The 109,022-nt window shown below is 53.8% G+C and overlaps 39 protein-coding genes across 39 annotated transcripts; 17 read left to right on the top strand and 22 right to left on the bottom strand.

The window, feature by feature from the left end:
- Window positions 1-3,185: 3,185 nt before the first annotated feature.
- BDP55DRAFT_439124 (mannitol dehydrogenase domain-containing protein) lies at window positions 3,186-5,274 on the top strand. Its single transcript, XM_060567574.1, has 2 exons — window positions 3,186-3,340; window positions 3,399-5,274. Exon 2 carries the CDS (start codon window positions 3,654-3,656, stop codon window positions 5,166-5,168), a length of 1,515 nt encoding a protein of 504 aa, XP_060422203.1. The 5' UTR covers window positions 3,186-3,340; window positions 3,399-3,653; the 3' UTR covers window positions 5,169-5,274.
- Window positions 5,275-6,444: 1,170 nt separating this feature from the next.
- Window positions 6,445-7,101, bottom strand: BDP55DRAFT_734937 (uncharacterized protein; the record flags this gene model as incomplete). Its single annotated transcript, XM_060580264.1, has 3 exons — window positions 6,445-6,546; window positions 6,608-6,853; window positions 6,922-7,101. 3 exons carry the CDS (start codon window positions 7,099-7,101, stop codon window positions 6,445-6,447), a joined length of 528 nt encoding a protein of 175 aa, XP_060422202.1.
- Window positions 7,102-7,843: 742 nt separating this feature from the next.
- On the bottom strand, window positions 7,844-8,679 carry BDP55DRAFT_734936 (uncharacterized protein; the record flags this gene model as incomplete). The annotated part of the gene is made up of 2 exons (XM_060580263.1): window positions 7,844-8,223; window positions 8,454-8,679. The coding sequence occupies 2 exons, from the start codon at window positions 8,677-8,679 to the stop codon at window positions 7,844-7,846; spliced, it is 606 nt and encodes a 201-aa protein (XP_060422201.1).
- Window positions 8,680-8,966: 287 nt separating this feature from the next.
- BDP55DRAFT_638768 (uncharacterized protein) lies at window positions 8,967-9,709 on the bottom strand (the record flags this gene model as incomplete). The annotated part of the gene is made up of 3 exons (XM_060573156.1): window positions 8,967-9,194; window positions 9,293-9,346; window positions 9,398-9,709. 3 exons carry the CDS (start codon window positions 9,707-9,709, stop codon window positions 8,967-8,969), a joined length of 594 nt encoding a protein of 197 aa, XP_060422200.1.
- A 1,998-nt stretch (window positions 9,710-11,707) lies between these two features.
- Window positions 11,708-12,211, bottom strand: BDP55DRAFT_638767 (uncharacterized protein; the record flags this gene model as incomplete). The annotated part of the gene is made up of 1 exon (XM_060573155.1): window positions 11,708-12,211. One exon carries the CDS (start codon window positions 12,209-12,211, stop codon window positions 11,708-11,710), a length of 504 nt encoding a protein of 167 aa, XP_060422199.1.
- Window positions 12,212-12,705: 494 nt separating this feature from the next.
- Window positions 12,706-13,608, bottom strand: BDP55DRAFT_721442 (uncharacterized protein). The gene is made up of 3 exons (XM_060578515.1): window positions 13,544-13,608; window positions 13,323-13,484; window positions 12,706-13,254 (listed from the first exon to the last, which is right to left on the bottom strand). Exons 1-3 carry the CDS (start codon window positions 13,559-13,561, stop codon window positions 12,976-12,978), a joined length of 459 nt encoding a protein of 152 aa, XP_060422198.1. The 5' UTR covers window positions 13,562-13,608; the 3' UTR covers window positions 12,706-12,975.
- A 925-nt stretch (window positions 13,609-14,533) lies between these two features.
- BDP55DRAFT_567262 (Tannase/feruloyl esterase) lies at window positions 14,534-15,322 on the bottom strand (the record flags this gene model as incomplete). Its single annotated transcript, XM_060570576.1, has 1 exon — window positions 14,534-15,322. A coding segment is annotated over one exon (789 nt), but the record flags the coding sequence as incomplete, so codon positions are not given.
- A 553-nt stretch (window positions 15,323-15,875) lies between these two features.
- Window positions 15,876-17,833, top strand: BDP55DRAFT_685790 (uncharacterized protein). The gene is made up of 2 exons (XM_060576477.1): window positions 15,876-16,380; window positions 16,474-17,833. Exons 1-2 carry the CDS (start codon window positions 16,102-16,104, stop codon window positions 17,680-17,682), a joined length of 1,488 nt encoding a protein of 495 aa, XP_060422196.1. The 5' UTR covers window positions 15,876-16,101; the 3' UTR covers window positions 17,683-17,833.
- Window positions 17,834-17,894: 61 nt separating this feature from the next.
- BDP55DRAFT_699009 (uncharacterized protein) lies at window positions 17,895-19,253 on the bottom strand (the record flags this gene model as incomplete). The annotated part of the gene is made up of 6 exons (XM_060577848.1): window positions 17,895-18,038; window positions 18,087-18,392; window positions 18,414-18,564; window positions 18,618-18,647; window positions 18,710-18,826; window positions 18,868-19,253. The coding sequence occupies 6 exons, from the start codon at window positions 19,251-19,253 to the stop codon at window positions 17,895-17,897; spliced, it is 1,134 nt and encodes a 377-aa protein (XP_060422195.1).
- A 574-nt stretch (window positions 19,254-19,827) lies between these two features.
- BDP55DRAFT_623678 (uncharacterized protein) lies at window positions 19,828-21,573 on the top strand (the record flags this gene model as incomplete). Its single annotated transcript, XM_060571393.1, has 4 exons — window positions 19,828-20,356; window positions 20,438-20,483; window positions 20,736-21,270; window positions 21,358-21,573. The coding sequence occupies 4 exons, from the start codon at window positions 19,828-19,830 to the stop codon at window positions 21,571-21,573; spliced, it is 1,326 nt and encodes a 441-aa protein (XP_060422194.1).
- BDP55DRAFT_685782 (uncharacterized protein) lies at window positions 21,541-22,959 on the bottom strand. Its single transcript, XM_060576476.1, has 3 exons — window positions 22,653-22,959; window positions 22,171-22,588; window positions 21,541-22,086 (listed from the first exon to the last, which is right to left on the bottom strand). Exons 1-3 carry the CDS (start codon window positions 22,824-22,826, stop codon window positions 21,740-21,742), a joined length of 939 nt encoding a protein of 312 aa, XP_060422193.1. The 5' UTR covers window positions 22,827-22,959; the 3' UTR covers window positions 21,541-21,739.
- Window positions 22,960-24,002: 1,043 nt separating this feature from the next.
- Window positions 24,003-25,641, bottom strand: BDP55DRAFT_721436 (NmrA-like family protein; the record flags this gene model as incomplete). The annotated part of the gene is made up of 4 exons (XM_060578514.1): window positions 24,003-24,813; window positions 24,890-25,152; window positions 25,259-25,337; window positions 25,570-25,641. 4 exons carry the CDS (start codon window positions 25,639-25,641, stop codon window positions 24,154-24,156), a joined length of 1,074 nt encoding a protein of 357 aa, XP_060422192.1. The 3' UTR covers window positions 24,003-24,153.
- An 859-nt stretch (window positions 25,642-26,500) lies between these two features.
- On the top strand, window positions 26,501-27,834 carry BDP55DRAFT_699005 (uncharacterized protein; the record flags this gene model as incomplete). The annotated part of the gene is made up of 3 exons (XM_060577847.1): window positions 26,501-26,948; window positions 27,009-27,378; window positions 27,468-27,834. The coding sequence occupies 3 exons, from the start codon at window positions 26,501-26,503 to the stop codon at window positions 27,832-27,834; spliced, it is 1,185 nt and encodes a 394-aa protein (XP_060422191.1).
- A 690-nt stretch (window positions 27,835-28,524) lies between these two features.
- Window positions 28,525-29,095, top strand: BDP55DRAFT_567296 (uncharacterized protein; the record flags this gene model as incomplete). The annotated part of the gene is made up of 2 exons (XM_060570581.1): window positions 28,525-28,733; window positions 28,831-29,095. The coding sequence occupies 2 exons, from the start codon at window positions 28,525-28,527 to the stop codon at window positions 29,093-29,095; spliced, it is 474 nt and encodes a 157-aa protein (XP_060422190.1).
- Window positions 29,096-29,661: 566 nt separating this feature from the next.
- On the top strand, window positions 29,662-31,075 carry BDP55DRAFT_623663 (bacilysin biosynthesis oxidoreductase bacC; the record flags this gene model as incomplete). Its single annotated transcript, XM_060571392.1, has 4 exons — window positions 29,662-30,309; window positions 30,355-30,520; window positions 30,665-30,838; window positions 30,906-31,075. Exons 1-4 carry the CDS (start codon window positions 30,022-30,024, stop codon window positions 31,073-31,075), a joined length of 798 nt encoding a protein of 265 aa, XP_060422189.1. The 5' UTR covers window positions 29,662-30,021.
- Window positions 31,076-31,361: 286 nt separating this feature from the next.
- BDP55DRAFT_734925 (uncharacterized protein) lies at window positions 31,362-34,126 on the bottom strand (the record flags this gene model as incomplete). Its single annotated transcript, XM_060580262.1, has 3 exons — window positions 31,362-33,523; window positions 33,577-33,904; window positions 34,013-34,126. The coding sequence occupies 3 exons, from the start codon at window positions 34,124-34,126 to the stop codon at window positions 31,362-31,364; spliced, it is 2,604 nt and encodes an 867-aa protein (XP_060422188.1).
- Window positions 34,127-37,959: 3,833 nt separating this feature from the next.
- BDP55DRAFT_761739 (uncharacterized protein) lies at window positions 37,960-39,636 on the bottom strand (the record flags this gene model as incomplete). The annotated part of the gene is made up of 2 exons (XM_060580876.1): window positions 37,960-38,896; window positions 38,953-39,636. The coding sequence occupies 2 exons, from the start codon at window positions 39,634-39,636 to the stop codon at window positions 38,219-38,221; spliced, it is 1,362 nt and encodes a 453-aa protein (XP_060422187.1). The 3' UTR covers window positions 37,960-38,218.
- Window positions 39,637-41,062: 1,426 nt separating this feature from the next.
- On the top strand, window positions 41,063-41,972 carry BDP55DRAFT_638754 (uncharacterized protein; the record flags this gene model as incomplete). Its single annotated transcript, XM_060573154.1, has 2 exons — window positions 41,063-41,437; window positions 41,505-41,972. 2 exons carry the CDS (start codon window positions 41,063-41,065, stop codon window positions 41,970-41,972), a joined length of 843 nt encoding a protein of 280 aa, XP_060422186.1.
- Window positions 41,973-42,074: 102 nt separating this feature from the next.
- Window positions 42,075-43,742, bottom strand: BDP55DRAFT_567259 (carboxypeptidase; the record flags this gene model as incomplete). The annotated part of the gene is made up of 2 exons (XM_060570575.1): window positions 42,075-43,459; window positions 43,511-43,742. The coding sequence occupies 2 exons, from the start codon at window positions 43,740-43,742 to the stop codon at window positions 42,075-42,077; spliced, it is 1,617 nt and encodes a 538-aa protein (XP_060422185.1).
- An 853-nt stretch (window positions 43,743-44,595) lies between these two features.
- On the bottom strand, window positions 44,596-46,294 carry BDP55DRAFT_567277 (major facilitator superfamily transporter; the record flags this gene model as incomplete). The annotated part of the gene is made up of 3 exons (XM_060570578.1): window positions 44,596-44,724; window positions 44,777-46,054; window positions 46,118-46,294. 3 exons carry the CDS (start codon window positions 46,292-46,294, stop codon window positions 44,596-44,598), a joined length of 1,584 nt encoding a protein of 527 aa, XP_060422184.1.
- Window positions 46,295-47,182: 888 nt separating this feature from the next.
- BDP55DRAFT_685765 (inosine/uridine-preferring nucleoside hydrolase) lies at window positions 47,183-48,792 on the top strand. The gene is made up of 2 exons (XM_060576475.1): window positions 47,183-47,422; window positions 47,482-48,792. The coding sequence occupies exons 1-2, from the start codon at window positions 47,316-47,318 to the stop codon at window positions 48,464-48,466; spliced, it is 1,092 nt and encodes a 363-aa protein (XP_060422183.1). The 5' UTR covers window positions 47,183-47,315; the 3' UTR covers window positions 48,467-48,792.
- Window positions 48,793-51,789: 2,997 nt separating this feature from the next.
- On the top strand, window positions 51,790-52,810 carry BDP55DRAFT_698996 (uncharacterized protein; the record flags this gene model as incomplete). Its single annotated transcript, XM_060577846.1, has 4 exons — window positions 51,790-51,881; window positions 51,950-52,041; window positions 52,108-52,179; window positions 52,248-52,810. The coding sequence occupies 4 exons, from the start codon at window positions 51,790-51,792 to the stop codon at window positions 52,808-52,810; spliced, it is 819 nt and encodes a 272-aa protein (XP_060422182.1).
- Window positions 52,811-53,076: 266 nt separating this feature from the next.
- On the top strand, window positions 53,077-56,437 carry BDP55DRAFT_685760 (DNA ligase I). The gene is made up of 2 exons (XM_060576474.1): window positions 53,077-53,471; window positions 53,524-56,437. Exons 1-2 carry the CDS (start codon window positions 53,302-53,304, stop codon window positions 56,414-56,416), a joined length of 3,063 nt encoding a protein of 1,020 aa, XP_060422181.1. The 5' UTR covers window positions 53,077-53,301; the 3' UTR covers window positions 56,417-56,437.
- Window positions 56,438-56,524: 87 nt separating this feature from the next.
- Window positions 56,525-57,655, bottom strand: BDP55DRAFT_438690 (uracil phosphoribosyltransferase). The gene is made up of 3 exons (XM_060567572.1): window positions 57,280-57,655; window positions 57,106-57,205; window positions 56,525-57,039 (listed from the first exon to the last, which is right to left on the bottom strand). The coding sequence occupies exons 1-3, from the start codon at window positions 57,469-57,471 to the stop codon at window positions 56,633-56,635; spliced, it is 699 nt and encodes a 232-aa protein (XP_060422180.1). The 5' UTR covers window positions 57,472-57,655; the 3' UTR covers window positions 56,525-56,632.
- Window positions 57,656-58,769: 1,114 nt separating this feature from the next.
- BDP55DRAFT_567263 (CrcB-like protein-domain-containing protein) lies at window positions 58,770-60,110 on the top strand (the record flags this gene model as incomplete). The annotated part of the gene is made up of 1 exon (XM_060570577.1): window positions 58,770-60,110. The coding sequence occupies one exon, from the start codon at window positions 58,770-58,772 to the stop codon at window positions 60,108-60,110; it is 1,341 nt and encodes a 446-aa protein (XP_060422179.1).
- Window positions 60,111-62,473: 2,363 nt separating this feature from the next.
- BDP55DRAFT_734915 (major facilitator superfamily domain-containing protein) lies at window positions 62,474-64,060 on the top strand (the record flags this gene model as incomplete). The annotated part of the gene is made up of 1 exon (XM_060580261.1): window positions 62,474-64,060. One exon carries the CDS (start codon window positions 62,474-62,476, stop codon window positions 64,058-64,060), a length of 1,587 nt encoding a protein of 528 aa, XP_060422178.1.
- Window positions 64,061-67,724: 3,664 nt separating this feature from the next.
- BDP55DRAFT_438633 (uncharacterized protein) lies at window positions 67,725-69,114 on the top strand. Its single transcript, XM_060567571.1, has 4 exons — window positions 67,725-67,889; window positions 67,983-68,174; window positions 68,230-68,309; window positions 68,367-69,114. The coding sequence occupies exons 1-4, from the start codon at window positions 67,815-67,817 to the stop codon at window positions 69,067-69,069; spliced, it is 1,050 nt and encodes a 349-aa protein (XP_060422177.1). The 5' UTR covers window positions 67,725-67,814; the 3' UTR covers window positions 69,070-69,114.
- Window positions 69,115-69,294: 180 nt separating this feature from the next.
- BDP55DRAFT_773990 (uncharacterized protein) lies at window positions 69,295-72,897 on the bottom strand (the record flags this gene model as incomplete). Its single annotated transcript, XM_060581195.1, has 4 exons — window positions 69,295-69,802; window positions 69,940-70,645; window positions 72,185-72,530; window positions 72,604-72,897. 4 exons carry the CDS (start codon window positions 72,895-72,897, stop codon window positions 69,295-69,297), a joined length of 1,854 nt encoding a protein of 617 aa, XP_060422176.1.
- Window positions 72,898-75,257: 2,360 nt separating this feature from the next.
- On the top strand, window positions 75,258-75,775 carry BDP55DRAFT_761698 (uncharacterized protein; the record flags this gene model as incomplete). Its single annotated transcript, XM_060580875.1, has 1 exon — window positions 75,258-75,775. The coding sequence occupies one exon, from the start codon at window positions 75,258-75,260 to the stop codon at window positions 75,669-75,671; it is 414 nt and encodes a 137-aa protein (XP_060422175.1). The 3' UTR covers window positions 75,672-75,775.
- Window positions 75,630-76,457, bottom strand: BDP55DRAFT_685749 (hype protein). Its single transcript, XM_060576473.1, has one exon. The coding sequence runs from the start codon at window positions 76,213-76,215 to the stop codon at window positions 75,832-75,834; it is 384 nt and encodes a 127-aa protein (XP_060422174.1). The 5' UTR covers window positions 76,216-76,457; the 3' UTR covers window positions 75,630-75,831.
- Window positions 76,458-76,748: 291 nt separating this feature from the next.
- On the bottom strand, window positions 76,749-78,541 carry BDP55DRAFT_438568 (peroxidase). Its single transcript, XM_060567570.1, has 3 exons — window positions 77,730-78,541; window positions 77,246-77,662; window positions 76,749-77,173 (listed from the first exon to the last, which is right to left on the bottom strand). Exons 1-3 carry the CDS (start codon window positions 78,306-78,308, stop codon window positions 76,934-76,936), a joined length of 1,236 nt encoding a protein of 411 aa, XP_060422173.1. The 5' UTR covers window positions 78,309-78,541; the 3' UTR covers window positions 76,749-76,933.
- Window positions 78,542-81,372: 2,831 nt separating this feature from the next.
- BDP55DRAFT_638739 (S1 RNA binding domain-containing protein) lies at window positions 81,373-86,805 on the bottom strand (the record flags this gene model as incomplete). Its single annotated transcript, XM_060573153.1, has 2 exons — window positions 81,373-86,346; window positions 86,398-86,805. The coding sequence occupies 2 exons, from the start codon at window positions 86,803-86,805 to the stop codon at window positions 81,373-81,375; spliced, it is 5,382 nt and encodes a 1,793-aa protein (XP_060422172.1).
- Window positions 86,806-87,028: 223 nt separating this feature from the next.
- Window positions 87,029-90,543, top strand: BDP55DRAFT_685740 (uncharacterized protein). The gene is made up of 4 exons (XM_060576472.1): window positions 87,029-87,634; window positions 87,698-89,423; window positions 89,487-89,766; window positions 89,820-90,543. Exons 1-4 carry the CDS (start codon window positions 87,422-87,424, stop codon window positions 90,256-90,258), a joined length of 2,658 nt encoding a protein of 885 aa, XP_060422171.1. The 5' UTR covers window positions 87,029-87,421; the 3' UTR covers window positions 90,259-90,543.
- On the bottom strand, window positions 90,544-92,806 carry BDP55DRAFT_685738 (insulinase). The gene has a single exon (XM_060576471.1). The coding sequence runs from the start codon at window positions 92,684-92,686 to the stop codon at window positions 90,941-90,943; it is 1,746 nt and encodes a 581-aa protein (XP_060422170.1). The 5' UTR covers window positions 92,687-92,806; the 3' UTR covers window positions 90,544-90,940.
- Window positions 92,807-93,578: 772 nt separating this feature from the next.
- Window positions 93,579-95,584, bottom strand: BDP55DRAFT_698982 (uncharacterized protein; the record flags this gene model as incomplete). Its single annotated transcript, XM_060577845.1, has 3 exons — window positions 93,579-94,220; window positions 94,312-94,405; window positions 94,458-95,584. 3 exons carry the CDS (start codon window positions 95,582-95,584, stop codon window positions 93,579-93,581), a joined length of 1,863 nt encoding a protein of 620 aa, XP_060422169.1.
- Window positions 95,585-99,532: 3,948 nt separating this feature from the next.
- BDP55DRAFT_685730 (uncharacterized protein) lies at window positions 99,533-100,204 on the top strand. The gene has a single exon (XM_060576470.1). The coding sequence runs from the start codon at window positions 99,762-99,764 to the stop codon at window positions 100,053-100,055; it is 294 nt and encodes a 97-aa protein (XP_060422168.1). The 5' UTR covers window positions 99,533-99,761; the 3' UTR covers window positions 100,056-100,204.
- A 1,782-nt stretch (window positions 100,205-101,986) lies between these two features.
- BDP55DRAFT_438457 (Vps16, N-terminal region-domain-containing protein) lies at window positions 101,987-104,932 on the bottom strand. Its single transcript, XM_060567569.1, has 2 exons — window positions 103,657-104,932; window positions 101,987-103,600 (listed from the first exon to the last, which is right to left on the bottom strand). Exons 1-2 carry the CDS (start codon window positions 104,615-104,617, stop codon window positions 102,087-102,089), a joined length of 2,475 nt encoding a protein of 824 aa, XP_060422167.1. The 5' UTR covers window positions 104,618-104,932; the 3' UTR covers window positions 101,987-102,086.
- Window positions 104,933-105,331: 399 nt separating this feature from the next.
- Window positions 105,332-106,148, top strand: BDP55DRAFT_567291 (autophagy protein 16; the record flags this gene model as incomplete). The annotated part of the gene is made up of 4 exons (XM_060570580.1): window positions 105,332-105,416; window positions 105,498-105,600; window positions 105,649-105,880; window positions 105,993-106,148. 4 exons carry the CDS (start codon window positions 105,332-105,334, stop codon window positions 106,146-106,148), a joined length of 576 nt encoding a protein of 191 aa, XP_060422166.1.
- A 323-nt stretch (window positions 106,149-106,471) lies between these two features.
- BDP55DRAFT_567286 (histone methylation protein DOT1) lies at window positions 106,472-108,017 on the bottom strand (the record flags this gene model as incomplete). Its single annotated transcript, XM_060570579.1, has 2 exons — window positions 106,472-107,405; window positions 107,461-108,017. The coding sequence occupies 2 exons, from the start codon at window positions 108,015-108,017 to the stop codon at window positions 106,472-106,474; spliced, it is 1,491 nt and encodes a 496-aa protein (XP_060422165.1).
- Window positions 108,018-109,022: the final 1,005 nt, after the last annotated feature.

Here is a 109,022-nt window from a genome sequence, read left to right as displayed (position 1 = left end):
TCGTGTGGACAGGCCTCTGCTGCTCCACCGTCATCCCTATCCCTTTGCGTGTGTAGGTCAATACTCTTGGTCTGGTTCCTTCGCTGTCCCAGAAGTCGACCGGGACGAAAGAGTCGAAACCCGGGTGCGTGTTCAGTTGCACGTTTCCGTCCTTCCAGCCCGTCCAGGGTTTCCTGGACGAGGACCACATCTATCTGAGCCTCCCAGCAGAGCTGCAGGAAAGCCGTGTGCGCCGGGGAGATCTTTCCGACGTTGCCCTGCGCAACGCGTAGCATCCGTGGGGTCGCCGCTCTCCGGCTTACGTCTCCGAGTCGAGTTCGAGGTGGGTGTAGGCATTCGCGACGTTGTAGTTTGGCTTCTGTGCTGCCCGTTGGCTCCTGCTTGGCATGGGTAGCACGGGACGGTCGATGGAGGTGTTGTCGGGGGAGTCTTCGCCTTCGCCTTCGTCCGCCTCGTCTTCATCCATGCTGCTGCTGTCAGTGCTTCCGTCACCGAGGCAAACGATCGAGCTTGCGGAGGGCGTTCTCGTGCGCGCGCGCTTGGCGCCGGGTTGCTGGTTCTGGCTGGTGGAGGTAGGGACGCCTGCCGCCTCCTGGCTACTGTCGGATCGAGTAGCCTTGTACAGAGTGTCCGATGCTTTCTGGCCGGCCTTCCGGATCCGAGCCCGCTCCTTTCGACCGGGAAGGGAGACGACGCCGTTTACGGCCGAGGGCCTCGCTGGGCAGTCTGTGTGGCTGGCTTGGAAGGGGCCGCAGCAGTTGGCACATTGGGGCCTGGCCATGCAGGGTCCCGTTTCGTGTGAATCGGAAGGTCTTCCGCAGTTGCTGCAGATCGGTCGTCGTCCGCAGAACCGGTTGGAGTGGTAGCCCTGGCAGCCGGGGTCGTGTCGGATGAGCGTCCTTCGTTTCTTGACGGGCAGAGATCTGCCGCTTTGGTTGAAGAGCCTGAAGGGCGTGACCTCTGATGTGAATGATATGAGCCAAGATATTTCGTTCGTGACTGGGTTGGGCCCAAGGCGGGACGGTCGAGCAAGGACAGGCTTCTGTCCTGTCTGTGCGAAGACCTCATCTTCAACGAGTGTGGCTGGGTCCAGGACGTCCCCGCCAATGCTGTGTAGTTTTGTTGGGCATCGCGGCACAACGTAAGTGTACCACTTGATAGGCGTCTCGACCTGGTGGGCGCCGAGGCATTCCGCCAGCTTTGCCTTACTTGCAAGTAGTCTTTCCTGTATTTGCTTGTTTCGCGGCTTCAGAGAGTAACCTGTGCTGATATGGTAGACGTGGGGAAGGTCCGCTAGCCCCAGGCCAACGGCCTTACAGACGATCTGTCGTACGGCGAACGGTGCGATCTTCCGAGCGGCCGCTAAGCTTTCTTCCGGGACGCGGGCAAAGATGCGGAGGTCCTCCTTCGGCTGCGCCTGCGGCTGATCCTCGGCGGGGAGTGTGGCCTTCGGGCGGGCAGAGCTCTGGCAGCTCTGGCCGCTCCGGGTCGCCGCAGTGGTGTTGCCCGCCATCGGTGCGACGACAGCCGCCCAACTCCGGGCCGCTATTGGGCTTGTCTCGTGATTGATCAGTCTCTTGAGGGTTTGAATGACATAGGCAGTGGCTTCTTTCGCGATCTGCTTTCTAGAACCGTCAAAGCTGGCGACAACGCTGTCGACGGACCGTGCAATGGTCAGAAAGACGTCTTTCCGTGCCTCGTACTGTCTAGCTTCTTCTGCAAGGGCTGTCAAGACGGACCCTGTGGCAGATCCGCTCGGAGCAGATGCGGTAGAGGCTGCGGGCCCCTCGGCCGAGGTAGGGGCGTCGGTGGTGGCATCAAGCTGGCTTCCCGTTAGGCTGGGCCGGGTCGGCTGTGCCTCGGCGTCGCGGCGTCGCTTAGCTCTTGAGGTGGGGTTCGGCTCCGGAGGTGTCCCGGAGCCTGGTTCGGGGTCGGCTTGGTCGGCCGACATCAGTCCGGTGCCCGACGGCGGCTGTGAGGCCATCGCGGATGCGGGCTCCGGCAAGGGGAGGTGAAGAGTTTTCGGCTGTTAGTAATTTGGTGGTAGGCTCACTCATTCACTAACAGCAGATGCCAAGAAAAATTAGGCGAGAGGGAAGTTGAGGCTCTTCCCTGCGTCCCTGCATGGGCTTTGTTGGCCTATTCGGTCTTTTACCTGTAACTCTGAATGATCTCCCAAGAGGAAACTAAGATGGTACAAAGATGTTATCGTGAGGCAGGAGCGGAGTTGGAAAGCCTGTTGGCTTCGTGCGTTGTTGCTGTTTGGTAGGCATCCTTCTCATGGAGTATTTTTCATCATGATCATTAGTGCTAGAGATAGCTTAGGGCGAATGTTACACACAAGCCACCCACATACCACATCTGATTCATTTCAACTGTATGCGGGGAGAGCGCAATCCGAGACGTAGGGCCTTGCAGGATTTTATCTGAAAAGCTCACGTGCCATCTCAAATGTTGAGAAAGCATACTTCTCACCTCTACTGCAACATTTGATGTTTGACCTTTTCCAGACCGCGCCAGCCATAAGAGACAGCAGTAAAAATGAGGGGTTAGAGGAATCCGGGCCACGATGACTAGTAATAGGCCATTTCCAGCTGCCCAGAGTGGAAAATGGATGTTTTGAATGAGTTTATGAGTATTTAAGGAAGCTCATCACATGGCCACAACGCATACGAAGTAGGTGTTCGTAGCACGTTCAGTTCATCCGCCAACACCCATGACTCGCGCCACCGGTGTCGGGATCACAAAGCACCGCCACTCTGTTCTCCGTAGATTTTTTTGTTTTTTCTCAGGGGCGTGCTCCAGCTTTTCGGCCCAGTGGTGCCCAGCCGGGGCCCGATGAATAAGGGGGTTCTCCACAAGCTTCCCCAACATCGTTACCCTGGCGTGCAGGCGGAGAAAGCAATCGACCCAAAATGAGTTGGAGAAGCTCTAGAACTGGAGCACCGATGCCAATGTCTCTCAATCAACGGTCACATGAGGCAAGTTAAAATTGGAATTCCAGCCACGGGTTCTGTTGCGTTGGTGACAATACGAGAGAGACCCTGAACGCAGGGCCAAGTTGCCAATAGCTCGGATATAAGAAGGGTTTTAGGAATTTTCAGCTTGTGTGCTAAATTTAGGCAGGTGAGTCTTTGAGAGATGGAGGATTTCCCTACGTTATGTGTTGATGTTTTTCTCTTGGAGTTGCTACTCAGTCTAGGAATACAGCTTTAACCAAGCCTTGAGTTTGGAATGTTTCGGCTCAATTTCACCCCCCGTGCCGTTTGATTGGTTTCCAGAGACTTCTAGGCATTCAAGCCACAGCTGTCTCGTTACTCCAGGTTGCTAAAATGTTGAGGTCAGTGATAGTGGCAAGGTGTGCTTTGGTAGCTCCACCTCTGATCCCAGTTTATCAGGCCGGACCAGTCCAGAAACGTCACCGGGCCCAGTTTATCAAAAATCAGACTGTTTGTCACTCTCTCATTAAAAACTTGCGGTCAGGACTCAGGAGACAGCGGTGTGTTCTTGATCACTTCAACTTTCAACCTCAAGCTCACTCCTCCCCCTCTCTCTCTCTCTCTCTCTCTCTCTCATAATTCGCTCTCGCCATCTCATCATTTAACTCCTGAATTACTCGCCTGTACCAATTGTTCATTTTTTCTAATCCTAAGATGCCTCACAGCACGGATAGCCTGAAGCTCACCAGCAACAACCTGTCCTCAATCTCCTCGCAGGAGGGCAAGCAGACCGTAAAGGTCCCCACCTACGACCGCAGCGTCGTCAAGGAGGGCATCGTCCACGTCGGAGTCGGCGGCTTCCACAGAGCTCATCTCGCCGTCTACATTGACCGCCTCCTCCAGAAGCACGATGAGACCGACTGGGCCATCTGCGGTGTCGGCCTCCGGCCCAACGACGCCGCCATGCGCGACGTCCTGAGCGCCCAGGACCACCTCTACACACTCATCGAGCGCTCCGCAAAGGGCAGCAACGCCAGCGTCATTGGCAGCATCAACTCGTTCCTCTTCGCGCCCGATGACCGTGAGGCCGTCATCGCCAAGATGGCTCACCCGGACACCCGCATCGTGTCCCTGACCATCACGGAGAGCGGCTACTACTACAACGAGAACTCTCACCAGCTGCAATCGGAGCACCCCGACATCCAGCACGATCTGGCCAACGAGACCGAGCCCATCAGCATCTTTGGCTTCCTCTACGCCGCGCTCGCCAGGCGCCACGCCAACGGCCAGAAGCCCTTCACCGTCCTCTCCTGCGACAACATGCAGAAGAATGGCTCCATCACCCGCTCCATGCTCGAGTCCTTCGCCCGCCTTAAGAACCCAGAGATCGCCGCGTGGATCGCCAAAGAGGGCGGCTTCCCCAACGCCATGGTCGACCGTATCACCCCCAGCACCTCCCAGAACGACATCAAGTCGCTTGCAGAGACCTTTGGCATCGAGGACGGCTGGCCCGTCGTCACCGAGCCCTTCATGCAGTGGGTCGTCGAGGACAAGTTCTGCGACGGTCGCCCGCCATTCGAGAAGGTCGGCGTCCAGATCGTCGAGGGTGTCCACGAGGTCGAGCAGTTCGAGAAGCACAAGCTGCGTCTCCTCAACGCCTCGCACTCCGCCATGGCGTACCCCGGCCAGCTCGCCGGCTTCAAGTACGTCCACGAGGTCATGGAGCACCCCATCTACCGCAAGTTCGTCTGGCAGATGATGCAGGAGGAGGTCAAGCCCCTGCTTCCCGAGATCCCCGGCGTCGATATTGACGAGTACTGCAACACCCTCATGGAGCGTTTCTCCAACCCCACCATCATGGACCAGATCCCCCGCGTCGCCCTCGGCGCGTCCGGCAAGATCCCGCAGTTCATCATGCCCTCCATCGCGGAGCAGATCTGGACCACGGGCCCCTTCCGCCGCCTGTGCTTCGTCGCCGGCGCCTGGTTCCGCTACATCAACGGCGTCGACGACGAGGGCAAGACCTTCACCGTCGACGACCCGATGCGCGAGGAGCTTCAGGCCCTGGCAAAGGCCGGCGGCAACGACCCCCGCCAGCTGCTCAGTGTCAAGATCCTGTTCGGTGACGATTTGCGCGGTGACCAGCGCTTCATTGATGAGGTCACCAAGGCCATGGAGCTCATCGCCAAGGACGGCGTGATGGCCACTATTCCCAAGTATGTTGATTAAAGCGAACGCACACTGGGATTGTAAAACTGTTTGTCGACTTGTGCTGGTACAAGCAGCCTTTTATGTTATAATGAGTAAAGCAGGGATAAAAATGGGTACTTGAAGCGGTCATGAGGATTTATAGATATAGATATAGATATTTATAGAGACATTTGTGTTTTGATTTTGTACAAAACGAAGCCATTCTGTGTACTGTATTCCAGGACCTTGAGATGGTGATAACTGTCACACAGGCACCAAAGATGGAGGTGCATGACGCAAACAACCAGGAGAGGAACTCAAGACTTTTAAATCGGCGGCAGGTTTCCTGGCAGCTTCAAGATATCCTTAAGCGACTAAAGCACCTTGCAAAAAGTGCGTTCCTTGGACCATTGCCAGGAAGTGACCATACCCTCTCCAGATAGATAGTGGGCCTTGTTATGATTTTTTGCCTTCATGTCAATGCCGTCAAGTACTTAACCTCGAGCCTGAATCTCCAGATCATCCATCATGTCTCAATTTCCCGTCGAGAAGTGGAACTTCAGCGACGATGAGAGAGTGAGTTACTACATCCACCTAGCTCCACGTCAGGTTATCACTATATAACTGTCTCGAAAGACGAATAAACTCATCGCAACTGGCGCCGACTTGAAGGTCTTGCACAAAGTGCAAAAAACCGTTACCCCTGACGCGGCTGAAAAGGTTGCGGACAGTCTCACCACGGGGCAGCAAAAGAAAAAAGTATTCAAGGGAATCCATCACGTCGCTGCTGCATCCAGCTCGTCCTTCGTCTTTGAAACCTTGGTCGAGATGTACCTAATGTCTTACAAGCTCAACGAGGATCAGACAAAGGCGATTGCGAGTCTGCGCCGTGAGGCCGAACTGTTGCGCGCGCAGCTAGCTACGCTGCGGTGCCAGGTGAACGACCTGGAGGGCAATACCGAGACTATTTATTGCAGATGATCTGGGCAGAAGTCATCGATCCCTCTACTTTAGGGCACTATGTAACATAAGTTGTCCTTCCTGGGGAGCATTCGAGCCTCTTTCGACTCTGATTCGAAGCGATGGGGACCCGAAACCATCGTAGCAAAGTAGACACGAAAAACATTGGTTCTCGCACTCGGAATCGAATGTGTCCTAAAAGAGCAGTGTTTCTCAAGCAGAAATCCCTCGCTGGCCTGTCTCTAGTAAAGGAGTCAACCGGAGTGTGAAAGGCAGCCCGGTTGTGGCAGCTCCACCACCGCCGCCCCATGCGAGCTCGGGTCGTCCCTTCCCGGCCGAATTCCAACTTCACCTGCTACTCGTTCAAGCTCATCGTCATCTTGACCAGGTCCGCCTCGAATCCCGTCACAACGTCTTCGATACGCAACTCTTCCACCAGAAACAAGTCGGCAGAGACCTAGCTTTGGTTAACCTGAGTCCTCATAGGAGCCTTGGGGAGAGAGGGGGGTTGCTCGAACCAGGTCCAAAGTCTGAATTCCTCGCTGAGCAGCTTGCCTATTGTCGGCGTTGATCGTATCTCTCATGCGACCAACAAGTCTCTTAACGTCCCCTTCCAACTCCTTGAACTTCTTCTGGCCATTTTCATCCTTATTCGGCTGGGCGTCAAGGGCTGCCCGGGCGCCCTCGAGCCACTCGGAGATCGTCTTCGACTGAAACTGCAGAGTAAAGGTCACCTGCATGCGCTCCCAGAGCTTGTCCATCTCCTAGGGTAGTACAAGTCAGTTTCCAAAGCTTGGAACCGTAATGTTTCGATTATGTTGGCCAACTATACCGCTTCTCCTCCCATGATGACTGTCATCTTCCTGCCCTTCTCGTCGATGGCAACCTGCTTCGAGGGCTTGTCCTGGCCACTCAGATGCTGAGCAGCCTCTTTGCGGGCCTCTTTGCGGAACTGTTTGGCTCCCTTGCCCCTGTTCTGCTTCTTGTTCGACGGGTGCTTCTTCTTTGCCATTGTGACTGGTGGTTGCTCGGTCGATGTGGAGGGGAGAGTCGGGCTCGTTGGTACAGCTCGACGACTGCTATCTGTACGGAGGGTAGTAAAGGGGAAGACTGATTTTTGCTTTGTTCGCTGGTGATTTCCCTGGCTGGGGATATGAAGCGCAGAGCAGAGGGTCAACTTGTGGGAAAGTTGCGGGTGGAGGCAGATTTTGTGCAAACGGTCACGCGCCCACGCAGCGCGACGTGTTGTGCCTGTCAGGCATCAATAACAACATTGGCTTCGAATTACAATGGAAAGCGACAGAGAGGAATCACGTAGCTTGAAGGTTCAAACAAGTCTCACGAAACCTTTTTGTTACATGTCTTGATCAGTTGAATTCGCATGGGCCATGGGAAGCTAGCGGACCTCTACATATGTTACAACTCTCATGGGTCTCGCATCAACCGGGACAAGCGTACCATGCCAGAGTCCAACCACACGTGAATGTTCCCATCTGCATGAGTTCTTCTGGATGTCTGATCGATTCGCATTGGCCGTTGGTGATCTTGAGGCATGCTGGGTCAACTTTGATCAAGTACCTTACAGGAAGCACAGTTAAGTCAATTTGGTGTCGACCCCACGGACCGGCCCGCTGGAAGTGTTTTCCGGTCCTATTCCCATGCCTGTGAGCCTGCTGCAACCCACTAACCTTCTACCAACCAGATTTGTGGAGTGACATCCTCGAACCTGTGGCCGTCTGCCTAATGTGGCCCACTCACTCATCGATCATGCCCTTCCCAACCTTCTCCATGTTCTGGCTGAATTCCTGCTTTATCTCGGCCTTCAGATTATTGTGAAGATCCGACACGAGAGTAGACCTGAGCTTCAGGACCTCGTCTTTAGCAACCATGGTGGCCCACGCTGGGACCTGGAAAACCATCGTGTTCTCCGAGGCTTTCTTGGGCTTATCCTCCAGGGTTTTCGCCAAGTCGTCGAGGACTTTCTCTTGTTCCTCGACAGCTCCTTCAATGTCTTCTAATAACCCTTTGACTTCGCAGCCAATAGAGTTCTTCAAGTGGCGAATGACGCAGTCCTGAATGATGGGAATAGCAGCTTGGATAGCAGATCGCATGGACTCTTCAGCCTTGGTCGCAACTATGGTCTCAATTACCTGTTGTTTCTTGTGAGCAATGCTCAAGAGGTTGTCCTAGAGCTCGGCCTTGATGATGTCTTTGAGCTCCTTGATGGCGTTCTACTTGAGAGCTTCCTTGATCTCGTTGAACAGCTCGTCTTTGATCTGACTCTCTAGCTCATTGTTCATCTCATTTCTTGTCTCTTTGATCTCGGCAACGACACTGTCCTTCACGTCCTCCATGATGTCGTACATGAGCTGCCCATCTCAAGCCTCAGCTCTTGCTTGATGTCCTGCTCGAGCTTGAACGTGATGTCGCGCTTCAGAATGCGCATGAGATCCTCTCTGAGCTCGTAGTAGATCCTGACCTTGATGTCACCCGTGAGCTTCTCGAAAAGCTCCTGGATGAGACACTGGTCAAGTGAGCGCTGGAAGTCTCCGTCGACTCTGGTCTGGAGCTCGTTCTTGAGCTCATGCATTCAATGCTCCTTGAATGCAGCGGTGTTGTCGCTAGTGAGCGCCTGGTTGAAGAGAGCCGCCTCCTTCTCCGAGCTGAAGGAACGAACAGATGAGGCGGGGTTACTCCGGGCAGAGGTGTCAGACGGGGTCAAACACTCGATAGAATCAGATGACTTGACACTCTTCAGGTTACCAAGGGCATCGTTGGGCCCTCTATAAATATACCCCAGCAGCAATCCTCGATAGTGTACTCATCTGAACTGGTGTTCTTGGCGTCCTCGATGTTGGCATTCGCGGTGTGTTCCGCTCAGGTAGCGCTGTCAGCCCGGCCGGAGGAAGAAGAGCGGTGAACGTAATGCTCAGTTACCATAAGCTCAATCGGCTCAGGATTCATTGACTGCATCATGGGGTTGTTGGCCTCGACATCGGCCTTGGTGCGCTCCTGCTTCTCAATCTCGAAATCTTCCATGGTAGCAGCGAGCTTCTTGGTGGCCTCCTCGAGACGGGCGTTCAAGGCAGCTTTCTCCTTGAGCACCTGCAAGCTCAAAGTCAGCATTTGAATATGTGGACAGTGGGGGCCATGAATCTTATTACAGATTCATTTCTGACTATTGAGGGAATGTGGGCATTCACCTCAACGATGTCGACAGTCTGGGAGTCGAGATACATCTTCGCTAGCCGGTCCACCTGCAATGATTAGATAAATGAGTCAGGATGGGAATGCAAAGAAAGTCTTACAGTTGCTCGGTGTTCGCTTGTAAGTTGGGTTGAAGTTGGTGTTGTGAGGAACACTTGAATGTGAAGATCGCAAAGGATTTGGGGCTTTTTTGCGATGTGTACGCGGATGAGTGCGTACGAAAGGGGAAGAGTGAGGCAGTGTGCTGGTGAGGAAAAACATAAAATGCAGCCGCGATGGTGCGAATTTGTTTTGACGACGCGCTGGGAAGGCGTTCTCAAGGTGCTTGAGGTGGAGACCGCGACTGAGTGAGGAAGTAGGAGCCGGATCAGAAAGTTGAGGAAGGTGCCTGCCGCTGGACTCAGATTCACCATCATTTCACCTTTATTTTGGCCCAAGAAGAGCAACAAATTAAGGTAGAAACTTTACCTTCCCTCACTTAAGACAATCAAGATGTTTGTCTCTGCCTAGGCTGAGTAGCGATTGGGACAGAAAGCAACCCAACAGCTGCCATACAAGTCTCAAGGCAAGAGCCGGCGTTTTCTCGAATACTCAAGTTCACTCATCCCGCCCTTAGCAAAGCCCCTGTACCACGACATAAACCAAACTACCGATTTCCTCGACTTCTCGGGCCAACGATTGACCAGGTGTAAATACGAAGGGCGAATGACGGATCAGCCGGATATCTTCACAACCCCCTTCGCTGTCCCGTTAGTCGCGAAGCTTTTCGCATTCTCTTGTTGTCTTGAACCCTGAGCTAACATCTTAGGCCCCTAGTGTTCTCGCCAGTCATAAGTCTCACCCAGCTCTAAGTTGGAGCACCCATTATCGTATTTTTGAGACGTTGGCCATTCCTCTCCTACTTGGTATTATCGCAGCTCGTTTCGTTCCGGGTCGTTGAGGTTACTTTTAATCGCGACCTGCATCCCGTTTCTCGGCTCATACCCAGGCCGGCATCGGAGTACTTCCTGCTTGTTTACAGCCCGGAGAATTCTTCAGCTCCTTAGTGAGCTTTGGCGATCTACGGTTGTCGAAGCGGTTCCCAGTGTCTACGCCAAGGCTGTTCGTGAGACTGATTATTACTTCTGATATCGCCACTGAAGCTGAGCTCATCCATGACCTCACCCGCAGAGTCTGCCTTTGGCCCACGACGCTGTCCTCGAACTGTCCGTCTCTACTTGGCTGGATCTCGTTTCCCTTTTCGGAACACAGTTTTCGCGGTCGTCTTCTTTTCTGACATCCTCGGGGCCTTCCTAGTTGCGAAGTTGTGATGCAGACTTTCGGAATTCCGTTGCAACCTATGTTCACTGCTGGAAATAGACACGCTTCTGTGGTGAAGGTTTTGTTCCTTGCACCAGCTTCGTGCGCTGTCAAGGTCTCTCGAGCTCTACGTGTCATTCGGCACTCATCGCGACCTTAAGAAGCTTCAGCTTATGGATGGTGATGGCCATCATTCAGGGCAGAATTCCTGTCAATGCCATTCCCAAAGTCTGAAGTTTTCCTCTTGACCTCCGGGATTCAAGCGGACTTTAGTCGACTCAAGCAAACTCTTTTTTCGTCGCCGTGAGAGCCTATAAGGGAAAGCAGAACCGTTGTTATGCGAAGGGATCTCTGCAAAGGTCCTCTTCATAACAGCGAGAAATTTGACGGACAGGGATGTTGGTAGGGGGCCACCTGCACGTTGAGCGTCACATCGACAGTGATTTAAAGCCCTTAGCCTCCCATTCTTGCTTCAGGATTATTAATTCCGAAGATCGGGAGTCTGGACTCCTGCAGGCCCCGAGAAATACTCCAGCGCTCTATTTCTATGATTTTGGAGGTCCCGCGCGCGCAGTTTTGCTGACGTGAACTTAGAGTTTGGGGGTTTATTCATGCTCGGAGTGAAAGCGCTCTTTTGACGTATTATAATTAGCGAGAACGAGAACGCAACCAAGGAGCGACTTGGCGTGGAAGTTATCCTGGAAGGTGTCTCCCTATAGAAGACAGAGTGCCCTGGTAGGGCCCACCAGTGACCGTTACTTGCTCGCCCGGGTACTTGAACCATTTGAACTGAAGGAACTGAGTCAGCGGGAAGGAGAAGCTTAAGACTGCGGTCGGGGCGTTTCCAACTTAGGTTGTTGCCAAGAACATGGGGGCTGAACATATGAAGGGGGAGAGGCCCAAAGAGCCTGGCCTTAGTTAGAACCTGGGAGATACGAGACACTTAATCGAAAACCAACGGTGAGAACCAACTTTTACTCCTGAATCAGACTCCTTCTGACGGGAACCATGTGCTCACCGTGCCGCCATAGTTTCCAAAATCGATCCTTCCATGAATCAAAACGCCGCGCTTTGTGATGCGTCGTGTCCTCGAGCGCCTCAAAGGATTCCAATCAGGCCTTACGCGCAGATTGGATTTCCGAGACGCCAGTGTTGATCCCGTTGTCGTGTTCATACTCCTCAATCCACACAATGACTCGTGCCAGGACAGACTCAATGCCCCTGAGCAACTTTGTGTATCCCGTTCCAAGTACATCGACTGTTTCGAGTGTTCGGGCTTGCGATTCCCCCTCGCGCCTTTGTTGTGTGAAGCTAAGCTTCTGTGAGACTCCATTATACAAGTCCATGAGCTCTTCTTTCTTCTTCAGTAGCGCCTGGTATTCCTCCGCAGTTTTGGTGTGTTCGGGGACGCCGCGCATCTCCAGGCTCTCGAGGGCGTGTGACATGAGTTCTGTCATGCTCGCTATGTCTTGAGCGCTCATGTTGCTAGATGCGCTGACATTCGATTGCGGATTGACATTTTCCTGATGGTGCGTCAGTGTTCCTTGCTCGACGTTCTTGCAATGGGCCTGCCGTGGGTCAACTGGAAGGAAACGTACATTCTTTGAGTTGACCATCTTCAAACACCTAGTGGTACTCGATTAAACGTACGACATTGGCGCATAAACCTCTTTCGGTCGCGAAAGGCGAAGCGGGAAATGGAAAATCGTGTGTGTCTGTTCGATTACCGTTGGCTTCCTAGAAGATAAACACAGCTTTGGAGTATGTTGGAGGTGAGAAGATGAGAACCTGGTGAGGGACAAGGCAAGCGACTTTCCCAAAGACTAGGAGAGTAAGATCAACGACCAGGTACCAAACGTGGAAGCGCTTAGCAAGGAAAGTACTCTTTGATGCTACACTCTCCCTCTTAGGCTCTTGGGGCGGTATTAAACACCCATGTCCTTTTCTCCTGTCAAATCTTTTCGGCTTCAAGGCATGTCAAAAATGAGAATAGAATGAGTAAGCATTCGAGATTCCAGGCGCGGTAAGGCTGAAGGCTTGCTCAAGCCTGCCCGGGCATAAAATTTGGATACAGGAAGGCATGTCTGTCAGGGATATGACTCAGCTGTCGCTGGTTTGAACCAGGATGCATCCCGCCAGATCAACTGCTTAATTACAAGCCATGTCCCATAATGGTGTCACATATAGCATTGTTCCGTGGTTCTGTTGGTATTCTATCGCATTTATCCTCGCGGGTTCCTCTCGAGCCCCGGTTTGCTAGTCATTACCCAATGTCGCGTCTCCCCCATCGTGAAATCGTTGCTGGGTTCTTCCGACCGAGCGTCCCATTCAAAGTTCTCATCCGCCAAAAGCCAAAGCCCGAGGGCAAAGACGCTCTCTCTCAGAGCATGCTCAACAGGGAATTGACGCGCACCATATTCTCAATGAGGGCGATTTGAACACGATCGAAAGCTGCCTGGAGGGCCTCTCCCATGTTACCGCCCCGAATGATTCTCATTTCGATCTTGAGTACCGCCTTGCGTTGGGCCTTGTAGACCGCAAGACCCTTCGTGTACTTGACACGCTTGCGGTGGCGCCACCTCTTAGCGAAGTAGGAATCACCTCCGATCTCGAGGTCGGTAATACAGTCTTCGGCCTCATCATGCGCTGCGACGAGAGCCTGGAAACAAGAAGGTTAGCATAATGACCAAAGTCAATCGGGGGTCTTTGAGTGCGGAAGTCGCTTACCTCGAGGAAGAGCTGCAGCTGCCCGAGGACCATAGGGCTCTGGTTCTTCCACGAGCGCATGTCCTCCTCCGGCTTGTAGTTGAGAAGAGGTTCCTCGGGCTCCTCAAAGGTGACGGTGCCGACTCTCTCGAATCCCTTCAAGACTTCGTCTTCGGCGATGACCTAGCGAGTAAAGGAATGATTAGTGGAGGGCCGAGGGATCTCATAGGATCTGGGCTTACGCTGCGGAATGACCCCATGATTGCGGTTCGGTATGTTGCTGTCGATGTTCTTTTTTTTTTTTTTTATGTGGCTTGAAATTCGGTGGCGGTGAAGGCAAGCTTCTCAACCGAAGAATAACTAAGCAGAGAAGGAATTTGTCTGCCTAGTAGATTGAAGCAAACATCCCACCGATGCGGTGGGCTCTCAATGGTACCTCCGCCCTCATCTGGTCGATGGGAGGCATACCCTCCAGACGGTTCTAGCGGTGAGCGCATCCGGAGCTTCTATCCGTCCAATGAGGCAATTCGTTGAGAGTTTGGACGACTGACAAGTCGCAATAAGCCGTGAGGCTGCGGCCATCATAGAAGTACACTTTCGATGTCCTTTGTCGTGCAACAAAAAGTGACAAGTAGGTCTGAGGATGTGAAGAGTGTGAAAGGGGTGAAGCTAGGAAAGATATTAGTTCCAACAATAATATGATGCAGTCTTCCTTCCTTCCTTTCTTTCAGGCTGGAAGAAGACCAAATAAATTTGTGTAGAGTGAAATATCCTGTGAGTCTCTAAGTTAGGTGAGATGCTTGATGATTTTAGTAAAAGGTAAAAAAGAACTAACAATTGTTTCGAGCAAGCCTCCCATTATGACCACTTCCCTTTGGGGCCTCAATCGCTTTGTTGAGATTATTTGTCTGACTTTTACCGTCTGGTAAATGAGATGACAAAGTGAAATTGTGGTGATGCTTCACTAGGTTGAGAAGGTAGTGAAAGGGGAAGGTACATCGGAGCTGCGGGACGGATCAACTTCTGGTCCCATTTGATCCGCAGCCTGGAACCAGGCTGGTTAACTGCCTGAGGCGGCAGGTCATTGGGTATTCATCTCGGGACCGGTCTTTCACAACAAAAAACAGCAAGCGGTCAGATCATAGACGACGGGAGTGTGAGTACTATTGTGCGAGGTGTTTCTTTCCTGCCTAAGGTACAACCACGCACCAGCTGGGCCGGTTCGTCTTAGCTTACAGCACACACTTCCAAGTGTCAGGATCTTTGTCATAGCCCGAGCCTTGGTACACATTGTGGTAAGGCCACCTGCAATGCCTCCTTCTGAACTCGACACCATTGTCACTGGTGCCATTGATATACCTGGTACCCATGATGGTGTCAGGGGCCACTCCGCCTTCAACCCATCGCACCATCGCCATGAGCACCTTTTCCTCCGGTGCCAGACTGGCAGTGCTTGCAGACTGGTGGCCAATAAATGTTGCCCCATTGCCGCTACCGCAATGAGACATGCCAGAGATACGGAAAAAGCGGTAAAATACGTCAAGGGCCTCTGAATCCATGCCCATAGTTTGTGACACATGTTCGTAGTATCGAGGAGAACTCTCGCTCGATAGAACACCATCGGCTAAATCATGCCAATGGCGAAGCTTCCCGCCGCGGTTCTGGAAACCCGATAGATTACCTTCCCAGGTGTCGATATTGAAGTGGTTGAGGCCGGAAGCGATGGTGGAGTTTTCGGGTCGTAAAGTCATGGCATTCCAATTGGAGTCATTGAAAATGGCATACCGCCACCAGTCTGACACAGGTGAGACTGCTCCGGAAAAGTAACTGTCCACCGCTCCGGTAAACTCGGATCCTAACTGCATCTTGGGATACACCAGGCTTCCAACCGCGTCCAGGACAGGTGAGTAAATACTCTTCAGCGTCTGAAGCTGTGTACTTGTAAGGCAGCCGGTACTTTGGGCCTCAATGCATAGAAGGCCGTCGGGGTTGTATTTGCAAAGATTAGGACTTCTGCAAATTGGAGGTGGCGGTGAGAGAACATACTCTATCGAACGTTGTGCGCAGAATTAAATATGAACACCTTGTAGAGAGTGCCGTAGGATGACTATGCTCTTACCAAGACGTCAGAGTGCTGTTCCATGCTTGTAACTAAGTAGCGCCGAGTGCCTGTTCGGGTATTTATCATTTAACATTACTCAACGGCTTGATCTTCTTCACAGGGGATGATGAGATTGTGCGGGCTTTAGAATCTCCAATTATGTCTTTCCACGTCCTTTGCTAGTGACTGGACTGTTTGTCACAACCTATACACCTACTTGGGGAGTCCTATTCAGGAAGACACTCGAATGAGACTAATATTTGGTGCTGTTTAGTCACAAAAGCTTTATGTTTCCAACTTCTCCCAGTTCTCTTTCTCCTTGTGTTATGACTGAGATTTTAGCACATTTTACGGTTTTGCTGAGAGGATATGACTAAGCGGTCAAATAGGTGGGGCTGTGCTGTGATGCTTGCGCACGGGGGCTGGAATGCCAAGCCTGTTCTGTTCGTCAAGGAACTTGCCCTCCGTGGTCGTATTGATGGAAATGCGCTTCCGAATGAAAGTCAACACTACTAGTACTGTCGAATCACCTACTACTCATGCATGGGGAGGCTAGTTTTTCTAGAACGCATCAAGATACAAAGACGCACTTTTCCGAATCGCGAATGCTCACTAGGATTCAGCCCCGCGCGTTCCACGGGGGAAGAGTGATTGACTTGAGTGCCACCCCACAGCGACGATTACGCCCGACCACCCTTCATGGTTCGACAAACTCGCACCTCGACGCGTCACAACGATTCGAGCGACGCTGAAAATGCGAGCCCTAAGGCTCAAGAGACTCGTCGTTCGCACAAGAAGTCTCGCAATGGATGCGCGGAATGCAAGCGCCGTCACATCCGCTGCGACGAGCGCCGGCCCTCGTGTGCCAACTGCGAAGTCGCAGAGCGCGCGTGCTTCTTCCCACCGCCAAAGGTGAGCAAGCAGAAGCGCAGACAAGAGCAACTTCAATTGCGGAGCGAGAAGCCACAAAGCCCACTGGTACGGAACGCCCGATCGCTATCACATGGCTCCAGAGCAAGCAGTCACAGCATTGTGAACAACGACACGAATGCGATGACTGAGTGCGCGCAGCTACCCTCACAGCCTCTTCATCAACAAAACAATTACTCCGAAGTCACACATGCGCCAACACAACCGTCTCATTGCTTGCCGCCAAGCCATGGAGTTGTGCCAGGCGTGATCGGCCTCGACATCAATTCTCACCAGACTCCTTCTCTCGCTTCGCCCATGTTGCTGAGCGGCAACCACGCTCCTCCATCTCTCGACTGCCATGATGCCTTTTCAATATTAGGCACACCAAACGCCCCCTCGGAGGCGATCTATACACCACAGCACATGATTCTGCTCCACCATGCAAGCTCAGTCCCAAATTTCACCGGCCCAGCCCGGAGCGCCGTCGACATTGCCGTCCGCCACGCCGTCAACTCGTCCTACCTCCTTGACGAGGTCCTCGCTTTCACAGCCTTTCACATGATCCATCTCTATCCCGGCTCAGCCGATCATCTCCAACATCTTGCCACAGAGCTCCAGAACCGCGCTCTCTCTTCCTTCACCCGTCTCACAGAGACCGTGCCCAAGGACGACAAAGCTACCGCCGTCCCTCGCTTCCTCTTCTCCGCCATCTTAGGTAGGCATGTTCTCGCCGACACCCTCGCTCACTATCGATCCGACTTCAAGTCCTTCATCGACCGCCTCGTTGAGTGTTTTAACCTTAACCGCGGCGTCACCTCCGTCACACCGCTAGCCCGGGACTACCTACAAAACACCGAGATCTCACCCTTCCTCAATATCATTCCAGAGGCTGCAAAGAAGATGGGTCCAACGGGTGACGAGTTTGGGCCTCTGAGACGCCTTCTGGATGACTCCGACCTCAGTGAAGCGAGCACAGAGGCATGTCGCGAAGTCATTGAGCTCTTGCAGTGGTGCTTTGATATCTGCCACGTCCTCGACGAAGAAGATTACCCCCAAGCCGCGTCGACGTTCTCGGTCAAGGTGCCGGTTGGATTTGTTGACATGCTGCGGAAGCATCGTCCCGAGGCCCTCATCATTCTCGCCCATTATGGCGTATTACTGCACCGCTGTCGCGGCTTTTGGCTCTTTGCCGACGCTGGCGCCTTCATCATCCGCGCTGTTGCCAGGCATTTGGGGAGTTACTGGCAAGAGGCACTCGCATGGCCGCTTGATGTGCTTGAGACGGAGGGCATTTGTGTGGCCAAGAGCCAGGAAAGATCTCGCGGTCTTACGGACGACATCGCCTCAGGCTTCGAAAATATCTTGTAAGAATAAAGAAAGAGGTTTGATATAATCCTCAAAGAGATTATTCAAATAGATATACACGGCATAAAGAACACAAATGCACCCTTTGACTCATAAAGCACAAGCCCGATAATTGCTGACCGTACTTTAAGACAACTTGACTAGATAGCTCCCAAAGCTGTATTTGTACTGGAGGGACAACTACTACCATATCCCTCGCCAGCTTCGAATCTCACTCAATCTCCGGGTGTCCGGCAGAATGGGGCTACGGGCCAGTCGTTGTAGTTCTCGTCCGGAGTCCGATATGGCCCATAGAAGACTTTGTTGCCCCGGTTATTCTCTGCAAATGCAATACTATGTCTGATCCGGTTGACGATATCCTGGCTAGTAATTAGCAAGTGTGGCTCAATTAAGACAGACAATCTCACCGGGTTGTAGATGAAAGGTCTTCCAAATGTGATAAGGTCCAATTTCCGTTCCTTCATCAGACTATCGGCCTCCTCCGGTGTGTAATCATGATTCGCCATCAGCAGCGAAGCACTACCAGGAAACTTGACGAGACTTATAAAGTCAAGAACGGGATCGTAGCCTCTGAGGAGAACATATCCTTCAGGCCGATCATCGATTCCAAAGAAATCGCCTATGCCGGCACTCGTATCAGCCCCTCTGCGAGACAGGTTGATGATCCCAACCTTGCGGCGGATGAGTTCCTTGATCAGGTAGGTGTAAGTTTCCTTCTATTCAAAAGTGATAACTGAGTCATTATAGAAGTCAGTGGGGTTTAACTTGACGCAAACAAATTCTAGGCCGTCAAAGATCGTAGCTAGGGTCTCAGCGAGTTCGATTACGAAGCGGCATCTGTTCTCGACTGAGCCGCCGTTAGCATCAGTCCTCCTGTTGACGCGGCTATTCATCTCAGTTAACTTTGTCCATGAATGAGGGTAATTCGAGGTTTTCACCTGTTGAGAAACTGATGAGGCAAGTATCCGCTATTGTTGTTCAGCTTGAAGTCCAAGTCTCGTCACCTTCTCACGATGCGTTGAGCACATACCCTTGAGCAAGCAACTCAACACCGTCGAACCCAGCCTGTTTTGCCAAAAGACAAGAACGTCGATATATCTCGATCACGTCTTTCTGTTCTTGAATGGCAACAACGTTGTGTGTGTCCCTGCAATGTGACCCCATCAGCATCGATCAGAATGCGTGTACTCGCCGTTCATTTCACTTACAGGCTTCCCCGATAAGTCTCGATACTTCCCAGCATTGGCTTTGACGGCAGAAGGAGCCAGAACAACACCACCATGCTTCTTCATGATTGGCATCTCGTTATGCTGGCACCGGCCTGCATGCCATGCTTGGAAAAAGATCTTGCCCCCCACCTCATGTACGGCATCAGTGGCCACTGGCCATGCTTGAGCGTGTTCGGATGTAATCATGAAGGGGACGAAACTCCAATCGCACCCGGTCCAATCGACAAATATGCCTTCGACTACGATGTGACCGGCGCCATCTCTAGCCCTGTCTACATAGTGCTTAACCTGCGCCGGGCCCGGTTTGCCATCGTCGATACACCGGTTTCGAGTCATTGAGCCCATCACCACGCGGTTCCGGAGGGAAGCTTTCCGCCAACTGTGATCGGGTCCAGGAGAGTTGACATGATGGCGGGTGAACAAGGTGCCTGATACTTGGATTGTAGGTGATATGAGCATGAAGTTTGAAGCAACATGAGAAGAACCGAAATGGGTTGGCCAGACACTTATTATCCTCGAGAAACCCGGTAGTATATCAACTCACCTTCCAGTGGTGTTGGAGCACGATGAGTCTCGCACTCTCGGAACGAAACGTCAAAAACAGGCCATAATAAGCCTGTTCTCGACTTCTCAGGCGCATCTATCCATCGCGGCTACATGAGCTACGCTGGAGAGTGGACTGGCATCCGCTTGTCAGATGAGTTGACCTATTATATAACTAGGACTCCGATCCCTGTATCAACTCACACCGGAGCGGGGCCGGGAGGGCTAAGACATCAGCCAATTAGCCCCGTCAAAGTCCGCGCTTGTTGTCCGGCTTGCTTATAAACCAGACTTTGTCCTCTTCAACGTTACGTTGTTCCGTTCTTTTGTTATTGAAACTTGAATCTCTCTTAGTCAACCATTACGCCAATTAGAAATGAAAGCTCTAAGAGCATGCCGTCAATGTCGCCAGTCCAAGCGCAAATGCGCTCGAAAAGACCCCGGCGAAGGGTGTGAGCCATGCCGCAAGCGATGTCTTCAGTGCAGCGCTGCCACTTCAACCCCAGCGCAGATCTTCGAGCCTCAGCCGGAGGCTACCAAAGTGCAAAGCACACAAGACCCGCCCAATGCGATCATATCAGAAGATGCAGTCCGAGAACTCGTTGAACACTATCTCACCAGAATCCACGGCGGATGCCATAGCATTTTCCACCCAGCGACCCTTCGAGCCCAAGTTTCCAGTAAGACATTGAATCCATTGTTGCTACATGCAATATGCGCAATAGGCTCCAAATTCTCCAGTCAGGCGGTGCTCCGAGAAAAGGAGGGGCAGCTGGCGGCAGAGGCGAAGCGCTTACTGCACGCGGACCTGGAGAATATTTGCATAGAGAACGTGCAAACTTGTATCCTTCTGGCGATGTTGAGCTCTGGAAACTGCCAGCCTTCATCTGAGGCCCTGTATGTTGGTGATTTGCTGCCCATCTGTGATTCCCTCGCAGGCATTCGTAATGACGAACCATTTTGACGAGCGAGCGTGCGGCCACAAGGCATCGCTATCAGCATGATCGGAAAACTAAAGATTGAGCCGTCACGGTGTACCTCTAGCACCTCCCATACGATCGACGAAACCTCAAGAAGGGTTTGGTGGTCCCTGTACATCGCAGAACGGTGGTGTTCTTCCGGCCTGGGCATCCGCTGCAGGTTGGACGACGCCGATGATCCTTGCGAGAGCATCCCGCCCATGGATGAGCATGCATACCACGCCCTTCTACCGGAGGACCAGGATGCCGTCTCTACGTGCAGTCGGATACCTGGTATTTGGGCGTACATGCTTCAACTCGTAAGTTGCTTTGCTCTGATCCAGGATCTCAACCGTCGGATCGCCAAAGGGCAACTTGCTGCACCCGAAATCGAACTGCGTGTAGCAGAGCTCGAAGGTCAATTAGAATCCTGGCAGATTAGCCTCCCTTACGAACTAAGAATGAATTTGGAGAATCTTGGCGTCCATCTACAAAAGAATGTGGTCAGGCAGTTTCTCGCCTTGCATCTGACATACCATCACTTCTCTACACTTCTGTACTTTCATTTCCTCGAGGGCTATCACGTGGGCACCATTCTTGCGCTGCAAAAGAATTACATCAAGCAGTGCAAGCAACATGCATCGTCATTCAGCAACCTTCTCCGCCTCTCTCGCCAGATGAGCGGCTCCGCAGTCGAGTACCCGACCATTGGGCACATGACTGCCGTATCGTCGTCGGTACTCGTCCATACTCTTCTCTTTGGTGACCTCCAAGAACTACCAGACGCGCGTGAGAAGTTGGATTCAGACTTTGACTCATTGATGCAACTTCGGCGGTATTGGCCAGCGACCGATGTAATGGTAAGGCTTTCCCGAATCTCGATCGACCCCATACCGGAGTACTTCGGCCATGTCCTGATCTCGTCGTTACAGATCTATAGACTTAAGTTCTTTCAAAGTATCTGTCTGTTTACTCTGGAGTCTTACAAGCTCGATGGTTGGATGGTGAGGTTTCTGCTGGAACATTCTCGCGCGCTCGAGCGGAGGGAGTTGAAGGTTGTGCCCCCCGATTTGCGTCTAGATGGTTCGAACATGTCGCCACGGACCGAGGAGCTGACGAAAGCGGGAAGGTATACAGACTTTTCGTCACTGCGTAAGACCTGAACTACTAGTACATGGGTCAGGCAGGCGAAGCATTCACTGGAAGATGATCTAGAGTGGCTTGTATTTAGGTGGCAAAGCCTATATCTCGACATGGGAATCCAAACCAAGGTTGTTTTCACACCTCTTTGAGAAACTTATCTCCAAAGCCAGCGTTTCCGGCATCAACCTACTGGAAATCAGCCTTGTTCGCCTCCAAGAACTCCTTCCAAGTAACCGCCTTCAGTCCCACGCTCGCCAGAAGCTCCCCACTCTCTTTCAAGTCCTTGCCAGCATAGTAACCGGGCTCGTCGATGAAGAGGTGGTTCTCGAGCATCTCGTCGGCCATGGCGGCCATCGGGCCAGCAAAGAAAGTTTTGTACGTCGCAGCGTCAACGGGCACGAAACGGGCCGTCTTGCCAGTGACTTGCTCAAACTCGGCAATGATTCGCGTAGGCGTGTAGTAGTCCTCAGCTGCCAGGATCTGCTTGCCAAGGACGCTGCTCTCGTTTCGGATGGCTGCGACGACGTACTTGCCTGCGAGAAGCATTCGTCAGCATCCAATCAGGAAAAGTGGTTTCTGTGCTTAGACAAGGGCAAAACATCAATGGAGTAACTTACCAATATCGGACTCGGTATCAATGAGAGGGAACTTGGCCTTGTCGCTGACGGGATACGCCAGGTTGTATACCCCGTCCTCGCCCTTGCGAATCATCTGAAGAGCGTTGAAGTTGTTCATGAAGTAACCCGGCAGGACAAAGGAGCTGGCGATACCCTTGGTGCGGATGTAGCGCTCAACCACGGCCTTGTCATCAAAGTGGACGACGTGCTTGAGGCGACCATTGGTGGTCTCCGTAACGTGCAGCAGAGACGAGTAGATGAGATGCTTTACGCCAGCCTCGGCCGCAACGTCTGCTACGTTCTTGCCGTGGAGCTGCTCCTCGCTGGCACCGCCCATGAAGTTGGGCGTAGTGACGAAGAAGACGGTGTGGGAGCCCTTGATCGCCTCGGAAAGGGATATCTTTGAGCTCATGTCGGCCTTTTCAATGTCAGCTATTTGTATATCGCGAAGGCATGTCAAGAGGAACGGAGGGTGACCATACAGAAACGACTTCGACGCCCTTGCTGGCTAAAGATTGAGCTGCGGGCTTTGAGACATCCCGAGTGATGCCTCGAATTTTGAACTCCTTTGATATAACGGCGTCAGCGAGGGCCGCTCTCACGACGGAGCCGCCCTGGTTGCCTGTGGCTCCGAATATGGTGAAGATTTTGGACATTTTGAGATAGAAACTGGGTTCGGCGGTGATGCGTCTTTGGAATGATGGGAACAGTCTGTTGGATGTAAGTAGGAAGCTAAGAATGCACAACGAATGTAGCTTGACTTTATAAGTCGAATATTCGGTGACATTAGGTACGTATCTAATTATTCCCACACGATTTTCATGACTTTGAAAGGTCTACGCAAGCGGTGCATGAATCAAGCATTTGCATGTTGGATGGCCCATAGTGTGGGCCTTTGGAGGCGGCATTCCCGACTGTCGGTGTCTGCCTAGCAAATGTGTTCCTTAGGTACCGGACATTGCCTTCTCGGCTAGACCCTCGCCAAACCGCCTGATATGGTAAGCAAGTATAGTTGTTGTGGAGTTCAGAGACGCGTTCGGGGCGATGATTAGAGTTGCTCTAGCTTAGACAACATTCAATGGGAGTCGCTCTTTATCGGAGACCGGTGTCACGTGTGAAAGCAAGCCCTGTTTTTTACTCCTTCACAAAAGGCGCCCGAACGCTAATCGACGTCGTTCTCCTGTTGCTTCCTATCCAAGAAAGAAAACTGGATACATTTGGGGGAATGGACTCTGACTGAGACCGTCAACTTGCCTACTGGTAAGGCTCTAATAGATCTTGTGTATTACACAGATTTGGCGGCTACGACTCTTACACCCACGTAAAAGTGTTGAATAGTGTGAAGCACCCGGAAAACCAGAAAAAAAGAAGACAAAACATGGACCAATAGAGAGTTGGAGGCCGGAATCCTGGAAGGAACAGGAGCATAGCTGTCCCAGCCAGCCCCTAGGCCACATGGCCCGGTACTTATTGTTGAGGATTGAGCATGATCCACTCCTCATAACGGTCGGGGGCGGTGACCAGAGAGGCTCTACCTCAACCCAGTGGGACTGCGCCATGAGGCATCGTAAGAACCCGAGTTAGTGAATCACCCTCTCACCAGTGTGTACCTACCGCCTCAGCAATCCACCCTCTTTTGGCCTGTGCAGACATTACATTGTTAATGGCAGAATTTCAATCTTTCTGCAAGGTTGAGAAGCAGTTTCTGTAAGCTTTCTTCTTGGGTAGATTAGTTCGTGCCATTGAGAATTCTGGTTGAGGTAGTAGACACGCATGCTTGATACCTACTGTAGGGCCTGGCCATCATCACAAAGGTAATCGCCAACGGAACGGTTGCTTGAAAATCATGTGCCTATTCTCCATTGTACTTTAGACTTCTCCTCGATTATTAATATTACACAAGCCCCGCCACCCTATTCACTCATGACTTCGATTTCCACCCAAGACACACTCAATTCTGAACAACCTCCCCAACTCGTGCCATCATGACCGAATGCCACTCGCATACTCACTCTCCGTCTTCAACCAAGTCTCAAAGTCCTTCAGCGCAGGATGCTCCTTTCTCAAAGCCGCAATATCAACATCATATCCAACGTCATAAAACCACTTGAACATGTACCCAAAGTCCTTGACCATGGCCATGAAAAGCCAGCACAAGATCCTATACGTCCCAGGCAGCTCCTTCCCCGTGTTCTTCTTGAACACCGCAGCAAACTGCTCAATCGTCAAGTCATCGCCAGCAAGTGAGATCCCACGGCCCTTGTAGCTCTCCGGATGGAGGAACGCCTCTGCACCGAAGTATCCGATATCGCTAACGGCAATGAGCTGCAGCGGCTTCTCCTTGACCGCCATCCGCCACGACGTGACAAACACTTTCCCAAAGAAATTGTCCATGAGGTTCTCCATGAAAGCCACTGGCCGGAGGACGACCCACTCCATGTCGGTGCCCTTGGACTTGTTGAAGAGGTGCTGCTCGATCTCGTGCTTGTGGGCGAAGTGAGGCACGTTAGTCGCGTTTTCTGCGCCGTGTCGCTCGACGGAGGTGTAGACGAAGAACTTGACGCCGGCTTTGAGGGATGCGTCGACGAGGGCTTTGCCTTGGCCTAGTTCGCCGCCTCCGCCTTGGCCAAAGCCCATGGGCACCTACAAGACACGTCATCAGCTATTTTTTGTCACTGAAAATTGGTAGGCCAATGAGAGTGTAACGGCATAACTGAACGCTGAAGACTCCCCAGATCGGAGACGTGGCAACACCCTGCGCGGTCTTGAACAGCGCTGCCGGGTCCGCCAAATTTCCCTGCACAAGGTGAATACTGGACGACTTCTTAAGAAGACGCTGGGCGGACCCCGAGGTCGCGTCGCGGGTGACGGCGAGGATCTCAAAGTCGGCATTCTGTTCGACGAGGCGGTTGATGACTGCGCCGCCCTGCTTTCCAGTCGCGCCGCAAACCAGAATTGATCGTGCCATTGTCAATGTTGTGTCTGATCAAGGTAGTGTAGATGATGAAGTGTTGAGTCAGAAGTAATTGATACACACACAGAATTCACTCTCCGAAATTCAAGATATCAGCTCATGTCAAATACATACAATCTCCACGATGCAGCGGAGTTTCACCATCGCGGTGACGCGCGCGACAGGAAAGTCCGCGACTAAGATAGCTGTCTAGCTAAGGGGGTTCAGAGTGGTGACGCTTGCGGGCATGCAGCATTGGAAAGCCACCGTAGAAAGATGACCAATCCTGCGGCGCATATTGCGCCGATAAGGCCCCAACCGGTGCCGAGACCCCCCCTTGGCTGGCGTGATGTACTGTGGGCCTCGCCCTCCGACGAAGGCCGAGTCGGAGCGCGAAGGTGGGTCCCTGAAACGGCCCGAAGCGGGGAGAAGGGTGTCCGGCTTACGAGAACGTTGATGTCCAAGCATTTGTCTCCTCTCGGGTCACCTCGTTTCCACAGCAGTAGCTTGGTTTCCATTATTGATGTCAACGGTAATCATGAATGGGACCTGAAAAGCGACAGCATTGAAAGGCGGGCCCCAATAAAGGATTTAGGTGTGGGTATTGTGTTCTCCGACGAGATCGTTCATCTTCAACTTCTCTTTCAACCAAAGCCTTCGCTCTTTTGAGACATTCAGAACTTCGATATCTATCTACATTGTTCAAAATCCAGACGTTCGTCATGGATCTCAGTGGTCGGTTGCCCGTGGTCCAGGACTCAGCAATCGAGATCCAATTTACACGGCCAGCAGAGGCCAAGTCCCGCCCGCGCCGGCCCCCGAACGGGCGGAATAAGATCCCAATTTCGGCGCCACCAGCATCCTTCAAACCACAGACTGACATCACCAACTATGAGTTACCCGGATCCGAGGGGTCCCTCTCTTTCAAGAAACGAGAAACCATAACAAGGACCGGCACGCATGAACAATTGGGTATAGCTTCGTCGGGCTGATTTCTCATTCGCTCCTCGAGCCAAACTCAGGCCGTATTTGAGTTCTTCTTGCAAAGTTGGAGTTGCCATTAACGTTTGCCCATCCCTCTTGGCAAACATCAGCCCAAAAGCGAAAACAAAACAAACCCGCGACTATGAATAGAATTTCGTTTGATGTCTCAGCAAGCAAAACTCTGCAAGATTTGCACAGAAGCGAGGTTTCCTGCGTGGACGGCTAGAACAGGAAATCATGCCCGCTACTCTCATCTCCTGAAGTTGTCCGCAATGGCACATCACATGCTCACCTCCCAACATCGCACCCGGAGCGCGATGTAACCCAACAGAAGAGATGTCACAGAGAGAAATGACAAGCCACAAGCTACAGGTGGTAGTAATAGGCGGCGGCATGGCAGGCCTCGCCGCCGCTGCCGTCCTCCGCCAGAAACACGATGTCACAGTCTACGACCGCGACGATACCGCCTCCGCACCGGAGCGCGGCGCCGGCATCGGCCTAGGTCCCAACGGTACAAAGATGCTGAAAAAGGCCTTCCAGTTCAGCCCCTATAACGTCAAGGCCACCGTGTGCGCCGGCTCCAGGACGTACGATAAACAGGGGAATCTGTTAAGGGAGATGACGGGCGTGTCGGAGCCGTTTGGGAGCGAGTGGCTGCTGATGCACCGCGGTGATCTGCGGGACGAGCTGTTGAGGCTTGCGACGGGGGACGCGGCCAAGTTGGGGATTTCAGGCCCGCCGGCGAGGGTTGTGGAGGGGGTTCAGGTTGTTGGTGTTGACGTTGAGGCTGGGAAAGTGAAGTTGAAGGATGGGGAGGTGGTTTTTGCTGATGTGATTGTTGGTAAGACTATACATGCATCTGGTGTTGTATTAAGCCTCCCGAGATTGACGAACATCTCAGGTGCAGACGGCATCCATTCCCTCGTCCGACAGGCTGTCGTCGACGGTCCATCGCACATGGTGTCACCAGGGGCCTCACTCTATCGCTTCACTTTCCCTCTCGAGAAGGCGAGGGATATCTTGGGGGGATACCCGGCAGCGATAGACCCCTCCGACAGCGGATTCCTCAACATGATGACGGCCGACGACGAGACGCACCGCAACATTATCTTTTACCCCTGCCGGGACATGACGCTGCTCAACGTCGTAGACAGGATCCCCGACGCCATGCTGTCTGTGGAGAGCATCACTTCCTGGAACGCAGAGGGGAGCGCGGAGGAGATGCTGGATCACTTTTTCGACTTTGCGCCGTGGATGCTGGAGATTATGAAGTGAGTCTCACCCCCTTCACCTGCCGACAACCATCACATACACGAGTAAGCATAGAGGACTCGCTCACACACGAGAAAACATAATCAAGAAACGCCCAAGACATCCACCTCTACAAAGTCAAAGACGCAGATCCGCTACCGACCTACACCCGCGGCCGCGCCGTCCTCGTCGGCGACGCGGCGCACCCGATGACGCCGTTCCAAGGCCAGGGCGCGACGCAGGCCATCGAGGACGCCGAGGGGTTGCGACTGCTCCTCCACGATGGCGTCAACGCCGATAACCCCGAGAGCATCGTGCTGGCGCTGCGGACGTGGGACTCGGTGCGCAGGCCGCGCGCGTCGCAGGTGCAGCAGAACTCGAGGCACGTGACGGATATGTCGGCCCAGGCGCAGCTGGATCGGATGAGGTTGAATTGGACGTATAACGGGATCCACGCAGCGTTGAGGAATCGGTAGGACGTATCCGTGTTTGTGAGCCGTAGACAGGAGGCTACGATAGGAGGAAAAGGATTGGGTGCACCCTCGATATGGGTTGGGTGAGTTGAGCTGTGGACTATCTACCTTACATAATGGACTGTTTGGTCAAAGTGGCGAAGGGAGCCGACGAAGTTGAGAGCAAACGGCTGGATCCGCGATAGCTCAGGGTCGTAGGCGACTGCAGATCCTGTCAGGGGCTAATCTGTCTGATATCCCCACCCGCAAGGTACATCATCAACATTGATGAATCATCGACCTAGCCTAATGCATCATTGGGGAGTTCCTGCGTTGGAACGCAAAGGGCAATTGTGCCTGGTGCCACAGAACGAGCATTGAGACCGTCTGATGCTAGCAGTGAGATGAACGCACCTACCTGTACTCCGTACCGTACCTCAGAAAGGGGCCCCGGAAAGGTGCATCATCTACATCATCGCTCGTCATAACCGAGCACCTCGAAAACGCCATGTCGCGCCATAGTCATATAACATCGTACATCCACGTTGCCATCCAAGGGAAGCGAAACATAGCATTTGACATACTATTTGAACAACTCTCGTGACTACAAACACTATAAAGCCTTTAAAAGTTGTCAACAGTGTCGTATCCACGTCGATAACCGTCCCCTGTAAACACAACCCAACATAACATATCATCAGAACACAACCAATTATGTCGTCATCAAGAGCCCTCCGCCTTCAATCGGCCCTCCGAAACCCCACCTTCCGTTCCTCCGCACAAATCGCACCGCGCCGCGGTTACGCCGTGAAGGAGCCCCCAGCACCAAACCCCATCAACCCCTCCGGTTCAGCACCCCCCCGTCCGGCACCGTCTCCATCAAACCCCAAAGTTGGAACCAAGCCAGATGAAATCACAAACAGGTAAGCATCCCCCCCTCACATCTGCTCTAAACACATTCAGCACCTCTTGCCCTAAGCATTCTTTCACTTCAAATCACTAACTTACTTGATTCCACAGGAGCGCACTTTACATTATTCTCGGCGTCGCCGCAACCCTAGGCGGCACCTTCGCCTTCCTCACCGGCGCCCCAGACCGCGCAGCAGGCGTCGCGGATGCCGTCACACGCGGCGGTGGAGTTTCCATCACACCTGGCCTCGGCCCTAAACCCTCGAGCGAGCGGAATCTGGAGAATACGACGGGGCGGGATGCGAATCGGCAGACGGGATTGGCGGGGTTGAAGAGCAAGCAGACGGATCCGCACCAGTTGCAGGCGAGTAACTGATCTCGTGTATCGCCTAGTTGGATTGCTAGATTATTGTGTGGGAAACTACCTACAGCTGTACGCTTGGAAGAGTAGCAAAGGAAGTCAATTTCTGGACAGCACATGGTGTACCGAGGCTACATGGAATACGTGAATACGCATCCAATCAATCCATCTCTGTCCCGCGTGTAACTCTGTGCTCCCCGGATTCATATATGCAGTTGCATGGGGACTTCGCAAGCATTTTGCAGGGTTAATCACTGCGAAGTTATTGCGGTATTTGGTACCTGCGTCTCCCCAATAAGGATCTTCTCTGTACGTCTGATACTTCTACTTACCCCATTGCCATTTACCAACCACCAAACCCTGTCTATGACCTTCCCAACCTCCGCACCGGAGATATGTTGCCCGCCTGTCAGCATTATAGAATCCTACGTAGCGCGATGCGCGGGATGCGGCAATGCGGTAGCGTTGAATTCGGGGAGTATCAACATCCCGCCTTACAGCACTGCGTCCATAAAGGATAGGTTCGGATTTGCACTTGCTGCATGCTGCGTGTGTACACACACCTGCACATACATGTTTCCCGTTGATATAGCATTGCATATAATAAGTACAGTCCAATCGCTTTCCTTCCTATGTTGTCGTCGTATGCTCCGTCGTTTTCGGTATCGGATTCTCTTTGCCATGCTGGCGGAGGTGCGATGCTTCATGCTAAGAGGCATTCTCACTTCCATCACCTTGGATGTTACTTGTCAAAAGTCCGCCAGACCATGAGTTAGAAACGTGTATATAATCTCAATCAAATGTGCTCATGAATACCTTGATCTACTTAGTTCTCAATCCCGTGAAAAGTATCATCAGCATCAATATACCAATCCTATTCACACACAAAAAAAGAAAACACCCACCAAGAATCTCACAACCACATTTCCCACTAACCAACAATGTCCACAGACTACACCTCAAAGACAGTCCTCGTCACAGGCGCAGCCTCAGGCCTAGGCCTCTCTCTAACCCGCCACTTCCTCGCCGCCAACGCAAACGTCCTAGCCCTCGACATCTCCGACGCCGCCCTCGCCTCCCTTCCCTCCAAATTCGACGATGACCACAGTCCGGACCTCCGCGCCCGCCTGCACCCCGTAAAAGCAGACATCACCGAACCGGCCTCCGTCGCCGCTGCAATCTCCTCTTGGGTCGACGGCGGCGATGGCGGCCGTAGACTCGACGTCCTCGTCAACAACGCCGGCATCTCGGACCTCATGCACCCCACCGGCGAGTGTCCGATGGCCATGTGGGACCGCCAGATCCTTGTCAACATGACGGGCAGTTTTGTCACCTCGCAGCATGCTATTCAGCAGTTTCTAAAACAGGAGCTTGTTGATGGGCAGAGGGGGGTTATTTTGAATGTTATTAGTGCGGCGGGAGTTCACGGCGCGAGAGCAGGTAGGCGGACCCCTTCTCATCTCAGTTCATCTTACTGTCACTACCTTGATCACAAGAGGACGGGGTGACGGATATGACATGAACCAAGAGAGAGAAGAAACCTATTTTTCGATTCAATGCTCAGCTAACCACCAAAAACCACAGGCGTCGCCTACACAGCCTCCAAACACGGCACAGTCGGCCTGACACGAAGCACAGCAGCCTTTTACGGTCCAAGAGGCATCCGGTGCCTAGCCATCATGCCCGGCCCAATGATGACAAACATGGCCAGGGACGAGGAACACATTAAAGAGTTCCATCCCGTGGGCCTCGCTATGGGTAAGACACTCATCTTCTTGCAAATTGCCCACCTTCATGTGGACCTATGGCTGACAATGTCAATTAGTGGTGTCGACATTCAACACCTGCCAAGGTGACCCGGCAAAGGGTGGCTGGGATTTAGGATGGTCGCCGCTGGATCAGGTGTCCAAGACAGTGGTGAGCCTGTGTTCTGGCGGGATGAACACCATTAATGGCGCGCTTGTGCCGACCGATATGGGCTGGACATCGCTCTGAGCATGGAGGTGTAGTATAACACTTGGCGGTTGGCTTTAACTTGTCTTGGCAAGCTTGCCCAAACGTCACAAGCTGGAGGGGAGAGCTGTCGCATCCACATAGCATAGTGTTTGAAACCAATTGAATTGTGCCAAAGAAAAATTATTACTAAGGGACCGCATCATTAACCTTCAACTGTCTGTTGACCCAAACTGAATTCTCCGTCCGGGTATAAGCCTTTTCGTTTGCCGTCAACTCGTCATTTGATCCACGTCTGTCACAAAGGAAAAGAATAAAATTCCACGCTCTAGTATCCGCTGACGTGAGCAGGGGTAGAAAGAGTGTTGACGGTGCCGTTAAGACCGCCGTTGGGGTGAGCGTCGTAGCCGGAAGCAGGGTAGCCAGAGGTGAGGTTGGTGTTCAAGTCACCGCCGTTGACCTGGCCAGGGGCGTGAGGGGCATACACGCCCTGCTGGTTAGGAAGGCCGTGCTTCTTGCGCTCGATGCGAGGCGCATCGGGGATGTCGGTAGACTTGCTGGCCTTGCCGATGGCGAAGACCGGGCTCTCCCAGCGCTCACCCTTGCGAGCCAATTCCTTGTACTCGGTGGCCTTGGAGCTGATACCTCCAGGAAGGTGAATGTCGGGGAAGATGGAGTCCTCCTTGGTGATGGCGTAGTTGACTTTCTTGTCGGCGGTGACTTCGTCTGCCTTCTGCTTCGCCTGGAGAGCACGCTTCTGCAGGGCGGTAGCATAACGGTTGTAGATGTTGGGAGTGTTCTCGGGGTTGGAGCGAGCCTCGTCGAGAGCACGGTCGGCTTCCTGCTTGATCTGGTAGAGAATGCTGTCCAGTTGAGTGGCCTGATCCTTGATGGCCTTCTCGACAGCCTTCTGGAGAGCAGGGCGGAGGACCTTGAGCATAATTGGCTTGAAGAGACCGAACAGAAGCTTGTGCTTAGATTGCTTGAGCTTGATGCTCATGTGCTTGATGTCAACGTCAACCTTGTCAACCTTGAAGAAGTTCTGTCTGTCTGTCTTGTCGGCGGAAGAAAGCTTCATCTTGAAGGAGAACCCATCACCAGCGAGAAGAATGTCGGCAACACCGGTGTCGGTGATCGAAGGGAAGCCTTGCTTGCGCTTGACGTGGTAGCTGACATCGCGAAGATCAAGCTGGACACCAGCAACCTTCACCTCAAATGATTGCTTGTGCTTATTGGCGATCTTCTTGCGTCCCCAGAGGAAGTAGTTCTCGCTGTTAATCTCGAGAACGTTGGGCATGAAGTTGTCGGACTCCAAGACAAGGTTCTCGATGACAGCATCGAACTGAGGATCGCTGTACTCGATACGAGGAACCGGGAGGTAAGCGACGTTCTCGAAGATGCCCGGAATGATAACCTCGGAGAGATCCTTGAGCAAGTGAGGCTTGAAGGTGGGCTTGCCATTCTCATCATTGCCGAGATCGGTGAAGAGCTTCTGAACGGCCAAGCCGAAGCGCTTGTTCTGAGGATCCTGGTCAAACTGGTCGATCAAGAACTTGACCTCGTCAAAGACACGGTCGGTATGAGCGCGGTATTTCTCGCGAAGCAAGTAGCGACCGTGGTCATACAGGTGGTTCCACTCCTGGTTCGAGTCCTCGTCCAGGATGTATCCCTGCTCCAGAAGGCAGCGGCGGACATAGCGGTCCATAGCCTTGAACCAGTCCTTCAGCTCGCGATCATTGTCAGCATCGCGGTAAATTTGGTTGATCGACTCGAAGAAATCCTTGGTAGAGGTGCCGTTGGCAAAGCGCTCGATAAGCGTCTTGAGATCAGACTCGGCCTGGGCAAGACCGGCACGAGTATCCTTGACGGTGCCGGACCCGCCCTGGGCAAGAGTGCGGGAGTGGCCGGCGTACTCCTCGGCGAGGTTGAGCAGAGTCTCAATGGCTTGGGAGTAGTCGGGGTGCTGCTGGCATTCAAGCACCATCTTCTTCAGGCGCCATATAGTCTGGTCCTTGCGTTCTTGGGGCATCTTCTTGTTGAAGTACTCCTTGGACCGACGGAGATACTCCTCCTTGCGCTGGCGCGCCTGCTCCTTGGTCTCGCCATCAACGTTCTCGTTATACTTCTTCTGGATGACATCTCGGGCAGCGTTGATGCCACCCTGGGCGTTGACACCTGAATTGGTGCCCTGCTGCTGATCACGAGCGGCAGTCGCGGCCAAATCCTGAGGGTTCTGCGACCCGTTGGGGTGGGCAGCCTGAGTACCAGCAGCGAGGGCTTCCCGAGCATCATCAGCAGGAGAGCCCTTGTAGACACCCTGAGCCTGCTTCTTGAAGTTCTCCTTGGAGAAGTCGGGAGCGTCGTGCCAAGTGTTGTCATCGGCGGGGCGGTCGATGTCCTGGAGGGCTTCGCCTGAGGGGCGAACACGCTGAGCAGCGTTGGTAGCGGCATCACCAGCCATGTCGCGGAGAAGGACGGTAGCATCCTTGACTGAAATGGTGTTAGATTGTAGCCCAATGAGATGGTATCATAATTTGACATACGAAGTTTGCGGAACTGTCCGTTGGTGATGAGCAGAGTTCCAAGGGTCCGGAGACCCTCTAAGGCCTTATCGCCATGCTGCTGAGCAGCCTCCTTGTTGATGGGAGCGCCAGGAACATCGACGGCCTTGGGGTCGAATTGCTCAGTCTGCCAGATGAAATCTTGGAGCAAGTTGCCTTGGTTCTTCGACAACAAAAGGTTCTTGGCTTGAATGACAACCTCGCGCGCATCGGCAATCAGTGCGCGGCCTTCGGGAGAAAGCTTCTCAGGAGGGTTTGAAAGAGCCTTGGATGCGAGGAAGCTATTCAAGGCGACATCGATTTGGTCATTCTGTTGCGAGGACCACGTCAGTATCACGCAAAAATGTAGGGTTGCGGGTCAGGGATCAGCCCAGCGGGGACCGCGTGGGCCCTTGCCGCCATGCCGGCATCGACGTACCGAAGGAACCTTGCCAGCCTGGAAAGCGGAGAGGATGCCGTAGAGCTGGAGCTTGCGGTTGACATCGGCCTCCTTCTGCTTGAGGTCCGTCGGTTTGTTGACGTTTGCTGACATGATGGGGTATCGTAACTATCGCGCAATGAAACTGCTTGTTGATTTCTGTTCTTGAGTGCGTGGTTGAGAGGAGGGTAATTATCGGTAGTGGCGCACAGGAACAAAAAGGAATTTCGTGGTATTGGGTATTTCGGGGGGTATCACAGGGAAATTGGGTATAATGAGAATCGCCAAGATGGTGTTCCTGTTCAAAAAGGGTGAAACAGGAAAAGGTATCGTATCGATGAGGAAGAAGAAGAAGAGGTCTGCAAGAAAGGGGAACTGTAGGCGAGGAGGTGTTTATACCTTCTTTCTGGCGTCGTGTCCAGGGGATAGAACCTGGAAGAAAGAAAAAAAAAAGCCTGCGTCAGAATGAAACTGGGCCAACGATTATTTGGAAGGGAGGCGGCAAAGCAACGCGCGTGGCAGGCGTTCGTCCACCTCACTACGGTGATTTAGCCAGCAGGAGGCGGGCCCGGTACTTTCCAATTAGGAGAAGGCAGGTGCAGTGGGAGCTTGGTCCTTCCAGCCCAGTTCATAATGGTTCCTTCCTCCCCTTGGATTAGCTGTGTGTCTACGGATACCACTCGCTGGTAAGGTACCTGCCTACCTACCCTGCGTGCCTTCCGTGGCCCTGCTAGCAAAAATTGGCGGTTGTGGGTGAAGTGGTCCTGCCCGGTCTGGTCGTGGGACTCGGCGATAGTGACGGTGACGTGAAGGAAGGGGGCAGGAATTTGATGCACTACGTCATCGGCCATTTTGGCAGGCAGGTGCGTGCTGCGATGCTGGGTGGAGGGAGGCAGGTAGGTACCTTCCCGCACCCGTCAGAACTTCAGACCAAGAGAGTACTTTCGTACGGAGTACCTACCGAAAGACAATGTACCTTTTCTGCGCCTGCACCACCAACGAATACAACAGACCTTGCGGGAAGAGCGAGGGCAACCACAGCTGAACCTGCCTGCCCCTGCCTTGCTTGCTGCTTGCTTCAGAGATCCAGCCCCTGTGCCCCTGCTTCGCCTCGGCTGGGCCAAGCATTAGAGCGCAAAAGACTGAGTTGACTGAGTTCCAGCTGGCGAAGCACTGGCATTTTTAGTACGTCTCCTATTCGCATTAGTGGCCTGGGGAGATTCGCACCCACTTTCTTAGCGGTCCCACCCCGTACGCTTTGCGCAGTCTGGGTGGTCACTGGTAGACAGCATCTCGACATCTTTTCATCGTCCATCGCAGAGGACAGCGAACATCGTCGATAATGTCACCCTGTTCGATTTTCTGGGAAAGCAACACACCACAAGCATCGACGCATTGGGTTTGGAGTGACTGGACATCTCCGGCAAGACGTCTCCGGGTCTTCCGATGCAGACTTTGGAAAACACGGTCTAGACTCCTGCCAACTTCCGCACCACAGTCGCCGCTGTTCGCGACCGTCGGGTTCCTTTATTGTTGCAAAATGGTCCGATGTAGGTAGGTTGGACGGTAGGGAGCACGGGAAGTATCTGTCTGTACTCTGGAATCGTACATGTACTGTACAAGCGTCCGGGCGGCTGCTTCTCAGACAACCGTTTCCCAGCCTTCCCTCGTGATGGGATCTCTGTCGCACTACGGATATCAGATCACCTAGGAGAGTTTCGTGCTAGGCGCTGTCTGAAATTGTCAACGGTGGATAGCTCGACTATTCGGACGCTATCCCGAGTCAATGCCTCGTATCACCACACAGTCTCCCTGTTGTGCTTGGAGGTGATTGCTGTCTTTCTCATCAATTGCTCAGTTCTCAGGCTGCTAGTCCACGAACTGTCCACTTCTCATCTTTCCCCATCGGTATTTTCCATCAAGTATCAGTCAGGCCAGACAGCTGTGGAACAAAGCGTCCGTCGTCCTCGTGAATCACCAATCGGGTCGTGGCATCTTTGGACAACTCTGAATGATGTGCGCCAGGATATGACGGGATGCAGAAGGGATGTGCTGCGTGCTGCGTGCTGTGTGCACCGGTGTGGATGGCCCGGTGGCCCTGTCCAATATCCCGTAGATTTGTTGTGTCTCAAACACTCTGCCCACTTTGGGACTGGATCGAGATGACACGCTGCCATGGGGAGGCCATTGGGGAGACTGCAGCGGTACAAAGGCACATGGGATTTCCGCTGTTTCAGCAACCCATCGCGACTTCCAGCAAGTTTGCAACCCTCGATGTAAATGGCGTGGTGTTGAACATGTCGTCATGTCAACGAAAGCGCGGGTCTGGACGCGACAGGCATCTTCGCGCTAAGCGTCTCTCTCTTTCCACGCTTGGTTTTTTGAACGTGCATCGGAAGGTACGAAGTGACATACCTAGGACTACCCCCGATGGAACTTGCTTGGCCCCACTTCAGCTCGGTTCTAGCCTCTCCCGTCCTCCTCCTTTCCTTCCTTCCTTCCTCCCTCCCCGTCCTTGCTCCTTCCCTGCCATTATCCATTGACCAACCAACAGAAGCGACGACGGGAGGCAGGAGCATGAGCCCGGGAGAAACATGTCTCTGCCTCCCGCTGGCTGCTGGTCAATTTTTCACGGATGATTTCTCAACGCCTCACCAGTTCTGGAGATTATTCCCTATGCATTCTCATCCTTCCCGTACAATGTAACCGTCCCCCCAGCCAGATGCATCCAAGCATCCCAAGAGCTGCGCAAGAGCTATAGCGTCAGCAATTCAGCATACTCTCTGCGTTTCAATCACACCCCAACCCCCGGCCACACTCGATGATTTATTCTTCACAGCCACAGAACGTCTAGGCCTCTTCAATCTGGTATCCCTCAATACTTGCTCAATTCGCCAAATACGCCACACTTGCCATTCATCAAACAATACGCGCCAAGGCCGGGATCATCACGGCATTCGGAATAAACTGATGCAAGGATCTGGCAAGCGCCACGTCCAGGTCTCCAGGTCTCCATCAACCTAACCTCGAACCCATGGCATTCTGCATTCTGCATTGCCAATCATTGGCACATTGGCAGCGGCATCGCAACCCGTTCGAGCCTTGCTCAGACGACGTCGCCCAACGATCACCTCCCCTTCTGTCACTTTATTGCTGTCAACTGCTCCCAATTCGTCACGCAGTGGATGCCGCTACGGGCCACTGACACGTAATCCCCTAGTCAAGACGTGTTCAAGCCCTGTCGAGTCTGTCAAGTCTGTGAGCTCTCAGGTGCTTGTCCAGCTGTCCCCATCTCATTTCTATCAAGATCTGGTTTCTTGTCATCTTTTTGGCATCCACGCACCCCATTGATGCGGCCCTCCTTGAGCTCTTGTGGTCTAGGACGCTACACATGGCATGGTGTCTTCCTCTTATTTTTCCATACGAATACTTCTCTTTCTCCGGAATCGCGATCGACCAGCAAACACTCAAACACACACCACCAGCCCCGAGAAAAGCACCAGCGTGCAATCCATGACGTCAAGGTCCGGTCATTAGTGCGATGCACCTCACGGATATCTCAGCTCCCTGTGACGCCATTCTTGTGTGTTTCGGCACGCCACTGCATCACCAACCCATGGATTCATTTCCTTCGACCTGCAATCTCCCTTCTAACTTCTGAGCGGCCCGAAGCCTCTGCCTGGCCCTGACGGCCGCTTTGCTTTTCCAAGTGCTCTTCCAAGGTCCATGAGCTGTCACAAGACTCAGGACTCAGGCATCAAGTAATCTTTTGCATCCCTATTCTCTACCTGCTAGTAACCCATAATCCCTATCCCCCGTCCAACTCATCCTTGTCAGTGCCCCCATTTCGATTCACGCGGCTGATTGCCCCACGAACTCACAAGGATGCCTTGCCAAGCCTAATTGATATTCAACGTGATGGGTGCATAGTCCCCGGAGCACCTCCTCCTGACAGCCGTCACCCGAGATCTGCTTCGATCTCGTCTATATGCCTGCACTGATGTGGCGCAGTACTTCTCACAGAATGCGAGGCCATCAACACCCTTCCTTTGCATCACTCAGTCTGGTAGCAACTTTTCCTGCATGGATATGAAATTGCTAGGCTGTCTATGAATTCCTTTCCTCCCGTTCAAGCCTTCCGGGCGCACAAGACTTGACCTAGCTTTCTCTCTCCGTGGGACCATGGCGCTGGCGATAATCGTTTCCTTACGAGCGGACAACAAGCTGTGAATGGACACGCTCAATCCAATCTATACCCCGTTGCCGCATCATATCTTCGCAAGCTATCTTCAATGCTTGAAAAGAGGCATCGACACCTCCTTGGAAATTCATCACAGGCTCCAATGATTCAGAGGCGTTTCTCTTTGCCCATTCCTGCATCGTCCGTAGTACGCGCTCTTTGCGAACGGGCAACGCCCCAAGCACGTTCACTTGCATAGGGTCAATGGCATCTGCCACTCCGTATAGTTGCATCGCCCAGTCCAGCGCCACTGGAAGATTTCGCAGCGGTGCTGGTATCAGCACTGCACTCTCCCATCCCATGACGGCTGCCAACTTCCGTTTGCCGTCAAAGAGGATTGTGCCTGGGTGAGGATCAGGATGGACCAGCGTCACAGGCCAGCCATCCACGCTGCCATGAGTCGCTTCTAACATACATGGGTTCGGGACCATGAACCCCATACGGTTTGTCATCTTCAGGGCAACCTCTCGTAATTTTCGTATGCGCTCTTTGATCTCGGGATACTTTTTATATTTTAGCTCCCAGATTGCGGCGTAAGCGTCGACATAATCTTTGATCCGTCTGAACGGCCCGTTGTTCTGAACTGACCAGTACCTTTCAGCGCCGTAGAAGTGAGGGTGGACAATGGGGCCAGTGAAGAACTCCTTCTTTGACCAGTCGATACGAAGACTGCCAATGTTTACCTGGTTTTTTTTGGGACAGTCGGCAGAGCGTTCTGCAGCTCAGAGAGAAAGAGTTGTATCTCCGTCGCAATGGCTTTCATGTCCTCGTCGTTGAGGTTCGGCATGGTGCCGGGCGATATATCCATGAACCCTTCCAAGCCAGTCTCTTGCTTAGCTGCGTGTAAGTCGTGCGCCGCGAGGGCATAGTTCTCCTCGATCGCGCTGAGTAGAGGGAACCCGGTGCGTACCTCCATTATCATCCACTCTAGCCCGAGTGGGCCCCTACCGATAGAGTCAAAGACGAGGACCTGGGGCACAACGGCCGGGGATACTTGCCTAGCGAACACCATGGCTGCGACCTCTGCCTCGAGCTTGTCGTGAGGGCAAACAGGTAGACTGAGCTTGAGGACCACCTGTCGCGGGAGAGGCGACATCTTACCCTGGCCGACAGGTCTGGAAAGGGGCTCGAATTCAACAAAGTAAAATGCATTCGTCGCGCCACAGCTCATCCGCGTGACGTTACCAATAAAGGGGAACTCGTAGACATCACAATGGCTATACCAATCCAGCATCTTTAGTACATGGTCGCCCGTAGGGATACAAGCGCCCTTCCAGCGGGCATCATACTCCCCATCCGGACGCGCCGTCCACCGCACAAACTTATCGCGGACGTGTTTCACGGTGCCGGGGTTCGTGCTCCGTCCGCCGCGCAGGGGGGCCATGGGATCCGGGTCCGGGATGCGGTAGGGGAGGTGGGGATCGGTTTGTTCCTGCTGCTGCCGCCTCCGCCGCCTGCGCCGAGCACGCTGCGGACGCTGCGGAGGGAGAGGCTTCTGATGACGGGGACTAGGCTTGCGGAGGATTCGTTTTGGGGAGGGCGTAAGGAAGGGGAGGAAGGGGGCTTTTCTGTGAGGTCTTTGAGGCCTGATGCAATGCGGTTGGAGACGCGGCGGAGGATGGGGGGTGGGGTTGTGTTAAAGAAGGAGCGCGGGGGTTCTTCTGGGGAGGAGGGGGGGCTGTCGGTGATGGTTACTTTTACACGGCGGGTGAACTTTACGAGTTGGTTCATTGTGAGGTAAGGGCTTGATGAGCTAGGGGGTTTGGTTCGAAGCGGACCTTTTGGGATGTGTGTATCGTATGGTTGAACGCGGCGGTGATATGTGGTTTGGAACCAGATGTCGATGGATCGAGATGATGGGGTTGGGTTGGTATCTACTCACTTATGAAGCTGTCTTCTTGAGCTTGGTTGTTGGATGATAGGGAGAAACACAGACACTGGTAATATATGAATTCGTTTCATTAGGGATTATCAAGGCTATTGTTCGACAGTCCTTACAAACTCAATGCCTGAGATGCTATGTTGAAGGGAAAATGGCGGAACAATGTCCAGAGTCTCAAAGCAGCTAAACCAAGAACAACAGCATTGTGTTCCACCATACTTGAGACAAAGCTAAGCAGCATATCTAAGTCATTGCGAAAGCAGTTTTCTTTCAATCTTGGAATAGATCTCATGGATTATCTGCCAGATCCATGGACCCAGCAAGGTCAGACCGGGAGTTGGGTGAAGCGCGCCGATTGAGAATTGACAAACTCCACGTAGTGTTTTCCGATCACTTTGCCGTAAATACCTAGGGTTCCTTCGCCCTGTAAAGTCATCGTTACCATGAAGCTGGTGTCTTGGGCCGTGCTACTGTAGGTAACTACATATCGGGGGACCTGGATGACTCCGATGGTCGACACGAGATCTCTCCCAGCTGACAGCCTCCAGCGGGCCCATTACAGGAGGAGGGTTATGTTTACAATGGCTCTTTCCTCGGTAAATTCACAGGAGATCCCTACAAGCAGCATTCTAAGAACCGGCATGGAATCTCCGTAACATCGGAATGACCCATAAAAGCCGAGGATACCTCGGAGCGCCGGAATCCAGGTGATTGTGTAACTGCACGGCCCTCGGGCTGACTAACCCCACTTCCCCGGATCTCCCGCCCGCTCTTCCCCAAACTCCCCGAACGTCACTCATCTCAGCCTCATTGTCACTAATTCATCTCCCTCCATACTCATCTAATCCATTGAACCATTCTTTATCTCGACAACTACTTACCACTTTTTCACAAATACTACCCTTTACCCCAATACCAAAACAGCCAAATGTCAGCAACCACACAACCCCTCCTCAACCACATCACCCCGCTCCTCCACTCCCTCCGCCACCGCCCAACAACCCTCCTCACCACCCTCGCAACACCACTCCTCCTCTGGGCAGCCTACCGCGACTACAGAGCCTACATCGCCCTCGGCCCAGGCGGCGTTCCGCACAACGCTCTAGGCTGGCTCCTCGTCACTCTCGGCCTCCGCCCCTTCGCACTCTCCAAAAGCTCAGCGACATGGACGGGCGATTACCCAGACCAAGGCTCTCACGCCGAGATCCGGGCTTTACCTGAGAGAAACGGGGAGAGGGCCGAATTGGGCGGGATCGTGCCGCATCGGCAACTAAGTCAGCATGCGCCGGAGAAGATGAGAGAGGTAACACATCGATAAACCCTTCGTATGAAAATGAGTTTGTGTGAGTAGTCGACTGACGATGAACTAGTTTATTGAAAACCTCTTCGCCAACGCAGTAACACAGAACCCATCCCTCCTAACCACAAAACTCTCCCTCTACGAACGCAACAATCCAGCCCTCTTCCTCCATCCTCAAGTTCTGTCTTCTCTCGCTTCTTCTTCGGGGGCCACCACCACATCCTCATCCACTCCCGTCGTCGCCCGCGGCGAAATAGCCCACCACCACACAGACCTCTCCATCCACCTCTACCTCGCCCCCGCCGACGCCAAACTCGCCATCCAGAAACGCTGGGCCGAGCGCCACCGCCTCTCCCTTCCCAGGGGCTCCTTCTTAGCTAACAGGTTACATCTCGCGGATTCCTATCTGATGGTCTACGGGCCAAGAGATGAGGAGGAGATGGAGGTGCTAGCGGAGCTGTTGAGGTGTGGGGTGCGGTTCATGATAGGGAGGGAGGATGTTGGGGTGATTGAATGGCGGAGGAAGCTCGAAGCGTAATGTGTCACATTTTCAACGAAGGGGCCTTTTCGGAATTATTTGCAACGAAGAGTTGTTATTAAATGGTTGCACTTGCATGTTCTGTCATCTCAATTGGCGCAATCATGCCAACACCCTGTAAATGGGATACTCATCCCCAGCCTCAACAGGCACAATGTTAAAACTAGCATACGAATCAATATTCTCCGGCTCAAGCGCCACAAACGCAAGCGCAGCATTCTTCTGCCTTGTGCTAACAATGAAGCTACCAGCAGGTAAATTCACCTCCTTGATAAGCGCCTCTGTCGTCACGGCAGCACGCACGACGCCCTCGTAGTACTCCGTCTCAAACACGGCCGACGTGATGTCGTACGCCTCGACAGTACCGACGTACGGCTCGCTCAGGGTCTCGACCTCGAGGCCAGACACGCGCAGGCGCTCGGCGAGATCGGCCCAGGCGACGGGGATGAGGTAGGCTTCGGGGCGGGCGCGGGTGATGTTGGCCGTCACGGGCGTGGTGGAGCGGAAGTTGATAGGCACGTCGGTGACGGAGCCGTTGTTGATGTTGACCATTTTGAATGTGCGCTGGACGAGCGGCGAGGAGTCTGTAACGATGATCTCCGAGGTGGCGGACGCAAAGTCGGCGATGGAGGATTCGATTGTCGTGTAGACCTTTTCGGCGTTGTCGGCGGCGGTTTGGAGGATGCTCGAGGCCATGGTCAGGCCGGCGACGGTGCGGCGCTGGAATTCCTGGTCCGCGAGGAAGATGCCGCGCATCTCGATGAGGAAGGTGACGCACTGCGTGAGGCCCATGGCGTTGCGACCAATCTTGGCATCCGAACCGGCCTCGGCGAAGGTGGGCTTGAACGCCGGGTTGGTGCTGGTGGATCCCGTCACGTACGGCTCCCAGCGCAGGCCCCGGGCCTCCATATCCGAGCCGATGTTTTTCGCAAAGACTTCCTCGGACAGCGTGCGGATGTCTTGGTGAATGTTGAGGTTCTTGGCGGCAGAGAAGAGGCCGTCGGCGGCGTGGTAGTAGCTTCCGTAGCGGGCGGTGGCGCTATATTCGTGCATGTCGATGGCGACGTGGGGAGCGAACTCGCCAAAGAGGGATTTGATATCACGGGTCTGCTTGCGGGCGAGCTTGACGTGGTCGCGGTTGGGGTCATAGTTGGTGGCTAGGGTGCGCTGGAAGTAGCCTACGCCGTCGGGGTTGTACCGAGGCAGTATGACGATGTCGAGCTTCTCGAGGAGCGAGGCAGCCCATGTCTGGTTCGCGTCTAGGGCTCCGAGGAGGGCCAAAAGTGACTGATCGCCGGCTGGCTCGTTGCCGTGTACGGCGCCTTGGACCCAAACCCTGACCTTGCCGGTCGAGTTTGAAACCCTGCGAGAGAGCTTTGTCGAAGACAGGTGGAGGTAGGGAAACGGGCGGCCTTCCTCTGAGGTGAAGTTGGCTTTATTGTAGGTCAACCAGTCGTTCTTGTCGGCCAAGTCTTGAACAAAAGAATCTTTGGACTGGTTAGTCATTGTTTAGACAAAGCTGCTCGTTGAAAGCTCACCAAGAAGATCGTCATCTGTCGGGCCCTGTGTGCCATCAGAGAAGCCTGCAGGAATCGTGTCCGGGGTTAGAAATGCAGGCGAAAGCAAGTCGACGCCCTCGATATCCTTGAAGTTGGCCGCGACAATGTCCGTATCCTTACGCACAGTTACGTGGTTGTACCCATACTGAGCCGCCTGAACAGACGAGAGTAGAGACAAGCCAAGCAGGCTCAGGCGAGATGTAGCGACCATCGTGCTGGACAACGTGAGGTTGTGAGAGGCCGTTGAGTACCAGAACGAAGCAGCGCCGGGATCTGACAGAGAGATTTCAGAGAAGAGCAGCTTCGGCCCTTTTGACATCCCTCTTATTCTCCAAGGCGTCAATGTCGCGATGGGGTAGCGTAGCACCATGCAGAGGATAATGGCTCGTCAACGCGTGGCGGGAGTCCGTCCCTGACATGACCGTTGGCTTGGCTGATCTCATTCCGGAGTTGACGATTGATGATTCAACCAATGTCGGAGGAATTACCGATATCAACCGGCAATAGACTACTGGAATCCATCAAGGCTCTCATCGTAGGTCCGATTTGAATTAGTGTCAACATTGGCAACGAAACTGGATGAGGCAGCTCAGTAGAAAAGATGAGGGGAAAGCGGGGGAATCCCCGTGGGTGCAGATAACGGTGACCATGTCGCCAAGACTTCGGGCCCCCGCAGCGAGATATGCCATCTGCCATTGACGTATAGAATCTCTCCGAAAGACTGCAATGGGTCCACGGGTTCATATTGAGTTGCCGATGTTCGGGTTGGAGGCTCCCTAAACCACGCTCGCCAAGAACACGGCTGTGCAAACTGGTGATGAATAGATACGCAGTTGTCCGACTCCGCGGGCAATGGCCGAGTTGCGGAGCGGCTTCGTGCCGACACCAACCATCAGATACATAACGAAGGTGACTCGCGAAGACGATGATCATTACAATCACTGAATGCCAAGAAGTCGAGGGGTCTTATTAACCTTCCCCAACAGCGAGAGGGAAGGCCTCAATCATTTCTAAAGTATCTTCGGACACGAGACACGAACGGAGTACTAGATGTTCATCATGGATTACAACGCGGCCTTTCCTCGTGACTCGAACGGCAATATCAGTACTAAAAGTCCGGCTGCAATGAAGAGCGCACCACTGGTGTAAACGGGAGCCGATGTCTTCAGGTTGGCGAACATAGCGACAATTGGCTGCGGGCATTGTGTCAGCATTGATGTCCCGGTCTTCGCATGTTGCACTTACAGCCATGATCCCGAAGATGCGGTTGCAGGTCGCCGTGAGTGCGTTACCGGTGCCGCGCTGCGGAGTGGGGAAGAGCTCCGGGGTGAAGCCGTAGAGCACCGCGTACATGACGTTGCTGCAAAAGTTGAAGGCGCAATTCCAGCCCAGCAGCGCATTGCTAGTCATAGCCGTAGTCGAGCAGTAGAGGAAGACGCCGGTGGCAACGGTGCTAATGGCAAGTGTGCCTTTGCGGCCTAGTGCCGGCAGCTCTACCAGCCAGCCACCAAGCAGGGCTCCAGGCACGCCTAACACCGCAATGATCAGACTGTTGCGATATGTCAAATACGTGCTGCCATCGCCCAGTTCCGCTCCACGGGTAGCCTGGATATAAGGTATGAAGGCGTTATAGAGAGGATACCCAAGGCCGATCAGCGCCCAGATGGCCATGATTGTGCCCGTACTCAGAGCCAGGCGGCGAGTAGAGAAAAGCACGCGTATCCGGCTTAGATCAAGCTTCTCCAGATTCCGTTTGACCGCTGTAGCGGCGTCAGTGCGCGCGACGTATCCTTCTGGCTCGCATGCCTTCAGATCCTCAATTGACAACGACGTGAGTTTCCCGTTTCGCCTCGCAACTTCGTGAACGACTCGGACGGCATCTTCGTCGCGGCCTTTGCCCATGAGATACTTGGGCGACTCGTAGATGGTGAAGAGAACAAATCGAATCAAGAACATGAGCAGAGTCAGGCCACCGATGGTGATCAGGAAGTATCGCCAACCCATATTGTTGGCTTTCGTGCAAGTCGCACCTTCTTGGCATGTGAGATTGCCGAGGAGGGGCCAAGCAATGAGAGTGGCAATGACTTGGGCGATGGCCCAGTCAATAGAAAGGACTGTCAACAGGTATTGATGGGTTCCTGGGAGGAACTCGAGGAAGATGGCCGAATCGACAGGAAGGTTGCCCCCTACACCAAAGGACCAAAAGGCCGCAAAGATGCCGATGCCCGCGAAGCTGGGCGCGCCGGCAGCAGCCATACCCCAGAGAGCAGTCAGACCGAGAGTCATATTGAAAGCCACTTTCCTACCAAATAGGTCGCATCCAAACCCCCAGAACATGGCACCTGCCAGGAGACCAATGTTTTGTGACAGTGTAAGTAGGGGCGGGCGTGAAGGGCCGAATTCGTTGGTGATCGGGGTGAAGATGAGCGAAGTTACAATCGGCCAAAGGTTGTCGCTTGCCCACCCAAATCCGACGACGATGAAAAGCTGCCACTGATACCAGCCCATACCGATATCTTGAATCTGGAGACGGAAGTCAGCGATGATATGCTCCGGTGTTCAACTAGTTCGCAAACAGCAACGTACAGCGCGATTCAGCACCCGAGCTTTGGCCTCGTAGACGGGATCTAGAGCACCCTTGGGAATGATGGCAGCATCGTCGATGCCATGGATGCCAATGCTCCCATTGTGAGCCGCACCAGCATGCGAGTCGACCTTTTGCGCTGTGTCGAGCTTTCGCGCGGGATCTGTGTCGGTGCCCATCTCGACGCGAATCTATGTGCCTGAGAAATGGAGGAAATACAACACGACGCGAAACCAACACTACAGGTAGCGCAACCTTGACGTTTCCCCAAAGAGCAAATAGTCATGAAAGTTTCGGAGTCATGGTGTGGAGAGCCTCGCGGGAGATCAGCGCCATATGTACGGCGCGCGGTCGCCACACTCTGTAGGTTTGGGTATAACCGCTCAAGGTACCGGTATTCAGACGGTGCCAGCACGTACTTCGAATGGCGCAATCCGTCCGGTAAAGGGTTCCTGCGGTCTTGATTGGCTTCGCTGACTATATGAGGGTCGGAGTACATGTCGATCTGTACTTTATTCCAATGTCTGACTACAGCTTGACTGCAGTAGAGGGGAACCGAACGATCCTGGCGGGTTCGACGTGTGGGGGATCTGCTCGTAACTTGGCAAGCTTTGAGGAGAGACATGCCTCCTGCGTCATCGGCATTGCTTGATGGGGGAGAGCTGTTTCCCGTACTTGTCGGGGAGCTGGCGTCAAGTTTTTAGAATGGCAGTGAAGATGAACATGTTGTATTTCCGAGGCGCTGAGTAAGGAGCTCCGCAAGGCCGACGAATGGGTTGAATCTTGCTCGAATGCCATGTGTAGATCTGATGCCGCCAAGTAGATGGGAGTCCTCAAGGTTTGGCTTTGAAAGTGGGAAGGGATGAGATGTTTCAACTTTTCGAGAGAACTTGGTGGGTGCCCGAAACACGCCCGTCCAGGCTCTCCCCACAGCGGACGTTAGTGGGCAGCTAGGGAGGGTGATCAGCCACGGCGACAGGTCAGGTGTGACAGCTGGCCACCATGCCACTAAGTCGGCACCAGCTGTGCAGCCATATCTACGTACCTCACTCTCTTCCCCGCGCTCTCCCATCCTCTCCCGTAAGAAGGCCCCAAACATGGGATCATCGTGAAAAGAACTTCTCCTTTGCGCCAAGACACTGGCCAGTGCACCATCAGACATCTTATTTGACATCCAGGTCTTGACTGGTAAGGTCAGAGATGCCGACAATCATAGCGTGCCTCTTGACGGTGTTCTTCATCTTCGGCACTACGTCATCAGCAAAGAAGAACCTCATAGTTGACACAGACCTGTTCAGCGATTGCGAGTAAGTCTATTATGCTCATGGCCACTTATACTCACTCCCATCCTCTCTAACTCCCTCAGTGATGCTGCGGCTCTCCTTCTCGCCGCCACGTCTCCAGAAGTCAATCTTCTAGGAGTCAACATCAACTCCCAATCCTCATATTCAGTACTAGCAGCATCGGCCATCCTCAACCACTACGGCCACGCTCGAGTCCCCGTCGGTGCCCGGCGCCCTCTAAATGATGTCCCGTTCTTCGACAAATGGGCCAGCCGGGCCGGCGAATTTGCAAGCAAGCTAGCAACGCACTGGTTCAAAAGCATCTCCGACGCCGAGGAAGCCTGGGAACCCGTCGACCTCTACCGCAAGCTCCTTTCCGAGGCAGAAAACGACTCCGTCACCATAGCCTCCATCGGCTTCCTACACAACCTCTCCGAACTCCTCAACTCCACTGCGGATGTCTGGTCTCCGTTGTCTGGCACCGAGTTGGTGAAGGCCAAGGTGAAGGAGCTCGTCGTTATGGGCGGGAACTACCCAAACGGATTTGAATTCAACTTTTGGGGCGACGATCCCTTTGAGACGGCGCATGCAATTCATAACTGGACAAGTCCCATTGTCTACGCCGGTTTCAAGCTTGGGGCCTCAGTTCGCTCAGGCGGCCCTCTCATGGCTGACGGACCCAAGACTGACCCAGTACGGGCGGCTTATATACTTTACACGTATTATCAGCCTCAGTGGTCTTACGATCCAATTGCAATGCTCTACGCTGTGGGTGGCCTTGGAGATTTCTTCAATTTTGGTAACGAGTACGGGTACAACAGAATCACCTTGTACGGAGAAGATAAGTGCAATGGTTGCAATGTTTGGGTGTATGACAAGAACGTCACCAATCAGCACTGGCTTGATGTTACAGTCACTTATGAAAAGCTCAGAGACGAGTTGGATAGACGGTACCTGCAAGGAGCATGGTCTTCTAAGAGAGCCTCAGACCACGTGGGAATATTACCCAAGCTTGGCGACTGCAGAGTCGAGCAAGCTTCGAGTCCACCACAGAAACTAGAGCTTTGACAGCCGGGGTCTCTGAAAGCAGTGAAAGAGACAGAGGCGGGAGAATAAGACCAAGGCTTGTAGTGTTGAAAAGCAATAGAATATCTGTTCTGAGTCATCCACAGTTCAACTCTCTCGGTAATTTCTATTTTCGTTGCGAAATAAAGGGAGGCGCCCTGGCTTTACCTGTTCCACGACTTGGTTCAGGGTTTGGAGAGATAAATATGCGCCTGGACCAACTGGATCTGTATGATACGTTTATATGAATTCTTCGAATGTAGCCAAATTCTCCACCCTGAAGAGGGCATTTTATGAACCACCAGATTGAGATAAGAAAAGATGAGAAGGCTGTGGACGTCATGGTAAAGCCAGGGGCAGTCAAGGCTCTTTCACATTATCTAGCCAGAGAAAAGTCGTGCGATATGAGCACTACCTTACTTAACAACTAAGATGTCGAAGTGGCAAACTGCAAATCTGACCAACCACTTGTATCTCAAGCTTAATCAAAGACTCCGACTTTCAGACCTCAAGACTAAAGGCCATTCTAACTTAATTTTACTGTCATGGCTCAGCCCAACTGATTTCCGTACTCGCATCTCCCCCACCACATAAAATGCGAAGAGTGCCTTCCAACGGCTAGCCTTTCTAGAACTAGCATGTAAATCAAATGACCAGATGCCATTCGCCTGAGCCATTTGCTTTACCAAGACTTCCACGCCACCTGAAAGGTTCATCCAGGGTTATTCTCGCAATGGGTCCTGATGTGATCAGAATCTTGGCCAAGACTTCTTGGACCAATAAGATGATGCTCAAAAGTTCCCCCGAAGGGGCATTGGGTGACCGAAAGTAGCCAGCTATCGCTCTCGGAATCTCACATGTACAGGACGGGTGTAGGGCTTACAAAGTCAGGTGATAACTCTAATTCCTATCGTCCGAATGACCTATGATGTAGTGTACTGTTATCCTTTTCTAGTCTTATCTTGAAGACGGCTCCTGTGTAAGATAGGCTAATTGTCTCTTCAAAATTCATTTCACTGCTAGATTATTGTGTTTCTGTTGCTCCATCTCTCTGCTTATCCTTGTAACATCATGTTCAACTGTCTCTGTCACGCTGTACACCTTTTGCCAAAAACTAGGCCTGCATCTTGATAAACCACACGAGCTTTCCTTCCTTTATCCAAGACTCCCACTTGAACACACAAAGCCACACGATGACAAACATGTTACGATCGTGCCGCCATACCCGCGCGCGGCCTTGATTACAAGCTTATCCAGAATAAAGGATCCGAGCATTCAAGACCCGCCAAGCGCCCGGCAAGGCCGCGGCAGAGGGCCTGGGTGACCGAACCAGGGCAAAGGGCCGAGGATCCGCACATCCCAGAACGAGCCAACTCATGGCCATCCCACCGTCTGGGTACCGGTGGTGTGCTCGGCACCGGGCCAAGGCACCCTATGAAGGATCGTTGGGTGTGAGCAAGGGCGCTCTTAGGCTGTCCTGGGTTGTTGGAGAGAATTCAAGGCGGGGCGGTGGCGGGAAACAGAAGGCGTGATTTTGGCGAGACTCCAGAGTGTGAGGAGACTAGATTGTGACTATTGATCCGAGTTCAGCGGAACTGTGGTGACTGGCGAGCACATGATTGCGGATATCCCGCCGGATGGTATCACCGGTCGGAAAACGTTGGTTTTGCGCGGAAGCTGGTGCCACCGATCCTCGTTCATGGAATCTTTGGGAAGAACTTCAAAACAAGTTAGTTGCTCAGCAAAATCTAGGCAAGTCGGCGACTTCAAGATCTGACAGGCTGCACAAATAATTGTGAACCAATACATGCCATGATGGGATCTTGAACCTGTCATTGCAGCTCAGGAACCTCAATGTGAACCTGATGAGCCAGTCGAGAATGACAATTGGCACAAACTCCATTTAATAATGGTGGATTAAACTACTCCGTACTGTTCTATCGATTCACATGCTAAACAAACAGATAGTCTGACACATCGACAAACTGCGCCGATCCTCCGCGCGATCGAGCCCATGCAACCGCTCAACTCTTGCACCGTGTCCATCAGAAAACTGGGGGATTCCGGAAAGCCAGAACCGAACGCGATCCAGCCCGCTCTTCTATTGTTTGACTAATAGTCCCAGTCTCCCAGATCAGACACGCAAAGAAAAAGTCTGCCCAATTTCCGGTCTCGCTGAGAAGCTGTTATGGAGATCCAAGAAGGCAGGGTCTTAAGCCACCGGGCTATCGCCGACGTTGCGGCGATGGAGCTTTCGGAGGCCGAGTTTAATTCTTTAATCAGCTCTGATTCGTTCGTTTATAGACCAGTTTCTCGAAGCGGTTGATCGCCAAGACTGACCACCCTGGACGGGCTGCCACCTCGTGCGGACGACCGTTGCCTCTTTGACGACACTTTTAGTGATACTCACATCGAAAAGAATTTTCTCGTCAAAAGTCGGGGCAAATACGAGAGCTGCTGAAGCCTGAGGGAACGAAAACCCAGCTAGCACCTTACCCAGCGAAAGAGACGCCGGGTCTTAGTGCCTGTTGGTCGTCCTGGAAGTGGATGCCGGTCCACGGCGCCGAGAGGACACTAGTGATGCAGAGACGATGCATTTGACCAATGGGGATACGGACGCACATCTTATCAGATGATCAGATAATATGAAGCCATCCGCTCCCAGTGGAGCCTCCTACACCACCCTCCACCATTTTTCTCTCCCCCTGGAGAACTTTTGAGTCTCTTTCCAAGCTCCAACTGTGAGTCTGTGTCTCTTTGACCTAGAGAACAACAAAGTCCAAACAACGTTGTGGATCCTCAAGCGCCTTGGGCCTAGAGCGATCCCATCAGATAACTCTCTCGGGTGGAGAACCACACGACCGGTGGGACGCTGCAGTCAGGTACACCAGAACAACGCCAGGGACCAGGGCACATCGTCACGATCGAATACCAGGGGTGTTGGCACCCGGTTTCGTCGGCTCAACGCGACCTTGGCGGATGAGCCCGCCGGGTGGACGTTACCTTACGTTTTTGGTGTTTTGGTTTCCTCGGCATGGAAAGCGGTTGGCTGGGTCTCGGCGCCCAGGTTTTGGGTTGTATCCGTAGTAGAAACACAAAGAGCGAGGAGCAAGAATTGGCGCAAGCTTATATGGAAGGCCGTAGATCCCGCTTCCATTACTCTTGATTCTTCTTCTTTCCTCCCAAGTCACTCCCCCATCACAAGTTTCTTCGCACTCTTGTGATCCTTCGAGCCTCGAGCCTTGTTCTCTGAGATCAGTCTCCCCCTTCTCAGACAACTTTGTCAAGTTGAGCTTCGTTCCAGAAGATTCTCATCTCCCTTCAAGATGGTCTCTGCCAAGTCAGTTACTTTGTTCGGCAGCATGCTGCTGGGCAACGTTATGGGCGCCGACAACATGGGTCCGGCGGCCTTCCTCTGGTAAGAACCTCCCCTGCTGTATCTTGCAGGCTTTACCGGAAATCAGCAGCTAACAGGAAGACTACCAGGCCCCCAGACCGTGAGTGGTCTGCCGACGCCGACAACACGGCCCCTTGCGGATCCACCAACGGCCCCGGTGTGCGCACCGAGTTCCCTCTCGGTAAGTTGAAACATCCTCCGAGACGGGGGCTACTCATCGGGTTATTCTAACACCAAAACAACATAGTGAACGGCAAGCTTGCCCTCGTCACCCAAGACGTCACCCGTTCCGTCCACCTGAGTGTCTCCTACGAGAACGGTACGTGCGAACATTCTCACACCACCCTTCGTCTCCACATAATCGCACATCTAACATCCACCAAACAGACCCCAAGTCCGTCTCCGACTTCGAGACCTTCCTCGGCCCCAGCGAGGTCGGCAGCCTCGACCTCGGCCACACCTGCGTGACGGTCCCCAGCGCGCCCGACGGCACGGCCGCCGGCGCCAACGCAACCTACCGCATGCTCTACGTCTCCAACTTTGAGTCGGACGAGTCCAAGCGCGAGACCTACTACGCCTGCGCGGACGTCACCTTCGTCGAGGTCTTCGCCGCCTCCATCCCCTGCTTCAACGCCACCGTCAGCGACCCCGACGTCGACGTCGACACCACCGTCAACGTCACCACCACCGACTCGGGCGGCAACACCCCGCACACCGCCGCCGACTTCACCGCTGCCGATTCCAAGAGCTCTGGTCTCTCCAAGGGCGCTATCGCTGGTGCTGCTGTCGGCTCCATTGCTGGTCTGTCTCTGATTGCCCTTGCTGGATTCTTCCTCTGGCGCAAGAAGGCTGCCAAGAAGGAGGCTGTCACTGAGCCCATGCAGCAGCGCTGGGACGCGGAGAAGGCTGTCAGTGACACGTCTTCCGTCAACAGCCGTCCCCAGAACTAAGCTTTTCCCGACCCGACTTCAAGGCATGATATTGCCTCTGGCAGTGTCGACCATGCGCTTAGCATATTACTGGAACGAGAGATGATATGATTGACGTAGATCATGAAGTAGCAAGAATAAAGGGAGGGATCCCGTAGTATCCCGCTCTTACACACCATGTGTCTTGGACTCGACGTTGACGATCTTGCTGAAGATGACAAAATGTGATTGAAATATGCTTTCAATGCAATTAAGCGAGTTTTTCGACTTGATAAGCGCCCCGCTTTACCACCCGCTGTGCCGCTTTAGTACATTGACTTCCAGGCAGCATCCCCAAGGCAACCGCTCCACCGTTGAACCTCAACGGCCTCAAGTAAGCCGCAATTGAAGGCTATAAGTCCTCAAGGCACTCAGCGCGACTGGATCCGTTGCGATGCTCTTCCGTGCACAATTGACCGATCACATACAAATCCGCTCGGAAGAATCCAGACATCGGACTCTCCCTCCAAATCATGCCCAATACTTCGTCGCCAACAGCTCTCAATCCTTTCAGCAGTGAGCGCAGTGAATTGCCGACCATGAGCCAACGTAAGCGGCAAAAGTTGCCTGACGCAATGGCAATTAACGAGGAGGAGAGGCAATATGCTATTGGAGGGACCACACTCGAAGAATTGAACGAGAAGTGAGCTCTCATTCTACTCTTTCTTGGCCACGGAGCTCACACGCCCCTGCAGGTACCCAAATCGTCCACACAATCATTCAAAGACGATGCGCTTTTCAGAACTTTTCCAAAGTCTCTTCAATCCTTTGAATGAGAACAAGAAGCAACCAACCGGTCGTGGTCCACCTCGTACCAAGAAGGACCCCCACGGACCGCATAAGCTGTCGCCGCAGGAACAAAGACGGCACATCATTGAGCGCTTTATTTCGAGATGGCGAAACGAGGTGGGAAGCGACATCTATCCGGCTTTGCGGCTCATTCTCCCCGACAAGGATCGGGATCGCGGCGTCTACGGTCTGAAGGAGAATGCTATTGGCAAACTCCTCGTCAAGCTGATGAAGATCGATAAGAACTCGGAAGACGGCCATAATCTACTTCACTGGAAATTACCGGGTCAGACCACTTTCTCGAGACTGGCGGGCGACTTCGCGGGGCGATGTTTCGAGGTCCTCTCCAAGCGACCGATGCGAACGGAAGTTGGCGACATGACGATTGCCGAGGTCAATGAGATGCTAGACAAGCTCGCCGCATCGGCGGGAGAGCTGGAAAATTTGGAGGTCTTTGAGGTTTTCTACGAGCGCATGAATGCGGAGGAACTTATGTGGTTGATCCGCATCGTGCTCAAGCAGATGAAGGTCGGCGCGACCGAGCGGACCTTTCTCGACCTGTGGCATCCAGACGGCGAGGCCCTATTCAGCGTGTCGTCAAGTCTCCGGCGCGTCTGCTGGGAGCTCCATGACCCCAGGATCCGCCTGGAGCAGGAGGATACCGGTGTGACTCTTATGGAATGTTTCCAGCCCCAGCTGGCACAGTTCCAGATGCCATCGTCCTTCCAGAAGATGGTCGATTACCTCCGGACTACAGAGGAGGACCCCGAGTTCTGGATCGAGGAAAAGTTGGACGGCGAGCGCATGCAAATGCACATGGCCGAAGATCCAAGCGTCCCGGAAGGTTTGCGTTTTTCCTTCTGGTCTCGCAAGGCGAAAGATTACACCTACCTGTACGGTAGCGGATTGAAGGACGAGAAGGGAGCTCTGACTCGTCACCTGGCAGAGGCCTTCTCCGAGGGTGTCCGCAACGTCATCCTCGACGGGGAGATGATTACTTGGGACCCGGAAGTCGACAAGATCATGCCGTTCGGCACTCTCAAAACAGCCGCTTTAGCAGAGCAGAACAATCCCTACAACAACACAGGGCCGCGACCTCTCTACCGCGTCTTCGACATCCTTCTGCTGAACGACCAGCCTTTGACCCAGTATACCCTGCGAGATCGCCGCCGTGCCCTAGAGAAAGCTGTGAAGGGCGTCCACAGGAGGCTCGAGATCCACGAATACGAGTCTGCAACGTCGGCAGAAGCCATCGAGCCACTCCTCCGCAAAGTCGTCGCTGAGGCGTCGGAAGGTTTGGTCCTGAAGAACCCAAGATCCATGTACAGACTTAACAGCCGCAACGACGATTGGCTGAAAGTCAAGCCGGAGTACATGTCCGAGTTCGGAGAGTCTCTAGATTGTGTCGTTATTGGCGGCTACTACGGCTCCGGACGTAGAGGTGGCGCCATCTCCAGCTTCTTGTGTGGCCTTCGCGTCAGCGAAAACCACATTCAAGCCGGCGCGAATGCCGAGAAATGCTTCAGCTTCTTCAAAGTCGGTGGCGGCTTTACGGCGGGAGACTATGCAGAGATCCGGCATCGGACGGATGGAAAATGGACTACATGGGACCCGAAGAGGCCTCCAGTGGAATACATCGAGCTTGCCGGCGGCGACCGGCAATTCGAGAAGCCGGATGTTTGGATCCGACCCAGCGAATCTGTCGTCGTGGAGGCCAAGGCCGCGAGCATTGGTAATTCGGATCAGTTCTCACTCGGCTTCACCCTGCGATTCCCCCGTTTCCGCAAACTGAGAACCGACAAGAACTGGGACGAGGGCCTAAGCGTGCAAGAATTCCTGGATCTCCGGAGACGAGTGGAGGCGGAAGCCAAAGAAAAGACCATGAGCGTTGAGAATCGCAAGCGCAAGTCAGTGAAGCGCGTCAAGCGCGAAGTCGTGATCGCTGGAACGGAAAACATGCCTGCGCAGTTCCAAGCCGATAAGTCTAAGGTGTTTGAAGGCCTCGAGTTCTGCGTCCTCTCAGAGTCGCTCAAGCCGTTCAAGAAGACCAAGGCGCAGCTCGAAACCCTTATCAAGGAGAACGGCGGCCAGGTCTCTCAGCGGGCTGTCCCGCAGTCCGGGATGATTCTCTTGGCGGACAAGAACGTCGTCAAGGTCGCGAGCCTGGTCAAGGAAGGGCAGAAGGGCAGCGGCGTTGACATAATCAGGCCAAAATGGATCCAAGACTGTCTCGAACAGGCTGACGATTCACTGCTGCTTCCCTATGAGGAGCGACACTTGTTGTATGCGACGGAAGCTCTCAAGACTGTTGCTCTGCAAAACACGGATATGTACGGGGACAGCTACGCCCGCGATATCGGTCTCGTTGAGCTGCGCGAAGTTCTCAATACGATGCCCAAGAAAGAGCCTGATACGGAGCCTTTTCACAAGGCGCAATTTCTCAACCAGCTCGAGGAGCGCGGACGCGGGGTGGGTCCGATGAAGGGATCAATGTTCCACCGTTGCGCCGTTCACTTGGTCAACGTTCAAGAGGACGAGGATGAGGACGATATCAAAATGTTGAAGCCTAGGCACTATCTGACCTTTGGCGGTGCACGCTTGATCAGCGATGCCGACGATACAGAGACTACGCACGTAGTCGTGGTCGGGCACAAGGACCGGCGGAAAGAGGCGGCCGCTGCTTTGCGGGAGGAAGCCAGTCGCAGGCGCAAGCTTCCACACATTGTGAGCGCGGAATGGGTTGAAGATTGCTGGCGAGAGAAGACACTGCTGGATGAGGAGAAATACACGCGAATGTGAAAGACGCAACGGCATTGGGTCCGGCGGTCCGCGGGGGGAATGAATTGCTTATTATACCCAGGATAAATGACACTTTAGTTTCGACTCCAGCATCTAAAAACCTTGCTATCAGTGCCATGCATGACCCGTCGTCCAGTATGAGGTGAGTTTTAAATTCAAGGGCCAAAATAGCGAATCTCCAAACCCCGGGTCGCCCCGGGTATCAGCAGCAGCCTTTTATTTTCCAATAGTAAGGAACAACCGATCGCCAACATCACCAACACCAGGCTTCAACATGCCATTCGAAGTCAACTCGGCGTCCACGCCGGCAATATAGATATCCGTCGCGTCGGCCCACTCGCTTGCAGCGCGTTTGACGCCCTCGGCGGCGCCAATGACGGAGAGGACGACAATGCGCTTAACGCCCCACTCGCGGAGGGTCTGGATGGCGGCGGCGCAGGTGCCGCCCGTGGCGATGACGGGGTCGAGGACGATGGCGAGCTCGGAGGCGCCCGAGTTGGAGCCATCGGGGGAGACGTGGTTGGGGAGATTGTTGTAGTATTCTACGGGCTCGAGGGTCGAGGGTTCGCGGTAGAGGCCTAGGTGGTGGACTGCTACGGGAGTGGGGAGGATTGTTTGGACGGCTGTGGTTTGGTTATGTTAGTAGGTCTAGGCGAGAAGAAGTATGGTGTTGGATTTGGTTTATTTACCTTCTACCATGCCGAGACCTGATCGCAGAATGGGGACGAGGCAGAGGCTGGAGGGGGAGATTGTGGTTGAGGTGAAGTCGAATCCTAGCGGGGTAGTGTCCTGGGCGAATAGTTCAGTCCAGTTCCCAGTGGCTCGATGTAATACAAACAGGATGGGGAAGAATGGGAAGATACCTTTGATCCACCTGTGGCTTTCGTTGAGGCAGCGAGGGCCTCGTATGCCACCATCAACGCGATATCATTCACCAGCGTCTTGACCTCCCTCGCCGGCGTCGACTGAGACCGTAATTGGGACAGCTTCGCCCGGAGACAGGGGTGCTGGGAGATGTGCACATTGGCAGGGAGTTCGGGTGTTGAGGAAGACATGGTGTGAACACGGATAGATCGAAACGTGGGATGAAATTAAACACGAGTACGCTGAAGCATTGAACGGTGACCAGATGAAAGAAAGTAGGGGAGGAATCGTGAGATTTAAAGAGAATGGGAATTGGGAGTTTACCGTCGATATCGACGAGAGGTTGGTGGGGAGGCCGGAGCAAGCCACTGAGACCAGCAGGCAGTACCTACCATAGGAGAGGAGGAGGGGTCCTGTCCTTGTCCTCCTGATCAGCGCCGGTACCTTGAGTGGGTCCTGCATGCGGCGGGAAGCTCTGGATAAGATAAGCCCGCTGCTGCCCATGAGGTCCGACGCCCAACGCCCGCCTTTTTTGGAGCAATTGGGGACTGCCACCAGGTCAACTCCGGCGTCCGGCAAGGCATCGGAGGTCGCCGTCATGCATTTTAAGTTGGGGCCTGGGTCTTATACAGATAGCTGGCAATGCATGGGTGACGAGATATAGGGGATTCGAGAACTTATTAGTAACGTGTTCGTCTCGACTTGTTGCCATTGCCTGTCGTCCTGCCTGAAGCTGTTTAGCTCGGGATGTTAGGCCCCTCCATCCCTCGCACTGACTTACCTTATCGACGTGTGGAATGTCACCGCCTCGGTGTACTCCGCCTTTCCTCGGTGAGAAAGACCCCACCATGGAGCTCGGGCCTTCGGTGAGTGGTGTGAGGTGAGGAAAACCGTGAGTACCGAGATATCCGCCTCTGCCGCCAAGACAAGGTTGTCCGGGAATGACGTTCCCGCTACAAGCAGGCGTTTTGTGGCAGCAGTTTAGTGACGTGACTACTGATCAACCTTCTTTTTAATTGACGATATTGCCGACTACCCGGAATTCCCACGACCCCAGATTCTTTTCGATTATCGAAATCTAGTGCGATTCAAATACCAAACAAGACCACGCAAGATCCGGTCATGCATCGAAACGCGCCGGCAAAATACAAAGACGGGAATCGTAATGCAAGGCGGAAACGAAATGAGGCACGCCAGCGGCGCTACCGCGGTTGAGAAAGATCTCGTAAAGACGAGCGATACTAGCAGGCAGGCTCATGCAGAGAGCAAGAATATACAGAGCGGACAGTCGGTCGGGTACGATGCGCCTGAAGAATATGGCAATCTCGACGAGATGGTCGCGGACCCAATCTTGCATAGCGAGAGTAGGAGCCGTGACGGAAGGGGCGAGAATCTGGAAGAGATGCGATCCACCGGCTATGATGCTCCCAAAGACGACCCCAAGGGCACGATCGCTGGCTCCGGTGTCCACAATCCCAGCGAGAGTCGCATGAAAGAAGGCAAGGGTCTGGAGAAGGAAGCGCAGTCGTCCGAATATGATGCACCAGAAGACTACAGCAACCTCGACGAGATGATCGCGGACCCCGTCGCGCATAATCCCAAACGGCATCGCACGGGAAGGGGTGAAAGCCTGGAGGAGATGCGATCCCCTCGACGGCCCTCCGACCTCGAGATGCAAGACACAACAACGCCCGACGAGCAAGACGAGCCCGAGACGACAACCTCAAAGCCCACCGCGCGCGTCTCTAGGTTGGCGACGGAGGTGTATACACTCTCATACCTAGTCTTCTTCGCCATCTTCGGCACGATTGCCCGTCTCGGACTACAGGCTCTGACGCTCTACCCCGGCGCGGCAGTCTCCTTCAGCGTGCTGTGGGCCAACGTCGGCGGCAGCCTGGTCATGGGCTTCCTGATCGAAGACCGCAAGCTCTTCAAGCAGGAATGGGGTACGCCGAACTACCACAGAGAGATCACCAAAGCCCGGCGCCGCGGCGGTCAGGCGGAGGACGGGAGTGCCGTCACCGCCGATCTCACGGCCGCGAAGAAGGCCCATCTCGCAACCAAGAAGACGATACCGCTCTACATTGGCCTCTCCACAGGCTTCTGCGGCTCCTTCACCTCCTTCTCCTCCTTCATCCGCGACATCTTTCTCGCCATGGTAAACGACCTCCCCCGCCCCGGCGGAGCGACCCCCGAACCGCGGACCGGAGGCCAGTCCTTCATGGCGATGATGGCCATCATCATCGCCACCGTCGCCCTAAGCCTCTCGGCCCTCATCTTCGGCGCACACCTTGCCATCGCACTTGAAGGGATTACCCCATCGATCCCATACCTCCTCGGCCGGAAAGTCATGGACCGCTGCGCCGTCGTCTTCGGTTGGGGCGCCTGGCTCGGCGCAGTCCTCCTTGCCATCTGGCCGCCCCACGACGCCTGGCGAGGGCGCGTTATCTTCTCCATTGTCTTTGCGCCGCTCGGCTGCCTTGCACGCTTCTACGCCAGTCTGCTTCTCAACGCGCGGGTGCCGGCGTTTCCGATGGGTACCTTTGCGGTTAATATCGCCGGCGTCGCTGTGCTGGGTATGTGCTGGGACCTGGCGCATGCGGGACTGGGAGGCGTGGTCGGGTGTCAGGTGTTGCAGGGCGTCGAGGACGGGTTCTGCGGGTGCTTGACGACTGTTTCAACGTGGGTTGCTGAGTTGACGGCGTTGCGGCAGAGACATGCGTATGTGTATGGCCTGGGTAGTGTCGTGGTGGGGTTTGCGGTCATGGTTATCATTATGGGTGCTCAGAAGTGGATAGACGGGTACGCGCCGTTGATGTGTACTCATTGAGGTATTACCTTGAGTCTAGGCTGCTCATGAGCAATCATTCCAATTATGGAATGTCACATAGTTATAGAGAAGAAACACAATACAAACACCAGTGTCTAGCAAAGCGTCGGATGCAAGTGATCCTAGCCTTCCGTGTTCGGAAAGCGCAAGGTCCAATGACGATCAATCAGCTCGGAGTACACTTGTGGCATTCGAATCACGTTCAACAGTATCATACCCAGATTTCTGGTAGGCAATTTGTTTACGTGGCATTCACTATCAACGTTCCCGAGGCAAGGTCGGGTTGCGGTTTACGTAGGCAAGCTCTCAGCAACGAGCCTGGCTCGATGGAATACGCATGGCTTCCACCGCCGACTGCGAGAGCCATGAGACAGAGAAGCCGGAAGGAAGGTATGAGAAGCGTCTGAAGTGTATATGACCTAGTGGCGGATGGTTTCGCATAGTAGGTCCCGTAAGGGTAGCGAGTTCGAGTGCATTTGTGCTCATTGAAATTGGTGGTCCTACATAATGTCACAGACAGGTCATCTTTTTTTGTTTTGAATCCTGTCCTCAGATATTATGATATTCAATTACTTTGAGAGGCTTTTGGATGAAATCTCTGTGGGATCGAGCTATTTACGATGCTCAGGAATCGTGATGGCGATGCTCCAAGGAGCAGGCAGCTCAACAGATCTGAAAGTTAGCCAACGTGATATCCACACGGCTCCAGAGCTTAATGAGGCGATATTTGCTGGAATCGACTTTTGAAAATACCCCTTCTTTCGGGTCTAAACAATCCGCTTGACGTCTTCTTGCCATGAGGCCTGCAACTGCGACTACCTTACCGAAGGTTGAAGCTGCGGACTCTACCGAATGGCCCCACATGCGCCGCTCCGTCCGGTAGCTGTGGAGACCGGCGCACGCCGCAGGATTCTACACGCAAGCTCGAGCTGCTACAACACACTCATCGATTCAAGCCCTGGCAAGTGTACGCCAAATTCAAAAGAGTTCAATGCAGCCCTTCGACAACTTTGGATTGATCGAGTACGTCCTCCGTTCAGACGACTTTTTCCAATGGATTGAGATTGATGACAAAGCAGGGAGGCAGCCGATATCTTGGCATCACGAAAAAGTTCGCCTGGCAACGAAGTCTCATCGTTTCTTGGGAACATGGAAACGGCCTCTTGAAGCCATCGATAAAATAACACCGGGAAGTACCATGTGTTTAAATGGTTGGCTCTCATCTTTCCAACTTTGCCTGCGCCATTTTACCCTCCCGGCGCCAAGCCAAATGGAAAGCATAAGAAGGCGCAGTCTCGCCCTCGTCTGCCAAGAGCACAACCACTGCCAAGATATGGGAGAGCATACACCACAGCAGCAAGCGAAAAGACGGCAAAGTCGTTGACGGCTACACCATTCAGCTCTAGGGATCGTCAATCGGTCGCGTCGTTGCTTCCAGCACAGCCTCCCATCCAAGTTCTACGATGCTCTTTGCCGCGCCCAATCATCATGAGTCCTTTGCACGTCAAGACCCGGACTGGTTCTGAGCCTAAGCGATATCCATGACCGAACACCATGGATCATTCTGCGTTGAGAATGGCTTCGAATAAGCTATCGGAGCTTTACCTTGACTTGGGCAGTCGAGAAGGATGGAGAAACGAGGGTCATAGCAAGCCGCTTGGCGCTATGAAAGTCGCTTCTTCCATTTTTTGACACTTTGGAGATTTCAGATGGCGTAGCGGAACATTCTGAAGATGATGCACATATATATATGACGCAATGTCACATAAGGCCTTCAGATGCACAGCAGCATGGGTCTGTTGCGCTCCGATTTACGATGTAAGGTATTAACAACTGGAAAGAGCAACAATCTCGACATATCGTCGGGCTAGCCGCGTAACCCTGAGGACAAATTTGACACAAGGTATGAGAAAATGTGGAGGGCGTTCGTCTGTGACCGTGACCCCATAGTTCATCAAGTCTGGCCGCCAAGGTTTCTCCAATGGCACTCTCAAGGCTATGGACGAAAGAAACCTAGTCCTCGGCCCTTCCTAGTAAAAGCCGATCTCAAGGTCTATGGCCAAGATTTCCTACCCATGATGGGGAGCAAGGACGTCCTTCAATCAGGCCCACGTGGACGCTGTGTACGGTTGCTATTCGATGTTTTCGTTTACCTACGGGAGTGCTTTATCTCGTCGCATATCTTACATATAACAGACGGATGAACTGTCTTTCTTGGCGATTAAGAGGAGTCGGTATATGAAATACCCCATCCTTGAGTTCTAATTGCTTACATTCTCAAATCAGCCCATCGGCTAATACTCATCCGAAGAAGGACATCTAGAAAATACAAACCAAAACGTTCATTCGCTGGAAGCCCCACCATGGCCATATTCACAGGCTTCGTCGAGAGGCTCAAATCTTTCAGCCCGCAGGAAAGAAGGGCAATATTTTTCTACATCTGCGGCATCATGCTGTACAAATTTGGCCTGGAGGCGTTCAACGGGTCCATCACGGCACTCGCTACCAACCGTTACGACTATGAAAGCGACACCAGAGGCACCCCGTCACGAACTTTTGAGCGTCTCGGTCTCCTCCAGGGATTGAACCAAGCCACGCAGTGTGTCGGTTCCATCCTCATTGCACCCCTGATCAAACACTACCCAACGAAGAATGTACTCTCAGCAGCCATACTCCTGTTTGGCCTGATGACGGCGATCTTGCTCATCCTCGATGCTGCGACGGGAGGCACTTTTGTTCCAGAAGCTTATCGCAAGAAGCATCCCAAGGACGAGTGGTCTTACTACGGAGATTACAACAATGACGCCATCATACCCATCTACACGGTCACCGGTATCGCGTACGGCATGGTCGAACTCATCCGCCGCGTTATCCCTCGAGATATCGTTGGAGGCAACGTTCAGAAACTTCGCCAGATGGATAGCTTGGTGCATATCTTCTACGAAGTCGCCGGTACATCAGGCGCCTTCGTCACCGCGCTGGTCTTGATACCCAACCTAGGCAACAATCGCTCCTTTGTCATCACCCCGATCTGCTTCTCTCTTGCAGCTATTCTATGGTTGTTCGTTGTAGACGGGAGTCACGACCGCAACGCCCTCGCGCGAGCTGAGGCCCGCAAGAGCAACTATTTTGTCAACATTGGCAAGGGGTTCCTTCTCTTCTTCGAGTCCATCTGGGTCGGCGCAAGGATTTTGTTCACGTCAACAAGATTCGTCTGGCTTGTCCCGGCATATGGCGTAGCTCTCTACGGCCACCGATACCTCGAAAACGGCATCGCGCCCCAAGTCGCCCGACGGTACCTGGGTAACTCGGCATGGTCGCAGATCATGGTCGGCGGTTCCAACTTTGGTGAACTTCTGGGTGCCCTATTCGTTTTCCTATTCACAAACGTGGTCAAGACGCCTATCCCGTGGCTTCGCCTCGATGCCCTCATGCTGCTCATTGTTTGGTATATCCCCTACTGGTACCCGCCCTCGGGACAAGTAGGTCAGGCCTGGATCGTGGCCGCCACCTTCTTACCGGTTTCCTTCGGGTGGGCTGCAGGAGACGTATCGCTGGCTGCCTTTATCCAGGCTTCCCTCGCCAGGCTCGAAAACAAGGAGGACAGGGTTTCGCCTCTGGGTGCTGTCATGGCTTTCTTGTACTCCTTCTATATTGTTACGTACGCGATTGCCGGTACTTTCCTGGGAAGGTATCTCGATGGCGTTTACAACCGAACAGGATCAGTGCGAGAGGCACTGGTGAACACCGCCGGAGTGCACTTCACCGTCATCATGGCAACGGTCTTTGCGTCGACGTTTATTCCCAAGGGTTCTCGGTGTTTTAATCCCGAGATGCTGGATGACACGAAGCTGGATGAGGACATTGAAGAGTACCCGCCTTCGCCATCTGACAAGGATATCATGAGTGAGGTTGGGCTGAAAAAGGAGGCGCCCGCGATCGTCGTGTGAGAACTCGGAGAACATGGAATTTTAGTTGCTCGGAGACTTGAAAATTTCCGCGGCTTTTTTATGATTTGGTAGGGAGTTGTCATGTCACAGAGGCTGAACTACGTTTTTTTTGGATGGAATCCTAGAGTGCTACGTTCCCCAACGATTCAAACCACTCTGTTTTCATCTGCCGTGAATGCATTGTGTTTGCAACTTGACCATCATGCTGAAGTTTGGTTTAAGTTTAGGCAACCACCTATCCATGATTGCAGACCATAACGGTAAGGGAAACTCTCACCTACACTGACCTTGAGGTCTCAGTCTCGCCTTCTCTTCAGAGGTTGGGTAAGGCCAGTCGACCGTTCTACTACCTTGGCTACATGTTGTAGATCGCAATGCTACGGACTGCGGTAAACGTACCCGGCGCTTGGGGAGTCGTGTCAACCTCCTGAGTCTCCTAAGAAACGGAATGTAGCTCCACTTGATCTACATTTTGATCATTGCGTCTGTGTGCTTTCACAACTCAATTGGTTTTGCTTCAGATTGAGCAATTGTGTTCCAGAGACAATTGCAATATCCCGAGTCTCTTGATTGACGCAGTTAAGTCGGCCACTCCGTCGTATTATTATCGTCCTGTATCATAGCGTCTCTCGGCAGGAGGCCTCTACGAAAAGAGAAGTTTTTGCGATGGACCGACAACTGACTGTGGTTCTCTCCATGGCCAAAAACTCAAGCCAAGGCCAATCGCTTCCTCAGTCCTCATGAAGTCTTACGCAATCGGCAAACCACAACGTGAAAGGTCAAAAGCGCATTAATATGGAGCCCCTTGAGCTTTTGATGGTTATCAGGAGCTCGGGTATTGCGACCGAATCCGGCGCAGGGTAAAGCTAAGACATAAGTTTACCTGCTTGCGAAGCTCGGGATTGAGCCTCGTGGTTGCGGCTGATTCGGTTCCGTGCCTGAACTGTGCGAGAGAGATGCAGGGGGTCTAATGACTTGGGGGGTAGGCCACGCAGCTTCTGACATGTCACTCTGGCAGGTCTCGCGTGGCAAAGACCCTGTGGAGAAGTTTGAGGTCGACTAAGTATACCGAAAAGGGAGAGAAACGCTTTGGGCACTGGCCTGACGTGCCTGTCAATAAGCCCACTTGAAGAACAATGTTTCGGTTCAGCTCTCGTAACTGGGTTCTTGCGAATAACGGGCAGGATATCACGAGAGGAAAAAGAAAAGATGGCACACGTCAAAGCGCGCGTAGGCACACAAGAGGGACGAATGTGGCTGTGTCTTCACCGCGTGTTTCGATTGTTTTTCCCGCGTTCGGATGAGAGGTGAGCAGGATGGAGCGGCAGCGGCAATGGCGATATTTCAAGAATTTGACTGGGGTCCATACTGGATATCATTTGTTGACTGTTCCTCCGGGTCTGGTCCCATCCCGTGGGGTGCCTGAATGATCTGCGTTCATGGTCCCGTTTCGCAGGCTTCTCCCTGCTTCAAATCTCAACCATCTCAACCCCATGTCAGCCCAGGCTCTTCGTCATTACGCCTTTTCTGACAGATTGACCAAATAGTCACATAGTTATCCTGTTGTTGAGGCATGCAGCAGACGGCGACCACTCGATGGTCGCCGTCCTTCACAGGTGACAGAGGCATGCTTGCTGGCCCGTCCGGGCCCTTCCGGGAAATTGCTTGATGCCGGCTTCGACAGGGATTCTACCCACTCCAACTTGCCAACATGGAGTTAGCGTCTGCTGAAAACTTGAGAGTGACAAGCCTAGTGGAAGAGCTGGGGTTAAAGGCTACCATAGATCCTTGCTGGGCCATCATCTCTGGGTCTCACGGCTTGGCTAGCTCCCTAGTGGAGGATCTTCTCGAATTTGGCCCACAAGCCTGAGCTCTGTAGCTTTGGCATAATGCCACAGAGTTATCATATCTTCAGCACCCAACAACCCCCAAGGAATCCCCCAAAGTGAGAAGTGATATCCCACCCTCATTCACTCGACGGCCCAGGCTGCAATGAAATCTGTAAGTTTCAGTGCTGATTGGAGAAGGCGGGAGATATCCTAGATGATCCCGAAGATCCGCCCTTCTTCGCAAGCTTTTCTCGAAGAGGGAATTGAAATCCGCATCTTGCGTGGCATTCCGCGTCGCACCCCCGATCCCGATTCCGAGTTGTATCCGGGGCATGGACTGTCGTCAGTCGCCGGAAATCTCTGGGCACGGCCTTTCGATCCCGGGGGAACCGCACCAAGTCCCGTGGAATCCCACTTACCGCCAGTATGGGCATTCGAGAGATAGGTATGAGACCGCCTAGCTAGTTTAAAGATTGATAACACGCACAGATTCGAGACCGGTCGATACCAAGCAGTTATCTACCATGGAAATAACAAATCACAGGGGCGGAATTGGGCCCCTAGGGCAGCAAGTCAACTCGGATCCGCCGGCCGGGCCACCCGTAGGAATGGCGATCCGTCAATCATCTAAACTCTCTTGACAGCCCCATCAGCAAGTCATACCAAGGGCCTGGCGGTACTCGGCAGAACGGTGAAGCCAGAGAGGCAGCCTTTGGCGGAAAAGAGCAGTTTTGGGCGGATTGAAAAAGCAAAGCTGAGTCCCGGCTTGCAGATGATCCCTTCACTAGTCCAAAGTGCTGAACCGAAAACTCGAATGATTCTGTGAGACAGAACACACTGTGACAGTTTTTCATCCTCTCACACTAAGCCCTAATGTGAAACTGTGAGAGGAAATGCTTGCTACCCAAGGCTGTAGATCACGTCGGCTAGACTAGGGTTTGTGCAGTCCGTATTGGTCACGAGGACTGCAATCACTAGGAATCAAGGGCCAAGATCCTCGAAGCACATCCAGACTGCCCCCGCTTCCAGCTTGGGCCAAACTCTAATGGGTTTCTGTAGGGTACGCTGCTAATTACCCCATGCTTCCAGACATCCACAGTCAACTTACGGATATCCCATGCAGCGACCCACGACGCCCATGCCTTATCAAACGGCACAGAAAACTTGTAATAGTTTGTTTTCTATCCGTAATGGCGACATCTGAATGCCAGGGCAAGGGAAAGCTTCGTCGCCACTCGCAACAATGAAGCCCCCGCAGATGTCGGGATGCATGCCACACCGTCACCGGAATGACGAGAACTGAAATGATCTCCAATGCTTTGCCTTGAGAAGCCCTGGATGCCCAGGGGGTTTCCGTCTGAGCTTGGACCATCTTTCAAGGATCCGACGACGATGCTACACTGCGGCAGGACTATTTCGGTCTAGACACAGAAAGGCATCCTGCAACCTGACCGAGGATTTTCCACCTACATAATGAAAGCTTCACGCTAAAAGTTGCGATGATGCCCCCTTCTCTGATGTATGGGTGTCAATGGATATGATTCAGCTACTAGGCCGAATCTCCCTCAGACCGCTACCTACATTCTACTAGTACTTGATACTTCACTTTCACCGAGTCGTTTACAGACACACGCCCCCAATCCAAGCTAAAATTACGCACCTCTCTGCATCTCCAAATCGCAACTTCTTCAACAGACGACATACGCTTTGATTCCACTTCCATCATACCGGTGCAGTCTACCATAGATCTCCAGACTATGGGCTTTGCCAAAACTTTGCGCTTGTAACATCCGCTTAGTTCGTTATTAGACGAAGCGTCGGAGCCGAAACTCGGAAACAATTATATCAAGAAAATCGCCTCTCTCCATTTGACTGAATAATCAGCCTCCGCCATCAACAACCTGGAGATACTACCTGCGAAGAAAATGGAGATCACCGAGCTTGTTAACAACAAGGAGCGCTACCGCCGCTTCTACTGCAGTTGGAAGACCTGCGAGAAGGTAATGTCTTGTGCTTTCCTGAATCCCGAACGTTGATAGGAGGCTGCACGGAAATCTCTGAAGAATATCATGCTTACGCACGTGTTCCTACAGGGTTTCAACCGCAAGTCGGACCTCATCAGACACTTCCGAATTCATACCAATGAGCGGCCGTATCCATGCCCAGCACCGGGCTGCGAGAGGAGTTTCATTCAAAGGAGTGCGTTGACTGTGCACCTCCGTACGCACACTGGAGAGAAGCCATACGAGTGCCAGTATCCTGGATGCTACAAGCGATTCGCCGATGTGAGTAAATACTTGTTCTAATTAATAACGAAACTCTGACCAGAATTTTCCCAAGTCTTCTAGTTTTTCGCGCCATCGAAGGGTGCATTTGGGCAAGCGTCCATATACATGTGCCATTGAAACCTGTCGGAAAAGGTTAGTCACAGATTTTGACTTCTTTGGCCACTTGAGTTCAAGCTAATAGAAAATCAGTTTCTGTCGGAAGGTAGCTTTGATCCAACATCACAAGATCTACCATGACTCGACTTCTGGAGAGGAATCCGACGCCTCTTCGACCTCAGAGGAACTTACGCACACCTCGAAACACGAAAGCCCCGTTACGAGTCCGATTTCGATGCCAGAGCATGTTCATAGTAATACAACGAGCCCCACGCAAACGATCGAGGAGCGTCGATCCCCAATTGAATCCATGCATCACACGACGCAACAGTTCAACAAATCGGAAGAGCTGTTCTACGAAAGCCAAGCGAGTGAGCAACTGGCATTCCCGGCCATTCATGCAGAATACGAGTACGAAGAGCCACAGGGCTTCTACCAGGACCCTCTTTACTCAAACTGCAATGAGGATGTCGTATATCAACGGCCGAGTCCTTCTTGGCACTTCTACCCGTCTCCCCAGTACTCAGCTTGCGGGTGCAACTCAAATCCAGCAAATATACCCTGGAGTTCAGCGGGTATAGTTGGCAACGCAGAGGTCGGTGACGAGACTGGATTCCTGCTTGCGCAAGATCACGCGCCCTCCATGGCTGGATTCCCTCCAACTATTGTATCACGCCATGCCCAGCATATTCAGGAGGCGGAGTGGCCGAGAAGTCAGATGTGGTACAATGATGGGATGCAAATGTCTCCCGATTTTGGTCCGACCAGAATGGCAGACTCTTACAGATTTGATTGAAACATATGCCTAATAAGCCGCGAGTCGGTTGCGACTGATTTCAGTCAATTGTAACAGCATTGGTTGTGCTGTTTTTCACGCATTTGATTTTACGAGCGACCGAAACCCATTTTAAAATACAAATCTAAGGACATAACTTCCGAAAGAATAGCATAAGAAAACAAAGAATACAATGAGCGATCCGATCTATGTCTTCGGGCCTCTGCGTGATACAATCCACTCCGATTACACTCGGCTGATCTTGAAGCCACCTGGAACTCTGTGCTGAAAGAAGCTGTCCGGGTCATACTCCTCCGCAACTCTTCGGATGTGCTCCACATTAGCTGCTCCATAACTTCCAATTGCGTTTTGTCTCGAGTCCGCATAGGGAAGGTACCTGAACTCAGCGTCGCTCCCAACAGACTTTGAGAAGTCTTCAATCCTCTTATTCACGGCTGCGACCTGCTGGTAAACTCGGGGGTAGAGCTCCTCGCTTTTCGATCCTAGTAGAGTTACCCCCATAACGAAAAGAACCTTGTTGCGCGAGTCTCGCTCGAGTCCAAGCATGTTGCCCCCTTTCTGCAAGCCAATGTCTGCGAAGTACGACGGGATCGGCTGGAAATCGAGGATCGTGGCGAAGTTCTTTGGCCCGAGCATTGCCTTCATGTCTGCGACGAGGCCATCATGCTGTTCGATGCAATACCTCAAGACCCTTGGATCATTGACTGCGGTCAAGGCTCCAGCTCCAGCATTTCTAGAAAGAAATATTAGCTACTTTCGAACTTCTCTGGGGTGATACGTCCTCGGTCAACTTGCCGATTTTTGCCCGACAGCGCAGTACTATTGGCAGCTTCCACAAGCGTCATCGACTTCTTTATGCTCGGAGCTGACGTCGGGATACGGTTGAAGGCATCGAATGCCGTACTGTTGGCCTTGTTCTTGGTATTGACCTTAGTCACCCTCATAATGCTGTCTTCGGTCTCTGGATCGTAGGTGACGACAAAGAGCACCGCGTTGTCATCAAACGATCTATCCAGATCGGCGAATCCGGCGACTACATTAACGGTGTCGTCAGAGTGCTCTCGGCCGAAGGTCTTCGTCTCCACTTGGAGATTCTCTGCCGGAAACGCTTGAAGATCAAACCTAGTGACGATGCCAAAGTTGCTGCTGCCTCCCTTCAGCGCCCGCCACAGGTCCGAATTAGCAGACACGTTGGCGTTCACAATCTCGCCGCTCGCCAGTACCACCTCGTAGTTGACGACGCTATCGCAGGCGAAGCCCGTCCGCGCCGTGTACCATGAGATGCCACCGCCGAGAAGGAGTCCGTCGACACCCACGACAGCTTCCCTTCCGCCCGTGACCGTGACTCCGTCTTTTTCTAACGCGGCATACACAGATCCCCATCGTGCCCCGGTTCCGACGCTTGCGACGTTCGTAGCTGCATCGTACATGGTGGTGTTGAGGTGCGTCAAGTCGATTGTCACACCTTCGGCAATGTTGTTCTGGTTATCACCCCCGTGCCCACCTCTGCGGATGGCCACGTGCCAGTCTCCGGCACCATTCCCGACAGAGCGAAGAGCAATGAGAGTTTCGGAAACTTAGGTGACAGTGCTTGGAAGAACGAAGCACCAAGGTTGTTTGCGGGTTGCGATAGCGTAGGAGCCGTTTTGAACGAGAGATTGGTAAAGGGGAGAAGACGGGAAGTGTACGGCGTGAGAAAGATTGGCGGCAACAAGGGCGTCACACTAGATAGATATCAGCCGGGGATGACCAGGATGCGTTGTTTGGGGAAGGGCTGCGGACTGCAGGAAAGCCGGATAGGCCTTGAGTGCCATTGATTGCTACCGATTGTTGTCCCTGCACACCGTTGAGCAGCATTAACTGTAGAAGTGAGGTAGTCCATGCGCCCTTTGACTTTGAGGATTGTTGGAAAAGCATCGTGATGAGTTTGAGAAATATTGATCTGAGAGATTTTGACAAGATGAAGTGCTGTTTGTAGTGGAGTGCATGAGGTCTTTTCTGCACGAATAGACGAAGAAACAACTCTCTGTCTATTCTCAACATGCCATTTATATGTCATAGGAGGATTTCTAGTGCCTTCACTGCCATCTCCGATGTTGTAAAGTAGGATCATCATGAGCAAACACAGCCATCAATCAGGTTAAGATCCGCGCACTGGTCTCATAAGCTAAAGACTGTAATGTCGTCTTGAATTTCGTCTTGGTACGGCCTTTGTCCGTAGTAGTTGCTCATAGCCTTTTGTTTTTTATACATATCAAGAAAGTATTCTGCTATCTCATGGATGATAGAGTAGATTTACGCGTATTTCTTTTTGGTTGATTGTGGCTAGCTCTGACGCCACGCGAAGCTAGGCCTTATCCAGACTTTGATCGTGCAGATCAAGGGAATCGAAGACTGTTAAGAAAATGCGCGCAAATATGATCTAGTCCACTGATGACAACTCATTTACATTTAGTTCCTAGTAGGTTCCTTTAAGCTTTGGTCCTGTGAAGCCAGCCTTTATTAGAGGCTGTGCGATGTCTGCGCGCAATCCTGTAGGATCCAAGAAGGTCTGGCTCAATACGGCGCGATCTAATTTACGCGTATTTCTGGTAGAGCACTATTAATGCTACTGCCCATGGCCACATAGGCGGGAGGGAAATATTATACTTAAACTCGAAAAGCGACTGCCATTCTAACTTTATGTCTTCACTGGTAGAAAGTTACCTAATGCCCGTATTGAACAGGGCTTTTGATAGGAGCAAGCCTCAGATCCCTGGACCCTTTATCACTATATCCATCTAGCTTCAACGTATTCAGGAGGTGGGAAATCTTTCAGGTTGTCGATTCAACTACGCGAGATTGACTGCCATTCACATTTTGGCTATATACCGATGAAATATCTCTGTCTTGAATCCCAGCCCATCCTTCCAGCATTGTGCCGAAAGTTGATGCCATACCGAATGTGCGCCGTACCACCTCTTATCAAGTTACCAAGAGGGCTTTGCAACCCATCCACAATACAAGTTTTCCAATTCGGTTGGGATACGCCTCCAGCATCTTCTCGTAGAGCTGTTCGGCAGTGGCTGACTCTCCCACCCCTTGCTAAAGGTTTTGATATACTCTCTCGACTCACCAATGTTGAACGAACCATCGACGCCACCAAGACGGTGATGAGACCCAATAACAATGGATGGATTATACGACTCAAGTGTATCCAGAGCTTTAATCCAATCATCTCGAGCTGACTGCGAAGGCGATTCGGTCATCCGCATGTGCACGTCGTTATACACAATATCGCCAGCAACCGACAAGTTCAACGCTGGCACGTACAGGAAAGTAGTGCAGTCGGTGTCGGTGTGCCCGACGTTGGCAGCCTTCAAATTGTGGCCTTCGACTGTCAAAGTGTTGTTTTCTAGGGGATATTCCAAGATCTTAGAGGAGTCTTCGTCGATTTGTCCGGGGAATAGATCGCCCCAAAACTTGCGGTAGGCAGGCGTCAGTTGAGTTGACATGTGGTCGATCGAAGCCTGGGTTGATACAAGCTTGACACACCCGGAAATCGGCTGACAAGGTATGGAACACTGAACCAGTGATCTCCGTGACCGTGAGTGATGTATACATGGTTGTCAAGGTCCTGCCATTGAGGGTCTCTTCAATCCAGTCACCAAGCGAGACAGCTTGAGTCGAAGTGAACAAAGTGTCGATCAGTGCGGCCTCCGAAGGCCCGGAGATCAGAGTTACGACGGTAGGCTGCCACATTCCAACAGAGCCGTCCGGTAGAAGTTCGCTGGTTGGAATGGGTGGAGCGTAGTAGAGGTCGGCTCGAAGAGGCGCAGCAGATTCCATGGCTATGATCAAACGAGTTGGAGTTGATACTGAGAAATCTGAAGTAGGACGGTGAAGGACTAATGCAATGTGGTTAACAAAGATAGTCCTCAAGAGACATTGAAGTGGCAGAGATTTTCGACTTTTAAGCTGACGGCCCAACAATGTTGGCCATTTCCATAACAAATGCGCCTACATGTAGTCCTCATCCATTGGATCGGATCATGCGGAGACCTCCGGTGAAGTTCCAGATGGGGGCGATGTGTTTCTCTATCGAAGTCCTGATCCTGTGTTGATTAGTAAAAGGTCAGGCTGTGGTGATCATATGCCCAGCTAAGGTCTGTTGTTACTTAATGGCGGGTATCCCAACCCACGGAGTCAAGAGCATTCAACTCCGGGATTGCCTTTGGATTACTGTGCTGGTATGTCAGCGGTGTTTCGACGAAGAGTCCATCCGTCCACAAGTAGTTCTTTCAAGCACTCCGAATCTTGGTAGAGCTGTCTGGCTTACAGGCTAGCAGGATTCGACGTCTCTCGTCAGCATCACCGCAACATCACCGCAGCAGCACCCTCATCGTGTACTGCTATATCGTCCACCTTGTCATGTCAGCCAACGCATCTTTGAGCAACAACGCCCCGACAATCGAAATGCGTTCCGGAGTACTCCGGCCACGTAAGAAAAGAGTCCAAGCAGTGAGAGCTTGCGATGCATGTCGGTTGCACCGCATCAAGTGTGACAGCCACGTTCCATGCTCTAACTGCGATGCTCGTGGCAAAAGTTGTAGCAATGCTGCAATCAGACAGATGTCACCATCCGAGGCGTTCCGAGAAACCGAGCGCCTCAGGGCCAAGGTTCTAGAACTTGAAGAACGGCTCCAATATCCGGAGCTCGCACGCTGATGACGACACACACAGACAACCTACCGCGGAAGCATCGTTACGAGAGACCCCAGCGCCCACTCAAAGTCGACAGAATTGTCCGGACGGAATTTGCATACCTGCTGGTACTTCGGGTAATGAGACGTGGTACGGGGTGTGATCTCTTTTACACTTCATTGGGCGCGTCTCAAACTTCATGTCTTCCAAGCTAGACCGGCCGTGTTTGCCCGCAGAGATGCTCAATCCCAACTCTTCAAACAATCTTCTAGACGAACCCCAAAGGATTCAAGGTCCAGACATCATAGTCCGTGGCGAATTACCATCTCATGGCGCGAGTAATTACCTGCTCCCAATGCAGGAAGAGTTCTTTCTGGACATGTACTGGCACTCTTACCATACCTCCGTGTTCCCAATCCTTGACGAACTCGAGTTTAGACGGTACTATCGGTCTCTATGCTCGACGCAAGGCAGCACCAGCACTAGGCAACCTTCCGCGATCGTTCGATATAGTGCTCACCATCTGTATTCAAATGGGATTTTCTTCACAACCAGCCTTGCGGCGAAGGTTCTCGCCTGATCCCGCGGATGATACGATTGCCGGTCGGCTGTATTATATCCGCTCTCAGCAACTCTTGGCCTACGAGTTGGAAAATTAGACCTTGTGCACGTTGCAGTGTCAATTACTGAGCGCCGTCTACCTTTGCTCAGCAACCTTTCACAATATGTCAGATAGCGCCTGTTCAGCGGCTGTTCGTACAGCGTACATGCTGTGTCTTCATCTGGCCCCTCATGAATATCTGTCGGATCGCGACCGCCAGGTGAGGAGACGTCTTTGGTGGGTTCTATATATCTTGGACAGCAAGATTGGAATCAAATACGGCCGCCCCTTTTCTTTTGTCAAGAGCCGGCACTTACCGATTTGCCGGACGACGACCTGAGCGTTGCTGCCGAAGCGGGGTCCGATCTGTCTGCTCTTGGAAACAACTTGAGCTGGTTGACGTTTCATCGCGAGCATGCAAGACTCTTTTGTGTTGCGCGTGCTGCGTACGCTCATTTATATAAGATTCAGACAGGCGAGTCCGCCGTGTCTAGAGTACTTAGTCAACTGAGCATGTCAGCCGATCATGAGGAGACGGTGAAGTCAGCTGTAAGGTTACTCGAAGACTGGGCAGCCGGGGTACCTGAGGAACTGCAGGTTCAGCGAGTAGGCAGCGGCTGCGGACTCTCGACAATCCCGGCGGCTCTTGACTCTGACCCATTCACCTCTGTGGCTCGAGAGGCAGCGTCTGTTGTTGGAGTTGACTTACCATAATATTTGTGTCACTCTTTACCGTCCTTTCATTACTTTCAGCACAGCCCCAGTGTTGCCCCTCGTGGAGCAGATGGCTCTAAGATGTGCTCAGCATGCTATGGCTGCCACGATCATGTTGCATCAGGTTGTAACATCTTCATCAACAATGACAGGCTGGCATGAGGCCTTTCAATGGCAGTGAAATTCAACAATGACACTGGTGGGATTCGTCCTCGCGTCGGACCCAGTCGAGTCAGCATCTCCCGCAAGAGAAAGTATTGAGTTGTCCATTGTCGTTCTTGAAGACTTTGCTGAGGGCATGGTGGTGGCAGCAAAGGCTGTGGACGTTGTGCGAAAAGTCATAGTTAAGTTGGACGATATCTTGCAAGCAACGGGAATGAATACAAGTTCAACAGGGAACGAGATTGGGCGTAACTTAGAGGCTTCGACCGAACCCGGTTCACTGAGACCCGGGGCACACGTCAATTATACGCCATTGAGCATGGATGTTGAGGTGGAATTTGCAGACCCTGCCGATCTGTCGGTTCAAGATATCCTTAGCATGGCTTCGAACGTCGACCAGTATGCTGAACCGCATATGCTTTGGCCTGGTATATACATTTAGAAATCATGTAAGTCAGTCTCTTACTTCAAAAGACCTCCATGAGAGTTGAGGCATGGCGCAAATCTTGCACCACCACCTTGGGCCACATTTGCAATCGCTACTGTTAACATGAAGGCAAACAAAATGTACCGAGTTATCTCGCCAATGGCCCTTCAACGCCTCAATCTTCCCTACGTGTCTCAAAAGCGTTCCCGATCCTCATAATCTTCAGCCTCTCCCAGTCCAAAAACTGCGCATTGTCCTTCCGCAATCTCTCCTCAACCTCTCCAGAGTTGGTCACATCAAAGAAGGCCTGCGCCGCCTCCTCGTCCTTGAAACCAATCTCCACCACAGCATCGGGCTCTTCTCCGGTGCTTTTCCCGATGAGAACGGTCGGCTCATCGTTTGGCGATCGCTCAATGTACCGCCTCGAGTGCAAGGAGGGGAAGCGGGAGCCGGTGAGCTCTCGCGTGAGGGGTATGTGTATGTATTCGTAGTGGTCTCTGAATTCTGCGTGTGTGATGTCCTTTTTGCGGTAGAGGAAGAGAATTAAGCGATAGTCCATATTTGGTTGGTGGATGAAGGACAGGTGGGCCAGGTGGGACTTTGTCTAGGGCGTATTTTGGATCATAACATATGCGACGTTGAGCTCTAAGGAAGACTTTGTCGATTTCTGTCAAACACTAAGTAGGCGGGGTGAGAGTTGTCTTTAGGACAGCGTTGAAAGTTTAAAACAACGTCGATGTCACACAGTACGCTCGAGAGTCCAGCGTGTTCTCGGTCCGAACACTTTCAGGTCCGAGAACCCACCACAGGTTGTCGATACGCAGTTAGAGAGAATTTTCGGGGCGCAGAACCATAACGCTCTAAAACATAACTTAGACTCACATTACTGAGACTGACATTCAACAAGTTCCTCTTGCTTGATGCCTCCTCAAGCTGAAAGACACATGCACGGTGGTCACTGCTCTGCCACGAGTCGCTCAAGCAATAAGCTTTGCAGGCATTCCGTCATCCGTGATCCGAATCAGTGGTTGATGCAGATCTTCGGCAAAGAATCTCGCAATCAAATATTTTCGCATTTCTTGATAATGGCATGCTGTAAATACGGTTGTAATTGAATTATTATATGATATGTGAGGCCGTCAACTACATGTGACGACACTCGGTTTGTACAATCGGCCACTTAGGGATCTGTTTCCAAAACTCCGGATCCGGTATTGTACAACACCCATAGTAACCTCGCGATCCCGATCTATATCAACGCCATTACTTACAAACACTTAGTTGCGGTTGTTGACAGGGGGAACCTCAACAGAAGCGGGCTCGCCCTTCTGGAGATCCTCAGCAACCTTTTTAGCAGCACCCTTGTTGCCGACGCTGTTGAGCCACTTGTCGAGCTTGAACTGATCGACGGCGCGAAAGCCGTTCACAGCAGGGGGCAGGACCTTGGTGCACTCGGTGAGCTGGTTGATGTTGTTGACGCCCAGGAGGGAGAGGCGGATGTATTCACGAGCGTAGTCCTGTTGAGCAAACACACGTTAGCAACCTGAATCATGGTCTCAGCGCGCAACTCATCGGGTGAATCAGCTTACCTCGTTCCAGTGGTTCTGTCCGCCAGGGCCAGCAAACTCCTTGAACTCCTTGGCCGTCTCGGGGTGCTGGGAGATTGCAATGTCACTGGGGAACTTGAAGACGCGAGGCGGCGAGTTGGAGCTGAGCGTCTCCTTGTAGTAGAGCACGTCCCAGACGCCTGGCGTGCTGTCCTGGGGGTCGCCGGCGCGGGTGGTGTTGACAAAGTTTTGCTGGCTGGTGGTGTGCGCGCCGAGCAGGGCGACGAGGCCGTGCGGGCCGATGGTCTTGTCGCGGAAGAGCTGGATGAGCTGGTCGGCCGGCTGGAAAGGGCTCGGGAGGAGACCGCCGGGGGAACCGTTGGCGCTGTCTTTGCGGCCGACGTAGGACTTGATGCGGGGGCCGAGGGGGCAGACTACTGTTGCGACGTTGGCGCCCATCTATTTGTTTAAGTAGTCAGCAAAGGTCGAAAGTGAGTATGGTTTTGATCAGGATAGTGAAACGTACCTGGATGAAATCACCCATGCCAATGTCCCAGCCCATAGACTTGTACTTGCCATACAGCTCCTGGAACTTGACAGCAATCTCCTGCAGACCGCGGTTCTCGAAACGGTCAATCTCGCCGGGGGCAAGCAGAATGCTGCCGTCAGCACCGCCGCCCTGGGACGCTGTAGCCTTGGACCACGTCCCGGCATCGTGGAATCCAAGACGGACAGCGGCGCGGGCCAGACCCGTGCAGCGGCCCGACTTACCGGCCATGAACTGGTACATGTCGTCGGCAACGTAGCGCCAGACGCAGCAGGTATCCTTCTTGCACTTGTCCGAGGTGAGATCGGGGACCTTGCTGTAGCGGTCGTTAGATTCCGGGTCGCCTTTGCCCTGGAGCATCTTCTTGATGTCCTTGCCGACGGGGGTGAGGTCCTTGTCCTTGAGGGTGACGAGGTCGCCGAGGAGCTCGGTGGAGTCGCCGGCGTCGGTTTTGCGGGACATGATTTCGGCCATTTGCTCGCCCATGCCTGGGTAGCCCATGGTTCCTGGGAGGGAGACCAGGGCCAGGGAGGTGGCGAGGACGGATGTGATGTGCATGATGATAGCTGTATATCGACAAAAGCGAGTGTGTTGAATTAGAAGAAGAGGGTAAAGTCGAAATAGCGAATGGCAATGACACTGATGGTCGTTGGAAAGAAGGGAAAGGGAGAGAGAGGAGATGACCCGATGAAGAGGAAATGACACTGGAGGAGGAAGCCGGACATCATAGCCTTATATCATCTTGGTGTCGTTGGCAAAGAACCATCCATCACGACATGGTCATCCAGAACCAGGCTTGTCCAGCTTTCTTCCACGAGGCTCTCGGACGTTTACTCTCTCCAAAAGAGGGCCCTCCTTCTTAGCGTGCATGGCTCCTTCGGGACAAGCCCTCTGGTGCCTGAGTCTAAACAGACACCGAAAACTCTAGTCAGATCTCACGACACGAGTAGCTCGATTCCTCGGATCCCGGGTATTGTCAACTCTCAAGAAAACCTGCCGTGCCAGCTTGGCTCCGTGGCGCGTATCACTCAGCCCTTTGGAAGGAGGTTCGAGGGAAGAGAAAGCATGCCACCCCGGACTTGGAGACGGCCACAACGAAGGAACAAGAAACACGATGCCTATCCTTCGTTAGGCTAGCCTTGGGCCCCGGCGGCCCATCAGTGATCACCCACCGCACCGTCCGCCCTGGCATCAGCAGATATTCCTAAAAGATCATTCGCCGAAGAAAGCGGCTCGGTCTGACGGTCGACCAGGGGAGGGAACCAGAGGTCTGGATAAGGGCACTCATGCGCCGGAGCTGTACATGCACGCTAAGCCGGCTCTAACAATAGACTCGCATACATGTGGCATGCAGATGCGCCCCACCCCGACGTGTGAAGTCCGTGATCCCCGCTTCCACCGGCCGTGTCACGGTGCGCAGAGTCGCCGGTGACAGGGGTCGAACCCTCGTATCGTATACCACTAGGCACAATGAGAAACGCCACGCCAAGAACGACGGCGTGGGATTGGATGGTGAGCGTTTAAGCTTCTTGGGTTGGTATACGGCGCCAAAACAGAAAGACAGAGCTAGATCGCCAGGGCAAAAGGGGTCCCTCCATACTCTGGAAGAGCTAGATGGAAACAAGAGGCTTGAAGAGAAAGAAGGTTGTTTGTGAAGCCGTCAGACTAAACAGGAATAAGCTAGGCAAGACAGTTGGACAGACCCGAGAGGCCGTTGCCTAGGCTGCGATGGGCGGTGCGTCGCGACTCGCGTGGCGCCGTCCGCTGAGCCAAGATCAACAGCTTGTTGGACTTTATTTCCCAAAAGCCGCTCGGTGTTGTCGTCTCGCTCACCCATCCCTTCTCTCGCCATCCCGTCTGACGCTATTGAGCGCCGCAAATGCGCTGGCACGGCTGGCAGGTCGGTCTGCAGTCGTCCATTCTTACCTTTACCTTTCTCCTGATTGGGACGAGGGCCTTGAAGAAAGATGCGGTATCCGATGTTGATCGGTGGGTCCGCTCGGATGAAAATGTCACTTCCGTACATATACGAGCATCTGCACGTGGCCCATCGTTATATGCTCAATTCCCCTCCCCCTAACTGGCTGGTTGAGAGAGATATTGAGCACTGAGCAGAAGAGGGCACCGGAGAGTCTGTGTTTCTTCCTCTCTCGCTCGAGTTGTTGGCCTGGTGCGACCCACGCCACGAGGAAATCGCAGCCTCCATTCCTCCATCCTTCCAGCGCAGAAGCTTCCGTAGCACGGTGCTCATTCTTGTTCAACCTTTGCTGCGGTCCTGTGGAGGATTGAGCACGACTTCGGACGAGCCTCCATATCCCTACTCCGTACTGCGAGCCCTGTCGACGCAGGTACCGCTGCTGGCTCAAGGTTAGCTCGTTTGACTGGCGTTCGTTTCTATGCCGACCCGGTCTCGAGTTTGTTTTCACCTCGATCCAACCAGATGTAAGAGAGACGTGTTCCGTCTGGGAGGATTCGTTTACGAAGGATCTCTCAAACGCAGTAGCGATGAAATTCGACATTCATGCGAACCCGTGGGATTCTGAGTTGTTCGGATGGATGAGATCTGGACCAGGTTCATCAGAAGAGTCATCATGGCAGAGGGGAAAAGTAAGAATTGCTCCGCAGCGTTTGGTCAGCTTGAAAGGAGACCGACTCAACCATGCGGAAATATGTGTCCAAATCGGGCTTGACCTATTTTCAGCTGTGGCGCACGGCAACCCAGCCGCACCGTTTGCTGCTGACCTTTGCTTCATCTCATTACCTAAGGCGAGGTCACTCACTCATCTTGAGTCACAGCCCTTCCTTGAACTCATTCGCTCACGTCTTCCCTTTGGTCGCCAGCTACTTGCGTGAGATAAGCTTACTTTCTTGGTCCAAAGAAAGAAGCCTGCAGAGTGCTACATATACTGAGATGCTCTGCTGAACCTGGTTATTGGGATGCATTGGCTTGGCTGCAGTGTCCCAACGCACCTCGAAATGCCGTGTCGCCGGACTACTACGTATGAAGACCAACTAACCCCCCCTTTCCTCACTGCCAAGCCCGCTACTATTGATCTTTCTAACTCGTTTCAGAGAATGATTTCAGCTGTCTAAAAGTCTCTTGACAGACAGTTGACACTTGTGACTTGGGGACAGAAGGCAAACTCGTTTACGAATAGTGACTGGGAAGTTTCGAGTCACATTAGACTTCTGGACTTGGAAATTTTCTTTTGGGTTGCACTCATCGGCATTTGGGAAATGAAGTAGAAACACTCTCAACCCCGGCGTCGATCATGGGCAATCGCATGCCTCCTTCACCCAACCCATGAAACTAGGCTGAACTTGGCCGATGCCGAAGTAGGTGAGTTACAGGTGACGGTCAGCTCCGGTGCCAGGAGCCTAGCAGGCTGGGCCGTACGTGCAATGTTGGGTTGGCACCTTTAAGGTCAGGTCAGGCCAGGTCAGGAAATACTCGTATTATCCCATTCGTACTGTTATTGACACATAGAAAAAAAAGAGCTGCTCAGTCTAGCCCAAGTACAAACAAGGGGAGGTCGATGAGTTGGACCCCCCATGCAAAGATTTTTTCATTACCACCCAAAACTTTTCCTTTTTCTGATTCGACGATTCCCGAAAATCTTGCTTACTCCTCATCGTCCTCCTCAGCAGCAGCGCCCTTCTTGGCCTTCGCCGCGGCAACCCACTCCTGAGCCTTGGCCATCACCTTATCCCGACCCTTGGGGCTGATCTTCTCCTCCCAATCGGCCCACCTCTTGAACCACTTCATCGCCTTCTTGGGCTTCAGGCCCTTGGCCTTGGTACCCCGCTCAAACACGTCCCGGATCGCCGTGGTGTCCGGCTCGGCGGCCGCGACCTCGAGATCCGCCAGCTGGTTCCACAGATCAAACCGCTTCGGCCACGTAGCGAGGATCGTCTCGAACGTCGTGCGGCCGCGCTCGGCATCGCCGTTGGGCGACTTGAACTCGAGGGCACCAAAGGAGGCCATCAGCTGCGCTGTGTGACGCTCCTCCAGGGCTTGGGTCGCGCGGGGCAGGAGGGCGCGCGCGCGGTCGGGCTCGTTCATCGTCACGTGGAGGAAGTGGGCGTAGTTCTCCCATACCTTTGGTGACTTTGACTTGAACTTGGCGACTAGTGACTGGAAGACATCATCCGCTTGCTGTATGGATGCGTTAGTAACGTTTGAGTTCCACGGAGTACTGAGAATGCTTACCTTGAGCTTTCCGGACTGGATGTAAATACTGGCCAGACGCTCGTGAACCTCCTGCTCGTCGTTGTACTGGCAGGCGCGCTTGAAGACTTCCTCGGTGGAAGCCTTGGTGCCGTAGGCAACCTCCAAGTTGAGGTAGGCGATCCAGACGTTGAGCTTCTCGGTCTGTTCTCGAATGTTGATCGTCTTGATGGCGCGCTCGGCAGTCTCGCGGGCCTTGGACAGCTCGCTAACCTTCATCTGCAGAGCCATGTACTCAATCCATAGTTGGGATGAGTCGGGCTGACCCAACAGGAGACGCTCGTAGTCGGTGGCGGTTTGCGGTCCGTGGGCGTCAAGATCGCCTGTACGATCAATCTGGATCTCGCCACCCTTCTTCTTCTCCTCCTTCTTTTCGGTCTTCTTTGACTTCTTCGACTTGGCCTTTGACTCGTTTTCTGAATCGTCAAACGCATCGCCAGTCCAGTCGTACTTGCCAGAGGTGAGACCCTTGCTAGCTGTCGCGTCTTCGTCCATTTCCACGTCGCTGTCCTCATCCTCATCCTCGTCACCGTCTTCGTACTCTTCGTCTTCCTCGTCAGACTCCTCGAGGTTGTCGGTGCCACTAATGGTGAGTTGAGCGCCGCCGTCTCCCATTTCAATGTCAGAGTCCTCATCACTCTCAAGATCCGCACCTCCATCGGCGTCTTCCATATCACTGTCCTCATCGAAGTAGCTAGGCTTGAGGCCAAATGTGATACGCCTCCTCTCATCGTCCACTGAGAGAATCTTGGCCTTGACCACATCGCCCTCGTTGTAGAGCTTGCGGGCATCCTCAACGGGCTTCTCGGCCATCTGACTGCGATGGCACAGGCCACTGACGTTGAGGGAGTTGTCGACTACGATGAATGCACCAAACTCCTCGACCTTGCGGACCTTTCCGGTCACGATCTGTCCCTCCTTAACATCCTTGTACGTCACGGGGGGCGTGTAGTCGTTCTCAACCACGGAGGCCTTGAGGCTAAGCTCGACCTGGCTGGTAGCGGCGTCGACGTTGATCACTCGGCCCTTGACTAGTTGGTCAACTTGGAAGGCGCCTCTCCAGTCCTTGATGTAACGATCAGACAAGTTACCAATCTTGACCAAGGCAGAGACGGTGCCGCCGAGTTGCACAAAGACACCCTTGTCAGTCACGTTCTTCACAAAACCGCGAATAATGTCTCCAGAGGCAATCTGGGACACTCTGGTGATTTCGCGATCCGCGACAGGCGACGTGGAGCTGAGAATGCGGGAGGGTCTGGTTGACAGTCTGAGTCTCTTGTCGCCCTTATCAACCTCCACCACAGAGATGCGGACAATTTCGCCTTTGTTGTACTTGAGGGTGTTGGCTTCGTCGTAGTTATCGCAGAGATCAACCAAGTGAACTGGTCCCGAAACAGATTCACTAAGCTTGATCATGACGGAGCGGTCGTTAACCTTGGTCACTCTGCCGGGGAGGGCCACATTCTTCTTCAGGGAGTCCCAAGTGACCTCAGTAGAGCCGGTGGATGATCGAGCTGAGAGGTCCAAATGTCCCTTCTCAGCATCGACCGAGACCACACGGACCTTGAGAGCAGAGCCAACGGGGAAGTGCTTCTCGAGATTGCCAGCGTGGGAGAGGTCGTCAGAAACGTCCATGATGCCGATTCTGCCGCGGACAGTGGGTGAGATGTTGACCCACAAGCAGTTCTTGCCGTGGTTGTTGACAAAAGCGATGTGAGAAGAGCCGACCTTGATCTTGTCGTAGGCAAGGAGTTCGACCTCCTCAGTCTCGAGGTCGCTCTTCTTGGCGGAGAACTCGATGACGGAGTGTGTGGAGCGGTGGGAGAAAGGCAGGAAGCGGTAGTTCTTGGAGTCGTGAATGCCGATAGCGCGGACGCGGATGATCTCGTTCGCCTTTACCTTCTGCAGAGGGTTCTTGCGGTTGGTGATGTCCTCCCACTTGTCGAAAAACTGCGACACGTCGATACGGCCCTGAATGTTGTCGGCAACTCTGACGTTCAGCTGCGTGTTCTTGACGGACATGACCTGGGCGTTGAGAGTTGTGCCGAGAGCGATGTCGTCGAGTGTCTTGATGCTGTCGTCGACAGAGTTTACGGCGGACTCGGATACAGTGGGAGCAGGCTTGTCGGCCGAGGCTGGCGCAACAATGATGCGGTTCTGCTCAGGGTTGGAGGACACAATCTGGACCTCGATACTCTGGTACTTGCGCATGCCGAATGCCTCCTTGTCTTGCACATCCTTTGGCAACTTGCTCTTGGGGAGGATGGCGGTGACGTTGCCACCAAACTGAACGTAAACAGCGTGAGGGCCAATCTCCCGGACGTAGGCAGGCGCGGTAGCACCGGCAATAGCATCCTCGACGCTTGTCAAAAGCGTGCCGTTCTTGCTGGCTTCAATGAAGCTAGGCTTCTGGGTAAGGATAACAGCACGTCTGAGCTCGTTCTTGTCCAAAACCATCAGCTCCGTAAGAGTGTTGCCGACATTGATGCGCTTCAGAGCGGCCTGGGTCTTGCTGGCAGACTTGTCTGAGAGGTGACCAGTGCGGATGATGGCCTTGAGACCACTCTCCTCAAGATCAACGTAGACCTCATCTTCAGTCTTCTGGCTGACCTTGGCAGAGACGATGTCGCCAATCTTCAGTGCCTTGAGCGCAGCCTGCTTGTCTAAACCGAAAGCCGAAGGATCCTTGCACGAAACAATCATTCTGCGGTCCTCGGGGGTCACGCTGAGGACGTGAACGCTAACGACCTGGCCGGCACGGAAGTGCTCTCTAGGGTCCTTGATGTAGGCCTCGCTCATCTGTGACACTGGCAGGAATCCTCTAACACCGCCAAAGAACTCGAGCTGAGCACCGGCGGAACCGATTTCTGTAATTGTTCCCGGAGTTTGCAGACCCACCTCAACCTCTTCGAGGTTCTTGATAATTGGCGCATCCGAGTTGACCAAAGTTTTCTTCAGGGTAAGGCGGAGCTGGCGCTTTCGCGGCCGCACCGAGAGCACTCTGGCCTTGACGGTAACTCCTTCTCTGAACTTCTTCTCGGGGTGCTGGAGTTTGACGTCGGCGAAATGTGATTCATGCACGTAACCACTGATGCCTTCGGCCAACTTCACGATCAAGCCGCTAACACCGTTCTCGCCAATAATGACCTTCTCGATCTTACCAGTAACGACCTCTCCGACGGGCACATCCTCAAGACGGATGAAAGGCTGGTCAAGAACAGTCTGCTCAAATGACAACAAGAACATGGCATCCAGAGGGCTGTAGCCGACGACTCTGCCGCGATGTGTTGAGCCAACCTTGTGAGGGCCGCTGCTTTCGTACAGCGCATCGACCTTGCCGTCCTTCACGCGAGAAATGTGAACAAACCCGGAGATGCCAGGAACGCCAGTGTCAACATAGAGACCGATCTCAGGCTCGACATGGCGTACAGTGCACTTTTCCACAAATGAAGCAATGGGAAGCAGGTCAAGAGGAGCCTTGGCTCTGCTGCCTTTGCCGGATGACTTCGGCTGCATAGAGACGATGTGCGGCAGCAGAGACATACCGAGCTTGGGCTCTCGCGCAGCCGGGAAGTTGCAAATGATCCTCGCCTTAACGCGGTTGCCCACTTTGTACTTGGCCTCCAAGTCGACACCCTCGGGACCAACGCCTGAGTGAATCAAGTCGGCGGTAACCGGCAAGTGCCCGAGGAGCTTGCCCTGCAGACCTCGGCTGGTCACTTCGGTGAGCAGAACATCGGCGAGGGAACCAGGCAGGAAAGAGTTGATCGTCGGAGCAGTGGAAGCCACAAGCGAGGTGTTGCCCAGCTTGAGAGGGTCGGTTGACAGTTGGACGATAATGCCGGTAACGCTCTTCACAACACAGAGGCAGACCGCGCCTGGTCGCAAGCTGGCCTCATCCATGTCGGGGCCGACTTCCTTTTTGGCGAGGAAACCCTTCAGATCGCCCTCAATACCCAAGTCCATCTCGTAACCGTGATCTTGGACGCTGGTGACTGACGCCATGAGCGTTGTGTACCCGACAACCTCGTCACTGGAGATGCCAGTGTTGGCGTCGGTGGGCCGAAGGGAAAGTTCGATGCGGCGCTTGGGCTTCCCGGTGCCGGACTCGTCTGCGGTCGACAGAACATGTGCGCGAACATACTGGCCGACCTTGAACATAGACTTGAGGTCAATGCCCTCGTCGTCTTCGTCCTCCTCCTCGTCTTCGCTTTCGTCGGCGGCGTCTTTCTCGAGCTTGGAGTTGATTGTGTCCGAGATCGAAGCGATTGACACATGTCCTGTAAGATTGTTCGGCAGTGCGATCGTTAGTTCGACCGGGTCGATTGTGCTAATCTGGCCGAGCACCAGAGAGCCCTTCACCAATCGCTAATCACTGTGTTAGCTACATTTGATGCAATGAGGGCATGAATGCCATACCTTGAAGTTGAGACCTTCAATTTTGACGGCATCCTCATCTCTTGCAGGCTTCATATCTTTGGTATCCTTTGCTTTCCTCCTCTTCTCCTTCTTTGCCTTTCCCTTCACATTCGTGTCGAAGAGTTCGGCCTCTTCCTTTGCGGCGTCTGCCTTCGCCTCCATGGTGATCTGCTTCTGCTCGAGGGGCGTAAGAACGCTGCCGCCTCCACGGGGGAACAAAGGCTCGTCGTCCTTGAGCAGCGCTGAGACTGCGGGAGCCCGGGGCGCGGGAGCATCCTCAGTCGTTTTCTTGTCCTTCCTTTCCTTGGTGGGAGTATCGCGCTTCGAGGGCCGGGACACCTTGGAGGCCTTTGCCGCTTTCGATGGAGGAGTACCCCCAGGGGCATCCTTTCGCTTGAGAGAGCTCATTGTTGTGGTTGTGCCCAAAAGTCAGTTGCAATTACTTGCAACAGTCCTGGACTCGATATTGAGATCGGAGAGGAAGAAAAAAAAAAGGCCCAGGGACCTTTCTTGCGACTACTCCACTCAAAACATTTTTTTCGCCTTTGGGCGCGGGATGCAGGCCGATAGCCGATAACGATAAGACATGGCTTATCGGACCCTCCACCAAAAAGCGGGCGACTGCAGGTGGGCACTGGCCGCGCTGGGGAATGGTCATCAACCTAATGGAAGCCGAGGTGGCGGTTAGCACTGCCAGTCAGGTACCACCGTAGAGGGACTAATTACCTTATCTAATCAGCAGGGTGTCTTTTGGAGGGGCTGGCCGCCTGACCACCCGACCAGAGGTACCGCTGGTACGTAGGTGCTCACCTCAGTACGGATAGCGCCAGGTTGCGCCTGAACACTGATCCCAGGTCGCCCGCCAAACGTGGGCGCCACCATCCTAGGCAACTCATTCAACAACGGCCAGTTGGTGTCGTTTTCCCACCAGCCTCCAACACCGAATTCTCAAAACGAACATGCGGCAGATTGACTTTCAACCTGCTCGTTCGACTTTCTCCCACGACTAAATCTCCTCTCCGCCATGTCTCCTCGAAAGCGTCAGCGTACTACTCCATCTGCGCCGAGCTCATCGAGTCCACCGCCTGCGGCAATTGCCCCTGCGATCCCAACGTCGGCTACGTCACAGGTCACGGCCGTCTCAGAACCTGCGAACCGCCCGGCGCGAGAGATGCCTTTGATGAGGGACAGAAGCGGCAGCGAGACGAAAAACACACCACAAAACTCACAGAAACAGGTGATTTTCTTATTCTAGTCGACTACAAGCTAGGGGGGCTGAAATACTAAAATGAAAAAGCAGGTTCGCAAGGCGCGAAGTTGGTACGGCTCTTGGCCACGCGTCCCAAAGACCTCTGCATCGACCCAACTGGCACGAGAAACAATCTTTGGAGGCACTTCCAAACCCTCCAGCATACCCGACTTTCGAAGATTTGACACCAAAAAGAGCATCGACTCGGCGAGTTTCGACGGCCCGGCAGATTCATCAGCATCATTACCACAGATCCCCGAGGACGGCGCTGCGACGCCGGAAGTAACCGCGACTACCAAGAAGGACGGCGCTGGTGCCATAGCGCAGGGTTCATCGACAGATGCTAGTAAACCAGGAGAAGGAACACCGGCGAAAGTCGACGATACGAACAAGACGATAGAAGAACGGCAAGCGCAAGGCATCGAACCCCCGGCTACAACTTCAGGCTGGTTTGGGTGGCTAGCACGGGCCCCAGTAACAGAAACACAATCGTTCACGCCGGTAGAAGAGGTACCGAAGGAGGCAGATCCCGTTCCAGAACCCCAACCAGCACCATCAGTCGAATCACCAGCCCCCGAGACCCCCGTCGAAAACCCAGGTCCCAACCCTCCCTCATCGACAAACTCTTGGTTTGGTTTCTGGTACTCGAATGCCCCTGCGACAGAGAACCCCACAGACTCGGATACCCCAAAGCCCACGGAAAACACCGAGATGCCAAAGGGACCCGAGGAGCCGGTGAAGCAGTCCGAAGACGTGGTCATGGAGGACGCACCACCACCGAAGACAGAGCCTGCCAAGACACCTTCGGCCGGTTCCACCTGGGCCTTTTGGTCTAGAGACACTCGTCCGAAAGCTGAGGGAACGAAAAGTCAGACAACGCAACCAGAATCAGGCGAGCTTGCGGTTATGGGACAGGGATCTGAAGCGCATCCAGAGCTCACGGGAATGAACGTTGAACAATCACAATCAGATCAAACAACGAAAGACGGGAAGAATGCCAAGACCACCAAAGATGCAAAGTCGTCCAAGAGTTCCAAGGCGGGTACCGCGTCAGCACCGTCAACGTTTGGAAGGAAGAGTAAGAGAAACCGTCCGCAATCGATGGACTTGGACGTACCATCTAGGTCTGGGACACCGAATCGGCCGGAATCAGTGGCCTCGTCGAAGGCTTCCTTGGCGGAAGCCACACCAAAAGAACCGCCCCTGAAACCAGGCACACCAAAGGCTAGCCCAAGCCAAGAAACACTTTCGAAGGCAACTCCTCCGAATCTTCTATTACCCTCATTTGGGATTACTTACCGGATGAAAGACAACCCATCCATCATCAAACAGATCACCTCATTGTTGCTTCGTACTCAGCAATCTCCGGTGAATCATGTTTATAAAGTAAAGGAGACGCCCAAGATCAAGAAGGCCATCGCGATTGGCGTCCATGGACTCTTCCCGGCGATGTATCTGAGAGCTATGGTCGGGCAACCGACAGGAACATCATTACGCTTCGCCAACCTCGGCGCCGAGGCCATCAGGAGATGGACCGATGCTCACGGTTGCACCGATTGCGAAATTGAAAAGGTCGCTTTGGAGGGCGACGGGAAGATTGCGGACAGGGTAGACAACCTGTGGAAGCTTCTTCTTAACTGGATCGAGCACATCCGCAACGCAGATCTCATTTTGGTCGCCAGTCACTCCCAAGGTGTGCCTGTCGGAGTCATGCTGCTGGCGAAGCTCATAGATCTGGGCATCATAACGAATGCCAAGATCGGCGTTTGCGCCATGGGTAAGTCTTCAAGACCACGCACCTGACATCCCCTACACCCTGAACTGTAACTGACGTCCGCAGCCGGAGTCTCGTTGGGTCCGTTCCCAGACTACAAGTCGAGTATGGGAATCCTGATGGGAGCCGCCAATGAGTTGTGGGAATTTTCAAATCCAGACAGCGAGATTTCCAAGAGATACGAGCACTCGCTTAAAGAAGTTCTCAAATACGGGGCGAGAATCACATACATCGGCAGCATTGACGACCAACTGGTGCCGATGGAATCAGCCATTTACTCACCAGCATCTCACCCCTACATCTACCGCGCCGTGTTCATCGACGGCCGCATCCACGCGCCAGACTTGTAAGTGTATTTGCTGCCAATGCCTTCAACGCACCGCTAACACACTCCTGTAGCATCGCCCACCTCGTCGGCTTCGCCCTCAAACTCCGCAATCTAGGTGTCTCGGACCACGGACTGATAAGAGAACTCTCCACGCCGCTCGCAGGCAGCCTCTACTCGGGCGAAGGCCACTCGCGTCTCTACTACGACGACCAAGTCTACGACCTCGCGCTCACCCACGCCCTCGAGACGTCCGACGTCCGCCCCAACGTGCCCGCTACCGTCGCCCACCGCCGCGACTCGACGGGTGCGGGGGCCGGGGCCTCTGTTGCGAACCCGAACCCGTATCACCTGCCGTGGATAATGCGTGGCTTGCTGGAAGAGAACTTTGTTCGTACGGAGCTATCGTCCGAGACGGAGGAGTTGTTGAGGCAGTTTGATGACTGGAAGCCTGTCACGAAAGCGCTCAAGGATGTCAAGTATCGGCTGGAGGCCATTCGATCGAAGTTGTGAGACAGCCATCATGGGGATAAAATTAACCATGTCCTGCTGAGAAGAATTGGGGTTTGAAGGGCATCCCGCAATCCTTATTCCTCTCTTCCTTCACCTTTTTCTTTTTGTCTCTTTTTGGAGGGGAGTTTAGCGGCTAAAGATTGATGAGATGGATTACCCGGCGTTTCTTGTCATGCTTAGGGGAGGGAAGACGAATACCTAGACTAACATACACTTTACAACCATTACACGATGCTTGGTGTCTTTACACTTACGACGGCCAGGACAGATATTACAATGTACACAAATTCAATACTCTATTTAGACAACTATCCGCATTTCCCGTTGTCATGATAACTTGACTAGAGCTAATGGCCACTGAGTTTTATTCACCAAGTAGAATGAGGTAGGACATGGTTTTTCTTCGCGTTCAAAAACAAGGGGGATATTCTTTCCTACACTGCTGCTGTGAGAACACAAACTCGCGCCTCATCTCTTGTTCGATAATTGCCCAGCCAAGCCATTAAATACTCTTTACACTTCACCCCCACACAGCCCTTTCAGACTCTTTCTTTTCTTTTCTATGATACAATCATGGCCCCTTTTTTGGTTCGCCATCTCTATGCCCACACAGCCCGCCGTTTGCTACAATCTATCGAGACAAACCATCCCTAGGCGACAAACAGCACCAAGCAAGCAGCCTTTACCGCTTACCCAACTGCCAGTCGCAAATCGTATTCTGAATCGCCTCCCACTCAATAGTATGCGTGCTGACACCATGCGCCTGCGCCTCCTGCAATACAACCGTCGGCGCCCCGCTGCCCTGGCCCGGGTTCTCCACCAACCCGCCGACAACAATGCGCGCCACGCGCCGTAGGTCCTCGACCGTCAACGCCTCAATCTTGCGACACATGTCCGTGACGGGAATCTTGCGCCCGTGGACCTGCACCTGCCTACCCAGGTCCTCGAGCTCCACCATACGGCTCTCGAGGTTCATGAGCAGACTCGAGCGGAGCTGGTTCTTGGCGCGGTTCACCTCTGCCGCCTTCAGGGCCGAGAATCCCGTGTCGAGGGTGAGGGCGCGGAGTTCGCGGCACATTACGTCGAGCATGCTCGCCGTGCGGCCGGGGATGCAGCTGGCGGAGATACCGAAGAGGCCGGAATCGGTGTAGGAGTGGTTGAAGGCGACGCAGGATTCCACCCAGCCGTGCTGGTTGAGCACGTTTGTGTAGAGGCGGGAGTACATTCCCTTTCCGGGCCCGCCGGCGGAGAAGGAGCCGCCGCCGCCGAGGAGGGTCTGCAGGGTTGCGAGGGCGTAGATGTCGTCCGAGGAGATGGGGAGGCCCTCAAAGGCGAGGTGGATGTGGGTGAAGGTTGGGAGGTTCGGGTTCAGGGACGGGGGTTGGGGCGGGAGGGAGAGGAAGCCGCCGGTGTAGTGGGCTGGTGAGTTGATGCCGTAGAGCTGGGATGCGCTGCCGCTCTGGACGGAGGCGTTGTTTGGTGCTGAGGTGGAGAGGTTCTTGAAAAAGGGGACTTTGGAGAGGAGTTTTGAGGGTTGTTGGACGGGGGAGGAAGAGGCTGAGGCGGAGGAGGATGCTTCCGTTGATTCTGAGGCCGCGGAGCCGATGGAGGTCTCTGAGCCTGTCCTTGAGAGCGTAGGTTCTTGGTAGGAGGCCTGCATGTCGCCAAAGTATTGCTCCGCTAGCTTAACCGCCTCGGTGTGCTCGACACCCGCAAACGCGACGACGATACGCTCAGGGCGGTAGAACAAGTCTCTGTACCGCTTAATCGTTTCCCTCGAGATGCTACCGAGGCGTTCCTCGGGGCACAGCAGGGGGTTGCCGAGCGTGTTGTCTTTGAAGGCAGCCGTGTGAACGAGCTCGGGCAGAATCAGCTCCGGCTTGCTCCAAATCTCCTTGATCTCGTACTCGGCGGTGCCGAGCTGCTCGAGCACCTCATCTTCAGTGAGCTTTGGGTCGCGAATCGTCTCGGCGAGCAGCCCAATCGTCGTCGGCACGGCGCCATTGAACGTCGCCGCCTGGTACATCATGCTCTCTCTCGAGCTCGCGCACTGGATGTTGCCACCGAGAGCCTCGACGGATTCGAGCATATCGTCTGCGCTGCGGCTGCCCGTCGACTTGAACGCCAGCCTGTCCATGATGTGACTGACGCCCCGTAGGCCGGCATCCTCGTACCGGGAACCGGCATCAACGTAGACGCCTACGCCGGAGAAGGAACCCGGCAGCGCTTCCGAGGCAACGCGCAGGCCGTTTGGGAGGGTTGTAATGGCATCGAGATCTGTCGGCTCTTTCGGGATGGCTTCGATGATCGTTGCGAGTCCCCGGCGGGAGAAGGGCGTAGAGGTAGAGGGGCGGAAGCTGGTGGTAAGAAGGGGCGATGAAGAGGCGACCGCGCGCCGCGGGAGGCGCGTCGCTAATGATCGAAGCATCGTATGGGAGGTCTGCGTTGTGTACTTCGGGTTATCGATCAGGCTGTACGCGATCAATGGTGATCCCTGGCTGTCGTTGGTTGATGGTGCGCGATTGCGAGGCTACGAAAAAGTTCGCTGTTCACAGGAGTTGACGCATCCAATTCTTGGTGCTTCTTATCGCCTTATCGTACCGGCACCATCGGTTGTTGTGGGGTATCGCTCTCGGCCAATGAAATTGCAGACGATGCATCCAGCAACGAGACGTAATTTGGGAGTCGCGCCGCTCGTATTCCGCGAATTGCTTCTCCTGACTCGGAGATCTCGTAAGCACATGGCAACACACAGTCCCGTCCTTTGAAGGAGACGTGCACAACTTTGGTAGCCCAGTAGTTGATGTACAGTAGAGATCAAGTTTCAGTCCATTAGAGGATCGAATAGTAGTCGCACAAAGCAACATATTGTAACAATAAGACGAGTATCAAACGCTCGCCAGTTCTGTATTAGAATAATGCTATGAACTCATTTGCTGGCGTGCGAATCTCCTTGATTCGTGTAGCAGCCGCTGTCGTAACTGACGTAGAAAATGTCAGCCCTCCCACTGAGACCGCCTCCTCAAACCCAGCCGAGAAGTCGCAAAATAGCTCTGTTTCGCTGTGGCTAGCATATAGCGGTCCACAATGCATTCAAACGCCATACACCGTTCCACGCCTTCGCTCATGCAACCTGTTCACGCAGTCTTTCGCAACGGAAAACACATTTCTGCTCTGTCTCTCTCTCGCCGTCTCCGTAGCAGGGGTATGCGTGTCCGTGGAGGTGAGTCACTCTATGTTAGGGGAGCCCAAGACCTCTGCTTCAGGCCGGTGGTTGGGTGTCTCCCTGTTATGCCTCTCCGTAGACGTCTAGGCCGGCTCTACCGGTCTACTTCCATCTCGGCGGCGGCATCAAGGCTTCGCATACCGTTGGATGCCTCCGCAGCACGACGCCCTGCACTACCGTCAAAGACCCAAGGCCCGGCATCGTTACGCGGGGTAATAGGACCCTCGGTAGCGTTGACCAAGTGGTTGCCGATAGGCGAAGGAGTGCGGGTATCTCGACCGCTACGAGGTACAGCAGCCTGAGCCATGCCCACTGCAGGGATGGGAACAGGTGGAACAGAAGTATGAGGCGCAACAGTTCTCGGCGCTTCTTCTGGAGCTTCGGCGACAGTTCGAGCGCGGTCCAATGCCACCGTAAAGTCCATAGCATCATCATCGGTGCCGATTTCAGGGAGTTGAGGTCTCGAGCTGGCCACAGTCGCAGGGGCTGCCAAGGGGGCAGTCGCAATTGACACCGTCTCCTTGACTTCTTGCTTTTGTTGTTTTTGTTCAGGCTCCTCATCTTCCTCCATCTGCTCCCAATCTTCTTCGGGGTCCTCAATATCGGCTTCGAGATCTGCAGCCATGCGGCAGTTTGGACAGACGAAGATTGGGTATTGAGGAGAATTCAGCAGAGACCGGATGCACTTGAAGTGCCAGGTATGCGAGCAAGGCGCCACGAACAAGCACTGGCACGGCTATAAATCAATTAGCTTGCTTGCCCTCAAGGAATGTGGGGGGGGGGGGGGGGGGGGGGGGGGGAGTGCCGTTCATACGGCGGCTACATACCGCGATAGAGTTGAGACAAATTGAGCAGTCCTGTGTCGAGGAATTCGCTGAGTTGGCTGCTGTCATGTTCCGCAACCGTTTGTGCGTCGCCATGCTGCATGATGTAAGCGCCAGTACGAATACAGTCGAAAAACGGCTTGACTTACTTGAAGGTGTTCAACTTGTTCTGCCAGCCTCTGTTCAGCTCCAACCTCATCTTCACGCAGCGGAAGATCATTTCCTCGCCACCTTTGAAGTCTATTCCCAGCTGCACAATGTCGCCATCGTTGACAGGGAAAGGCTTCGATTCCGTTCCCGGGGGACTCAGTCGAATGTGGTTGAGAAATGTGCCGGAAGAACTCTTGACGTCCTTGATGTACCATTTACCCTCGTCATACCAGAATTCGCAATGACGGCGACTCACAACTTTGCTCTTGAAACCAACGGGCGCGGCCGAAGGGGTGTTGTTGGGAATATTGGGCTGGTTATCTCGCTCTGAATAGCGGCCGACCCTGATGATGTCGCCGTTCGAGGGCAGCGTTCTGGAGACTGGAGGGAAGGTCAGGCTGGGACGTGTCGCGCGGGGATCATAGTAGGCAGAAAATCGGATCGAAGGTAGATTTTCGGGCGCGGGGGAGGCTGCGGCCGGGGCATCGCCTGTCGTAGAGGCGCGTGCTCTCGTCATGTTTGCAGCTTCAGCGTCGTTGGTCGACTGCGGCTGCTGGTCAGATTGCTGCCGAATATGGCTGCTACTGCTGCCGCTGGCAATGACGTCGTCGAGAATGGAGGGGAGCGCATCCACTGGCGGGTGTTCAACAGCAGGCGAAGAGGGCGTGGTGGAGGCCTTGTTCGCGGAGGAAGTTGACGATGAGGGTGACTCCTGTAATGAGGCGACGAGTGACAGAGGGTTCAGATTGGTGTCGGCGTCGGAGCGACGGGGGGTTGAAGTAGGCGAATAGCTGAGAGAGCGCTGCAGACCGGGGGTTGGGCGACTAGAACCTGAACGACTGTGGTGGTTTTGATTTTGAGTTTGAGTTTGGGTCTGAGAGTGCGGGCTGGAGCCGGTGTTGTGGTGAAAGTGTGAGTGGGCGGCGGCGTGGGAGTGGGAGTTTGATGTTGGAGAGTTGGAGCCCTGACTGCTGTGTTCTCGGGACAAAATATGATTTTGAGTGTAGCTGCGGAGATAACTGAGGCCTCGCAGGCGACTGGATCGTGTTGAGGGTGAAGCGGGATTGGTGACAGACGTCGGCACGGGGCCCACGGTCGGTGGCGATGCGACTGGTTGTGTAAACATTTGCGCCTCGAGGGGGAGGGGAGCCTGGGAGGGAACGGAGAATGGGTGGTGTTGTTAGGCTGGGACTGTTTTGGCTGGTGGGTGTAATAAGCAGTAGTGGCCGCCGCAGGGTTAGAATCCGTCTGGAAATCAGGCGGTAGTGTCGCAATGGTGCCGGCTCTCGACTCGTGGGTTTCGGCTGGCGGTCTGGCTGACTAGCTGGCTGAATCACTGGGCGTCGGCGGACTTGTCTGAGTGACCTATCTGCGTGTTGTTTTGCCTTGTCTCTTGGGGTGCAAGTAGAGAGCGACGGGTGTCAAAGGCTGCGGGAAGAACGTGATGAAAGGGGTGAAATAATAAGAGACAGAAGGGAGAGGGAGTGGGGGAAGAGCGGGTTGTGTTTGCTTGGAATGTCGCTGTTGGATCCTGTCTAGAAAGCAAGCTACGGTGCTCTCTCCTAAGGTATTCTGTATTCTGATTTCGTCTGTCGAGGCGTGAAACTGTAACGAGGCAGGGCGAGGTTGGACAAAGGGACCAAAGGGACGAAGGGGACCAAGGAGGAATCGTCGAGACGGGAGGGAGATGGAGGTAAGGTCCGAGGGTGGAAGAAAAAGAGAGAGAGAGATGAATGGTGTTATGGACCGAGAAAAGCAGATTACGTCCAGGATCAGGAAAAGGACCTGGGGAAGACTGTTTTTTTAGTCTGGACGACTGCGGCAGGCCTTACAAAGTCGGACCTGGTGGAAAGTTGCAAGTGAAGGATGCTGAATGTCTGTGGTGCTCGGCTGGATTGGGGAAAGGGTCAGTATTTCGGCTTTGGAGCCAAGAAGGACGGGCGTCGAGTTCTTCTTGTTGCTCGTCGTAATCGTCAGTGTCAGTCCCAGTTGGGTCAAGTGGCTAAAAGGAAGAGCCCGGACAGCCAGACGGACTAGGCGTGAAAGCAGTGCGCCGCCGCCGTGGACGGTGAGGTTGGACGAAGAAAAAGGTACTTGCGGTGGTCCTGGATGAAAGTACCTTGGCAGGGCACGATGGAGGGCGGGAGACACGAGACGAGTAGTTTTTAGGTGTATCCTGTTAGGTGTTCACAGACTCTACGGATAGAGTGCTTCGTACTGAGGCAGGAGGGCCGTACCTTGGGTGGGACGCAGCTAAAGAAGAGAGAGAATTGGTCTGGATGCTGGCGGCGATGAAGCAAGGGCCTCAGGGACAGGGCAGCTGGGCAGTGGAAATGGCACGCAGTATCCGTACTAACACTAACAGTAGCAGTCCAGGTCAGGTAGGCATCCGTACTTGGACGTAAAGACAACAAGTCGGGGTCCAGCCCAGTCGGTCAGGTTTTCGTTGGCGCGCGTGCCACTGTTTTTTCTTCCCTCTGCAGGCTCTGCTACTGCTTGGTGGGTGAGGGGGGGTGTTTATGGGGATAATGACGACGTCTAGCAAGCAACAGTAAAAGACACACGACCAGGGCGAGGGCCGTATTGGTGTGGCAGTTGCCGTACGGTAGGGGTCGCGCCTGGAGATGTGCGTGTTCTCGTCTTTCTAGGCCGAGAATGGCAGGGGACGTTATTGTTGCGGCGTTGCCTTTGGTTTAGGGCCGGACAGAACTGAAAGACTGGCTGGAGTGAGGGGACGTAAAGGCGAACCAGGGCCAGGGGTGCAACAGACAGGATGCGCCTGGATATGCTTGCTGCAAGCGTGTGGGTTGTTAGCCGGGATATCCAGTGGATGCGGACTGGTACGACGTAGTAAGGGTACGCTATTGTTCGTGGCTACAGATACAGATGGACGTCGGTGTGGCACACAGTTGCTGATGGGAGGAAATGCCGTGACCGACGACGTCGATGATGTCTAATGATGATACAGCGATGAGGCTTACGTTGCTGCCAGTTAGTGACCCGGTGTCTCTCCCGCCGGTCGATGGGTGAAGAACTGGAACACATCAATAACCACATGGACGCTGCTACCGGAGGGATGCGTATCGAGAGAGTCGTCTCGGATTCTGCATGCGCCTTGAGGTGGGCAGTCAAGTCAGTCTTTGAAGAGATGCGCGGCTGCCATGTACAGAATAGTTAGAAGAAGCAACGAGAACGGCGGAGCACAGACACATGGCAGGGTCATTTGGGTTGGGGGTCTCAGTGTCAAGCCAGCGGCAGCCCAGCTCCGGGAAGCTGGATCAAAGTTGGATCAGACTCCCGTCCCGTCATCGGAGAAGAACAAGATGGCCGGAGAAGATACACCGGATGCGTCGCCAGTCATCTGGAGGGTTGAGTTGAAGTGAACGTTCAACGCAAAAGAAGCTCAAAAAAAGGCATTTGCCTTAGATTTGGTTGGGATGTTGTGACGTGAGGTAAGTTGAGGTACCTTCTACCTCAGGTAAGGTAGAGCTTTGAATGGAAGAGACGGAAGGAAGATTAACGAGGCATCGGAGATACAACGGCCCTCATCGGCGAAGGGCGGCGGAAAGATCTGGGAATCTGTGGAAAGTCCGCCCAAGCGCACCTGCCTCACCTTGCCTTCACAACGCACTCGCACCTTCTTCATCCAAAGTTGCATTTTGGCTTTCTCGATCGTCAACCACCAGGACCACTCAGAGTTGGACAAGGCAGGTGCTCTGTCTCGCCTTCTTTCCGCGGAAGCACGGGGCTGCAACACGAGACGAGAGAGACTTTGAAGGTGCTAGGCAAGCACGCAAGGTACCTCAAGTTTTAAGTCAATGGAAGGCGGGAGCACGGGACTGAGAAGGTATCTGCATCTGCGAGATGGCCAATGCTTCAGATCCCGGGACGTGAGGTAGGCACGATCATCTCAAAAGGGCATCGGCGACCAGAGTGCACGGGTTGGCACCAGCCAGGATGTATCACCATCTGCAATGCCTCTCCCCATTCTCTGTACAAGGTGCCTCATCACTGCCCATCAAGGCCAGGGCATCTCACGATCTTTGCTGCGAGCTTGTCATCATTTATGGATACCTCAATGCAAGGCAAACACAATGACAAAATGGCATCTAATATAATGCTAGCACTGCTGGGCGACTAGAGGTAAATGAATGAGGCAAAAAGGGGGTCGGCAACGGCCAAGCAGTTACTAAGACTGCATTACGATACCTTCCCGCAATGCTCCATGAACATGATCCATCGTGACTTGTACCTGCCTTGGCCGAATACGACGGCGACTCCCGCCCAGTGCGCCTGCCTCCTTACACATGAGAGGTCTTTCCAAGTTTTCCCATCAGATGTAGACATCGGCAGAGGAAAGAACGCGCCATGTTATTTCCGGCCCTCCCGTCGCCTACCGTCATCTCTCCACCAAAAAGAGGGAATGAAAACATTGTCTCCGTGAACACCATGTTGGTGTCCATCAGCCCTGGAATAACGGCACAACGGGGCCATCACCAGCCTCCTGAACCGCAAAAAAAAAAAAAAAAAAAAAAAAAATTCTGGGCGTGACAAGGTCAGCTCACTTCTTCACCTTGCTCCCACGAAGTCCACGCATTCCTCGCGGCCTAATCTACGGATATCTCCCCCCATGGAAGATGACTGCAAAGAGCGCCGCGTGAGTGGTTTGAGGCACTTTGGTCTCCCCGTCGCCCTCAAACCTCCAGGCTTTCCATGGTCAGTACGCTGCACGCGAGAGACAATGGCGAACCATACCCTCAGGGGGCTGTTCGCGCTAACGCAATCACCAGATTAGCGTCCACCCAGCTCCCTAGCTCCCTGAATAGACCCTTCGAAGTTCGACCCTCCGCTGAGGGTTGCGTCCGAAGAGTCGAAGACCATCGACTTTCCCATGCACCCACCGCCCATGGTTACCTTACCTAACCGAGAAGATCAAGGTACTTTGCCCAAAGTTCCTCTGTCGCCCACGAGCAATGGGTGGGAACCCCAGGCCCACCGACTGGCACCGAGGCGTGTGACCGAGGACCCCCGCCACCTCCGTCCGTCACTCTCTTCCTCCCATGCCGTCCTTTCACCTGGGCCGCCATCGTGGTTGGGTCCTGGAAATCTCTCCCCGCCGGAAGTCCATCAGAAGGCTGGGAATCCCACCTCGACTTTGTGGCGCCCTCATGCACAAGGGCACAAGGATCTTACTGTATCCAAGAGTCAAGGCAAATCACCACTTTCACGACACCATGGCTCCCTGCCTGTGTTGATCGATGGCCGTTTCATCACAGACTCTCTCCAACATGGATGAAAGCTGAATGACGATGTGGGAGTCAACCCTGCCATACTCAGGAATGCGGTCCCTCTACCCCCCTTTGCCACTGACTCGTCCGGTCCGTCATCCGCTGTCCCGAGCCTCATCCGACTCACCACCAACGCTTGTGACACTGCGAAAACAAAAGCAAACTCTAGGACATGAACATTCCGTTCCGCCTTACCTCTCAAGACCAGATGGCAACCGTCTTGGCGGAACTAGAACCACAATTAAGAAATTTTCTAGAAGGCCGAGAGCTCATCAGAAACACGGATCCGAACCCGATCCTGCATGCTGAGACCAACGAGCGAATTTCCGCTTGTCGCCTCGCCTTGCCTCGCCACCTTGAGTCGGCTTCCTCCTTGTCACGAGAAGCAATTGCCAAGACCTCCCACTGGCGGCACATGCCTCAACTCATGCACCCTCCGATTCTTCTCCGGGGCCGAGCGTCCGTATTTGCCTACAGCTCGCTCTTTGTGGGAACCTACTCCCGGACGGCTGCTTTCAATCCTATCACTGTTTTGTAATTCTCCATTTTCCAGTCGCCTTCATCTCATCTTGGCCAAATGCAGGCTCAACGCATGCCCAGAGATGAGGATCTAGATCCGCCTTTCCCGGCATCTCGGTTACAATAGTCAGCGCTTGATCTCGCTCGATCAAGGAGACGCCACACGCCAATGACCGGTTGCAACCAGAACGTCTTACGTACCTGGGCATACTCGACCACTAACACAGCGGATGGTCTAAAGAATTCGGCCAAATGCTACTCAGAAATGTTTCTCCATGCCCTCCATCACCAGCGACTAGGGCGTCACAGAACAAAAATTACTATTCAATGTCAGCCACCCACAGGCATCCACGGAAACCATCTCTGCGTAAAGATGAACCTGCTTCAACCCGTTCGTGCTCATGCTTTGTCACTCCCGAACAAACATGTTCAGAAAACCCTTTGGCGCATAGCAAGGCATATCGGACCGTCGTCGCCCCCATGCGCAATCAATCCTCTGGGATGGTGTCCCCAGAACTTACCTGATTCATGAAGACCTCCCGCCAAAGCCGCCCTAGGTTCAACCTGGACCCTCACTCTCTGCATTGCTTCCTTGTGTCCCATCTGAGACCACGGCCCCCGGTGCTCCTCGCTTTGTTCTACCTATGCAATCTCGCTGCCAAATGGGGCGTTCGTTCCTGGGCCAAAATCCAATTGTTTGCCCCTCGACAAACAGACATTCAAAGGCAAACAGCATCAAATCCGAGCCGCAGGACTATCTTAGCTCATGAGCACCCGTCTTCGAACCCTGGAGCCCGTGTCGGCGCGGCGGCGTGCCCGTCTCCCGTGGTTCGCCCACGTGTAGATCGATCTATCACGCGACCTCTTCATGCCCTCTCTTCACTCAATCTTGCAAAACGTGCCAGGTAAGTTGGACTCACTAAAGGTCTCAAGACTCCCAGCTGTGTTAGACATCTGCCAAGCGAAGCCGTATCCGGAAGCAATCGTCAAAGAATAGACGCAAGCCCGTCAGACAGCTGGACGATCCGGCACATCTAGCACACTAGGACTTGGCATGGCCTGAGTTTTCCCTTTGGCATAATCGGCTGTGAAGAATTCGACAAAGCTAGAAACCACGTTACGCGCACGCACGTCCTGGCCCGGGGAAATCCTAGTTCCCGACCAGCCGGTGTGCAAGCTTACCCCGGATCGACGACGGCACCAATTCCCATTTGTACATTGCCTCAAACGTAAACCTTCAAGGAAGACCTCTCATCTTCGACAGTAGCCGCGGAGCATCACCTTAATTCTGCTCAGATTACGTATGTTAATAAGGGAGATTAAACCACCGGCGACGCGGCGACGACCCCTTTTAACCCTGACACCCCCGCCCCCTCTCCTTCGTCTGATCTCATCATCCTTCGTCCTCGAATAAAGCGTCAAATGCTTCGCCTACCTCGCCTTCGCAAAAAAACAATCGCCAGCCTCACTTCTTGAAAACCGCGGCTCCGAGCTTCTCAATCTCCCGCCCCTCCTGCGTTCCCCGTCCCGCCGCCTCGAGGAGCCTACCCCACGCCTCGGCGTCCTTGAGCTTGACCGCCTCCTCCGCCGCCTTGACCCGCATCCCGCACTTTTCGTACATGGTAATCGTCGTTCCCGGTTCCAGACCCGTGCACTTTGGCACAAAGACCGCCGCCAGCCGCGGGTTGCCCGCCTGCAGCGTGAGGTTGTAAAACGGCTGCGCTCGGAGGTTAGCCAATTCCTTTCCTTCGTCCGGTTTACAGTAGAGTGTAATTCCGACGTGTCACGGAGAACAACGGATTGCCGAGCACGCGGGTTTCTTCATGGTTTTGTGACAGTGTGTAGTAGATTGTAGAATGTGAAGAAAGAAAAGCTTACCTCCCACCCAATCGGGCTTTTCCTCGTCTTTGCGAGCTCTTCAATCTCGGCCCAGTCTCGCTTTGCAACGAGAGCGCGTAGTCTATTACAAAGAAGAAGGTAGGGGTTAGCAACTGTATAATGCCTCCCCTGTCTTGGCAAGGGGATAGAGAAAGGTAGCCGAATGTACAAGAAACCGAGGAAGACAAGGGCACGAGAAACAGAAATCACCAACCTAAGCCACCAAGCAACCTTCTCCGGCACCTTGAACTCGCTCTGGATCTTTGTCGCGCGCTTGTGGTACCCCAGCCGGATAAGCTTAAACATGGTCTCGTTGACGCTGAGCCCCGTGAACGTATCGGTGAGGTCGCGGTCAAACGCCTCCTGCATCTTGAGCAGCGTCTGCGCCTCTTTGAGAGCATGCACCTCGAACGATGCCTCACGGGAGTCGGAGAGCAGCTTCGCAGCAAGGGCGAGCTTGTCCGATGCCGTGCGCGCGTCGGCCTGGGCGAGGGACTCGCGGATGAAGACGCTTGCGCCGTCGACGCGGCGGTCGTCTTGGTAGTGCAGGTCCTTTAGGAGTGCGTTGTCGCCCTCGCGGGCGGCCGAGGACTCTACGAGCGCGGTGGCCGCGGGGCGGGCGTTGATGGTGCGGAAGAAGGCTGCGAGGGGGAGCTTCTTCTTGAGCTGGAGGAGGACGGTGTACATTAGGTCCGTGTCGCCGCTCTCGATGGCCTTGTCGAGGGCGAGCTCGTCTTCTTCCATGCTAAGGAGGAGGGGTACCTGGCGGCCGCCGCGGGGTTCGTGGTTGAGGAGTTCGGTGGCGAGGCGGCCCCGTCCCTCGTCGTAGGCTGCGCGGGCGATTTCTTCAAACGAGATGCCTGGTTTGCCTGAGAGGCGCTCGACGACGAGGCGGCATATCGTGTCGTCGTCTTCGGTGCCGGAGCGAACTTTGGCAGAGGCCCAGTGGACGTAGATGCGGTCTGTGGGGAGGCGGAGGTAGCCCGCGATCTTGAGGGCGAGGAGGTACTCGTGCCGGTTGATGAGCCTTTTGAGTAGACCTTCGGGGGTGAGGCGCTGGTACTGGTCAAAGGACAGGGGCAGGCCGACCTCGAAGAAGCGGACGGCATTGAGGACGCGGAGGATCTCGCACATGTCGACGAACTCGTCGCTGTTGTAGATGTCGAGGACGGACTTGCCAAAGGAGGCGGCCTTGAGAAGCTGCTTCTGCCAGTGGACGCTGAACTCGCGGCCGGCGGCGTTGACGCACGTGTCGACGGCCTCGGTGAGGTTGGCGCGGATGAGCTGGATGTAGTCGTCTGCTTTTGGGGACTGGAGCTCGAGCTGACCGACGGCGTCGAGGAGGATGGAGGCCGCGGAGGACTCTGCGCGGGTGCCGAAGACGTCTTCTGTGGCGCGAGGGACGCGTTCGAGGAAATCACAGACGTCGTTTGTGATGAGTCTTGCGCCGTCGTGTTCTAGATGGTATTGTTAGATGATGTTTATACACTGAGTGAGTTGTCCATCAACGTACCAGAAATGACGTGAACCCGTCCATCGTAAAAGAATTCGGCCGTCGCGCTGTCGGGCCCGATGATGTGCACCTCGTCCTCCCACGCAATCAGCGCATCGGAACCGCACCATTCCACATACTTTGGCGGGATCCTCGACTGCGAATCGTGCTCCACCAATCGCTCCTGAAAATCGCTCGATATAACATGCGCCTTGCCCGTCTTGGTATACAACACAATCAGCCTCCCATCAGGCGAGACGCTGATGTGGCTAAACGGCCCGATATCAAGGAACCGATCCTCGCACTCGGCCGCGTCGGCAACGTAGACGGTCTCCCCGATACTCAGCAGTACCTCGACGGACCGCGAGAGCGTGTGGTCAGGCGAGACGACGGCCCACGCATGGATCTCGCCCTGGTCTTCCCGCGGCGCGGCGAGGACCTTGGGCCGGGGTTCCGCGTACGAGGTGACGGAGACGAGCGCGTTGCCCCCGAGCAGGGCGACCATACCCGTCTCGTAGAACCGGCACCCGATGACGCCGACCTCGTCTGCGCCGTTGCCGAGCGAGAACTGCGTGAACTCGCCCTGGAGGTCATACACCCTCACCGTGCCATCCGCCGTGACGACGAGTAACTTCTCCTCGCCGCCCTGCACACTCGCCCATCCTAGCCCCTTGATCGTGCCGGAACCCTGGTCCCATGGGATCCTGCGGAGGAGTTTGCCGGCGTACGAGTAAATGTCGATACCGGGTTTATTACTGGAGGCTCCTGCCCCTGTACCAGTCTTGCTGGTAACGGCGCGAACGGCCTGGATCTTGGTGTCGTCGCGCAGGAGAGCGAGGGCGCCGCCGTAGGGCGCACCGGCGACGATGTAGTTGTCGAGGTCGAGGTCTTGGTCGAATACCTCGGTGTATAGCTGGACTTTACGGTACCATTTTTCGCCGACGTTCTCCCATCCTGCCGCGGGGTGAGACGCTTCCATCATGTCATCTTCCTCATTCGCCCGGGCCTTGTCCAACAGATATCGTGAGCCTGTCTTCAAATCAAGCGTGGCTTTTGTCTTTGGAACAGTTTGGAGGTTTCGATATGTGAGCTTGCGATGATGTTGGAGGCCTGGTTCTGATGTTGATTTGAGACCGAGGTATGAGATGAGTGAGAAGTGAGGTTGAAGGTATGAGCTTCTCTACCACCCAAGCTCTCAATGAGCTAGAGGTACGGTACCCCAGGCACCTAGGTCGAATGGAGCTTGCGCCACGAATTACAGGAGATCAGCCTCAATTCACCGCTGGGACCGGCTAATCACCGGCTTCAAGGAGCTGCGTCATTTCCCCAGGGCAGGCAGACGATAGGAACCCCACCAAAGGATGCAGTGCGCCGATAAGACAAAGAGACCCCAGCTTGGTCACCCTTTGACACCGGGCCCAGAGCAGGTGACGGACTGCCTGCGGACAACCATGCCCTGCGACCGCGAAGGAGCCTGGCTGTTCGTGTCTGGAATGTAAAACGCATGCGCCGTTCCGCCAACATAATCCACCTCAGCCAAGAAAGGAACACAAGAGCTATTCCCGTCATTGTTCCCAGGTCTAGCTTCTGTATCGACTCCATGGGGAATTACAGACAGCTGCTCAGATAAATGTAACCCACGATACAGCAAACAACCCCCAGCTCTCCCCTCCACCCCCACCAAAATTCGCCCATCATGGCCGACTGGCGCTCCGAATACCTAGCCTCCATCCGGGAGCAAGAGAAGAACAACCCCGTAAACCTCGAAATCGTACAGCTCTGTAAGAACCCTCAACCCCTCCAGCTCCTCTTCCGCATCTCCAAGACTAGCAAACTGAACCTACCACCCTGTCCTCCACCAGGTTCCCAGCTCTCCGACCATGTAGCAGCCCTCGAAGCCGAAAACCAAGTCCTCAAATCCAAAACCGCGCCCGAAAAGAAGGGCAAAACCACAGCCTCCGAGAAGTCCAACAACATATTTCCTCCCCCTTCTTCAACAACAGAAATAACAAGCTCCTCCGACCCGACCATCGTGCAGCTCCAGCTCCAACTCGCCGAGGCCCTCCGCTCAAACGGCACCCTCAAAGACCGAGCCAAGCAAGCCGAGGACGAGGCACAGACGCTACGAAGCGAACACAAGGAAGACGCGAGAAAAGTACGCAGCCTGACGGTGGAGAATACAGCCCTTACAACGAAGTTGCGGGATCGGGAACACGAGCTGCGGGAGAAGCGCAAGCTGGTCGAGGTAAATAGTGCAATGCCATGTCACGGTGCTTCCTTGATCTTTGTGAATACGGGGGGAAACTTGGCAAAACGGTGGCCTGGGACAAATTAGCTGACTCGCGCGTCGTCCGCAGAACGTACAAGACGAGATGATCACGATGAACCTGCAAATGTCCATGGCCGAGCAAGAGCGGGACAAGGTCAAGAAGGAGAACAAGGAGCTCGTCGATCGGTGGATGAAGAGAATGGCCCAGGAGGCCGATGCCATGAATCTCGCAAATGAGCGCTGATGATGCGGTCTATTTCGTGTATAACCTCCCCTCCACCCACGCCACGCCACGCCCCCCTCTCTTTTTCTCTCTCTCTCTCTCGATGGCTGTCTGCCCGGCTGACATGCTCTATGGGGAGTTGTAAAAATTTCTACAGGTAAATGAACTCAACGCTAATTCCTCTCCTATGCCAGTATTCCTTTTTTTTTCCAATGCTTTTGTCCTTTTTCTTTTTCTTCTTTGGTCCTTCCATGCACAATGTATAACACACATTGCAGCTACTGCACAAGTCCCGTGGGACATCATACGGCGTAACGACAGATGCTGATGGGACGAACAGCCGCCTACTTCCTCGTCGATATGCAATAGTTGCCGCCAGCGTTGGTCCAGCTGACATAGTTACCATCCGGACCACCCTCAGGATAGGTCAGATGCTCGACCTCCAAGATGTTGCTCGCAATGTCGTTAGCGTTGCGCGTTCCCTGGTCGTTGACGAACGACTTGAGCGACACAATCTTGCAGCCTTGCTTGAGGTCGAGGAACATGTTGACCAGCTCGGCGTTGAGCTGCGGGGTGAAGGCTTGGTTGTTGACGAGGACGACGTCGGCGCGCTTCATGGCTTCGTGGATGCGGGTACACTTAGTGAAGTCGCCTCTTTCGAGGTTGACTCGGCCGGGCAGCAGACCCCACATCTTGCAGCGTGCGCCAAACTCCTTCTCCTGCGCTTCGGCAAAGTCGCACGGGTTCTCCATCATTTCGCAGCCCCAGCTTTCGCAGCCGATCTCGAGCGCGGCCTGGAACACCACGTTGCCCACGCCGGAGCCGAGATCGACAAAGACTTGGTCTGACGTCATCCGGGTCTTTTCCTGTAGGATATCGGAGATAAGCCTGTACGCTAGTTCGCCATAAACATTGTCGGTGCCGTTTTTATACTGTTTCAACTTTTCCACGTCTGGTGATACTGTGCGGTCGTACACCTGGGTAAGGATGAACTCGACCAAATCCCTGGGCAGCCCGTGTATCTTGTCCAGATTCTTACGTATTGTCCCGTCCGCCGCAAGAGTGCGAATTCTCCTGTTCGCATCGTTGAGCGCCGACACGAAACCGTGGAAGTCGTTTGTGTTTGATGCCTTTCTGAGCCGCCGTATGAAGCCGTTTTGCTGCTCTGTGAACTCTTCGGCCTGCTCTTCGGTGAGATATACGTTGGCGACGAACCCGACCACCGTCTTGATGTCCTCAATCGCATTGATGATACCCTTGTCGTTAATAAGCTCGTACCTAGTGAGGGGTTAGCGATACCGTATCATAGTCACCACTTGAGATTGAAACCTACTCTTCCGCCCCGTAATTGCTCGGGTATTGCAGTCGTACTCTGACACTGTCATCTGCTGTCGCACCGAGCGAGCGCGTGGCCTTGGGACACTTCTTGAGGTTGGAAATTTGGGCGGCGTGAATCAGCCGACTGAGGGGTTTCGCGTTGTCCTTGAATGCGCTCGACCGGGTCAACAAGCGCTGGGTGTCTACAAACTGCCCATCCTGCGTGCGCTGCCGCTTGCTAGGCTCATGCTTCAGGAACTCTTCGTAATTGTCATCGCCGTCAGAGTCGTTGTCGAATTTGGGCTGCGACGGACCCGCGCTGCCGACCTTGCGCTTGCGCTCGCTGCGCTTCTCGTCCGAGGAGGAGGAAGGGTAGGGCGAGGCGCTCTGCTTGCGGGAGAGGAGGGATTTGGCGTTTGGCTTGGGCGATGCGCGCGGGGAGGCTTTGGCGGAGGATGTGGAGGATGTCGCGTGGGCGAGCCTTGGGCGCGGCTTCGGGGCGGTGGCTACTTTCTCGACGCGGATTGCTGCCGGCTTGGTGTTGAATTTGTTCTTCCCACCAAGGATCGGCATGATGGGCGGCGAGGGCGACCGTCAAAGGTCGGGGTGGGCGGGAGGAAGGGGAGAGGTGGGCGTTGCGCGCGTGACTCGTTTGAGTGTTGAGGTTCTCTGTACCTGTCGCTGCTTGAGTGGGGCGGATTTCCGTGGGCGTGAATGAGTGGGATTTGTTGAATGAAGTCAATAGGTATTGTATAGCGAATGGTGAAGGAATGAGTGTGTCGTCAGCAGGACTGTTCGCTTCGTGACATGGTTTGTCTCAGTTGCACGACGGAAAGACGTGGTCAGAGGGGGAGGGGTGGGGGATCGGAGGAACGGGACGGAGGGAGAAGAAGTGAGGTTTGGAGTGAGACGAGACGGGACACGAGGCGATTTTTCGGAAGAGGACGTGGAAATGGGGCCGGGACGTGACTTGGGAAAAAAATGGAGTGGGCCTGCCTGACCAGTGACCCAGGACCCCGAAAGTTGAAATTCCCCGGCCCAAGGGGGGCGGAATGAACGGGCAGGAAACAACTTCAGCATCCGGACAGCCCACCGAGAATTTGTGATGACTAAGACGCGAGAGAACCAGTTTGCTGGGAAGTGCCCAGACGGCAAGTGTGCGCAGGCAACCCAAAGTCAGGCCGGGCAAGTGCAGGCGAACCAGACAGCCAGATTGCCCAAACTGGTGCACATATGTTCAATTCCCCCATGTCTACTCTTTGCGCCTCATAGGCTTCAGCGGCACAGCGCATCCAGTTCGCCTCGATGCAACCTCGAAGCATCCCGTCGCAGAAACGAAGGGAACGAGAGGTGCAGCTAAACTCCCCAACCCAGAACGTAAGGTGCTCCAGTTCGCCCTGCACCTTCCTCCGTGCCGTCAGTCTGGTTTGGTCGAACCCCACTTTCAGGGATCCACTGCGGATGCCGCGTCAGCCGACCTCGACGTGCAGGACCTCTCAAGCTGGACGGGTCTGATTGGCTGCCTGTCGGGGGAACACTCCCCGGGCCGCTGCTCCCCAAAGCTTTCAAGTTTAGGTC

This window comes from Colletotrichum godetiae, assembly GCF_030913485.1.
Source record: "Colletotrichum godetiae strain CBS 193.32 chromosome Unknown BDP55scaffold_93, whole genome shotgun sequence".
Classification (NCBI taxonomy): Eukaryota; Fungi; Ascomycota; class Sordariomycetes; order Glomerellales; family Glomerellaceae; genus Colletotrichum; species Colletotrichum godetiae.
The sequence above is the reverse complement of the archived record's forward strand: the minus strand, read 5'-3'. Positions and strand labels throughout refer to the sequence as shown.

Excerpts from the sequence above, each read along its gene's own strand:
- BDP55DRAFT_439124 (XM_060567574.1), top strand. The coding sequence starts at position 3,654 with ATGCCTCACAGCACGGATAGCCTGAAGCTCACCAGCAACAACCTGTCC.
- BDP55DRAFT_721442 (XM_060578515.1), bottom strand. Across the intron at positions 13,255-13,322 it reads AGCTGCAGCTCTTCCTCGAG|GCTCTCGTCGCAGCGCATGA; the intron begins GTAAGCGACTTC and ends TCTTGTTTCCAG.
- BDP55DRAFT_685790 (XM_060576477.1), top strand. The coding sequence starts at position 16,102 with ATGGTTCGACAAACTCGCACCTCGACGCGTCACAACGATTCGAGCGAC. Across the intron at positions 16,381-16,473 it reads AGAAGCCACAAAGCCCACTG|CTACCCTCACAGCCTCTTCA; the intron begins GTACGGAACGCC and ends GAGTGCGCGCAG.
- BDP55DRAFT_685782 (XM_060576476.1), bottom strand. The coding sequence starts at position 22,826 with ATGTCCAAAATCTTCACCATATTCGGAGCCACAGGCAACCAGGGCGGC. Across the intron at positions 22,589-22,652 it reads AGGGCGTCGAAGTCGTTTCT|GCCGACATGAGCTCAAAGAT; the intron begins GTATGGTCACCC and ends GACATTGAAAAG. Across the intron at positions 22,087-22,170 it reads TGATACCGAGTCCGATATTG|GCAAGTACGTCGTCGCAGCC; the intron begins GTAAGTTACTCC and ends TGCTTCTCGCAG.
- BDP55DRAFT_685765 (XM_060576475.1), top strand. The coding sequence starts at position 47,316 with ATGCCGACAATCATAGCGTGCCTCTTGACGGTGTTCTTCATCTTCGGC. Across the intron at positions 47,423-47,481 it reads GACCTGTTCAGCGATTGCGA|TGATGCTGCGGCTCTCCTTC; the intron begins GTAAGTCTATTA and ends TAACTCCCTCAG.
- BDP55DRAFT_685760 (XM_060576474.1), top strand. The coding sequence starts at position 53,302 with ATGCCCAATACTTCGTCGCCAACAGCTCTCAATCCTTTCAGCAGTGAG. Across the intron at positions 53,472-53,523 it reads CTCGAAGAATTGAACGAGAA|GTACCCAAATCGTCCACACA; the intron begins GTGAGCTCTCAT and ends ACGCCCCTGCAG.
- BDP55DRAFT_438690 (XM_060567572.1), bottom strand. The coding sequence starts at position 57,471 with ATGTCTTCCTCAACACCCGAACTCCCTGCCAATGTGCACATCTCCCAG. Across the intron at positions 57,206-57,279 it reads AAGCCACAGGTGGATCAAAG|GACACTACCCCGCTAGGATT; the intron begins GTATCTTCCCAT and ends CTATTCGCCCAG. Across the intron at positions 57,040-57,105 it reads AGGTCTCGGCATGGTAGAAG|CCGTCCAAACAATCCTCCCC; the intron begins GTAAATAAACCA and ends ACCAAACCACAG.
- BDP55DRAFT_438633 (XM_060567571.1), top strand. The coding sequence starts at position 67,815 with ATGGAGATCACCGAGCTTGTTAACAACAAGGAGCGCTACCGCCGCTTC. Across the intron at positions 68,175-68,229 it reads GCTACAAGCGATTCGCCGAT|TCTTCTAGTTTTTCGCGCCA; the intron begins GTGAGTAAATAC and ends AATTTTCCCAAG. Across the intron at positions 68,310-68,366 it reads ATTGAAACCTGTCGGAAAAG|TTTCTGTCGGAAGGTAGCTT; the intron begins GTTAGTCACAGA and ends ATAGAAAATCAG.
- BDP55DRAFT_685749 (XM_060576473.1), bottom strand. The coding sequence starts at position 76,215 with ATGGACTATCGCTTAATTCTCTTCCTCTACCGCAAAAAGGACATCACA.
- BDP55DRAFT_438568 (XM_060567570.1), bottom strand. The coding sequence starts at position 78,308 with ATGCACATCACATCCGTCCTCGCCACCTCCCTGGCCCTGGTCTCCCTC. Across the intron at positions 77,663-77,729 it reads GCATGGGTGATTTCATCCAG|ATGGGCGCCAACGTCGCAAC; the intron begins GTACGTTTCACT and ends TTAAACAAATAG. Across the intron at positions 77,174-77,245 it reads GACAGAACCACTGGAACGAG|GACTACGCTCGTGAATACAT; the intron begins GTAAGCTGATTC and ends TTTGCTCAACAG.
- BDP55DRAFT_685740 (XM_060576472.1), top strand. The coding sequence starts at position 87,422 with ATGTCTCCTCGAAAGCGTCAGCGTACTACTCCATCTGCGCCGAGCTCA. Across the intron at positions 87,635-87,697 it reads CACAAAACTCACAGAAACAG|GTTCGCAAGGCGCGAAGTTG; the intron begins GTGATTTTCTTA and ends ATGAAAAAGCAG. Across the intron at positions 89,424-89,486 it reads GATCGGCGTTTGCGCCATGG|CCGGAGTCTCGTTGGGTCCG; the intron begins GTAAGTCTTCAA and ends TGACGTCCGCAG.
- BDP55DRAFT_685738 (XM_060576471.1), bottom strand. The coding sequence starts at position 92,686 with ATGCTTCGATCATTAGCGACGCGCCTCCCGCGGCGCGCGGTCGCCTCT.
- BDP55DRAFT_685730 (XM_060576470.1), top strand. The coding sequence starts at position 99,762 with ATGACGATGTGGGAGTCAACCCTGCCATACTCAGGAATGCGGTCCCTC.
- BDP55DRAFT_438457 (XM_060567569.1), bottom strand. The coding sequence starts at position 104,617 with ATGATGGAAGCGTCTCACCCCGCGGCAGGATGGGAGAACGTCGGCGAA. Across the intron at positions 103,601-103,656 it reads ACGGGTTCACGTCATTTCTG|AACACGACGGCGCAAGACTC; the intron begins GTACGTTGATGG and ends AATACCATCTAG.